We start from the raw sequence: 142,270 nt of genomic DNA on the forward strand, positions 1-142,270 counted from the left end.
GAGACGTGAAACAGGAAGAGATGTTTCCTATATCACATTTCTTACGTGCCATAGGGGGTGTTTGGACTTCACTCTTAATGCACATTAGTTGTTTTGTAAGAGGTAGAGTAGGTGCTTGTTAAAAGCTTTCGTGCCTTTGTTCCAGTCTGTAAAAGGGAGCAAGCTAATGGCAATATGTAATGATCTTAACTGAAGAACATTTTCAGAGTTGGAGAGAGGGAGGCTATGAATTGAACAGAAGCACAGTCAGAACTTGACTTATGTCCATAAGGTAATACTGTTTTTGAGCATCTCGTGAGTAGTATTAGACATTTTATTACAACCCTGCAAACTAAGCCACATGCAGAGGTGGACGGTTTCTTGTTTGCTGAAAAAAATGTATGTACCATATTTAGAGAGATAGGAGGTGAGCCTTTTTCAGGGTTGGGTGGGGGGATAAAAATGTGTTGATGCCATTTCATCCTCTCTCACATCTAGCCACACCGCACCCATCATTCCGTGCAGATGTCTCGAGAGGACAAATGTTTATTGCTATTATAAAGCAGCCTTTGTTGTGATCGCGTGTGCTCTCTGTCCCCTTCTCCTTGTTTCTGTTCTCCTTTCATTTTGTGCTGGGCTGGGGGGATTGGTGCAGCCCGCCGCCTCTGCGGCTCTGTGATTAGAAAGGGAGGGAGGGAGAGTGCTTCTCAGCAGGACTCTCTGTTTTATATTCATCAAAAGAGCTGCCTTTGATTTGCTCCCTCTTTGACGTGTGACAGCATGGACTGCAGCACCACACTGCTGCTAAGGAAATCGTGCACTTACCACCCCCTCTTCCACACCATCCCAAAGCCCCCACCCTTTCTCCCTTCTTTCCTTCCTGCCATCCTCCAGCCATGCCCCACCCCCCACCCCCACCCCCCAACGTGACGATTACAGCTCGCCACTGTCCCCCCACCACTTCCACCCCCTGTAGTCTAACCCTCAGGCCAATGCGGCAGCTTATTAATTTCTCCATTATTATTGATATTGCAGCTCGCCTCAAATCACCAGACTTTTGCCAAGGTCATCTTTGCTGAGAGTATGCCCCGCCTCTTTCTTGCACCTCCCATCTTGAGAAACAGACAGATAGACAGGCTTAAAAAATGGTAAGCTCACAGGCAGACAGACTGGCCGCGTGAAACAAAGTAACAAAGAGAATAAAGGCAGATACAATACAGGAGAACTCAAACTCAGAATGAGGCAGGATGATGATATCCTGTTCAAAATGAGACATTCATGAAATAACTTCCCTGTTAGGAAGGGTTTTTATAGATGGTCGTTGATTGCGCCATAAATTTTAATTGTGTTTTCGCCTCCTGATTGCTGTATTTGAATTTTGCCTTTTACTGATGGATATGTTTTTGTGTGTGTGTATTGTTAGTCTGGGTTTGTGTGTTTGTGTTTGCGAGCATGGATAATACCTATACAGTAGTTATTATGTTGTAGTGCAACAAAACTAAGCTTTAACACAGCATTCAGCTACAGTATGCTTCAGTGTTCCCTCTACTTTGACCTTCAACTGTCAGAAGAAATCTGTGGTTTCCCCAGTGTTGACACAAGAGCCCATCCTATAACCACCCTCAACAATCACATCAGTCAATTCTGCCTTGTCTGTGATAACTCACACTGCAATCACATACACATTCATACATACACCTTCACCTCACTGTTCAAACACTGTCCCATTTTCACTATGCTGTGCACACACACACACACACACACACACACACACACACACACACACTCAGACAGACATACATAGCTATGTTTGAACAGGACTGCTCTGTACCGCAGGGATGGAGCTGGTTATTAACAGCATAAATTATTTAAGAAATTTCCAACTCTGCAAACACTGAGACAGAGTCAGGGTGAGAGGGAGGGAGGCCATACTAAGGCCATTTGCTGCCTGATTCTTTATCTCTGTACTGGTGGAGCTAACAAGGTTACACATGCCCAAGGTTACCTTCCTGAGAATGGAACATGCTTGTGCAATATTTCACCTCACTCACATTTATTCCAGAAGCTATAGACAAACACATACAGCATACCTGTCACTAAAGTTAAACACAGCACGTTTGTTGTTGTTCCTCTGTGTTCATACAGTTCATGCCTTCTATTCTGATTCTGTAGTACATACACTTACAGTTTATATACTGTATATACCCAACAGTTGCCAGCCCAGTTCTTTCAGTAGTCCAGGATTTGGCATACACAGCAACTACAATGCTAATTTCCATACGTGCATACATATACACAGCTTAAATATGATGGTTTCATTGTTACTACTGGTTGTACATTATGTTGCACATAGGAACAGAAAAGGGCTTTTTTTCCACTCATATAAAAATCCATGTTGCGATGGCCCGGTCCTCCAGTATGAGATGGATAACTATCCAGCTGTGTGTCTGAGCTGTGAAACTGATGTTTACATTCCTTCATTGCTGTATGCCTCCTCTGTTGCGCTTTGTCTTTACCTAAAGTGTCTCCTTTGACAGGAAGCCTTCAGTTCATCAGTGTTACTGTAGCTCCTGAAAGCTTTTTGCTTAGTTGACCAATACAAGAATGCCAACCGAAGTGAGAAAGCATCAAAGTAATAGCTAGTCACTGTGCATGAATAATAACGGGGTGTGGAGGTCACAGCACCTTTCGGCGTGTGTATAGGCATTAGTTTGATTTTGCCGTCAGCTGCAATGGAGTTTGATTGGAGTTTGATGCTGTGCTCTCACTGTGTGATAGACCTCCTCAGCAGATGACACCAGACTGTTCAAGGTGAACACTCTGCAGCCCTGTCTACATGCATGCATCTTATCACCGTCTCCCTAATGGTCCTTCACTTAGCTCTGAGGCATCTTCTCCAGCACTCAAGCCACCGTCACCCTCTGTCATTTCAAATGTTCACTTGCCCCAGTAAGCAGACACAGACGTTCGGCTCTTTCTCCCCTGTGCCACTTGACAGGAAGGGACTGCAAAGGAGACAAGAGTAGATGAGAGGAAAAGAAATGAAGAGAAAGAGGGGTGTTAAAGTCTGCAATACTGCACTTTGTGTCAGAAATGGCACATCGAGCCCCCTGTAATCTCTGAAGCCATAGTGTGGTGTGTCAGTGTTAAGTTGATACCAAGCTTTGGGCCTCTGTCTGTGGACTTGCACATCTGCAGCTCCACTGTAGCACCTAAACCCCATAATCCTTCTCAAAAGGACAGCTAAGTGTGTATGCGCTAAAGATTCACTGTTCTTTTCTCTGAACAAAATATTCTTGCTTCTTTCCTCTCATTCCCTTGTGTTGCCAGTCTGCTCCTTGGCCCCACTGGACCCCCTAAAGCCTACATGGGTGATTCCAACATTTATCCTTTCCTTCAGAGTGACTCTTGCTGCGAAGAAAGTACAGAGCTCATTCTCTTAACTTGGCAGCCTGCCTGTTCTGGAGGCCCAATGTCATTCTGACGACCTGTGAGTAATGTTGATTAGAAACCTGTACTTTTAGCTGACCTTTGTGTGCCCGGCAGACACAATATTAATGAATGGACTCCAATGCTTTATATTGTAGCTCTAACCCTGTTTCAGTGGCAAAGATTTGGTCAGAGAAACATTTCCAGTGTTATCTTATGTCTGTCTCACTGATATGTATTCCATCTGCAATAGTGCCAAACTCCTAACACCCTACACAAAACCTCCCACAAGATGTCTGTGTTTTTAAGTGAGTTGACTTTTCTGCACTATCTGACACATCCACTTATCAGTATAACTACAGTGATGTAAATCATGTGGAGAGGAAAAGGCATAGGGTGCCTTTGTTTGCTTGCTTTTTTACAGGCACACTGTATTCTGTTTTATTTATGGGGTTTCTGGATTATAAAGTCAAGTTTGTTGTGCATCACTATCATGTCATCGGTTTATCTTTAGCATGCTTCTCCATTGTCTGCACTCCCGCAACTGAAGTCAAGAGTATTTGATAGGGCTCTTGACACAACTGAGTCTCGGCAACCCACCCCCTTTGTTCTCTCAGGAAAGGGTGCCAAATTCAATGTAAGGTAGTAAATAGGAAAATTCTTCAAAGTCAGTACTTCTTCCCCAATGAAGCCGACATATTTGTGCACTTGGCACTCAGTAAGATCCTTCTCCTGGATAGGATAGAAAAATAAACATTCAATGTTTGTGTTAACGCTGGAGCATTATCACAAATACTACACCAACCATAACAGACCTAATCTTATCAGTGACATCTACCCAGAAGAACCTCTTCGTTTAGCAGAACTGAACAAATCACAAAGGGAAAAAAAATATTCTTTTACATTCAGACACCTGTTCCCACATTAGAGTGGCTTTGGCAGAGCCAACTGCAAGCAATTATTTGCTAGTGGTCAGCATTTGGCTTATCTGTGTGGATTAATGTTGAGAATGCTGACCTGCGAGCTGGTCAGCCGTGATGCCGTCACACCTGAGTGAGTGGAGGCTGGGCTCGACTCGGGCTGCAGATAGACCGTCCAGGGGGCCGAGGCATTAGGGAGGAAGGCTAAACTCAGTTGGAGAAGCATTTGAGCTGATCCCTATATGCAACCACAGTTCCTGTCTGTGTCTTCCATACCAATAACCTCCAACAGAGGTGAAGCTTTTGAAATGGACCACTGCATAATGGAGATAAACTCCAGTCATGGGTCATAGCGAGAGATAAGAGTCTGTATTTAACTGGGCAGTTTTATACATCATCTCTCCGCCTTGGAGCAGTGGATAGTTTGAAATAGGCCAAAGTGTGATTGCATGGGACAGAGTGTGTTTGCCCATGTGTGACTTCAAGTTAATGTTTTTCTGCGAGTGTGAGCATGATTATGTGTACATTTGTTTAACAGTGTTTGTGTGAAAAAGACAGAGAGTGACTAGGAGTTTGCCTGGGTTTGTATGTGAGTGGAGAGAAGCGGTGTATGGGTGCGGGCCTGTGTGCGTCTGTTCTGGCGGTGAACGTGATTGTGTTTTGATTAGGTCTCAGTGGTGCGCCAAGTTCAGGCCTTGTTGAGATTCTTGCCGCTCTCACATCCCCATCGCTTTCTCAATTTGACAGCTGATGGGATCTCAGATGGAATGTGCGTGTTTGAATTGCCAGCAATATACATAACAACCTAATTTCTCTTCTCCATCCCTTACCCCTTTTCCCTCCCTCTCGCTTTCATTCAACTACCTCCTCTGTATTTATCTGCAGTCTCTGCTCCGTCTCTTTTCTTTCCTTCTTTTAGTCTCTCCATACACCTCTCATACAATTCACAGGGTTCAGGAGCAGTGCCAACCCCTGCCATTTAGGATGTAGTTTTTCATCCTGATGGTTCTATGCTGTCTCTGTGCCACAAGTTCCTTGATCCAAGGTAATTCGGGGAGAGTAGGTTAGCCAATGAGCAATGCCAATAGCACAGAATTCTCTCATTACACAGTTTCTTATTGCTAAATGCCAACTGTGTCCAGTGCTCAACTCTGCTGATCTCCTAATGTACACTTGATTGTGCATACTAACTGTGTTTTGTACCTTATTACTGACTCAAGTTACTAGCGTTAAAAAGCCTTTTGTAGCTAGACTCAATAATGGTTCCAAAAGAATGTAATAACAACCACTTATTTTAGAGGCATGTTGATGGTACTTACTTATTGTTGATGTGATTTTAATATACATGCAGCAAAACAGTGGCTGCATGGCAAGCGGTGACTAGTCTCTTCTGATTGCTCCAGGTGCAGTTCACTGCAGACAGTCCAAAAATATGTAGTTCAGCTAAAGTCATGACTTTCTTGATGGATTTAAGTGCTCCCAGCTTGTCTGAAGGGGCATTTTGTCATGATAGAACTATGTAGAAGTGTTATGAACCAAACTAAGTCTGAGACATTTTTGAAGGAAGCTGCCCACTTGAGAATGAAGTGTATGTAGTGTATTGCATACTGTATTCTCACAAAGCTGTCTGGTTTTAGATTACATGTTTAACATGATGGTCTGTTCATGACTCTTAAGCCATATGTTGGCAACAGTATTTTGGTTTACTCTATATTCTTCGAACATTTGAAATGAGCCTTAATGTGCATGCACACACCCTCCATTATGGTAGCCTGTTTGATTAAAAACAGAGATTTATTGTAACTTAACTTGTCCATGTGTTTTGTCCCTAGAACTGACTTCTTGACTTTTCATTCCATAGATGATTTACAAACATGAACCTTCCAAAGCACACTGTGACAAATAACCATTGACTGCTGTCACAGTGTATTCGGGCTCTTACCTGCTGCCATTTTCTTTCATCTGTTCACCTGGTCAGCCAGTACTCTTTCATTCCCCTGCCAGCCATGCCCACCTGCCCACTCTCCTGAGATTCATTCCCAATCAGCCTTGTTTTCAAGCTGCTCCCCCACACTCATTCAGTGCCAGATTGCTCTTCGCGTTATGCGAGACTCTCCAGTGTTCATTATTGGACTGATCTCTCGTTACGGGACCTGCCTGCATTTGACTTTGCTTGATCTTCTGTTGTCTGGTAAATACATCTGCCCTCTGTATCTGACTAAGTGTTTTGCCCTGTACTTCCAGGGTCTCTACCTATTTGTGACTGCTGAATGTTTGGTTTGCCAAACATTTCCAGAGACTCTCAATAGCTCTAAACAGAACATTGATCTTGCCGCATCTTGTACTTTGAGAGAGAATAGTTCTGAACGGGACATTGATTTGTACCCCGGCAGATCCGTCTCTGTCATGCCTGAGATCAAAGTCAGTGAAAGTGACTTCCATGTACTGGTGGTACTGCAATTGGGTCCAAAATCAACCAGTTACAGACTGTATAAAGTGTGGATCTGAATCTGTATGGCTCCCAGGTCGGGTTCTGGGTCTTCTTGGCTTTTTTTGATCTACCCTTGAAGACCTCTAGACTGCAATGCAAACTATGCTCTGCTTAACTGTCAAGAGGAGCGGTGAATAGTAACTCTTAACAAGATAAACATCTGAAGAACTAACCCTACGCAGAGTTCAAGGAGTTTGCTAATGCTAGCAGTGGGGAACAGCAACAACAACAGCAACAACAACAACAACAAAAAAAAAAAGCTCTCAACAAAAAAAGCACTCTACTGCATTGCAATTGCACTCAATCTGATGGGTGTGTGTGTGTGTGTGTGTGTGTGTGTGCGTGCGTGCGTGCGTGTTACGTTAGAACTGTAATGGTAATATTAAGTTCTCGTATTCGTACTCAGTATTGGCAAGCACCCAAATTTAAGTGCTTGTATTCGTATTTGGTCTGAAAAAAGGGGTATCAGTGCATCTCTAATAAGAACTGACGGTCATGGTTATGCTAAAAATATCTTCTTGAGGCCCACATAGAATATTAGTTAAAAATTAACAATCGTCAGCTTTCTTGTACCTAGACTTGAGAAACTGTGGTTTTGCCCCAGGCCTTGTAGGTGAGCCGCTCATGACTGCACCGCAGGTGTAGATGAACATCGCCAAAGGAAATGCCAAACATCTGTTGATATCTGTGTGTAGTAAACTTCACCTTGTCACTGACTGCAGTGGATTTGCAACTGAATATTAGATATTGAAATTATTTAAGATCATGGTAACATGTCTAGTTGCTTTCTCTCTGCAGCACTCTGCGGCTAACACAAACACACTTAAAACCCAATTTATTTGAGTTCAAAACAAAAAAACGAAATTAAACAGCAAAAATGCTCTAACTTTTATTTGCACGTAGCACTGGTGTTACAGAGGTTGGAAGTTTTGTAGCACACACCACAGAATTGTTGCACAAGTATAAAAAGTCTGTTACCATCTCTAAAAACAATCACAAGTAATGCAGTTTATTACTGGCGTGTGACTGTCAAAGGATGTTAAAGTTGCATACACGGCACCAACCAAGCCTTGAATGGCAAATGTTTTCAGACAATCTGTTTATTTGTCCATAATGTTAAATTGTAGAGACATAACACTTCTTGCTATCCAAAACATCCATATATAATGCTTCAAATGAGCAGTACAAATCTAAATAAACTTAAATCATCATACATACAGTGTTATTTCTGTTCAGTTCATACCGATCATATTGATCAACGTTTGTATTACATATCAGTATCAATATGTTGCTGAAAATATATCAGTAAGATGCTGAAGATGTTATCTGTCAATCTTTTTATACATTTTGTATGAGATTAGAACTTCATTTGTACCATTCATTTCTCTTGTATGAGCATGCCTGTAGCCGTTTATTTTCAGTTGTTAATAACAAACAAACTCGAAGATTTGTTTATCAGAATGTGTAACTTTCACACATTACAGTATATAGTGACATTTACAACCCTGCTGATACTCTGGATACTGTAAACAAAATTATGCCATTGCAGAATATACTTATACTTAGAATCTAATTACACAGGATAAGTTAATCTTGAATGTTACATAAGTATTACTGTTACTATCTACATAACATAAAGCATTTTGGCATGAAAACCCATATTTTTATACCAAGTAGCCTGTATAATAGATACATGTCTGGCATTTGTAACAAAATAAACCACTTGAAAATTGGTTGAAACTTCAGTGAGTTATGGTGATTTTAATAATGGACAGACTTCCTGCTTTGATAATGCATAAGGAGGTGTGCCTTGCCTGTGTCAGTGCTGTGGCTGCTCCCTTGGAATTATTGTCGGATGTCTGGACTCAGTTGGGGACCTGATTTTTAAGCACATGATAGACCACAACTGCCAAGTAGAACAGGGATGCACCATCGATTCATCTCACACACAAACCGTCGCCTCACACAGGCGAGCCGCTCCGGCTGTGTCCATGCTAATAAGTTTTCATTTTCAAACAATATTTTAAAATAAAAACGACCTCGGTTCAGACACGCGTTTTGGCACCGTTTCAGACTCTCTCACACGCACACACACACACACACACACACACACAGGCACTACTACTTTAATTTCGTTCATTGCACAGACCGATTTTGTTTGTGGCATGTGCAAACATAAGTGTTACACCATACAGCCCTGAAGTGTGTTATCCTCCTAACATTCAAAGTGCACAGGTGGATAAGTAATAGTAATAGTGTCTCTAATAATAGCCTCTCTTTAATATGGCATAAATCTCTTCGGTTGAGCTAATAAAGGTCCCGCAAACTGTTTCAGAATTTACAGGGTATGTATTTTTGTTTGTGTATACATGCAGCAGCACTGTAATGTATCTGCTGGTGGATGTATTTGTCTTTGTGTCTTTGCATAACCTACTTTTTACTTAATGTTGCTACAATATTTATCATCCAAAAATAAACCTAATTCTGCAGCAGGTACACATGGAAGTCACAACAGCTATGAAGTGTAGCTTAATGGACAGAGCTTGAGGAATAGCTGGATTTGATATTAGCTAAGTGCCTAGCAGTTGATTTTTAAATAGCGAGAATGAACTATGCATGTTTCTATATTTGTGCACGTGTGTGTTTTCCCATCATATACTGGGCAAGTCTGTGTGCATATGATGTCATTGGATGTTAAGGTCCATCTGAAGTTTGTCTTTGTTGATGTGTGTATGAATGTGGTGGCAGGGCTGTGGTAATGAGCCCTGGCAGCATCTTGCTCTAGTATTAAATGCACATCTCCCTACATTTAAAGGCAGTTAAGCCTGTTGGAATGCAGTGAAATGTTTACAATGCTGCAGTTGGCTCCTGCAGCGTGCCCGACAGTGGAGGATATTATGCAGCTCACAGCTCTAATCACTCATCCTAGGCTATCAATCAAGGCCTCGCCTCCTCTCTTCCTCACACCCCCACAGAACTTCTGAAGTCTGCATTGCAAGGACACCTTTAATGGCCTCTCAGAATGCTTATAATCATCAGCCCCAGTTAAATAGTTTTCTCATTATTCTCCTTGTGTGTTAGGTGGAATTCTATAAACGTGCAGGTTCTGGTGTGCTGTGGCTGGTTGTAACCTCAAGGTTGCTGAGAAGTGTGTAAGGTGAGAGATTTTACAGGAAGGTTTTGAGAGTCGAGCTCTTGCTATGGAAGTACAGCAATAAAGATGAGCTCTAAGAAAGATGGGGAATAACAGCAGAATGATGGCAGTGTCACAGACTCTGTTTTGTAGTTGTTGTTTTTTTTACTACTTAAGGTTTATCATTGAGTAAATTGTGTGTAGAAGTATACTTGATTTGATTTTAACATATTTGAATATTAGACAGTTGACAGTGCTGCAGCACTACAGGCTGAGGTGAATAAAAGACTGTAGAGTACACTATGCAAATGACTGAAATTTGACTACCAATCCAATAAAGTGTATCCAGATTGGCACTGATAGTACTCTTCTTGCTACCCATCCAGCACTTTCCTGCTGTGGTGATCTGTGGTGATGAATTCACGAACTGGAGTGAGAACTTCTATACCACATTTCGGTGTAAACTCTACCCTCTTTAAACACTGGGCAGAATTTAGTTTTTACTTTCAGGCCCAGTCTTGAAATCTGTCACAGATTTAATTTCTGCCTCTCTGCAACATTTCTTTTATCGTGCCATCCAAGACAAGATGCAGGAGATGAAACTAAGCAGAGAAAGAGTAGTTGTTTCTATCAGCACCAGCTGTGTGTTTTAGCTCATGATGAAAAGAAGTCTGGCTTTGTTTATTAGTAAGAAAGAAGTAGGTTGGTATGCTGTTGACTGAGCAGCACTAATTAAAGTCCCTGTAGAGCTAGGACTTCTCTAGCTCCTGCTAAACTTTGTTGGTGCTTTTGATATACTTTTCTATTTTTAGATGATCCAATTTCTGTCATCCCTGTTAAACGTGTGTGTGTGTGGTAAATTTTTATAACTGTTTGCTGCAACGTATGGCAGCACTTAGAAAGAAAAATCTTATTATTTTGTCTGAAAACATTTAATACCTTATTATTGCTCACTTCTTCATGCATGGCGAAACAGTGATACTATATACCCATCTGTCTTGCTTATAATTAGAGACTATTGTTGTATATGATGATATTTGTGAGTGTTGCAGTTGTTTTTTTCCTCCGGGACGTTGAGTCAAAAAGCCCATGTCTTTGTGATGTTTACTGCATTGCTGTGTCAGTGCGCAGATGCGGAAGAAGAAATAATCGGTGGTACTGCACAAGACAGGTGTCAGCGCGTCCTCTTCATCGGCCATAAAAGTTAATTAAAGAGAAAGAATTTTTATTGTGCTCAGTTGCTCAAGCACAGGCACTTGGCTGCTGCTTAATAATAGCTTCTCCTGGAGCCCTCAGAGCAGCCTCTCCCAAAGCTGCTGTCAAGAGAGGTGTACAGCTGAAAAATGGCTGACTGCAGATGTGTGTACAGCATGTAGGTCCGTACAGTACCTGAGACTAATTGTTAGCATGTTTTGTAGATTTCCAGTGCAGATATTCATACTTCTTCTATATCTGCTACCATGATTGCTGTTTATTTATATTGCCTGCATTAGTCATCCATTGATTATTAATATATTGCATACATCATTTGACAGAGTTTTTCTCAATTGTGACACAGGTGTAGGCCTGCAAGGAACTGTCTAGAAAACCTTGAAATTTCAGCAGGAGTTGTTTGGACTATTTGGCTCTTTGTGTGTTTACAGTAATAGTGTTTTGGGCACTCCTCTGTACTGGCAACAACCATGGCCATCCGTCCATTTCTCATTGAAGTGGTATCTCAAGAATGCCTTAAGGGAATTTCTTCAGATTCGGCACAAACATTCACTTGGACTCAAGGATGAACTAATTAGATATTGGTGGTGAAACATCAAGGAAACTGTGATCTCACATCCGTCCCATTCTTGTGAACCCCATATCTCAGAAACTGCTCAATTAAATTTCATTGCATCTGGCTCAAAAGTCCACTTTGACCCGAGGATGAACTCATTAGAATTCGGTTGTCAAAGGTCACTTTGACATGACATGACACATTTCTGGCCATAACTCAAGAGGTCATAGAAATGTCTAATAGGATAAAATGATGAAGTGATGACATTTTATGTCCAAAAGGTCAAAGGTCATGTCCTGCAAACTCTTTTCTGGCCATTATTCTGCACCATCTCAGGAACAGAAGGGGAGATACTGAATTCATCCACAGTCCAGAATTTGTAGCTTCTTTGATCTATATTTAAAGCATTGTGTACTACCACACCTTATTGGTTTACTGATAATTGAGCTTCAGGTGATGTTGCATCATGTGATGAAGCTCTCTGTACTCTTCTGTAAAAATGCTCTGTAAGTGAAAACAGCATGTTTCTTAATGGAAAAGATTCACTGGAATCATACATGTCAATACAGTGATAACTTCCATTTCACCAAAAAACATACACCTAATGCCTTTTCTTACATTCCTTCAAAGTCATCACTACATATATGGGTTGGACAAGCATGGATGTAAACTGCAACTTGACTGGTTAGCGGAGGCATACAACTGCGATGCGGGAATCCTAGTTTAATTCTTCTGGAAGAATGGAAGCAAAAGTGAGTCCAGTCGAGTCCACCTGTACTATGCAGTGGAAATACTGCACATGTTTTGACAGAGTGCTGTGCAATGTTTTTGACAAGTGCTTTACCCACAAACCAATGGCTGACAATAATCTAAGGAGTAGAAATGGATCAGTCTTAAAGGGAAAGTTGCCTTGATCCATTGACCCCAGACGTAATCATCTGGATTTACTGAGGACCAGTGTTTGTTACTTCTTCATCACATTTTTCAATAATTACTCAAGAATAGTAATGAGCAGTTACATGTCATATTACATTGCATCATGTGTGTTGCTGCGCACATCTCATAGTGAAAGTACTATCCTCTTGTGGTAATCTTATCCTACTAGGTGGTATTTCTCATATGATGGCATTCACTATTGATACAGTATAGTACTGCAGTAGTGTAGTGTAGAGACTTGTTTTGTGTTAGCCATGTCCACACGTTCTGTGGTGAGAGGAAGGCATTTGTTTGAAACTTCAGAGTGGCTGTCACAGATGGTAACGCGAGTCAAACTCACAAGGTACGGCGCTCCCATGGTTATGCTATAGCGTTTGGGACTCCAGTCTCACACAGGCACTAACGGGGTATCTCGTTAGCTCCAGTGTGAAGCTTAAAGAAAACACTACGTTGGGTAGTTATTTGCTGATTGTGCCAATTTGCCGCCCTCAGACAAGAGGCTTACATGTAGTTCAACTTTAATTACCTGGAAGAACTTGGTAGTAAATGAGGTGGCAGAGAAGGAGATAGGAAGGGGAGGAGGGGTAGGGAGGAATGATGAGATGGAGGGAGAAATCAAGATGAGCCGAGCGGTGCAGCAGTAAAGGATGCATTAAGCAATTAAAGTTGGGGAGCAGCAGAATGAAGTGATGCGATGATTTTTCCCGTAATTGTCATAGCTATCACAGATGATTACAAGGGAGAGAGGAGCAAACGACAACAGCATGCTGTACATCAACATGCTGCTTTGACAGTTTTTCATACATAATCACAGTCAACTGGCTGCACACAAATACTGTCGATATAACACACGTCACACATTCAGCTCTGTATTGTGACAAGATAATTGTATGTATCCCGTAGGTAATTAAGTCTAATAAGATCCACCAGAATCAAATTTGCTTTCATAACGCCAATACTAAAAATGCCTCTGTCACTGAAATATATCTACATATTCTCACCATCTGCGCACTTATCCTTAAATAATTATGTATGCATCAATATTTGATGAACAACAAAGACGTTAGCACCCTGCAGTATTTTTGAGCTTGAGCCATGGGATTATGTTAACAGTGTTCGCACAACCTCATCTATGATTCATTTATTGCCAGAACCCAAGCCACCACTGTTTTACTCCTCAGAGCTTTGTCGAGCCTGTCTGTAAGAGAGAGCCAGTAGAAAGACAGAGGCTAGGCTCCAGAATGGAAAGATAGGTGTAAAAAGGAAGACGGTGAGACGACAGAGAAATGTAACCTATTGTGGGTGTTCAGTTTGAAGCTGTAACTGCAGTTCCCTCTCCCCCATTCTCTGTTTTTGCTCCTTACAGTCATTCCCTCCCTCCTTTACTGCAGGTCTTTCCAGCCCTCATTAATGCTAATTTATGCAGCCTGGCTGGCACAAAACCAGCAGGGAGGGGTCCTCTCCCTTGATTACCAGCAGTGAGAGCGGGGGGTGTGTGGGAGGCTGGGGCGAGGGTGACCTGGACAGACACCTCATTTAATTTAATACATTGGAGCATGCAGCAGCGGGGGAGTTGAGGCGAGGGAGGGAGATAATCAAGAGGCTGGGCCCTTATAAATGTGCTCTGAGATGACATGGAAGAGATTGGATTTGGAAACGAAGAGCAAAGAAGAGCAAAGCCAAGCGGAACACAATTGATTGATTCCATTCAAGTGATCGTAGCCACTGATGAGGAATGAGTTATTTTAATGTTTTCAGAGGGAGGAGGATCTGATGAGGTTTTTTAAAATTCAACATAAGTGTTTTCATTTCCTATTCCTTATTCAGCAAACTCCCCCCTTTACAGTCCCAGTTGCAGAAACAGATAGTCGCCACAAATTCTTGTTATGCAGCAAAATGCTCCACAAACAGCAAACTCACCACATGAAACATGGCTACATGGTGTTTTTCCCAAACACAGTGAAATATGGAAAACCACCAAACTTCGGGTTGCACTTCATAATTCAGTAATATCACCAACACCTGAAATAATTAAATTCTGAAAGTCAGTTCCTCCTTAATCATTAAAAAGCTACATAGTATATTACGCAGTGCTTTGGTAGTACATATTAAATCAGTAAGAAATATTTTTCAACTGTTATGCAGAATTAATCCAAGAAATGCACGTTCATACTTTTCTGTTTAAATAATTTTTTCCAACTAATTGTTATGGATCACCAGAAAAATAGAAACCCAAGCAATCCAACAGAACAGCTCAACAGCTCCTACCTTACTGAAATCTTTTACTGTTTATGGTCAGACCGCATTGTGGTGGTGTTCGTTCAACTCTGCATTTTAAATACAAGGTGGAACAAAATATTAGAAATACCTCTCAACACAATGTTTTCCAATACATCTGCACCATGGACGTTGTCCTTGATTCAACTCTTTGACACAGCATCAAAAAACAAAAGTGAAGTTTAAGAAAGATGTTTGTTGCATCCATGTTCAACCCTTTATATATGACTGTATATTGTAAAGGTTATATTTTTTGGGGTCAGTTGGTGTAGGGTTTCACTCTCAGCGGAAGATGGCAAGAAGACATGACAGAACTTAACATTATACAGATGTGCCCTGATCTCTGGCTCTGCCACAAACTCTAAAGAGATTACGATCCAGGCCCCAGAATTCAGAGCTAATAGTCATGTCTGTCAATGGCCTGGGATTAGTACTGCAACTCTTTACGCAAAGGTGATGCCTGAACTTCCTCTTCTCTTCTCCTGTCCTCTGAAGATGAGCTGTCCCGTCCTGGGGCTAGTGCACCCCTCAAGACGTCAGCTGAGGGTGGACACACCACCCGTCCGTGCCTCCAACCATACTGTGACGAATGGCAGGAAATCAGATGGTGGCCATGACAGGCAGATTATGAGATCCCTCTGTCTACATGACTTAGCCCTGTCTCTGCTTCTTAATCGTTAAATGTGATTAAAGCAAACAAACTAAGCATTATTAGATTAGTCAGAAGGACATGGAGTCTTTGTTGCTGATTATCTTTTCCTTTTTAATGAAATGCTGCCTGAAATTAACATTGCTTTCACTAATTTGATTTAGCATTGCCCCGAGAAGTACCAGACAGCTCTCATTTGCCTGCAGACAGTTTGAGATCCTTGTCAGGGGCTTGACATCAAATGTTGGAGCAAGGCAAACATTCCTGTTCTTCTGCAAAGTTCACAGCAGCTGATTGAGTTGCTGGCGCAGCACAATATGTGCACTAATGATACTGTTAGGTGAGATGAAAGGGAGATGAGTTCCAGAAAAAGTCTGAGATTCTAGAAAGTGATTGATGTATAGTGCAAAATATATACAAGTAGATAAGCACGAAACAAACAAATGAAATTAAAGTCACTGTCACGGTGACATGAATATTGCAGTGGTCACTTCAGTGGGCACCCAACGATGTTTGTGCTGATAGTGTTTGTTAGAAAGCTGTTGTATGCTTGAGTCAAAAAGGGTTCGCGTCTGCATTAATAGCGTGTGTGTATGTCTGTAATTGGCCACGGGTGCTGCATTGTTGTTGAAAATAATCCTGTCAGCATAATCCTCCTTTGTGGGTTCCATTAATTGCATTTAAGATCGGATGCAATGTAGGTGATGCAGGCCCTGCTTTTGAGCCTTGCACGGCTTTTGCTGCACAAAGCCGCCTGTCGCTTCAAAGGCTAAAGGGTCGGGACTCGGGTAAAGGGTGTTTTCAGATTTTCATTTAAATGTGCACTGCTTTTTCATCGCTTTAACTCATAATAGCATGGCTGCGTTATGGATACAGTGGCAAAATGAATTTAACAGCTAGCCATCCTCAGAGTGCAGCTGCCACCAGCCAATGCTACTCGTGTTGTTGCAGGGAAAGGGTGATTATTCACGTTTGAACAATAGGCCTTGAATCATATAGAATAGTATTTTACATTATAAATGAAAATGTGTACTCAACATGTATATAGGATATGCATTTCTAGTGCTGCGGGTAGTGCTGGAATATTCACAGCATTACTACATTGGAGTAATGCAGTAATGCACTACTCAAGTCACTACATGTCCATCATCACCATCAATTCAGTCAAAACTGGAACATATTTTTCACAGATATGTTTCTGAATTTTCTTCGGCTAAGGCTTGCTTTTGAAACATAGACACCAGTCAGGTCCTCTATAGAGAAAGAGTAGGAATTTGGAAGCACTCAAGCAGCCCAGTGTATGATCAAAACCGCTTTCTCTTACGCAGCCTTGCCTCCAAATTCCTTTCCATTTTTATTTTCTTGAATGAAAGTTTAGGAAATCCATTTAGGATGGCCTTTGCAGCTTTGGCTGTCAGAGATACAGCCGCTTAAAACCAGAGGTCACCTCCACACTTGTTTAATAGCTACTCAGTGTACCTTAGTGAGTGTGTTTTTGCCCTGCCTGGCAATAAATACTCTTGGACGGCACTGAGTTTATGTTTTCTCAGTGTTTTAAAGAGAGAAACGTGATGGGTACTGTATAATTAGTTTAGTCAGTCACATTGGACTCCAGTGGGCCAACGTCCATGCACACATCTGAAGCCACTCATGCAGTATACTTCACTTCCCCACCGTCCATCCATATGTATAATTATATGTTTCAACACTTAGATATTTACCAAAATATGACTAGATAAACAGCTTCTATTTGTTGCTGTCACTGTAAGCTGTTATCTTGGTCACACACAACAAGGTTTGTGTACAATGACAAACAAATTCAATGTATGAGTTATAAATGGAAGATGGACAGAGCAAACATTATGCTGCAAGAGTGGCTGAAGAAGGTGGACTCCAAGCTCTCAGCATTTGCTATCCTCTGCAAACCCAAAGTGAGTAAATCCAATGTGCCAAAGGAGTCAAGCTGACTCAACCCCCAAGTGTTTGACAGGCAGGGGTCTTGCTCCATGTGGTGTATACCAAGGACCACCAGCACTAACCTTCACAAAGTTCTTTTGAATTCACCCTGCAGACTGAAAAAACACATGTGGAAGTACCCAGGTTTCTGTGTAGATCTTTCTATAGGGATCATTACAGTAGTACAGGACATCAATATACACTGATGGAGCTGGAATCAGTGTACCTGCTGCTGTCCACTGCAGACATACGTACAAACACAAATGCACTTTGGATCATGCAATTTAGGCTTATCAGACTGTCCTAGACAGCCTTAACAGCACACTGTCTTCCCATTTGTTAAGCCTAAGATTTTGTAAATTATTTTGTAAACATCAGGGCCACAAGGAAGGTATCTCTCTATAGTGGCAGCAAAAGCAGAGCTGCAGCATGTTTATAGTTATTCCATTTAATGTATTAAGCTATGTAGAGCTCAATTACCTGTATATTTGCACAGGTTCTACAAATGCTATATACATACATTTCCATGCATTAAACACGGTGAGATGTGCTTTTATCATCACAAATCATCAGCACTTCATGAAACCCTCAAAAATACTCTGTTGTAGTTATGTGTCTCTGCCATGTGTGAGCACAATATTGAATGGTCTAGGGTTCTTTGCTTGTTTTCACATGAGTTGTCTCAGGTGTATGTTTTATAGTTTCTACTGTGATTTGTTCGATGTATGTCACCCACAATCATGTGTCATTATTGATATGAGCATTTCTGTAGTGTGTAGCTATGTGTTTTCAGCTTCACTTAGTTTTGGTCTTTCAAGCATATCTGTTCCTTTCTTCTGATTTTTTCCTCTGGTTGGTGGCAGGAGGGAACTTACAATGCATTTCACGTTAAACTCAGAGTATGTTGCTATGGTGGTTGCAAGGGATTTAGCCTAGAGTGACGTGGAAAGTCCAAATATTAAAGGTGTCCTTCTGATGCAGAGGCAATGGAAGCTGTGAGGAATGAGCAATCGCCTCAGAGAGAGTGTTTTTCTTATGTGCCCTTTCATTATCATGCCTTTCTCTTTGGAAATAACAGAATTGATTTTCAGAACACAAGATAGGACTGCATGTAAAGGCACAAGCCAGAGCAAAAGCAAAAGCACTGCCCTTGCATACAATACTTGTTAATTCATGTTCTCATTTTGGCATGTATATACAGATTTTCTGCATCCTTATTCTGATAAACGCTGTCATCTATCTGCTAAAATGAAAATGGATAACAAAGTAACATTTAATGTGACCAAGGGCTGGTGATATTTTGGAATCGCAACTCTTTTTCTTTTACCTCATAAAAGGACCATTCTTAAAATGCAGCATTCAATGATTTTGAATCAAAATAATGTCCTTGGCAGGGGAGGGTGTACAGACTGGCACAATAATGGGCACAGTCCTGTTATACGATCTTTTATCTGTGGTTTCAAGAAGAAAACGAGGCAGGAGATATTGAATGTATTTTTCATTTTACACTGTTAAACCTCCCTTAAAGGTCAAATGATGTTTAGTTCAATTCATTAAATTGACCATGGAAGGTGTTTGACCGGTTCGATGCATTCACATGCAGAATGCTATGAAAGAACACTTGAACCAGTTAAAGATGTGACTGAACCTGACAACTGACAATAAGTATACTTGTCATGTAAGCCACATGTGACTGATGTCTGTTTTGCACAATTGGTGAGCTGTTTCTTTCTATACATGCTACTCTACAACCCTTGAAGGTTTTTTTATGGATTTGGTGACTGTTGTTCACATCAAGTGCATTCTCATTCCCTACACAATACTGTACATATTGTATTTCAGAGTTCTTTTCAAAATGAAAAGTGTGCCACTGCAGTGTGCCTTGTGGTATCTAGTATGCTTGAATTTCATAAGAAAAAGAAGACCTTCTCAACCAAGCAGCAAAACACCCAGATCAACATGATTATGGTTGATTTGCATACAGTGCATCGAGTGCTTTATATGGAAGACAGTACAGCCCTAGGGGAAGGCTAGCCACTGGTTTATTTAAAAAGAAAACTCATCTTCTTTCTCTAAAATATGCTATGGCTGTGTGTTGTCATTAGCTATTAGCTGGCTAAACTTGCCATTGTTAACAAAGAACAGTACAGTACAGTACAAAAAGACCAAACAGAAGCCAAACCAGCTGGGGGGTATTGTCACACTAAGCTACAATGAGTTTTTCCAGCCTGTTGTGGAATATTGACACTATTGGATGAGTGCAGCTGAATATAAAGTTAGACTGACATTTATACTACTACGAAACCACTACTAATCACCAGATTAGAAAATTTACTTGTTTTGCTTCTTACATAGAGTCAGATAGCAACTCCACTTATTTACTTTGTTAGCTAGCAAGCTGTTCGCTAGTACCGAAAAGAAGAACATGGGTTCTAAGGCAGCACTTTTGAGATGCTGTGTGCAGTCACTGGTTGTAGCTGTTGGCTAGGGAACAGTTCCAGAGAGTAAAGCATCTACATTTGTGTCACCCTAAAATTGCAACAAAAGGAGTACCCTTGGTCTGTTACTATGAAGGGTTAATTGAATAGAAACTGGACAGATCTCCAAACGTTAAAAATTAAACATCGTCTTCTTCAACATTTTAAGCAGAATTAGTGTACTGTTTTTGTACAATTTTAGAGGGAAAAAAAAGGAAAATAGCACCAGGTAAAAGTCAGGGCACCCCAAGAGATTTGAGTCCTCAGATAACTTTTACCAAGGTCTTAATTAGCTTTATAGTGTTACGGATTGTTCAGTCATCGTTAGGAAAGGACAGATGAACTTTCAAAGCTTTATAGATGCACTGACTATGACCGTGACCGTGTCCCAACAATCAACAGCCATGGGCTCATCCTAGCAGCTGCCAAGTACTCTGAAAATTAAGATAATTGGTGCCCACAAAGCTGGAGAAGGCTATAAAGATAGCAAATCGTTGTCAGGTTGCCGTTTCCTCAGTTCAGAATTTAATTAAGAGGAACAGTGGAGGTCAAGTTAAGCTGTGGAAGACCAAGAAAACTTTGAGTGAATTGTTGGTAAGATTGCTAGAAACTCAAATCAAAAACATGTTTGACTCTTGAGTGGTGGTAGTGTTCTACTCTGCAGTGACACCTGCACAAAAGTGGCCATCATGGAAGAGTCATCAGAAGAAAACCTTTCTTGCATCCCCACCACAAAATTTGGCATCAGGAGTTTACAAAGGAACATTCTAACATGATGCATTTTGGAAACAGGCCCTGTGGACTGATGAAGTTAAAATAGAACTTTTTGGCCACAATGAGCAATGTTATGTTTGGAGACAAAAGGCTACAGAATTTCAGGAAAAGAACCCCTCCCTTACTGTCAGGCATGAGAGGATCAATCATGCTTCAGCTTGCATTGCAGCCAGTGCATGGGTAACATCTTGCTGGTAGAGGGAAGTATGGATTCAATTAAATACCAGCAAATTATGGAATCAAACATCACGCTGAAGATGAAAAGAGGATAGTTTCTACAATAGGATAATGATCCAAAACACACCTGAAAATCCAAAATGGACTACCTCAAGAGAAACAAGCTGAAGGTTTTGCCATGGCCCTCACAGTCCGCTGACCTAAATATCATCAGAAATCTGTGGGTAGACCTCAAAAGAGCAGTGCATGCAAGACTGTTCCAGAATCTTACAGAACTAGAATCCTTTTGGAAGGAATAATGGATGAAAATCCCACAAGCAAGATTTGAAAGACTCTTGGCAAGCACTGATACTTACCAAAGGCGGTGTTACAAAGCACTGACCATTAGTACTGTCAAAATTGCCCATTGACTATTTGAATAACTATTTTTGTGTATTATGTCCGGAAGAGAGAAAACCAATGCAGTGAAAGCCATATTACGAAGTGCAGTCTAATCCCTCTTGGCATTTGTGCGCTAATAATGTAGCTCAGCTGAAAGTGTTTTTGTCACTGACAGGCTCAGATTGTTATAATGTGTCTGACAATATTATGGAAAGAATCCCTACAGAGATACCTTTTCCTTAAAGAGTAAGATCTGTTGTTTTATCGCTTTCGCCAAAGCCACCAGGTTCCTTTGACAGAAGCAGTAATTTTGTCATCTTAAAACATACTTCATTCAAACGTGACAAAAACAAAAAACTCACCAAAACCTTCTTGGTTCGAGTTTTCACAGTTCCAACAGTCACCACTGACTCTGGATTTGTTGAAATAACTCTTAATTCACTGATTCAGGAGAGGCAGCGAGGAAACAGCCGAAATATATTCACATCTAACACAGGATTTATTTTCACTGCACATTATGACCGGAAATACTTAAATATGTCGGACTTCAACAGATTTTCCACATAAAAAACAAAACAGTAATTACTGTGCGATGGAAGCTCTGGTTTTGTGACTTCTGTCCGCCATGCAGTGCATTCAGTGCCACTGAATGTGCAATGGAGCTGTTTGTTTGTTTTTTGTTTGTTTTCCCCACATTGGAATATTAATTTCCACAATTGGATGTATGGATTTTTTTACAATTTAACAATGAATTTGAATGTAGAATTTTTGTTGACAGCCCTACTGACCATGTTTTGACCAACTGACCGACTTTTGCTTATGGCCTTTTTAATTCTTCTTCACGAAACTGTAAAAGAAAAGATGAAAATAAAAAAGTAGTCTTACTTAAAATATTTAAAAAAAAAAGAAAAAGAAAAATAATCTTCTACTTTATGCTGTTTGTAAATCGTGTCATTTTTTACTCGCTTAGCTATTTACATTAACAGAAATTCTAACCAAGGTAACCCAAGTTTAAACTTGGTGACAATGTGTAAATTGTATAAATTGGAAACAAAAAAACCTCACAGTTACTGTCATTGATACTTTTTCAAGACTGTTTGCCTTCCATAATATCATTTCATTGCATGTTTGCATTCTCCTAAATGCCTTTCTTTCTGTGAGTGACCGCTTGATATGAAGGCTTATTAAACCTGTGGCAATCAATAGCAGCCTAAATGATAATGTCCAGTGACCAACTCAAGAGCTCAAGGCCTGAGGAGAGAAAGATCTGCCCTTCCTCCCACTTCCTCTTGTACTGCCTTTCCCTGTCTTGCAGTCCACAGCTGCAGCAGCCATCACACAACCTCAGGCAAGCTAGTTAGCCCTGAGAAAAGAGCCTGAACCCCCGATCAATAACTTTAGTCTTGTCTGCCTAATTGCTCATTGGTCGACATTGGCGCCAGACTATATGTAAGTGCATGTTCCCCCGAGTGATCGACTTCGGCTCTATTTCCACCACTTCCCGCCTAGTGTTGGGCTTACGGTTTTCCCCTCTCTCGTCTCTCTTTTCTCCTGCCCTCGCCTCTGTTCACCCATGTTTTGATGGAGAAAACCTGACCTGATCGGCTTCTCCACAGTTCTTTCAGCGGGATGAGACCATCCAGAGACTCCAAAGAGATGTGTTGCTCTCCCACCAGGCCCGTGACTCTCAGGCTGCTCAGGTAAATATCCGGGTTTAATGACGAACAGGAAGATTAGCCAGTTACTCTCGCTCGCAATTTCAATGAGCGCCAGGAAATTAGCCAGTCTCTTTTGGGGTTTTCTGAACGGCTTATTGTATGATCTAATGCAGATGCACTTTATGAGCAGGGAGCAGAGTATGGAGAGGGCAGTATTGATTGTGCTCATTGTGAATTATGTGAATAGATAAAAGTGTGAGAGTGCATATATATTAGGCAATTATGCGCTGAGGTGCTAATGTAAAAATTCTGCTGAATAAATATGAAATATGCCTCTATCAGCATCCAACTTGTGTCCCCTCGACACTAGTCATTTGAGATGATAATTGGCATAGCATGTTTGCCTTTTTCTGATGAGACGAGATATTGTGATAGCGCTGCTCAGTCTGGATTTAAATGTGTATTGATCAGCGTGAGGCTCAGGAGCTCAAATCAAAACAGCAGTGCAGCCCCCACACACTTGCATATATTTCTGTCTTTGTTTTTCACATCATATTTTGAAGAAATCTTACAAATCCTCTGACATTAAACATCGGTTTCTGTGTCACTTAACATAAGAAACTCATTCGTATTTGTTCTCGCCCTCTTTCTCCAGTAGTAGTGTGCTAATGTCATGATTTAAATGAAGTATTGATCAGTTTAGGAGGGGAGAATAGAGAGAGAGGGAGCGATTGTGAGGGAAAGAAAGCAAGACCAGGGTTATCGGTGTGGATCGCATACAGAAAGAGAGTGCTAACGGATGAGACACGTTTTAAGCGATTCCGTGAAATGGATTTCTGCATAATCTGTATTTTTAATTCGGGAATAACCGATCTTTTGTTTGACTTATTCCAAGAGGAAAAAATGGACACGGAGATGACACAGTGCTTTGAACAGGGCACGAATGGAAATAGATGCCTTTTTTATTCTTGGCTTTTGTTGATTTCATGGAGTTTTTGCCAGCCTGTATGCAGATGTTTAAATAATGGTTTGTCCTGGTTGCTGTCTGGGTCTCCATCTTGTCTGGTTTTGATTTCTTCTGCAACAACGATGCTGAAGCTGCATCAGGCACACCGGACTAAAGCCTCCATCCAAGTGAACCAGCAGCTAGGTCTGTTTGTCTTCCTCTTACTGTCCTCCCTTCCTTTTTCCCAAGCTCCCTCCTCTTCCTCTCTCTCTCACCGTCTTTGGCTGTCTCTCTCCCCCTCCATCCCTTCCCCTCTTGTGATTTAGCACTGTGAGGTAGTATTAATTAGTGGCCTGTTTATTATTGTTGGTCCACTTACTGGGCAGGCAGCTGTTTTACCGTTTGCTAGATACCGTAGCTACGTAGCTGTGTATTCTGTAGCTGCACTGCTTCAGTATTGCCTGTATTTTTCTGTAAAAGAGTAATATTTAACTATTCTAGTATTGTTTATCACATAATGTAACACTCTTGTGTTGTCTTGAAGAGTAAATTTGTCATTTTTCGGTCTTTTTTATTTTTATTAATTGCTAATCTGTTCTGATAGTTATGATTAAAACTTTGTAAAGTGATTTACATGTAATTATTTTTATTAACATGAATTTTGAAATTCCACCTGAACCTGAAAATCTTTTGCAAAATAAACATTTTAAATTGCTCCTTGTTGAATGTTCTAGTCTAAGTAGTAACTTATTAACTGGCGTTTTTTAGAATAAACACTGCATCCTAGCCATCAATAAGTGTATCGTTTGTTTTTTCGCTGTGCAAATGTGAAACATTTCTTTTGAATGAGTACTGAATGTAGTTTCAAGAAGATTCAGCTCGACCCTCTTCAAGTCCCACTGACACAGAATTAGCTGATGAAGGCAGATATGAGGCCTGCCCTTGATGGGACGGGACTCTGGCTGGCTTTGTTCCTGAGTATCTGCTCACGAGGATGGGGAACCATTTTTGCGTCCTAGCCTCAGCTACAGAGTGAGCAGGTTGGCTGCGCAGAGAGGATAGGCTCTGTGTGCTAGATTGATTTTTCTCCTCCTCTCGCTGCCCTGCCTCCTTTTGTGGTTCAATAGCTGGACATCCAGGAGCAAGGATCTTTCAGTCTGTGCCTGAACTGCAGGAAAGCCATCTGGATCTCCGGAGGAACAGAGTCGTACGCAGCAATTCTAAAAGCAGCTCCAGAGCCAGACTCAGCAGGCCCAGGAGCTCCAGAGTCAGGTATAGTGCTAACTGCTAGGCCCAGGGTTTTCCAGCAGGCCGCAGACTCATCATGCTTCATGTGCCCATTCCTATCAGTGCATTTTCAGGAGGACATTTGAAATATTTCCATCCCAGTGTCAGTTCACATTCATTTGATGTGGTTTTGCTGGTGCCATCTGATCTAGACTAATGCATCTTGAGTCACAGTTGAAATGTATATGGGTATTTGTACTGTAACTGTCAGATCATCAAAAATGAAAACATTATGGCATTTGCTTCAATTTGTGATGTATTTAAGTACAGAAATGTTTCACATGAAGAAAAACTGTACCTCACAGACAGGTAGGCAGGGATGTATGTCTGCTGCACAAGCAGTGGAGGTAACAGACAAAAGTACTCTGCATGACAAACAAGCACTTAGTTACATTGACAGGCAAAATGAACCCAGGATTCTGTTGACTGATGACTGCATTTTTTGGTGTTTTCAATTGAAATAAATTCAAGACAAAATGCTATTAGCCACAATCCCTTGAGGAAAAACACTGACCAGTCTGAGTCTCTGAATGTGTTGATTGATGGTGTCTGTGTCACCTGTTGCTAAGCCTCTGGGCAGACTCTGTTGTGGCGTTCAATCAGAGCCTGAGGTGTCATCTTAGTCCCACCCTCTCAGTATTGTCGGCTGGAACGTTCACAGTTCTGCCATAGCTATTCTGCCAATCTATACTTACTCTCTCTGCCTCCCTACCTCTCTTTCAGATGTCATTGACCATAATGATCTCTCACCATTTTCACTCACTTTTTACCCACTCTGATACTCAGCTCTTCAGGAGCTGGTAACTGTAAATTGTTTCCAGACCTTAATTTCAGTCCATTTAAAATTAAAGATACCCTGCAGAGTATTTGGCCACTCGTAGTGGTTCCCCTCATTTCGTAACCCATCTTATAGAGATGCACATGCCAGGATAAGCATGAAAATTATGTGCCAAAACATTGTAAAGAGACCTCTAAGAGTTAGTGGGGGTAATGTATTTTGGGTAGGAAATAGGTTTAACACATTAGATGTTGAGGATGCATATGCAAAGCATTTTGGTGGAAAATATATGTAAAAGAGGACATGGAAACTCCACAGGATTACCTTTAACTCAACATCTCCATCAGCTTTTAGCTTGTGATTTAAAATTCACCATTATAGTCCTGTCTCACCACACTTTTGTACACTGCGGTAGAAGTAATACCCATGAGATGTTGTCTTCTGTGACTCAGAGCAACACAATTGCAGCACAGTGCAGATGCAGTGGAAAGGCACCACTCAACAAAATCATTCATAAAACTAAAAAAGTGATTACAAAGTTAAATATTTTTCTGCATTGTCTTAACACTGCAAACTATTCTCTTGAATATCATCTTGTCTGTGAAATGACATTTATTTTTTCAGTATTTCAGTTGTAAATTGTGGCCAATCCCAAACATGCAGTAGACAGAGGGTCAGTGTCCTGTTGACTGCTTCCATGCAAATCATGATTGTTGCTTGTAAAATTATGTACAGACTAAAGATACAAACTTCTGCTCAGTGGGAGCTTGTCTGGTGCATCAGTACTGTAAATCACCCAACCACTGATGATGTGCATTTGTAGCCTGTGTTCAATCTAATGACAGTACTGTAGCTACATAGGCCACAGGTGCACCAGTAGCCACAGGTGCACCAGTAGGCAGGACACTGTTGTTTTTTTTTTTTCGATGGGAATAACCACTTATCCAAGTTATAATCAATTACAAACAATTCAGTTCTGGTATATCCTAAGATTAGTCCTCCAAAAACCAGTTTTGATTTATATAAAAACATTTATACTTTTAGCTTGGTTATAATATGCTACTACAGGTCCAAACCCATTTACTGGGCACTAGAAGCCTGAAGATACTGTCTGCCACTGTATGCCATCTTTTTTTTCTGATCATCAACTCCAGTGACCAATGAAAAAATTTCAAGCAAGTACATGTGATGCCCGTTTGTCTGGAGCATCTCACTGCACTCTTACTACCAAGTTACAATGCATTTTTAACCCATCAGATAGCTCACCTGAAACTGTTAATTGTACAGTATTACTGTATTATAGTATGTAGAATGAATAAGGTCTATTAGTGAAATTATTTCCAAATCAGATTGTACTCTATTAAATACTTCATGCTTTCATTCATATACAGTGAACAACAAACATATCCAATGTTAAAGACTTGTACTCCAATTTTCTATTTATAGACTTTGGATTGTAATGTGTCATGGTGGAGTGTCATCTCCATCTTTTACTATCCCATGTCTTCTTCTGCTGCAGTGAAAGGGCATGTGGTACAGATGGAGGAAGAGAATGAAGCACTAATGGAATGCAAGCTGGAGTGGAGAGCTCAGGTCAGCCTAGCATGAACAATTCATTACCATAAGGTCTGACCAACACACATCCAGTTTTACTCCCAAAAGGGGACTCTGATCCAACTTAGTGCATCCATTCTTACATGTCAAGATTAATATTTTAACTGTGTATGCTGAGGCAAGCACATACAAAAAGCAAGACATGGTTTCAGTTTCTGGCTGCGGTGCCTCTTCTTGGCCAGGCCTTCCAATTGACTCAACAGGCAGTTTTTGTGAAACTAGTGAGGAACAGTGTTGTTGTTTATGAAAATTAACACAGAGAAAATCTGCATCATAGAAAGCATCATAGAACCCAGATTCCAAAATGTTGGTAACTGTGTTAAACGTAAATTAAAGCAGAATGCAATCATTTGCAAATAAACCGTTCACCGACAATGGTTTCATAAAGCCTTCCTGAGCCCATGTATTAATATCCTTTATATAATCATGTGTTCACAAAGGTGGCAGTCTACTCAGGAGGTGCAGTGAAAGTCAGATTTTCACTTAAAAAGTTTAATTTTCTCTGTAGGTGCTGTGTTAATGAAAAAGTTTGGACTGACTGTGGGCTCTGTGTCTGAATACTTGAAAATGTTGGAGAGAGCCAGTGTGGACTTTTAATTGATGATTGTTAAACATTTCTTTCTTCCCTTTGGACTGGTTTGGTTCTAAATGGCCACATGTACGCATTTTCGTAAGCATCAATTTGACACACACGTCAACACTTTGCACAAAATACACCATATGTATATGACACCTCCTTCAAAGTTGTGGCCTATACAGGAATGTATAGTGCTAAGATTAAGGATAGATCATGAGAGGTGCACTTAATTCCGTGGAATTTGATGCCAACAACACATTTCAAACAAATTGAGACAGGACCAACAAAAGAATGGGAAAGTTGGAGTGAATGCTTCAAAAACACCTGTTTGGAACACTGAACGGGTAAACAGGTTCATTTGTAACAGGTAATAGCATCATGATTGGGTATGAAAGGGGCATCCTCAAAAGGCTCAAAAGGTTCAAAAGCAAGGATGGAGTGAGGTTCATCTGTTTGTGAAACACGTTTGTGTAAGGGAGATCACTACATGGGCTTGGTAACACTTCGTTGTCAGGAAACACAATGCGTTTGCAAATGATTGCGTTCTGTTTTTATTTACATTTTACACTGTCCCAACTTTTCTGGAATCAGGGTTATACACTTGCATTTAAAACCCTAACCCTCTGCAACAAACACAAGTTGTTGCTTTTCGATGTTTACAAGAATTAAACAAGAAGATATCCTCTGTTTATAATTGTTCTCTAGAAATGCTGCAAGGCAGCTTTTCTTTATGTTTGAAGATAACTTGCCATTTCCTCCGTTTACAGTCTTTATGCCAGGCTAAGCTAACCGTCTCCTGACTGTAGCTTCAATTTTAACCGAGAGATATGACAGCGGTTTCAATCTTGTCTTGTAACTCTCAGCGAGGAAGCAAGTAAATGTATTTCCCACAATGCCAAACTATTCCTTTAAGCATGTATGCTTGTCGGTGCCTATCTTTCAAGTGTAGCAGTAATGACAAATAAATGTTCTTTGCAGAGTGCAGCATGGGGCAGATTGGCTGCAGAAAGCACCCAGGTGGTGCACAGATGTAAAGAACTGGAGGCTCAGCTGGGGCAGAGACCTCTGTTATAAGGTGCAAAGATAGGACACGGGACACCAGGAGCACGGTGAGACCATCACTGTGGTCTCACCTGCATGGAGACACAGTCACAGGTAACGATTTTCTTCTAAGATAATATTTAAAAAGCAATGTAAGGCTTTATTGTTTTCAAAAGTAAAAAATCTCAAACTCACATGCAAAATAATCCTCCATATTGTGTTGTGTCGTGTACATACAATCGTAAGAAAGAGATTCTTGAGATTTATCTGACTTAACTGCTCATGAATCATTTGCTCAGATTGAAATATTCCGTGTAGGTAACTGAAATTAATGCCTGTAATCGTACAGTTATTAGCATATAATTGCTAGTTTGTTTTTTTTTTCAGCCAATTTGTAGGCTGCTACAGTAATACTATGGTTGTGGTCGTTAGTAATTCAGAACTACTGCAGATTCATTGATGAATTACATAGAGAAGGAAGAGTATCGGCAGCACTGTAAAGCACCAGCACCAACTTAACTTCACAAAGTTATTACTAGTGCTGTCTGTCTACATATTGTATATATGTTGTCTTGCATTAGTGCCTTAGGTTTAATGGATTTGCCTCTCTCTCAGACATCCATTACAGCAACACTACAATATTCTTATTCACTGGAGATTTAGGAAATTGTATGTGAGAGAGAAGAGGATTTTATGTGTGTGCCTTGGTGCAGGGATACGTGTATAGGTTTTCAGGAGTACAGTAGAGGTTTTGTTTTTGTTTTATTCATGCACATGTGCATGTATGCCTGTGTGTGCATGTGGGCACATGTGGGTTTCTGGTATTTGTCTCCTCTGTCTCCATGTCACCTTTGTTGACTTTGTCTCTCTCCTTCTGCAACGCTGTGCTCTCCGCTTTAATGATGCATATATCCTATCTCCAGTCGCTGCCTAATCCCAGCAGCGCTGGCTCAGGAACAGATTACTGCTTCCAGACACCAGAGGAGAGAAGAGTAGAGCAGGGTGGGGGTTGGAGGGTAGAAGGAGATGCCTCAGTGATACAATATACAGAGGGATCGACGGGGCCAGCACATGCATTTGAGCATGTGCGTCAACAGCAGAGATATCCACCAAGATGTTTTTCCATAGTAAATACAATCACCACTTGTCTTTGCCTTGTTCCTTAATGCCACATACTCATTTTCATTTAAATGAAAATGAGCAGTGACTTTTTAAATTCAAAATGTATTTGTCACGTAAACAATAATACCAGTACAATGCAATGTGCGATGAAAAGCTTAGTCCCCAAATGCCACGTCTAAGAAGATAAGAAATGAAATATAAAGGACTGTTGTAAAAGCAAGACACTGGACATCTTACTGATTGCGCTGCTTTTTTCTCTTATCTCCAGACTGAAGAAATCCTGCTGCTAGATGCAGAGTTGTCCAACACGGCTGCTTCAATCAGCAGGTACAGTGCTCTCAACTGCTCAGCCAACAGAACCATACAGTGATTTTACGAGGTAGGGTAGCATGCTCCATAGCGGATCAATAAAGTCTCATGTTATTATTGCATTTTGTTCACATTATTATTCCCTTTGTAGGATCACAATGTTTTTTATGTTTACTCTTTGCCCAGCCAGTTCCAGACACCCTCTGGCCTGCTGGCCTTTTTTCTTTTAACAAACCGGTAAAAATGTTCTGTATAGTCAGCTGGCTACTTAGCCCTCAATCATGTGCTACACCCTCATACAACCAATTTTGAGGCTTATTCGAGATACAGTATATATGAAAACATGAACATGATGGAAGCACAAGGTGTGGGTACGCAAACCCCCTTCTAAACATGGTTATCTTGTGGTCAATTAATGCTTCTTGTAGACCAGTACCTCCAGGTGTAAACAATTGGGAGTGGTAAGTGCTGGAGCGGTGTCTGTCCAGCAGCTGCTGTTATCACTACAGCTGCCTACCAAGAACATGACTTTTAGGACCAAATGATTGCTAATAAAACATTTGATTGAGAGGAGAAGACGGTGAGAACCATAAACAGGCTGGATTCTGCCCTTTAATTTTACCATCTTCAGAGAATTGGTTTTGCTGTGCTGCAGAGTAGGTCCCACACACAAGCAGTTTAGTTGTCTGCCCAAGGACTGAAATTTAATTTAGACTCTGTGTGTGTGCGTGCGTGCGTGCGTGCGTGCGTGCGTGCGTGCGTGCGTGCGTGCGTGCGTGCGTGCGTGCGCATGCATGTCTGTCAGTCTGACTGTCTTTGTCTGTCTACATGAGTCAGTTTGCAGTGCCTCTGTGTGGAAAAACTAGCTTGCATGAACTGTATATGTAAGAATTTGTGCTGCAGTGTGTGTGTGTGTGTGTGTGTGTGTGTGTGTGTGTGTGTGTGTGTGTGTGTGTGTGTGTTTGTGTGTGTGTGTGTGTGTGTGTGTGTGTATGCTGTATTTTGTGCTTTCTTATTCTCTTGTGACTAAATGGTTTTACACTGCCAGTTTGTTACAGTACCATTTTACAGTGTCTGGTTGTACTGAGGCATTCATTAGCTCTGTACACTGCTTTGTTGTTTCTGGATTTGAATGCTTTCTAGTGTAGTTTTGCGATTGCTGTGTTATCTCACTGTGTTAACCTGTAAACCTAAAAAAATGCCCCCAGTTACTGTTGGCACCATCAGTTTGTTGTGGAAAACTTTTTGGCAGTAATTTTCTGTTGAGAGTATGCTGATTGCATGTTTAGAAAGTACAGCAGCTGAATTGTTTAACAATGGCTTCAGTGTGGCTAGTTTGTAACAGTTCTTTTGTGTGTATATGTGTGTGTTTATGGTGCTGGTTCCTGATGAAAGCCAAGTGCAGACGCATATATCAGAGCTCCAGTACTAATAAAAGGCCAGCAAGCTGTGCTCCTCTCCTTCTGGGAACAGCACCGCTTTTTACTGCTTCTCTGACAGCAAGATAAAGTGCCCTTCCAATTAGAAAAATATTTGGCCACATACCTACCAATAGAAATCCTGGGTTTTTATTTTTCATGCCATTTGATCAGGAATCCTTGCTATTTTTACGGTGTGCTTTCATATCATCGTGTCCTGGGTATGCACATGTTAATGCGCACCCCACCACTGCGCCATAATGCTGTATAATGAAATAACCATGGTTTTATTTTGGTGTCTCTTTTTTCATTTTGGTCTTTATATCATAAAGGAAGGGCTGCATACAGTTGTGCTTTGGTTCAGGAGTGAGGCCGAATGTGTTTTTGCATTTTGCATGAGAGGATTCATGCTGCTGTGTGTGTTTGGGTTGATGTCATTCTTGTTGCCCCTGTCATCTGTCGGTGCCTCATACAGAGACGTGTGCATATATACTTAACCGCTGATGCTAGTCCCTGTCTCTGTTTAAGAATACTGTAGATGTTTTTCCTCCTTTTTTCCAGAGAGTGCATTAAAATTAAATTCTCTCTTGTTGTTGTGAAAAGAGGCACACGTAAAAAATAATTGGCTGTAGGAGAGAACAAAGGGCTGGCTCCTCTCTCCTCCCTGCACACCCCAGCCAGGCATTAATATCAAGCCTGCTGCATTGTTCTGCCGTCTGCAGCCATCCCCCTAGCCAGACACTCAGCTCTGGAGAAGTCACTTTTAATGTCTGATAATCAAGGTGAATTTTCAAAAAGCTGCCATTTTCAAATGATGGTGTATATATTATGTGTAGATGGGAGTTCAGGAGCAGAGGAGCTCCACTTGGTGAGAGAGAGAGAGCTTCAGCCATGCGAAGTGAAAGAGAGACACCTAACGGCTGCTGAGGGAACTGCAGGCTGATTTTAGCTCTGATCAGAATTCTGTGAAGGACGGAAGCCAGCTGGAATATTCGTGTCGTAGTGGAAATTTGCCTGATGATTTGCTTTGTTTTTAGTAAACATGTTTGTTTCATTGTAGCTAGCATTTCAGTGTCACCTGTGATGTGCCCTGTCCAGCACTGCAGCATCTGTATGTGTCTCCTGTGATGTTGGAGAGGAATGGAGGGGAATGTATTTCTACAGTACAGACACTGCCTGCTGCCCCTTCCTGAAGGGAGCTCTTGTGCAGCGTTATTGGGGAATCAGGCAGCCAGCAGCAGAGCAGTGGAGCTCCATTTCCCTGCTACAGGGCAGAGACTCATCTTCCTGCTTCCTTGCTCCTCCCATCTCCCCTCATCCCCCACCACTAGGTATGATTATTTCTCCTCCGCTTCACCGCACCATTATATTCCAGGTCCGCAGTTCCCCCTCCCTGCTGTCATTTTTCATGGTATGTTTTTGCCCGTGTGCAGCGCTGCACATTTGCACTGTGCCTGTGCAATATGTTAAGGAGGTGAATATAGTATGCAGCGTGCAGAATGTAATAAGTATATATTTATTTTCTTTGCTGGTGATTTACTGGTTTTTCCGGTGCTTGAGAAAAAAGGCCGGCTCTAGCCATGTATCTTAACAAACATGACTGCTGCGTATGCACTCGCCTCCAAGGCGTTTTACTCACCGGGGAAACAAAATTATACATCTGAGGCAGACTGGTTGTTTTACGTGCTATGACTGTTAAAAACCTGCTTGTTATTTTGGGGTATAAGCCCTTCGAACACCACTTGGGTAAAGTTTCAGTTGTGTGTGTTTTGTGTGTGGCAATTGCTACATTTATAAATGTGACAATTGTAGATACAGTTACTGCAGTGATAACAGTGTTGATGTAGGCGATGAGACGCAGAGGCTCATTGGACTATTGTTTGTACTTAAAATGCCCCTGCAATGACATAAAGCCAAGCCACGCAACCAGCCATCAACAGCACAGGCTGCTGACCATCTTCAGACTGCCTCTCCATACTGCCCCCCAGTAGTCCTGCAAAAAACACAGGCATGATAGGAGTCTCCAAAATAAAAATGCAAATACAGAACACACACACATGCACACACACACACACACACACGGCCAAAATTTACATTATACTCAGAGGGGAAGTAAATCTAACCCTGTGAAACAGTAGGATTTAAATGGATTGTGTGCTGGGAGCAGCACGGCGCACAAGTCTCCCTCTGTGAGGCTGTCACAGTAGGACACTTGCAGACTTGCATAACAGACAATAAAAAAAAAACTTAATTCTTAAAGATACACTACATGATTTTGTTATTGTGCCCACTACCTCCCATAAATCCCAGAATTTCCTGGCAGCTTGTTGTTGATGAGTTTAAAACCATCAACAGAGAGCAGGAAATGGGAAACAGGGATTTTGGAGGTGATATTGGGAACTACAACAGCTGTAGCAAAATTAGAGAGTGTACTGCAGAGATGATGTAAAATATGATCCAGTATGTCTAAGTGTCATAAATTATTTGACTGACTATATCCTTTATGCGAACTACTTAATCATTTTGACATTCAAATTTAAAAATATTTACTGCCATGGTTTTGTTTGTATTCAGTAGTAAAGTGTACCTTCTATATATAGAGCATCTGTCCCTTGGCTGTGGGCTTCAGTGCAGATCATATCATCCCGTGTTCTATCAAGAACAACTTTGAGTTTGCCGGCAGTTCTGTTTTGTATTGTCACATCTGTCAGTGTAACGACTGACAACAAGGAGGCTCAGATTCCACCTTTTTGTGTTGATTCATAAAAAGGTACAAAATTGAAAACATCTCAGGGCTTACGGTGCTTGTTCATACTCCTGTACTATGCACCTGATACCTGGTACTGTGCCTTGATGTAACATTGTTTATAGATAACTTGGTTTTGCCTTCAGTGTGATTGCATAATAACCAAGCATTCAAATGTGTGAGTGCTTTATTTGTTCCCCGGCAGTAGTCGTGGTAGCATTATTTTTCTCTCTGGTTGGAGGGCATGCTTTCAAAGTGTGGATCTCAGCTGTGGTGCAGAATAAAGACGGAGAAAGGAGGAGGAGAGGGCCACAGGCATTCTGATGAAAGGATGTGCGAGGAATCTGGAGTGTGGAGAGAGAGTGAGCGTTTTGCCAGTCCAGTGTGGCAGAGCAGGTCTGGCTCAGTGCCAGTCTGGGCACTGTGCCCACGAGGAGGCAGTGTGTGGCTAGCACTGACTGTAACACAGAGAGAGACGCGAGAAGGAGGCTGAGAGAGTGTGTCTGTGGGGGGTGTCTCAGGCTGACTGGCAGAAGAGGTTTAGTCTGCATTTGCATGTGAAGTGGCCCGGTTGTGATACAGCAGGAGTGGAAAGCGGCAGGGAAGAATGAGCGGAGATTCCCTGGGCAGTGTTATGTCACCGGCTCTGTTACTGATCACAGCTTTGGTGTTTACAAGCAATGCTGGTGAAACTTGCAGTCGAACTTGTATCCTGTTCTCGCTGGCAAGGAGTCGATTGAACAGTCGGCACAGTTCATTTAATCAGGCATTTGTTGTTTCATTTAATCATGCACTTGATTGTTGCTGTTAATTGCTTTGTCTATTGTTTCTTTATGCACTGGCTGAGTAAATACTTTCTCCATGGGGCGCAAATGTTATCTTTCTGCTTTGTATGCATTTACATATTGTTTGCCTTTCTGCATATTATCTCTCTCTCTCTCTCTCTCTCTCTCTCTCTCTCTCTCTCTCTCTCTCTCTCTCTCTCGCTCTCTTTCTCTCTCTCTCTGTTCCCCTCTTTGTATCCTTAAAATATTCTGCACACCCCTCAGCAGTTCCGCATGGCAGACAGCCCTAATATAATCTGTGCGTCTGAATTCTAATTTATACCGTCAGGATAAAATAAATAGTCTGCAGTTAATTATGGGGAGCCAGCTCCTGGCTTTGCCCCGGTGATTTATGAAGTGCACGTAGGCATTCTGCAACGCATTTTTCTTAATTTATTTTTAATCTGTCTTTCAATTAATTTTACTGCAAACGTCTTAATGATGGCAGAGGGCTGTGTTAATGAGGCCAGTGGGGTGACATGAACAGGCACTCACCCCTGTGGGGTGCAAGTGAGAGGCCTTGAGGATGGGGTCATGCAGAGGGTCTTATGCGGCCATGGAGGTTCGGTCCCTGTTGTGTCTTCGCCTGCCATGTCTTTACACTGCTTCCTAATCTTCTGAGCATTTCACCTGTGTCAAAGGAAATGGTTCTTCTGAGGAAAATGATTATTTTCTGGTTCTGTTGGAACTGTTTGTTTCATGATGTGCAGCAGAGGTTTTTTGTGCCTTATTTGACCTCCTCCAGTGAAAATAATACAGTACAATCAGCCAGTTGTTCTCAGTGATTGGCATCCTCACACCCACTATTACTTCTATTTAAGATGGTTCATTCAGCTGTTGTAGAGGAAGTGTCGCTCTATTTTTGAACTACGCCCAATTTTCCAGTGATTTTGACACTGTGTGATTGTCCAATTCACACATCTTGTAGACTACTCACAAATTCAGCACTTGAATAAAAGTTGTATTCACAGTGGAACTGAATGAGTGGTTTTTTTTTTGTTTTTTTTGTTTTTTTTTTCCTTTCTTCTTTTTTGTGACCAATGTCACTAAAAATGTAACGCAGCTTTTACAGTGTGACTCTTTGGTGACTGGCCAACTAAGTGAATTTCAGGTGTGGCTACTTGCTTTTCTTTTTGTCTTCAAGCTTGTGTGGATTCACAGTCTGATCAGTTTCTCAGTGCTCATCCAGTATAGTCTTTGTCCCTGTGTGCATTGACTGGAGGCTCTCTGGTGGAGGCAGAGAAAGCCACAGTCTCTGCCTCACAGGCAAGAAAATGCCTCATATGATTAGAGGCATTTTATCCATCGTTTCACCCCCTCTCAAATTAGACCAATGTCTCTTCTGTACTTGTTATGCACCATTGTTTTCTGCCAATTAGCATGGAGCGTGGTTGTCTCAGTGCTGGAAGGGCCTGGTGTGGGGTAGGCAGGAAGGCTATGTAACGGTGGTGGTCAGCTACCAGACAGCTCACATCAGCCTACCCCATTAGGGACATCCGCACACAGCTCTCTGCATCAGGATGCTCTCATTTACCGCCTCCACATCCAGCCATTTATCTCTCTTTACCCCGCTCTCACTCGCTTCTCTCTCTCTTTTTAATTTTCCTCTCAAAAACAGATCCCACATTAAGCAGCCGAGCATGGCTGGCTGCAGTGCCTCTCCTGAAAGAGCAAAGGAATGATTTAATTTCTCCTCCTCTCTGTCTCTGTGGCCTCCTCTCCCTGCTCATACACAGATCATTACACACAGAGGCCTCATTTTCATCTCCCTGTGAGGGCACATGCAGGGCTTCAACTAGTCAGGCACGCCATGGCTATTGCTTACGATCAATACCTGTGGTCAGGACAGAGCACGCAGCGCTTCCTAAATAGGCCCTGCAGGTCCAACCATAAAACACCTTAGAGGCCGTACATGCCACCCCATAAATCGCCTTTTTTTTTTTTTTTTTTTTTTTTTTGGTCTTTCATTCCTTTGGAGGAGTGAGCCAAGTCTAAGTTGGATAGGTTACCCATTGAGCTGAGATAACGATGATTAAGAGGTCGTGACACTATCCAGAAAATGATGGCAAACGAAAGGTCCAGGGCAACGGTTCACTCCAAATGAGTCTGGTTGGTATGAGAATGAGCAGGAACAGGTTTGAAGCTGTTATTTTGTGTGGTTGAAGGTGTGTCCAGTATTCAGTATTTTTGTTATGGGATCACTCACGCTGTGAGTGCATGAAACACACATCATTTAAAGTACATGGTATGTAATCTGCTAAAACTTCAGGGCCTGCAGAGATGGTTTAATTTAAACAGTAGGCTTCTCATAACTGAGAACTGCTAATGAGATTTTACTCAGCTGGAACCTAAATGAAACTGAGATAAGTTCAGAGGAATAGTCGGCTCAAGTTTTTCTATATGGTTAGTTCCCTGTTTAGCTTGTGGATTGCGGGACTGGAATAGGTGATATATGGACCAGATGAGAGTTAGCCTGGGGGCTGGCAGACAGAGACAGAAAAATGGATGTGTTTCTCATCTTGCTTTTGCCTCCAAGGCTCTCAACTGGCCTGATCCCTACATTAACCAAACAGATAGCCAACAACTTTAATTACCTTTGCATCCAGTTGCTCTCCCCATCCACCGCTCCCCACTTCGCTTGTGCAAATGAAAGAAAAAGAGGGATAGAAGGAAGAGAAGCATAATTACTTATTTTACTGGAGTGCAGCAGAATGCCTTTTGCCAAATGACTCTAATTCCAAATGGTTAACAAGATTTTTCTTTTTAATAGAGCTGAATCCATGTGACAGCAAATTGCTTTCCTATTTGGGGCCTTAATGGCTTTTCATACTTTGCACTTCCAATAAGCAGTAAACTCGGAAATTAATATTGCACACTGTGTTATGATGCAAATGGGAGCGAGATAGGAGAGCTGTACCTTCATGCAGAAACCTCTGATTAGATCCGTAATTGCTCTGGTGGGATGATTTTTCCTGTTTGTTTGAGTTTATTTATTTATTTGTGTAATTTTCATCCACATGCTTCACCCCAGTATCATTATCAGTGGCACATCTGCATTGCTGTATGTTGCATTTTACTTTCGAATGACTTTTAATCAGTTGTAATAGAAGATAAGCATATTCACAAGTTCTTAATGTGATGGCAGAGAGTGATTGTTGGAGCCCGGCCACGCTTCCACTGAGCTTCACTCTTTTGCTTTTATTGAAGTGATTCACTAAGAAAAAAAATAACATGTTTAAGTGCACCCTCAAGTAGACTTTGTCTTCTTATTGAGACAAATACAAAGAGTGAAAGACCACTTTCTTGCTCATCTCTAGTTTCCAACTAGCTTTGTACTATCCTGCCGTTGACTGACTCAGTTGAGACCGGTTTGAACCCCTCTTGCTGTCGTACGAACAGGCACAATCTAAAAAGATATATTTGTGCAAGGTGTCTCTTAATTAACTTTTGATCCAAGTCATTTCATTTCCAATTCCATTTTACACATTCTCAAATATTAATCCTTGTCTGTGCATAAGGTAATAAGAGGGATCACACAGTTGGACACAGTTCACACAGCACATGTAGGTACAGCAGTGCTCTGTTAACAGCACACGGATCAGAAAAAATGCATATTTTTAGACATGTCGTTGACAAAATACTTTCCTAACAGCACCCGTGGGCAGGTGAGCCTTCTTACCTTTCTTACATGTCACCCTACTGTACCTCCATCATCCAGACCCTTTAGTTTTTTTACATGTATTTTTGTATGTTTGTTGTGTCATTCACAGTATTGTTTTTTGCTGTGTCTGACTCTGTGTTGTCCTTCTTTGTGTTCAGTCCCTCTGGATGTTGTAAGAAGCCTCCTTTTAATGCAGATTTCCTAAGTATTCTATGCGGGCCTCCCTTATCTCTGTGTTCAGTTCTCCAGGGCTGTCATTTGGAAGAGAGCGGTTGACAATGTCCTGGATGTTTGGCTGTAGCTGTACCAGACACGCAGCCAGCCTGACCTGCAGACAGAAATAGCAAATAAATTCATCTGGATGGGCCTGCGATTGCTGCCAGCGATTGAGGTTAAGTGTCCTTTGGTGTGTGCGGCCCGAGCGTTGCAGCAGTTCAGCCAGATATTGGTCACATGACCACACACATACAGTCTGACTCTTTGGTTATATCACCATGGCAACCCATCATTTCTTCTCAGCACGCGTCCATTTCACCTGTCATTTTGGTAATTGGCTCTGAAATTTTCTGCATATCGTCATGATGATCATAATAAGACAATATTTATGAACCGAACAGTGACAGGCAAGTGTAGGGAAATGGGGAAAAAACAAAGCTTTCATTTGGCTCGAATTTTAATGCAGCAATAGGGCTTTTTAGGGACTAATAAAGCTTGTTCTCAGTGTTTTCACAGGTTTCCGCTCATTGTGTGCATGAGCCACACTGCAGAGTGAGTCTGAGTTTCGATTTGGTTTTAATTGGGTCACCCTCTCCTCTCCTCTCTCCTCGCAAGCAGTCTTTCTGTTGAACTTGAGCTTAATTAGACCTACAAGATTGTGACACCACCAGAAACATATTTTATCTGCTCTGCCTCTATTTCCATTGATGTTCTGTTTTTAGAAGTATTGATAAGACAAGCTATGTAATGACATTTGCTATACTGCTGTAGTCATTAATGGCCCTCGGCCGGTGTTAGACTGTATAGCGCACAGAGAGAAGTGGATAAAAGGTTTTATGGAAATAAAAGATGTTTCCTGAAGGTGGAGATAGCTAGGCCTAATGACTGTTGTGCCAGCTGCCCCTCATTACCAAGGTCGCTGGCATCAGGACCAGCTGAGGTTTGCTAAGTGGTCTATAGCCTCTAAAATGGCCATGAGGCCTTTCCATCAGCGCTGCACTCACTGACACCATAAACTTGTGAAATGCATAACAAACTCATACTTTCTCTCATTACCCTCATTTAAACTGGTTTTCTGCTCTTACAATATAAAAGCAGTGTCAGTGGAATTCATTGATTGGCCCATATTTATCAGAAGAGAGTAAGCGCCTAATACCTGTTTACATTATTAAAGATAATACCACAGTGGTTTCTGCGAGACCACCACACTGAATCAAAGTCTGACATGGACTGATGATGTATGGATATATTATTCAGAGCATTGCATGGACCTCAGATGAGTGCAGCTCCTTTATCTGCCCTCCCAGCTTACTGCCTCCTCATACATGCACACACATGCACACAACTACCACTCATCAACCCCTGGAGGGCACCTGTGTTTTCAAAGTAAAGACCACTTAGAGAATAGCCCCAGGCGTCTGAATACTGAAGTGCCCTGTGTTAAACATTAGAAGCCTCTGTACGAGCCAGGAACATAAACACTCTCAATAGCCCACGTCTCCTCCCAAGAATACCCCAAATACCTCAAAACAGGGGGGAAAACTGCCTACACATGCCAGAATATGGAACAGATAGTCTGTGGGGATTTAAACCACATTAAGGACCACTCACTGAGATGTGCAACTCATTGGACAGTAACCTGGCCAAGACGTAGAGTATAAGAAGAGAAGCTTCGACTTTTTAACGTTTTATCTTTGCAACTGTCCATCAGAGTAAATAGCTTTTGAGGACACTGCAGTTACCTCCTGTTTGCTTCTCAGGTTAGTGAATTGTTGAGTTTTTCTCTCTTAGGTTTCTGATGGGTGTGGCTGGCCTTGCTGTTCACAACGTAGAAAACAGCAGCTTAAAGTGAGGTGCACCAAAAGATGAAATGTGTAGGAGGTAAGCAGTCACCCCTCCTCCACGGGCAAAAACAGAGGTTAATGATCAGACATTTCATTCAGTCCCCCAGTCGAGTAAATGAGGTTTGATCAGATGCCAGGAACAGGAGAGCAAGCAGCCTTCAGAGTCAGCTTCCCTCTCTGTCATAATAACACTTTAATATTAAAAGAAAAACAATCCTATTAACTAGCAGAGAAAGACAAGGGTTTTTTCGGGAAAGCGAGGAAGCTGTAATCTAAATTTTTAATGACTCTTCCTGCATGATGACTTTGTCTATGTATTTTGTCTGTTTGGTAAGGGAAACAAGTCAGCGCTGTCACACTTAATTCAGGCTACCCTTTTGTGCTAGAGCAGTGGGTAAATAGCTGGGGGAGACATTTGAATGTCTTAATAGACGTTGTAACTGCTCCATCTCTAAATGTGTTGAAATGGAGGCGTGAGGAATGGCATCATTAAGGTAATGTGTTCAGGAAGCCAATGAGTTGTGCTCTAACCTCTGCTGCTCAGCCTGAGATCCGGTAAGTGCACAATCTTGGGTCACGTTAATCAGAGAGAGGTGCCACTTACAAACACACACATACACACACAATGCCTCAATTACATTGTGAAATTGCTCTCAAATGAGTCATACAACATGTCTGACTGCTATGTTTATGTATTCTTGTGAAGATTCTGTGTCTGTTATATGACTGTAATTGTACAGTGGGCTTGTGTGTGAGATCTGTTTATGCAGTTGCTGCAGTAATACCACCAAACTGGTTTAATGCAAAGAGAAAGCAGTTATATATCACCTCTGGACAACAGAATATAGTTCTGTATGTTTAGGTATGTCAAACGTCCAGCCCGGTAGCTCCTCTATAAATTTCAAGGGCCACTCTTCCCGAGCAGGAACCAGGAGTGAGAGGAAGGGATTTGAGCCTCATGCATGCTTTTTTCACAGCCTCAGACAGTGTTTTCTAAGCACAGCAAAGCCAAAGATTTCTCTCTCCCTTCTCTTCTTTCTTGTCAACCCTGCAGCGAGAGTCAACAACCATCCTTTTCCACACACATTTGTCCTTTGAAGTGTCTTCTTGCTGAGTTCGGGGGCAATCAGTAATGACCAGAGGTTCCTGTGTCGTTTGGTGCTCCAGTGTGTGTTTTGTTTGGTCTGAAGAGTTTTTAGTGATGAATTTCACCCATCACATTCTCCACTATGGTTGACCAATCAGTTTTGTGAAAGCACGGCCTGTGGTGTTTTTCTTTAATAAGTCCAGAGGTGAGGCAAAGCAAGCAGGCAATCAGTCATCCTGTCAGGATCTTACCCTCTGATTAGCACAGTATATTGGTGGAGATATTTAACCTGCCACAGTCGCCTATGTCAACCAGTCTTATCCTTCATGTAATGACTTATTTTAGTCAGCTAAAAAAAAAAAAATCTGTATTTTTGTCAATTTTGTGACAAGATAAGAATTATTTATGTCTTCAATTTCTGTACAGTCATATGAAAAATACCTTTCTTTTTTTAATCAAAAATGTGCTGGACCACCAAACAGCACGTGTGTGTATATCTGCAGAAGCGCAAATTGGTGTGAGGCTGATCTTTAGTTTATTTATTGTGACAACAACTAATAAACCATCAGCTATAACAAGGAAATCCTCAGGACATACCTCCCACAAACCAGAACACTGTCACTGCATTCTAAATCGCATACTGACTGAAGCTGCCCTTACAAAGTATGCACTGTTGCATGCAGTGTGCATAGAAAGCTACTTTGTCATAGCATTGCATCTTAAACTTTAAGATGTCCACAGTCTTAGCACCAAATCTGAAATGAAAATAAAAAGTATGAGATTTGGAACAGGCACCAAGACTTTGTGCAAACCCTGCTCTTGGCAGCTCAGTCAATGTGACGAGTTTTCCGTTGTGCAGAGGATTGTGGGTAGGAATACCCATAGGAACATACTGGCTTCCATACTGCAAAATGCAACTGGATGCAGGAGGACGTCCGGGTGTTTCTGGCATACTGAATAGCATGGATATTGGAACATAGCATATGTAATGTGATTAAGAGCAAGACGAAAACTAGCAGACCAACAATGCTAGCTTCTATATGGAATAACATACAGTGAGCTGATCCCCTTTTAGACACCATTTATATCTAGTTAAATAAAAACCAGGTTAAAACTCAAATGAGCTCATTTGGAACATGACTGCTGGTGTTGTTGAAAGGATACTTGAGCTCATCAAATCAGACTGTGGGGTTACATCAGACATGATGTTTGGAACTGCTACTGTACACTGTCAGCGCTCTCCTCTGTTCTCTTGCCTCATTCACCCTCTCATCAGGACACTTGTGTGGTCCAGCACAGCCCATGCAGGGCCGACCTGAAACAGTGGCACTCTCGCCTTTGGGCCTTGGTTACACACCTCAGAATGGATCTTTATTTACAACACAGAACTCGGAAACAGCTGGTCAATCCATTTAGCCTAAGGCCACTGATTTGTTCGTATTTACTACAACAGCCAAAGAAAAGCCGGGGTATTTTTTCCTCTCTCCTTCCTATTGATCCGGCGCTTAGAAAATCTGCCCTGCTGTCTAAACACTATTGATCCCTCCCTCTCAACGACAGGCTCTCGCACCAGTGTATAAAGGGACTGGATGAATTGAAATTTCATTTCCGACAACTTGTTCCTGTTATTTTTACCCTTTTTTCAATAGTAGGGAACACGGGCTGGCAGGCCGCCACTCACAGATAGTCGATCAGTGTTTGTGTCAGAGGGGCGAGGAGGGATAGAGGTTAGACTGTTTAGATTACCCTAAGCACTTCTTAAGACCGCTATGCCATAGACAGGTCTTGCTATTTGTTATTAATGGTTTTTAGAGCATTCTTATGAATGTTCTGTTTCTGCTTATGGAAAGTCAGATTTGGGGTTATCTCTCTGTCAGGAGTCAGTTAGCTGGCCATCATTTCAGTGACCATGTTGAACAAACAGGTTGTTTCCCATCGTTTATCCTCCAAATGTAAAGTCAAGTATACTTAATTTTATTTGTTTTGGGTCAAATTCATGTTATTGTTGGAAAGCAGCTGTAGCTGTTATGAAACTTATATATATATATTTGCTCTTACATTATTATTGACTTATCATTGAGAATATTTTCCTTTCTTGACTAACCGCAGAGTCTCAGTTGTCAGAGTTTTCTCATGAAAGGAGGCTTTCAAGCAATCCCTGCTTGCAGCTGCATTACAACATGATGATAAAAACATTTATCAAAAACCAATTCATTTAACATACAGGGATATTCACTGTGATTGATTACCTATCCCAGGCAAGTTTCACATGTCGGCTAATTGATTTTCTTAACCATAGATGCATGAACTGTAATCAATGGGCGCTGGAGTATACAGAAAGAAATCAATCTAACAATTATTGCATGCTTTGGCAAAAGATCGGTAGCAGTTGTTCAAAGTTAATGTGACAAAACATGGAAAATCATTGGTATGGTCCTTTCAATCGTCAATGCGCAGACTGTTCTTGAGGTATTTCCCATACTGTAATCTCAATCTGCAGTGTTACCAACTATGTCACCATACTGCTTTGAATGAACTTCAAATACTTCAAATAAGCTGCAGATATGTGGTTTAGCTTAGTGGGGGAGAAAGACGTTGACCTCTTTTCATTTGTAACTACATTTCCTTGAGTGAAAAGTTAATTTGTGAGGTTCAGAAAGTCTTCAGGAGAATTCATGATTGAGTAAAGGAAGACAACCCAACTGAACTGTCACTCAGTGACTTAAACAAATTGGTCTGAAATGGCTGTTTTTTTAAACTAAACAGTCATTAAAAACTTTAAGGAAGCCCTAAATTGCCTCTTTAGAGGTGTAAGTACTGCTAATGTGACTAAAACATGAATGTGTTTTTTGTAATGGGCTCCAAAAATTATTTCAGTGTCCAATAATACAATAAGATTTGGATTTAAAAATGAATCGCTAAATAACAGAAGTAGTGACTAACAGAGTCAGTTAGTAATGGGAGCTCTATAGAAATTGTAGTGGTTGTTCCCAGACAAGAGACAGTGAAGCATGCATTGACCATCTTTCCTTGTCATCAGGAGAGCTCAGCCAGCTCCACTGCCACTTACATTAGAAACATCTGGAATAACACACTGACTTTGGAGGCTTCTTTCACCTTAAATATTATTTGTCCACTCTCACAGGGTTTGAGATGGAAAGAGCCAACCTGCAAGGCCTCGAGCACATCCAAGAGGAATTCCGCTGTGCCACACGCAGGGTAAGCCAACCAGTAATGACTTTTGCTCCATCTGGCTCACCACCGCGTCCAACCCTTACCATTAGAAGATAGAGCGTTACATAAAAAGGGAGGTTCTGTTTTAATTAACATCAATATTCATGTAATGGTCATAAAGCCAGCCACCATTCCATTTCAGGCTCTTAATGTTAATGCATATTTTAATACATTATCATTGCCACCATCATAATTCTTATTATGATAACTGTAATTATTAAATTTATGACAGAATTATGGTTTTGTTCCCTGAAGGCACATATTTTGCAGTGAATCCAATTTTTCCCTGGTGTGTAACCCTCCCAGTCTTTCCCCTCCAAAATACTGAGCAGACACTGATAAAGATAAACACACAAACACCCCAGTGTGTCTGCTGCTGTGCCTGTAAAACACTCAATCTGAATTGCATATCCGCCTTGCCACCGAGCTTGTCATAAGCTGTATTAAGAAAAATGGTCACACGGTTTGACATAAATTGGAAAATGACATTTGGAAAATGGGCGCCGCTGTGGAAATTAGAGATATTAAAATTATAAATCAGTGTCTGGAAGTGCAGAGGGGTGTGATGGCTTGCCTTTCCTCTTTTTCTGTCTGCCCCTCTCTCTGTTCATCTCTCGCTCCATTTCTCTCTTTTTCTTTCTCACACACGCTTTGTCTTTTGCGCCTCCTCTGGAGGCCGTGAAGGGTCGGAGCCCAGAAGTTGGTCCAGTAAAAGTGGTTTTAAATGCAGACACATACAAGTCTGTCCCACAGGGACAACCTCAACTTCTCATCTGCCAGGAGACGTGGAGGATATTGTGTGTACATCACATCTGCGTGCGGCGTGTTTGTCTTTGTGTGTCTGATGCAGCAGTATCCCATCAGCTTATTGCTCGACTCTCTTGCTGTAACCTGCTAATGGATCATCTCTGAGGTGTGATATGTATTATGCAAAAGTAAGGTGTGCTGACACCTTCAAAAACAGACAGCTTCAATCCTCTGTGCACCTCACCTCTACTCTCTCTCTCTCTTTGTTGAGCAGAAGGAGGCAGAATGAAGAACAGATTTCTGAGCTACAGGTCGAGATAGACAGGCCAAAGACACTGTTTCAGGATAAGAGGCAAGTGCGGCAAAGAAAGGTCAGTGTCCTTCCTATTGACTGTAACTGCTGCCCCCCTACCACACACAAACTCACACTTATGAATACACTTATATCCACGACTCTTTTCCTCAGCATAGAGCTAAGGGTTTGCCACTGCATTTAAGTGCTCATGTGCACCTTGGCTTGACTTCCCCCCTTTTTTTGATTGAGTTCAAGGAGGGAAGCTAGAAAAGGTTGGAAGCACTGAGGACGTTCACGCCTTGACCCCCTGACCTTCTCCCTTTGGGAGGAAAAAAAACGTCCCTGCCTTAAGAGGAACTGTTGCTTTGCCACATATGCTACCTTTAAGATGTAGGTTGCAAGCTCTTTTCATTGGTGGTGCAGGAAGAAAACATTCACTCTTTGTGCCCTTGAAGAATTGAATGTTACATTCATTTATGCAGCACCTTCTTAGTGTTTCGACAGAGGGCAAAAACTATGTTTTTTTTTCTGGGACATGAGAGACAGGAGGTCACCCATTTAAGAACAATCACGTCCTCATACTTGCTTTACTGTGTCTCCTTGACACATCTGCACATGTTTTAGTCTTTCCAGCTTGAAGTTTTGATTTCATTTGCAATGTTTCCCCTTTTTCATTTTTCTTGGTCATATGTAGGTTAATATGTGTTGGACAAGAAGAGATTTATGTGTAAAAGTAAGTGACAGTGTGTGTTAAAGTGCCAGTTCAGTAATATGCAGGGTTGGCTGCTGTTGCTCTGTTATGCCTGCAGTTTGCTCGGTTTAATTTTGTCATCAAAGGCCTGATGTAGCTAATGTTCATTACTCTCACGGATGCTTTAGATTATGGAAAAATACATACAGGCCTCATCCCAACACTCCTGCACACCTAACATGACTCTCTGCACTAGCACTCCACCACAGCCCAGCCAGCTACCACCCTCCACTTCAATATTTCAGCACTTTTATTTATTTCTGCTTTAAATTTCACTTGCACTCTCTGTCCTAATATTGAAATATTAAAAGGGATGTTTTTGAGGCGGTCAAGTAACGAGGAGAGGCACTTTGTTCTGTTAAAGTTTTAGATGCTGCTCACTGTAGCCAAGAGGAGGGAGTACATGGGGATGGGGTCAGTGGCCCGTACTATGAAAACAAGAAGAAAGAAAAACATGTCAAGTTGATTTGGACTGAAATGAAAACAAATTAATTGCTGAAAAGGCACAGAGTACGTCACAGTCATGAACCACATTCTCCCACTGATACCTCTCAACTCAGTGATGAAAAGAAATATACTAGTGAGGAGTTTGTATCTGCGTCTTTGTGTGGCCCAGCTGTGGAGTGCATAGATTTAAAGAGGGCTGAAGGGCACATACTGGCCCTCAAGATTTGTCCACAACCATAACCAGGGGTTAAATTGGGCCAGGGAACTTTGGGGCTCAAGCACATAGGCCTACGACAGGCCTGTGGCAGCCACGGCAGCCTATGACAGAAATACACTAATCAGTGTCGGAAAAGGAAGCACAGGGATTGGACCAAGTGCAGCAGACCTTGAGACCATCACTGCCCACGGCATCTTCCAAACACCCGACCAGATTAGCTGGACCAAACACCACTGCAAGCAGTATGATTGCCCCAGGAAGAGAGGGGAAGACAGCCGGGATAAGAGCCGAACACGTAGAGGAATCTACCCGTGTACGTGTGGACTAGACATAAGCAACAATCTTAAATTCACTTCAGTAGCTGATCCTTATACATCCATAGAGTGAGTTTTCAGGACTCTCTAACTTTTCATGCTGACCTGCTGGAGCACTGCCCATTTGCATGGACAAAGGGCTCGAACAGAGGCCTAGACTGTGACTAACTCTGCGTCCTGTTCTCTGGGTGGGAGTGTTAAGGAGGTCTTCATCCCCCTGTGCTAGATCGCCATGTGTGAGGTGTGTAACTGGAGGCAAGTGTTGAGCGCTGAGATGATGTGTTTTTACTGCGCAGTCTTGCTGTGCTTTGGGATGGCAATAAACCATGGCCTTCAAAGCACAGCCAAGCGCCACTTACTGCTGAGTGCTTCTCTGGTGGTTGGACGAGATTACTCTCAAAACAAAGTGCAGACAGGTTGATTAATAGAAGGGTCTGCAGAGGTGCGTGCCGCAGTATATTTTCACACCCAGTGAACACTCGTTCATTTTATTCGCATGGACTTTTATGGGGCGATCCTGTCACTGTATGAGTTTGTCACTTCATAAAAATGGTCCCCCTCTTTGAGTGTCTTCTAGTGAAAACTTATCAGAGCTGTTACAGATGTGTTGTTTTAATGTTGAGGGAGCGCGCTGAGACTTGAAAGTGCAACACAGACCATATTAGTCCATAGCAGAATTTGGGGTTAAGAGAACTGGTTGTGCCTTATAAAATCTGCACCATATACTCCAAACATCTTTACACAAACTGATATGAATGCAAATGAGATTCATAACTTCGTTCTTATCTTACTGTCTGACTGACCAAAGGCGTTATTGACTGATGCTGCACTCATGCTGTCATGATGAGTGCTGTGCTATCGTGACTCCCATGCCGACCCTGGTCTTCTGTGTGCTTTCAGGTTGCTTCGTCCAGCTCCTGAGCCAGGCTGAGAAAGATGAACATGACCTGAAGATGGATCTGGGATGTCTGTGTCACGGGGAACTTCCATACTGCCTTGAAGGCTGTGAGGCTTCGGTCGGCTGGAGTAGAGAAGCTGTGGGGAAGCTTCTGGACATGGTTTCCGCAGGAGAGAGGAGCCTCAGCCGTGTAGCTCGGCATTACAGGACATGGTAAGAGACATAGATGAAGATTGTGAAAGACAAAAAGGGAGATAGCAGCAGGGTGGGACCTTCAATCTGGATGAAATGACCCCGTCTACAGCAGCAACGATGAGTAGGCTCAGGGTGATTGCAGTCATCGAGGAGAAGGGAGGGGAGCTGGTGGCAGCGCGCTGTGCGGTCACCCCCTCATCACATCAGATCACAGGGCTCTAATTAACTTCAGCACAGCATCAGACTGCAATCAGCAGAACCACAGAGGAAATGAGATTTTTTTTTTTCCATGGCGTTCAAAAGCGTGGCGTAAAAATGCATATTAGCCTTGTGTTTTTAATTAACATTTTGTGCTTAGGAAGCATGTTAACAGTATCCCTTAATGAGCTTTGTGGAAAACGAGCCACGCAGAGGACAAAGGGCAACTTCCCCCCGTGTTTGCTGATGTGCTGTTCTTTATTCTAATACAATGAGATTAGTAATCATTGTTTAACTCCTCTTTCAATATTGCCTTCACATAATCCCCACTTCTACCACTGTTCCTGTAGAATAGGACGTTAACTGTGATAGAACGAGGCCTTTATTAATTAGAGTGTTGAGTCATGGACTGGAGATCTGTCGAGATGTGGACTTAGTTTACCGTGCTCATTTGTTGTTGTTACGGTGTTCATCACACTTTCTCCTAGACAATATGATCCTCACAGTACTGTGCTCTGCTCTTGAGTTCCTTTGTTAACTGGCATTTTCTATAACACATGCAGTGTAAACTATCTTTGCAGCCAGAAAAAAAGACATAAAAACGTGGAATAAGAGGTTTACTCTCACATTAATACTGGTTTATTTGTTAACATTGCTGCTGCCTCCGTTGTGGAGGAGTTTGTTCAAAAGAGGGGAGCAGCTGCAGTAGTGTGGAAGTGGTTTGGTTACAAAAATGAGATGTACAAGAAACCACGATGATGTGTGCAAGAAGAAACACCCGGTTAAATATGAGAGGAGCCAAAAATCCAGTGGGGAGAGCTCAACAGCAATTGTGAGCTCTAACCAAAGATGTTTTTCAGTATTTTGTCATGTCATCAAGCATATCATTATCACAGAAATACCCTGAAACCACCTCGTTATGGCATCTATACATTTTCTGTATCTCAAATCTCAGTGAGATGTACGCTCTCCAGTGAGGCCCGTGGTGCTGTTTGGATCCACTGGGGAACGTCCTCATGAGCAAGTCTTTCCAACCAAGCATAAAGCCATTCATAGCAGAAATGGTCATCCTGCGCCCTCTGACACGAGCGTCTGTAACTGAACTGCCAGTCTCTTCATTGATATATGATGGAAGCTTTGGGGTGTCCCGCAGAAAACTTTGTCCTCAATAACTGAAAATGGCAATTTTCTTCTTGTCCAACAGCTCCAGTAACTGTTCAGTAAGATAATTGAACTTGTCACCATGCCTCCTGCGGGACTTTGAAAATATTGCTTCTTTTCTAACACTTGGAAGTATTTACTTTTACCTCTTAACGACTTGCTGAAATTTTGGAGATCCTGTCAATGGCTGCCAGCTCCTTGCTGGTTTATTTATTCCCTCTTGCACCTGACCGGTCAGTTATTTGTTTTCCACAGTGTCCTTGTATGTTATAAATGGGACAGGCCTGTCACTTCAATGCTGAGAAGATGTTTTGAGCTCCTTGAGAGATTTTTATTTATTTAATTTTGGTTAGAGCAGAGCAGTGAATAATGCATCTCAACCTGCTACATGTACTGTTTTTATCATTAGCATGCAGCCCGAGTTATCTGTAGAATACTTATGAGTACCGGCGAAATGTTTGTGATTTTATTTATTTATGTTGCTCCTTTCAATTATTCATTTGTTTATTTATTCATGGAAGAACTAACTGAAATTGGAAAATTCATTTTTGCTGAAGGGCACTTGGCCCCCACTATCTACTCCCTACACAAAGGGAAAGGTGGGGGTGGCACATCATGCTTGTTAGTAATTGCTTTATGCGGTGTTTCTCTAAACTCACCAGAGGATGTCATTTTCATCCAAGCAGACGGGTCAGCTGACAGAAAAAGACAGACAGGAAGAGAGACGAGTGAGTGGAAGCTGAGAGGTGGAAAGAGCATCAGAGAGAAAGCAAGGATGAGACTCATTCAGCATTTTTTTTTAAACTTGCTATTAGCTTGTTCAGAGGGTTGATATAAGGTAACATGTGCTGATGTGTGAGGAAATCAAATTTTCTGAACTCTCAGACAGGACTCCACAGGTTGGACTGGAGGCTGAGGTTTAGATAGAGGCAGAGTAGAATAAGCTGTGATCGCCTTCGGTTGTATCCATGCCTTCACGCTCTCCTGGCCTTTCTGTGTTATTGTGTGCTCACTGTGTTTTCTTTAATTATATGGAGTGGGATTTTGTTCAATTTCACACTTGCACAAACATGCAGCAATTATTCCTGATAAGTGATAACGATTCAGTGAAGTTTAAACGAGTGTTTGTCTGTGTGAGCGAGCATGCGTGTGTGTTTGTGTCTCCGTAGCACTGACTTTAGCCTTGTGTCACAAGCTGCTCATGGACATAGATTTAGATTTAGACTTCATTGTCCCAGAGGCGTATTTGTTTTCACAGCCAGTTCAACACAGAAACATGATTTTTTTTTTTTTTCTCTTGGTTCTTCACATTGTTTTTTAAATGCGGCCAATAACTGCTCACAGTACACAGTGACAGAGGTAAACATGGGGACCACTGGAGTCAGCGTTTCCGGTTTTCTTTATAAGCTGATGTGCAGTTGAAGCCAGTGAATTTGTAAGCAGATGATGATGAGGACAAGGACGAGAGGAACAAGAGCCAAATTTCTAATTATGTTTTTTTTTTTTTGTGGATTAATGGCTGCTGCTTGTTTATTGAGCTGCACAGAAACTACTATTCCTCATGTGTGACTCAGATCTGTCAGCACAGTGTGAACAGCACGAATCACATGGAATTTGACCTTTTCAATTCTGATTTGGGCCACTTTCATACGTGGACCTAAATCAGATACAGGTCTGATTACATGCAATACGACCTCAGTCTGAACATTCTGGAATTCATGCAACTTTTACATCACCCACAGTGTCTTGCAGCAAGACTCTTGTGGAGAGGCGCTGACAGATGTAGCTAAAAGTAGCCTTTGACATCCTGAAAGGTTGGATGAAGTTTCTGTGAAGTCACTTGTGTCACGATCCCACCACTCCAAGCTCCATCCACAAACTCCTCCATGTAAAAGTTCCTGTTATTTCTCCACAAAAAGCCATAATTAAAGTTTTGCCTCATGTTCGTTCTCATTATAATCAGCACACAAATTCGCCGGCTTCCACTGCACATCAGCTTATAAATGAAACTGTAAACGTTGACTTTAGTGGCTTCCATGTTCACTGGTGTACAACAGTGTGCTGTATGTGAAGTCATATGATGCATTATTGTTCGTGTGAGATGAGAAATGGAGTTTTGATTGGCTGTAGCGGAGCAACAGACACAGAATGCCAATCACTTATGAACCTGCTGTTTGCATGTCTCTGTGTTTCCACGTACAGCTGGCAGTACAGAAGTCTGTGCTGAAGCTGGAGGTGCTGATCCTGTGGATGGAGGTGAAGAATCTGGCCCGAATGAAAGGTACAGTGATCACTCACAGGTCTCACATGCATACATAAACCCCTGTCTGGAAACCTTCAGCTCACATGGACATAAACCTACATGCAGGTCACCACACCGTGTGCCAAAGAGCTGTCTTTCTCAGTTCCTGGGTTTTCAGTGAGACATGTCTGAAAAAGAAACATTTGAAGCCATGAGAATAGAATAATCTCTTATTTCATGGCTAATTTTAGTATAAGAAAATTGTGCATTTGGAAAGATAACAGCACCAACCGTTGAGAAGACCTCCAGTTCTAATTCCTCAGTTTTTGTTCTTTTATTTGATCTCATATTCTTTTTTACTCTTATTTTTTGCGTTCTTTTCTTTTTTCTGCTTAAATGATACATTACCATCACACTGGAATGTGTTTAATAATGTGAGGATTTCAGCACAAGTTTTAAATGGCCCGTACAACTCTGATTACAAACAACTGTGAACTTTTATTCATGTTTTACACGGCATCGCATCTTTTTTTAGGGTCGAAGGTGTAGATGTATAGAGACGTCTGTAAGTGACAGAAGTTCATAAATAATATGTCAAGTTTGCACATAGAACCATTTTTAACTGAAGCTCTTTATTGACAAATGAGAACACTGGGTAGACTGTAGGTGTAGAAACGGTAACTGTCAGGCTTTAGCAAAAGCATCTTGGATACGAAGTCTTCATATGTTCTTGAATCTATATTCAAGGTACCCTGTGGAGTTTTCTTGTAAACAAAGTTATTCTTGCATTCAGTGTTACTCACCAAAATGTATTATGTCTGTCCTTGATTCCTCACAAACATGTTGACTGCATTTCCTTCCTCATGAAACATTTGTAGAGTGTATTGTATATTTGAAATCCGGCACTGTTTACATTCATATCTCAGTTGATATGGTGAGCCTGTTAGCAAACAATTCCCCTTATGTACACATCCAGCAGACATAGGGCAAAATTAGTATTCATGTGGAATTGTATTTCTGGCCACTTGATGCTCTTTAGCCGCTAAATGCTTCACTATCTTCACCAGCTAGCGGCTAACTTTGTCTGTCTTCAATTTGGTGCTGGATTGGTAGAGACCTTTGTAGACCTTAAAACAAAAACAATGTGTAAAAAGACACTGAGACGCTCTGTAAAGAGAACTGTAGAGTCGGGGGATAATTCTCTGCCTGCATCACTATAATTGAACCTTTCCTCATACATGTGGTTATATGATCCATTGTTAACTTATTGTTATGAAAAAAGAAAGATTATAGCTTCTTCACAGATTGAAAGGACCAAAAGATGGACACATCTGTCCTCTGGGCAGGACTCAGTTTACCCCGTGCCCCCTCAGTCTCATGAATTCTGTTGAAAGTGGCGACAGGAGTGAGCCTTATGAGGGTGGTCAGCTGCGTTACACTCTCTTCTTCAAGGTGTCAACAGACAGAGCACAGCCATGGAATGACAATTTGTATTATTTAATTAGAGCACGCTTCTCTTGGCACAATTCATTTATTGTAATCTTGTTTATGCACCTTGATTGTTTCACAGTATAGTTTTTTTTAATTAGCTCGCATTGATTAAATTGCATCGATTCTGTATCCTTATTAAAATAAACCCCCTATCGCTCTCCTTCCTTATTTTTCATAATTAATTGTACAGTATGTTGCTTTGGGGAGGCACCAATGACGGTGTTGCACATTTTGTAATCAAAGCACTGGCTAGAATTATTTATTGTGGTGGCTGTCAAAGAGCGTCACATTAAGAGGCGTTTTATGAGTTTGTGGAGGTGTTGTGCCGTGTGCGGTGATAGATGCAGACATACGAAAGTGCTGCTGACTTAAAGCTCCAGAAGATGAGAAATTAAGCTGAGTTCACAGGTTTTGTTTTGTCCCAGAACACCACCCCTCCACCCAGCACTGACCTTGGCTGTTAGACCCGCTGCATGCGGACATGTGGGTGTGCACGCATGTGTGAATACACCTGCTTCCTCGTCCTGAATCTCATTCCAAACCTTGTGCTCTTTTTTAATTTTGATTGATGACTCCGTTTATATTTGGAATAACAATCCTCCGATACCCCCCCGCCACCTCATCGACAGCCTCCCTCTCTCTACACTGTAGCCTCTGATCCCCCCCCCATGGCTCCCCCAGTATGAGCATGATATTAGAAACAAAATGAGATTTGAAATTTTGTGTTTGACAAGCAGCTTGATGAAAGGGTTTCATAGCTGAGCTTGATCCATGGAAATTTTATGCTAATAACACTGCTGGCCAAGCAATCTAGTTGGAAATTAATCAGGGGGCTGGATGGATAGAAGGAGAGGAGAGAGGAGAGGAAGGTAGGTTGCTCCATAAACACCCTTCCCCCTCCTCACCCTCATTCCCACTTCCCAGCTCTGAATCTCATCAGAAATAGCCATGGGGTGTTGTCTGTGTGATGGGGTAGGGAGAGAAATAGGGAGTTAGAAAATTACACTGCAGCTTAGCACTGATTGATGCAGTAATGTATGCAGTAATGTATGCAGCCATGCAGCGAGCTGCCGTATTATGGATTAGACCTCCCCCCTTCTCAAGCCGTCCCCTTCTGCATTAGAGAGGACATACGCACACACATTTAGAAACTGATACACACACACCTCTTTAGCCATCTCTGGTCCCCTGTTATTATTCTATTTATCCTGTTGAGCCTTTGGGGGTGTCTTTTTCTGCATGTGTCATTTTCTTCTTTTTTGTGTGCACTTAGCTGTGTATCTAAACAGTGATTCCACAGACAGCCTCGGTGCGTTTGGTCTTTCCTCTGTCACAGTTTCTCATGCGCACATATATGCTGTCTGCCTCCCTGTATTTATTCTCTCTCTCTCTCTAAACCCTGGGAGTCATCATTTCACTCAGTCTCTAATGAAGTCATTATCAGATTTCACTTGTTTAAAACAACACAATTAGCACCGAGGCCTTAATGATGTTTGCAAGTTAAATGCAAACTAATCGCTTTTTTTCCCCGATTTCTCAGTCTCGTTTCCTCTCTCCCGGCTTGCTGCTCAGTTGGAATAAAGAGAGTAAATGAATCACCGAAGTGTTTGCTGGATGTGGGTGTGTTTGTGGGCACATATTTCTCAACCATGTTACAAGCCTGTGTGATTTATTATTTTTACCCCGAGAGACATCTGTAACATCAGTCCTTATTTTTGTAATGCATCATCAGCCAGAGGAAAAACAATATTATCCAGTCTAGGATATTGTACTCTGGAGTCTAATAATCTAATGTACACTAGAGCTGGTGTCATTAAAGTGCCAGTGGAGCTGTAGGGAGATGGTAGGTACACATCTGTCTGTCTCTGAATCCCCACTGGTGCTCCTGCTCCATCCCACCACCTGCCCCAACACAAATACACACATATCAGGGCAAAACAAAAAAACTCACACATTCAGTCCCATAGCTCGAGCTCTGTTGCTGTTGGAGCGGTCAAGCCAGCAGGAGGCGGAAAGGAGAGAGTGACCAAGCGCTGGCATCATAGGACAGTTTGCAACATCAACGATTCTGAGATGGCACAGCTCTGCTTCTCGCTCAGACAGAAAAGCCTTACGCGGCTCTGGAGGCAGACACAGGACACAGACGCTGAACCTCTCTCCCTGTCCTTGGAGCGCTACAGCTCTACAAGCACCAGGCTTGCCGGGGTAAGCGGGCCCAGCAGGACAGCACTCCACAGGCTCTGCACAACGGCATGAGTGATCTCGGGTCACTCTGAAAGTTTGCTGGAAGTTTATGTATGCAGTTACACTTTTGTTGTCAAAGTACCAGAGCACTGAGTGATGCACTTGAATGCCCTGGTGGTGTTTCTGCAAGATGAAGGCCAATCCATAATTTCAGCATTGGAGCATTTTAGACATCCATCACTTTTACATGTTGTGGACCTTTTGTTTCTACAAATATGTTAGTCCAAAGCAACTCTGAGATGCATGACCCTTTCCATTCTAACTCTGTGTGAATTTAACAGCGAATGGGAGAATATGCTGCATTAGGCCGCCAAAAAACAAAACAAATATCCTATCATCTATGTACATGTTGTGAACTTCTGTCGGTAATGATCAATCAGTGCCCCCAGTTTTGCTGTTAGCTTTCCTGTTTCACAATGGGAGAGAAATTGAGTGAAAACGCTTGAACTCAAAATATAAGTAAGCGTCAGTATAGTGAAATGCAGACCAGCAACTGAACAGCAGTGGTAAAGACAGTGTGAGGTGGTGCTCAGCATTTTGCAGGAGATCGACAGGTTACTGCGATGTTCAGCGTGGTTGTCACTGCTATTCTTAATTCTTACATCACCTTACCTTCTTATTCAGTCAGGTTATGGTGTCGGTCATTTACAGACAAACAGATACTCTGGCATGTGATTGGCCTCTTTTGCAGACGTTTATCAGAAGGAAAACCTCACTTAAATGCTTCTGTTGATTCTCATTGATCGCACTCATAGCTGCCATACAGCTGGAAGCATAGCGAGAAATTCTAGACAGTAAAAAGAGCAGAGGCCATCATGCCTGGCAGCAGAGGATCCTTCAGAGGCAAGGAGGTAAATTCAGGAAGGAGATTTGTTATTATAGAAAGGCCTTGGACTACATGGTTCAGCCAGTGAAAAGGATGAATTGATGTTTTGATAAGTGGAAAGCTGTATTTATTTATGTATTTTTGTGTAAATGTGTATGAGAGATAGTGTGTTTGTGCCGCATGCATGAGTGTGTGTTCACCTGCAGGATTTCCCTACGCATGCATCTGTGAGAGAGTGTGTGCACTTACACGAGCCTGTGGAGAGACAACGAGGAGAGATCATCTCAGAGATGGACTAAAGTGGAAAGTCATGCTGAGGGAAAGGTGTGTGTGTGATAAATAATGGGTGTTGGTGCCCAATGGAGACCAGTAGCGGAGGAGCGGAGGTGGCTAAAGGTCTGATGGGAAGCTCACTGCCATCTGTGATTGAAGTGTGGAGGTGCTGCTCCCTACACACTTACTTTTGCACTCATTTTCACCTTCGCCATGAGCACAGTAAACAGACGCGACAAATCCCCAAGTGCTCAGTCCTTCTCTTCTAATTCCAGCCCTCCTTGTACGAATGCAAAGCATGGGAATCTCTGGATGTCGCCCTCTCATGTCTGAGCTCGATAGAGAACCTCTTCAAACACACGTACAGGTGCATGAAAAGGTTTGGACACCCTGGTCAAATTTAATGTTACAGCAAATAGTGAGTAGAAGATGGACTGATCCCCAAGCGGCACGAAGTTAAAGATGAAACATCATCAACACTTCACCAAAATTAGTGCATTATTTTTGTTTTGTACAATTATAGAGTGAAAAAAAGGAAAGTATGATACAAAAGTTTGGGCACACCCAGAGATTTGAGCTCTCATATCTTTTACCAAGGTCTCAGACTTTAATCAGCTTGTTAGGGCTATGCCTTGATCACAGTCATCGTGAGCAAAGGCCATGTGATGCAAATTTCCAAGCTTTATAAATCCTGCAAGTCTTCAAATCTAGTCCCAGCAATCAGCTGCCATGGGCCCTTCGAAGCAGCTGCCTATTGAAATAATAGATGCCCACGAAGCAGCAGAACATTATAAGAAGACCGCAGTGTTTTCATGTAGCCATTTTCTCAGTAATTAATAATTCATTAGTTGATAAACTAGTTAATTAATAAATGGCAATTAACAGGAACGGTGGAGCTCAAGTTGAGGTCTGGAAGCATTCAGAGAGAACAGCTTGTAGGATTACTAGGAAGGCAAATCAAAATCCTCATTTGACTGCAAAAGAAATCCATTCAAGATTTAGCAGACTCTGGAGAGGTGGAACTGTTCTGCTCTGCAGTAACACCTGCACAAATATGACCTTCATGGAAGAGGCATCATAAGAAAATCTTTCCTACATCCTCACCACAAAATTCAGCTTGCATTCAGCAGCGCATGCAAGACGGCCCGAGAATCTCACGGAGCAAGAAGCCTTTTCCAAAAGAGATTGAGCGAGAATTTCCCAAACAAGATCTGAAAGGCTCTTAGCTGGCTACAAAAAGTGTTTACAGACTGTGATACAGGGGGTGTTACTACATACTGACCATGAGGATGCCCAAGCTTTTCCATTTTTGTTATTTTTAAACTGTAAAAAAAGGAAATAATAAATTTATCTTGCTTGAAATATTTCAAAAATGTGTCATCTTTATGCTGTTTGGAAATCAGGTCATCTTTTACTCTCTCAGCTATTCCCAGCTGCTTTTCATTTGCCTATATTAATCCACTGCTTATGGTGTCCTCAGGGAGTGCAGAAGGTCCAGTGTTTGTCCTCTTCATATCTTTGAATTTAGGTCTGCTCTGTATAAAAGTACCTGCGTGTTGAGAGTGAGTGTGGTTATGTGTAAAGAGGAGATGTCATTAGGATCTTATCTCTCAATAAGACAACCTGTAATTTGATATACCCCTACGAGTACATCTTTTAAGAAGTTATGAAAGAGGTTAATGTTTTTCAGTTTCTGGTTCAAGAGCTAAAGGTCTTTTTCTGTATAACATAAAACCCACCTCTATTTTAGATGTTGTTGGTTTTCTAAATAAAGAAGAAGAGGAAGTTTAGAGAGGCTTCATAAGACCGGATCTAAAGTGTTAATTAACATAAAAACAAATCACACCATAACAAGGTGAAGAGCTGGGGTCTGAGCAAAGGTTGGACACCACCAATTTGTGTGTCTCTTATGAGAGTCAGTGTTATTTACTTAAGATTTAATCATTTGTACCTGGTAGAGAAGCAGAGGCAGCGTACACTGAAGGTCCAGGGTGACCTTCATTCATGCCACCAGTGACTGAATCCCAGCCAACAGTCAGATGTTACAACAGCTACACCCTGTAGTCTTATTAAGTTTACTTATTTCACTCAATACACCGTGCAAAAAGCCGAGAGTAAGGAAAAAAGACACCTGGACGTACATCTATAGACTGTCAGCATATTAACATCTTCCCAAGTTTTATAGTTTTCAGGCAATCAGTTGTGTTAGTTGCCATTTTCAGCATAGATCAGCATGTAGTTTGCTTGCTGGGAGGTTGATGTTTTTCTGTTCCCTGTAGCAACTGGGATTTTGAAGACCTTAACATGCAGATATCAGAAGGGCCTGCCATCTGCTGCCTGTCGCAGGCTTATGCCCACAGTCTAGACCTGGTGAGTCAGACCGGTACTGATGGTACCACAGTAGAGTTCACTTTGCTGAACAGTGTTTATGTTGATATTATAGTGACTCCAACAAAAACAGAAAAGCCTATATTTGGTTGTAGAATTATTCATTGTAGTGACGATCCAAGTGTATCGATCCAAGTTTTAATATCACTAAAGAACCGGCGACCTCATGCTCCTCTGTGCCCCAGAAAGGAGGTGTATGCCCACTATCAGACAGGCCCTCGGCATGTTAAGTCCATACCCACAGCAGTGACTAATTGTTTGTTATGTCAGTGCTTGTCGTGCCCGTTTGCCTTTAATGGAGTGTAGTGTGGTGATCCATCAGGCTGTCGAGCAAGCCCCGTGTCAGTTGAAGTGGCTGTGTGTCAGTGGGGCGAGCGTGCCGTGCAGATGTGATTTACTGCCCTGCTTGTTGCGCCGTGTTGTGCCTCACTTCTTACCCGTGCAATGCAGCCCACTCCTCTCATCTGCTCTTCTCCGCTTTCCTCTCCTCTCTCCCCAGATTGATTGCCCGCGCAACTGGCTCATGACACTCGCCATCTTCTGGCAACCTTTTAGTGCCGTTTTATAGATGGTTAGCGCACCTCATTTGGCTATTTATACATCTGTAAGTGGCCATGAAATATAGATTTGTCTTGATGGGTGTCAACATTGGAGCTATGGAAGCAGAGCTCAGTGACACCTCGTTATTTTAATGGTGTGGGATAAAGAGGCTGCCTGGCAGGAGTAATTTTCAAACATGGCTAAATTATACTGTTTTTATTTTCATTTAATGTTTGCGCTCATATTTTACTCAAAGCAGAAAGCCTTTTTTTTTCTTGCAGGGTTTGGTTGGCGCTGAGAGATGCAAATAGGGAGAGAAGTGACCGAGGATGGAAGGGAACACCCTGCCCCTCTCTCTCTGTCACATGCACATATTCTACGTGAATGTCGAGGTGGTTCAGAGTGAGAAGAACCCTTAACAGTAACATGATGTGTGACCTGTCATCCACACACATGCACGCACATATTTCACTCCATTCACAGGCAAGGTCTCAGAGGTAATTAGGTGCTGGCACCCACTCAGTGCGATGTGCTGGTTAATTGAATAGTTAGCACATCAGAGGCAGGCCTGTGCAGATTGGAGGTGGCACCTGTCAGGAAGCTGTTCTCTCCCAACCCAGGACATTTCCTGCGCTGCCTGATACATATGTCATCTTTGTGGAAATACCAAATTAGGGGCAGGCAGCCGAGTGAGTGCAGTGCAGCAGGTGTGGAGATAGCTCGGGGGTGGAGGAAGGCAGGTGCTCCTCTGCTCTGTCCTTCAAGAGGATTTGTAAAGCTCCGGGCACCTATCCTTACTTCACCTCAGGCCATTTCCATGGCTATGTGACAGGAAAGTGACAGCGCTGTGTGTTTGTGTGTGTGTGTCTTCAGCAGGCTTTCCCCCATGCCTCGCCACGGTGTGCCCAAGGCATCCAGAACTTGTGTATGCATCGTGCAGAGGTGTGTCAGCTGAGTGGAGGTGTCCAGACTCTACTAGCTCGACGATGGCTGTCTGACTGACAGACTGGTATTTGCAAAAAATTACCAGTTTATCAAATTATAATTTCTATCTCCCCATCCCCAAAGATTGCATGAGGTTAGATATGTGTCCTGACTGCTTGCATTGTTGTCTGGAGGTGTTGCACCTTACAGAGGCAGGGGCTGGGCTGCAGGCAGAGGTCCTGTAGAGGCTGGTGCAGTCAGCGGGAGAGGACAGCTCAAGAGAAGAGGGTTACCACACAGGAGAAAGACCTGGAGGCTGCTCACAGCCAAACCACTGAAAGGCAGCAGGCACCAGCTGAGACGTGTACTTGTGTTGTATTTAGAAGCCAGTCCTAACATATGAAGCCAGCAATTAGACTCACATACATACAGTCTCACACCATATACTCATTATGTCCTATCACATTCTCCACAGCAGTGCAAAAAAGGGATACATTAGCAGCTGTGCAGAGAGAGGCTGTGAAGGCACAGCAGCGAGCAGCTGGAGGCCCACAGCCTGATGGTGGTAATCCACTGATACAACACACACAGACCCAGCGTGGCCTCCCCTCATCCCAGCTGCTGCAGCGTATGCAGGAGCTCAAGGAGGAGTAAGGCTACTGCGATGACTCAGGGAGGGTGAAACAGTGCAGTTGGTCTCTGATTGAGAAAGTAATGTCGTACAGTTCTCAGTTTGTGTGGAAATTGCAATAGTTGAAGACCGTGTCTGTGGTTCCAGCTTATCACCAGTGTGACACATCACACTTCATCTCTTTGTTCTACCTCTACTGTCACTCTCCACTGTCAGAAGGGGCAGAAATGTCCTGAACCTCCTGAAAGTCTTTTAGAGAGAAAGTTGTCAGACACTTTTTTTTTTTTTTTTTTGCTCTGCTGTCAGCTTCTTATCAGTCTGCCTGATTGTCTCATGTCTTTAAGAAGGGGCTATTGAAAATACAAAATCAAGAAATAAAAAAGACATTGAAACAAAGAGAGAATGATTGAAATGGTATAAGTCAGGGAGAGAGGGGAAAAGGAGGGGGAGTGACAGTGACAGGCTTTCGTGTCAGTTCAGCTAGCCTCCAGTGCTGGCTTTAATATATTGCGTGAGACAGTCACCTGAGTGTGTGATGTGGCAGCTGCCTCAGCACTCACCTGCAAGGAAGGTGCCCATCAATTCACAGCCTTAGGCCTTTTGTGTGACACACACCACTAATCTACACAACATACCCACTTATAAGAGCCCACTCAAACCAACTATGAAAACATTCCTTTATACATGTCAAAAGAATCTGAACATATGGATGCATTGAAAAGGTTTTGCGAAACATAAATACAGAGAAAGAAAGCGGCATCTCAGAAACAGGTCAGATAAAATATCATGCTTTGAATTATTTCAAAGAGTAAGTGGACTTGGCAGGGGGCTCTTTAAAACTCTTTACATTGTGACTTTCATGTAACCACTCTTAAGTGTCAGTCAGGAAAGCTGCACGCTGCAGAACAAACGTGTCTTTAGGATGTGTGTGTGTGTGTGTGTGTGTGTGTGTGTGTGTGTGTGTGTGAGTGCATAGACATTTGCTTTTGTGTATGTTTCATTTGAGAAGTCTATTTTTTTGCGCATATGTCAACCCAAGTACAGGCCTAACGGGGAGGGGACTGTGTTGTCAGCAGGTGGGCATCAGCAGACTCAGGAGTAACCAGCAGAGGTGGTGAAGACTGAGCAGCTTCAGAGAATTAACCACAAAGCTACAGGTGCACCGTATTCCCTCCAGTGTTTAGAGCTTCAAACTGGGATATTTGTATCTGTCAGAGCTGTTACGACATGAATTATCACGAGACTGCATTTAATTTACATCTCATGTTATCCCTTGTCAATTTGAAAAAACACCAGGAAAATGAAAACACTGCTGTGCCTCTCACAGGCACAACTCGTGGCTGACAGATGTTTGAGCGCTGTGCCTCCTGGTGTCCTGTATCCTCTATCCCCTCACCCACCCACCCATGCCATTCCACACCATCCATCTGGGCTGTGTGTGTGGGCCAGGTGCTCAATAGGTGGATCATTTCAGGTCGAGGCCCTTGTGTGAAATCAGATGTTTAACTGGCCAGCTGAAGTGAGATGGGAGCATCTTAACCAGCACCTTGCCAAAGGTCTCATGTTCACTCAGCCGCTGGGGCTGCTGTGAGTACGCCCGCCACCTGCCAATAGGCATTAGGGAGGATTTAGTAATTAAGTGATAGGCTGAGGACTAAATTGGGTGTTTGTGGGCTGGCAAGCCACCCCAAGGTCCCTACAGCCATGCAGATAGGGGATTCTAATTGCCAGGAATATTGATCAGCCTGGCGAGGGGGTAGCGCAGGGAATTCACTGGCCATCGATTTGCTGTTACTGCACCTCACTCATCAATGGAAGAGGGAGGTGAGCATTGGAAAGGCTCTGGGCTATTCCCACAGTATCCCTCACCACCACCAGCTCCTGACACATACACAATGAGAGTCAGTGACATAGCATGTTGTGATGACAGCGCTCTCAAAACTTAAAACCTCCTCCATACCCCTAAACCAGCTCCACTGTCTCATAGGCAGTCCAGTGGTGAAAGTGGGGGCAGGAAAAGGGCTTTCCAGAGGGCTCACTAGCAGTGTTTTTATGTCCTAATAAAGTGCTACGCTTCACCCAGCCCTATTTCTCTCCCTCTCTCTGCCTTTTCCTTTTCCATACAACTTGCCTCCCTGAGTTTGTAAGGGCTTTGACCCGTGGCTGTGGTCCTAGTTAATGTTGGAGGCAGAGAGGGGACTGAGCTTGCCTGCCCTCTGATATTTAATTAGTTGCTTCACCTGGCAGTAAATAGGGCCTGGTCAGCGCTCTCTGACACACACACACACACACACACACACACACACACACACACACACACACACACACACACACACACCTCCGATTCCTGTTCTATCACTTATGCTCCAGTGACACGTCACCATCACAAAACAACACCATGCAGGCAGAATTACTAAACATCCTCTCATTAAATGTTAAAGCTTGCATGGTCAGATTGAATCTGTCACACATGCACACATTGCTCTCTATTGATTTAGTTCCATACATAACAATACTTGCAGCACTTCAGTTTGCTACGACTGGGCCGAATAGAGAAGCAGTCAGCAGTTAGGAGTTTAATGTTAATGTAACTATATGAACATGGACAGTGAGTTTGAGTTTACTGTTTAATTTCGGTTCAGTGATTCTTTTTGCTTTTATTTGATTGTGCAGGTGAAGAAAGAGAGAGTGTGTGACAAAACTCAAGTAGAATTTCTGAGAAAAGAGGTTTGGGAGAAGGAAAGTTCAACCCTGATTCCAAAGACGTTGGGACACTGTGCAACAAAACAGAATTTGATAATGTGCCCATTGACATATACTCAGCTGAAAGCAGCACAAAAACAACATATGAATGTTTTGCCTCATCAATTTTTTTTGTAAATATCTGCTCATTCTGAATTTAATGCAGCAACATGTTTCAAACAAGTTGGGACAGGAGCAACTAAAGACTGGGAAAGTAGTGGAACGCTCCAAAAACACCTGTTTGGAACATTCCACAGGTAAACAGGTTCACTGGTAACAGGTGATAGTATCATGATTGGGTATGAAAGGGGCATCCTGGAAAGGCTCAGTCATTCACAAGAGTGATTGTGTAAAGGATGTTGCTACACGGGCTCGGGAACACTTCATAAAAATGTGAGTAAACACAGTTTGTTCACAAATGGTTGCATACTGTCTTTATTTACATTTCACACAACGTCCCAACTCATGGAATTGGTGTTGTAGGGAGATGTATTAACTTGAGGCCAGGCAAACAAAGAACAAGCTCTGATCTCAGCAGGTCAGACCCAACAGCTACATTATATTTAGTTGAACAGTCTGATCACCTCTGCCATGCTGCATAAGCTTGTATCTAGAGGAGCTTCGAATGTGTTCGGCCTCTTGCTTCAAAGACTCGTGTGGAGGTGAAAATTGGAAACAAACCCAGAGGGTTCTTGCTACTTGTGTGTCGTTTGGATCAACAAAACATGGATTTCTAATTGTTTTTTAGCCATCCTGTTGACACGGTTTAGTTTTCGAAGCCATCTTAGCTGGTGTTTTATTTTTGTCCTGAAATGAATTGCAAAAGCAGTGAGAAGGTTTGCTGCACAGCAGTCTCTAACCTGAGTCATTTAGAGCCTATTACAAAACATCAATATATTGATTGAAGTAAGTGTCTCAGTGTACTGCTCTGTAAACACACGGATGGCTCAGTTGTGCATGTTTTATCTGCTTGAATCTTATCAGGATTTAAATCTTTTCATCTTCAATTCACTTAATCGTGGCACTGTTGGCTTTTGAGCCGAAGATTCGACTCACTCTACCCAGATTCATTTGGTTAATCCTCAGCCACGTGATGAAAAATCGCAGCGCTGCAAAGAACGTCGTTTTGATAATATATTTTTTTCATTTGACTGACATTTAATTTAAAGGTTCTGCTTGCAAATGATAGATATGTTTGATTTTCTGCTGGCTCCCAGCCATGCTAGACGTGCAAACACTTGTGGCTGTGTAAGCCACTTCGAATGAGAACTCTCCACAAATGGCAAATGATGAAGCCTGTGGCCTGTGTGCCAACTTTTAAGAGCAAGCTGAATTCTGCCTCATGTACCACACAACAAGCCAGGCTGTAGGAGCAACAGGTCAGAGAGAAATTCAATTAGAGGCAGGCAGACAGTAACTTCATACAAGTTTTTACTCAGGTCACAGCCAGATGTACAGATCTCGAGAAAATATTCAGCTTTCTCAAACTTTACTGTTTTACTGGAATTATCAAACTTTGTGTTATATCATAAAATGTTTGTGTTGAGGTGCACTGATGCAGAATGTAGATGAGCTGAATTTGTCTAATTGCTTCAGCAGCCCCCCCGCTGTTTGTGTTTTGGATTGAAGGTTTTGTGTTGACCTGCTGAAGTTTTTTCATCATGATGATACAAATCCATGTTTTTTTTATGTATTGGGTGTCTGACAACATTGAGGATATTTGTTATATTTATATTAAGAGTCAAAGAGACAAACACATTTTGTTAGAGAAGTTTCATTTACTGTTGACCTTATGGTACAGTATAACCAGCAGATAAGTGGTTTGAACCAGCTACATAAATACCCCGACAAATACCGAATGAGAATTAAAAAGAAAAAGTCTCTCAACCGGTTACTCCCAAATCAAAAAATAATTAAAAAGTGTCACAGTTGCCGGATATCAGACAGAATTGTCAACTTCTTATCTTCAGCCTGACGTTGCATCCACTGTCACTGATTCTCGTAAGGGAAGGAGATTTGATTTTCTGTAACCAGTCACGAGAGACCAGCTTATAGGCCTGAGTCGGACATCATTGTAAGGTGATGCTGATGCGTAGTCATGCCAGCATACTTGTTTGCCGAAGTTTTAAGAGTGGAGCAGAAGTTGGGTTAAGAGCAGCCTCCATAGCAGTGTCTGTAGTGGTTGCCGTTGTTGTTATTGCTCTTCTTTGACCATGGCGTTTGCCCTGCCCACGGCTCGGATTGGCTAATCGTTACTCCGCTGCAACACTCGCTGGATTTTCTGCTTTTTCTGATGACAGAACTGCTGTTTCATGTCATGATGACATACAAAGCAGTCATCAGACAAGTACTACAGTACGTCTAATCAAGCGATCATGTAATAAGTCAGCTACATACACACCAATACACACGTAAATATTTGTACTGAAGGCGACATCGTCACACTTCTGTGAGGAGAAAGGCATTCTTGTCGATACGTATCCGTTGACGTTTATGACATGCAGCTGCACCAAACTGTGAGGTGAGCATTCTGATTTGAATTCATGTTCCCACATGAGTCTAAACTGTGTGATTTCCAAGGTCATTTTGTCATTTCTGAAGGGGGATTGTTCCCCCATGCTTGCCTTCTGATTGAAGCCTAGCTACAGCGTTCATACACCACTCAGAGTCACCCTCCAGCCATGCTCACAAATTGAATTAGTTTCAGTCTGAATTTGTGTTGCAAAACTAGTAATTATTTTTTAACCCCAGAGGAAGCCAAGAGAAATGAGTCAGATCTTCAAAAGTCATGAAATTTGACGATATATGATTTTACACCAACCAAAGGGACACAAGCCTGAAGCACAGCAATTTACCAACCATTCATCTGTTAGCAAATTAAATCACACCACATTTGACATCTTTTAGAAAGTTTGATAAATCTGATGAAAAAGTTTCTCTCTCAATTACCATCTGAAATTAATCTCCTTAATCCCAATTTGATCTCTTTCATGCATATAAGGGGTATCTTTCATCTGCCCACCTATGTGCTTTAAATCTCCGCCACCAAGTTAAGATGGAACGTGACTGTCAAACTTAGTCCTACGTGAAACTCCGACACCCGTGCAGCTCCGTGAGATGGAGAAGCTGATTAGGGAAGATGAGGACAGAGGGGCGTAACTGACAGCCGCCCATGATCTCTCTCTGTAGCTGGTGGAGGACTGTAAGCCGTGTGTGACGGAGCTGCAGACTGCTATCCAGAGGCCGGGATGGTTCAGCTGCGGCAGTGCAAAGCAGAGGGAGACGAAAAATACAGCTTATTTCCACTACAGATATTTATTGATTTGATTAATTTTTCCTTTTCTTTTTTTCATCTTTTATATCAAACGGAACAATCTGAAAAAGGAAGCCGTGCTTTAGAAACGGCTTAGCGTCCTGCATTAAGAATGCCAGCGATGATGTGCAAGCTGATACATTTTAAGGAGTCACAAGCCAGAAGGGTTCAGAGCCAGTGTCGCGTATTGCATGTTTCAGGCGAAAATTAATCGAGTCTGTTTTGTGAGCACGTCGCTCTGCCATGTGAACTTTAGTTGGTTCTCTATGCACGTTCTGTATGATATGTAGGTGCACAGGCTCTAGTGGTGATTCAAGAGAGGCCTTACAGTTGGTTTGCAGTCAGCTCTGAGAAAGGATGGACTCGAGGAGCTGAGCTTCAGCAGCTCTCACCTGAGAGAGCAAAGCGGTGGTTTAGAGAGCAACGGCTAGTGGTATCATCAGAGTTTGAGCTTCTTCGTGTAGGAATTATGTTCAGGGGCTTCAGATAGGTGACAAATTAAAGGACAAGCCTGAATAACTTAGTGGATGAACATAACAAATGCAGATGTCACCATACAGGCAAGAAGAGTCATTGAAAGATTGAATAGTATGAAGATGGTGTGAATCAGACTTCTCATCTGAGATCTCGATGGGTGACTGTGGCTCAGGAGGCAGAGCGGTCGTCCACTTATCATGTCCCTGGCCTCGGCAGTCTCCATGTCAAAGTATCCTTGGGCAAGATACTGAACCTCAAATTGCTCCTGATGCTGTGCCATCAGTGTGTGAATGGTTAATGCTTGTTGTGAGCAGGTGGCCTAGCCAGAGTGGGTGAATGCAGACTTGTGTTGTAAAAGCGCTTTGAGTGGTCGTCGGACTAGAGCAGCACTGTATGAAATACGGTCTATTTACCATGGGTGCATTTAGCTGTTGTACCATGTGTGTTTGTGTGTGTGCTGTGGCAGAGAGGAATCATGGGTGGGCAAGTCTTCCGGTGTTATGTCCTCTCTGCACCTGAGGAGGTTCCGACTGCCAGAGAGAAGGCCAGCAGGAGAGGACTCAGACCAAAATAAGATGATCAGAGTCAGGACCTCTAGTTGCAGGCACTTACAGTTGCACATTCAGAATATGCACTTTCCGTTGCACTAACCAGCCACGGCTGATATTGATCGGACCTGTCACACAACAGGTCTCCCCTCCTTAAGCAACACTTTGACCAGCCAGTGCCCTACAAGCCCTGAGCCCCACTATGATGCGAGCGCTCTGTGAGGAAAATAACTCTCATCTCCTTTCTCAACAGCAGGTATTAGTTTAAGATCATCAGAGTCAGAGAAGGCGCGCCATGCCAGCTCCTTCACAGAGCATTCTGGTCATTAGCGTGGACCACGCAGCCTTTTCTCAAGAAGAGTCGTAACCCTCAGAGGTCACTTTGTTCACTAATTGTACACTGCAGGCAAGATCAGATTCTGTTGTCAAGAAAAGGGGAGACCTGTAGCTTTGGCCTTTCTGTGTATTTCTAAAGCTGATTAGATAATGAGGCCTTTTTTCGGACTCAACTACCAATATTACCAGCTGGATTTTTTATTTATTTGTATTTATTTCTTTATTTTTTTCAGCCACTCACGGACCTCAAGACTGTGGGCCTCGTGTATTAGTATTTTGTAAGTTATATATTAGTTTTGGTCCGGAGCTCCTGGTGTACACATAGACATGACGTGTGTGCGTGTGTGTGTGTGTGTGTGTGTGTTGACTCCTCAGCCAAGTGCACATCTCTGGCTCATCTCTAAGGCCTGGCGTGAGCTTCCTTAAGTGCTGTCAGTGTCACATGGTAACAGCAGCACTGCAGCCTCTTAATTGGTTTAGGAAAAGCATCCTTGTCATTTTGCGGGCAGTAAACTCCGCCAGAGAAAATGAAGTCCAAGCTGCTGCCACCTCCTCAACCCCCACACAGCCAGCCTAACAAAAAAATAATGATTATGTGCTGTGTATATTTGTGCGTTCGCTGTCTGTTTTCACTTTTTGCTTTTAGAAATAATTGCTGTTGGTTGTGTGGCTGCATCAGAGGAAGGGCATTAATGATTCTCACTGGCCGTGAGGAAGCACTGCACTGCAGAGGGCGGGAGGAGAGCAGCTCATTTTCTAGAACTAAACGTGTGTGTGTGTGTGTGTCTGCGTGTGTGTCTGTGCGTGCATTTGCGCCTGAATATGTTTTGTGTTTGGTAATTTATTTTTAGCACTTTCCTCACTTTGTCGTGTGGTACATATTGTATGCAGCCTGTAATAATTACTCTAGCATTGTCTGCAGAGATGTGTGTATCTCTGAATGGCTTTAAAACACGTTGGTGTGCGTGTGTGCGTGCGTGCGTGCTTGAGTGAGTGCACGCGCGCCCATGCTTGTGCGTGCATGTGCATGGCTGTCCTTTTGCACAGATTAGCTGGTGAATGCAGCGAGGGGATGATCAGACTGGGAGCACACCAGGGTTGCTCTGCGATCACACAGGGATTATGAGGGATATGGAGCTGTAGTGCATTCCAGGGCCGCCTCCAGTTAGGCTCATCTCCGCCACGCTCCCCTCACACACACCACTTTAATTGCCTTTGCTTCTTTCATTACTTTTATTGCCTCTCCTCTGCATTGCGTGCTCCCTGGGCTTGTGGAAAGGTCATTGTGATGGTGGTGGTGTGCTCACAGCCTTCGTCTCCCTTACTAGCAGCAGGAAATGACTGTGCGGCTGAAGCTGGGGAAAACGAGTGACACAACAAGGTAGCTACTGACAGGCTGTGCACAGATCACAACGTGTATTATTCAGTTTTTCAAAGCAGGTCAGTGAATTAAGTCGACACCAGACATATTTTTTGAATGCTATGTTTCACAGGAATAAAGGGGGTTTCGTTAGGCGATGGCGATATAGGTAATAGATCTCTACTCTGATGAGCTATATGCAAACTGCGAAATTGAGTAGAATGATAAGAAATGCAAATGCCAAATCTTTATTAAAATTGGCAATATCTTTGCTCAGGAGCAGTGAAGAGGTGACAGCCCTGAAAGGAGGGACATTAGGTATGAAAGGAGCATCCTTGAAAAGGCTCAGTCGACCACCAGCATGGATGGATGCTTTGTGAAACATACGATAAAGGACATTACTAGATGGACTCGGGTATAAAATCATCGCCAATAAACACAGTTTGCTTGCAAATGATTGCATTCTGTTTTTATCGTCGTGTAGCACAGCATCACAACTTTTTTGGAATCATAGTTTAAATTTTGGCACATTAAAGTTTGTCGTCCCTGGTCGAAGTTAAAGTTATATCTTCAAGACGTCCTATTTTCCGACAAGTACATACATGTTCTATACACAGATGCTCAATTGTGGTAATTAATCATTCTAACATCATGAGAATGGCACTCATTTAATGGTCCAGTGTGCAGGATTTAGTGACATCTAGTGGTGAGGTTGCAGATTGTAGCCAACTGAATACCTCTCACCTCACCTTCCACTAGGGGCTGCTAAAAACACGAAAGCTGTTCCAGAGTCAGTGTTTTGTTTGTCTGTTCTGGGCTACTGTAGAAACATGGTGGCGCTACATAGCGGACTCTCTGAGGAAAAGGATCCTCTCCGTCTTGTAGAATTTCTTCTAAGGTAACGAAAACACAAATGTATTCTCATTTCCTTGCGATTATACACCAATGAAAACATACTCAAGAATATTATTTTGACTCATATATCCACCCAAATCTCACACACAGGACCTTCACAAATCTCAGAATTCCTGAAGTAAATGTGTTTTTTAGTTGGTTTATTATTATTATTGTTGTTGTTATTAGTTCAGGGGTCCAGACTTAATAGGAGTGAGAGCATGTTTTGTGTTCAGTCGGATGCCTCTCACATCCACAAGATGCTCTCCACTGTCAGCCAGTAGGTCCTGGAATACAAGTAAAGCCTTAATATGCACCACATTACTGCTCGTGCACTTGCACAATAATTGGCTTCTATCTCAACAATAGCTAATGCACATTTTATCATATCCTGCATTGCTGCAGGCAAGCGAATGAAAAACTGGCACTGAAAATAAAAGAGCAAAGCACGAAGATCATCCATCTCCGCTAAGAAAGAGAAAGTGGACCGAAGAGAGTTATATTTATGTGCTTTATCCTCAAATGCAGTGTGCGATATACAGTGCACTCGTTTGTGTGTGCGTGTGTGTCTCTGTGCACATGTGCGTGCAAGCACACATGAATCCACCTGCAGGAAGTTGTAGAGGCTTGGCAAATTGAGGTCAGGAGATTTAAAGCTGAGGTTGACGAGACGAGGATTGAGGAGGAGAAGATCGTGGTATACACAGAGAGAATAAAGTCAATCTGCACATGCTGTGCAATGTCAAACTTTTACATTCAATTTCTTTTTATGTGCATAATGTATTTCAGGCCATCACACAAGCACATACCAGAGAGATGAAGCAAGGGCTCGAGTATAATGCAAATATTTCAGCATGATTAATATGTAATTTACAGTCACTGAACATTATTGTGATTGATGAATGATGTGTGTATGAAACATTTTTCTGTATCGGAAAATAAGAACCTAATATTACCCCGATTACAACGAAGGTGGCAGAAAAAGCAGAAAAAAACAGAATGCATCATCTGCAGATGATCCGTCTTTACCAACAACGGTTTTATGAAGTCTTCCTGAGCTCATGTAGTAATATCCTTTGTACAAAGTGGTGAACCTCACTCCATCCTTACTTGTGAACGGCTGAGCCTTTCCAAGATGCCCCTTTCATACCCAATCATGATACTATCGCCTGTTACCAATCAACCTGTTTACCTGTGGAATGCTCCAAACAGGTGTTTTTGGAGCATTTCACACCTTTCCCAGTCTTTAGTTGCTCCTGTCCCAACCTGTTTGAAATGTGTTGCTGCATCAAATTCAGAATAACAGATATTTACAAAAATCACTGAAGTTGATGAGGTCAAACGGTAAATGTGTTGTTTTTGTGCTGCTTTCAATTGAGTTTGTCATAAAGAATTAGCTAATTCTCAAATTCTGTTTTATATTTTGCAGTGTCCCAACTTTTTTAAAATCAGGGCTGAACTTTCCCTCAGTTCTCCCTCCAGCTGTAACGACAGGGATGAGGTAAAACATGAAATATATTTGTACTTTTTATTTTCTATTGTACACAGGGGATACAATAAGGGATTTTTTTATGGTGACATCCTTTGGCTGAAGTTGCCAGCTTGCTGCAGCGAGGTAGATGATCACAACCATCAGTGGTGCCACTGATCTGAACCAGAGGAGGTCATTGAAAACAATGCTGTTCAGCTCGATGTTGAGACTTTTTAATGCAGAGGTACAGAGTATATTGCAGTGAGTAGAGTGTGGATGTGTTTGTGCAGCAGTACATTCAGACTTTGCTTCATTAAGACACAAATCAAGACTAAACTGCTAATCAAAAAACAATGTCACATGTTCCCTGTCAGGCTTCGAAACCAGTTTGAAAGACCAATGCAGAATTCTTTCCAAAGGAGAGTCTAGTATAAGTATTAGTATAACTGCTTCCTACTGTAGACACAGTAAAATCAGCCGTATTAGTGGTGCGGTTCCATTCCTCTGCATCTTTTGACCAAGTTTACTCATGAGACATTGCAGACTCTGACCTGAGACAGCACATGATGTGGTGACTTTGTCTCTGATCATCCGCTGTTAAACTATCACAGTCCTGGCAAAGACTCCAGTTCTCTTCCAAAAGAGGCTGTAAAATCTATACCAGCCCCTCTCTGTGACTACATGCTCTCTGCTTTTGCTCTGGCCGACTCCAGAGACAGTGTCAGTGACAAAGCAGTGAGCTTTCAGACAGAGCGCAAGTGTTTCTGGAGTGGCTCATCTGAAGCACGGGTCAATACAAACACTCACCAGCACATCACAGACAGTATCACTGAAAAGCAAAGCTGCTGCTCAGCTCCCAGGATTTTATTGGCTGTCATGTTGATTTTGCTCGTTCTGGGATTAGCATAGGCCTCAGCGTGTTTTTGTGACTAATGGTCTGTGTTTTGCGGCTGTGAAATCAGCAGCCTGAGAGCCCTGAACAGGCTGCACACCAGGGTCGTGCCTGTAGGTCCTGCTGCTGATGCAGCCCTAGCACATCTCTCTCTCTCCTTTACATACAACCATGTTTAGCACTCCTCTCCTTCTGCACCCAGGATGACCTCCACTGTAATCTGCCCACTCTGGCCAGTTTGTGGCATCTCCACATGTGTGGCCCAGCCTTGACTGATGGCTAAAGCTTGTTAACACCAAAGACACATTTGTGCTGCTTGCTGGGAAATGTTGAGGGTGGACAAAGTGGTGATCAAAGGACGTGGCGCAGCAGAGGAAGCGCTTTCAGTCTGAGCCTCTCGAGTTGCCCAAGTTTTCACCCAGCTGACCCAAGGACGTCCTCTCCTCCGACTCGACGCGCAGACGAGCGTTAGTCGCCGTTAGTGTTTACCTGTGAGACCACACGGGACTTTTAAGTAAACATATCACGCAAGCATCACCATGGAAACGTTTCCTAAATAAAATATGAATTTTATGTGTTGCTTGAGAAAGGGTTATTTGTTGGTGAAATGGCGCTCCACACTTGAAGCCATTTCATTTTTCTCAACACCACCTTCCCTCAGAGTGAGCCAGATTTGTGTTACCTGGCATTTGCCTGCAACACATTCCTACCTGATCCTCTCAGATTGAAAAGAGGGAAATTGGGGCTGATTGAAGGGATAAGTTCTGGTGGTGGAAGGACAGAAGCAGAGCGAGAGCTGGGTGAAAAACATGTGAACCCAATCTGCCATGTGTTGACTGTGCTGATTAGGGGCTTGTGCTAAGAAGAGCCTCTCTATCCCCTCATTCCCTCTGTTTACTTTGTGCTTCACCATCCTTCTCAACACAGGCATCACTGCAACCAGAGTGCCCTCCTCACCCTTCTCTTCTAAGATGTATCACCTGCACTATCACTGGGAGGCTCCTTTCCACGTCAGACTAGTCCAATTAAAAGATGACAGCTCAAATAGGGATTGACGGGGTTTAGTTGAGTTTGTTAATCCATTAGAGAAAGTGGAGTAAACACTGTGATTGCTAATAGCAGGAGATTTGTGACATGTCTGAATATTTGCTCCATTTATGGTAGTTTGACAGCTCTTCGTGCGCGTGCGCATGCCTGTGTGTGTGTGTGTGTGTTTGTGGAGAGCTGATGTAGACTCAGCCCATTAAGGGCCGCAGGGTGACTGCAGCAAAGTCCAGCTAATGTTTTGGGACATTCAGAAAGCCTGCAGGGAGCCAGGAGTAGAGACATGGGCTAAAAGCAAACCAGAGGTCCAGAAAATAATAATAAATAGATAAATAAGTGGATGGAATGGCATAAGAGAAGCTAGGGAAATAGCACATTTATACTCACGCATCACGTTTGTTTATTTATGGTGTCTGACGGCTGGGCCCGGATGGCTGCTGGGGGCTGGGGGGGGTAGTACAAGGACGGGCTTTCCCCTCTCAGAGCTCGGCTCCCTTGCTTTCATTAAGTGTCATTACCAGTACTTTCAGAAAGCTGGCCAGGCTGAGACCCGACTTCCCCTCTACAGATAGTTGGCCATGCATATGGATGGATTCCTGATCCCTCTCATCCACCACTGAGGAGGTTGGAATTAGGCCAACGAGAAGGAGAGCAGGGGGCTTAAAGGGTGCGTCCATATCTGACTTTAATGGCAAAGATGGAGCCATTACTTCAGTTGAGGGACAGTGTTCATGCTTGGTTTGTTGTATGTGTATATGTCACTCAGGTTATCAACATTGTGAGTGTTTCACTTGAGATTTTCTTCTTTTATGACCACACGGGTCATGCACACCTCTGTCTGTTTGATCACTTACATTTTATGCTCTCCTGAAGAATTTCATTTCGGCCAGTTGTGCAACTTACCCACAATACCATTTTAAAATGTGCATTTCTAGCAGCATGGTATTCATTAGCAATTTGCTCTTCCAGTTCACTCACTTTGAGAATGTCCCCTGATTGATGGGGTGTGATGGGGAAAGGGGGGGGGGGGTTGTTGTGTTTATTTGTATATCAGAGAATGAAATATTCATATTGTACGCTTTTCCAAGCAGAAGTTATCTAGATTCTGTGTAAATGGTACTTGGGATTAGATTTTCACAGCAGATTGCTGTTATTAAGGGGAAAAAGCCAACTCCTTTGAGCAGTCATCTTCCTGGGAGGCAATCTATTTCTCTTTCACGCAGCCAGAGTGCTGGACCAGGCTCTTAATGCACTGAAGCAAAAGTGCTTCGGTCCGCAACCTTTCACGCCTTCAGCTCTCCTTTATGTGATTGAATAGTTAATAACTATGAGTCGCCTTTGAAAGCTCTGCGCCGTTGGTCCTTCTGAGGCACTTCTCTTCTTTTTGTCTGTTTGGCTGCTGTACCTGCCCATTGCTCAGTCTGCCTGCATGTCTACTTGCCCCAGATGCCAAGTCGACTGATAGCCCACCTCTTCTCCACCAACCCCTCTTACTTTTATCTTTGTCTCTTGCCTGACTTGCCGCTTGTGTGTCTGGCTGTCTGGCTGTCTTAGTCTGTACATCAGAATTTTGAGGGCTAGGGATCAGCTTTTTCATCTCTTATTTCCTTGTTCTCCTCGTATACACATTCACACAAACAGACACACACATCCTCGCTCACACAGCTCATTAGCCCATCCCACGCTCACAGCTCTGGCAGAATGTGACCCTGCCTAATTGTGTACCATGCTCATTTGTTCTCCCTGCATGATGTGACGATTGCTTATTTATTCTCCTCAGGGCTCCCATCTCACATTAAAATGATTGACTCATTTCATTCACTGCACATTTTCAAGCTTTATTTGATAAGCTCATTTCCCTTGGCATTCAAATCCTTCCTTGTCCCGTGCTTAAAAGTTATAATGTAACCCAGGCACATTATTATTCATACTCGGGATTGTTTCTGCTGCTAATTATCTGTGTTAGAAAATAATTTTGCACATGTGATTCTGTTTATTCCGGTGGAATTGAGCAGCACAAAAGGGCAGACATTAACGATGCAGTTGGAATAGTTGAAGAACCAATTGTGTACACAAAGCTGGCAGACGCGGTCAACAAGAAGCTTAAGAGGGATTGGGACACTGTGGAAGCTCGGCCAGAATGAGCAGAGCAAATTTGCATTCTGTTACAATTTACATCTGGTTAGAGAGCAGTTTTACAAATAACAAAGCCATCAGCCCTTTTGTCCAATCATGTAATGAGGGAGTGTTTTGACACAGAAAAGAGCATAACAAGCGATTGCTGATTGGGGGTTTGGGCAGCATTGTTACAGGAGGATTTTAGCTCTTGTGATTTTGCCAGCTGACAGTCGATGTTTTCTCCCTGCAGCTACTGTATATCGACCAGGCCTTAGTGACACGGCAGCTGCTGGAAACCTGCTCAGAGCACTGGTAGGTCAATTCAGACTCAGACTTGTGATGGTGACGGGCACACAAAGATGTGATTGGCAGAGGTCACTAACCTAATACGTATGAGGCATCATTAGGGCTGGGTATTGAAACTCCTCTGACTGAAATGCATCTGAGTATCAAAAACTGTCAAATACTGCAAGCTGACAGGGACGTGTGTGTCAGCTCAGTATCGGGGCAGTTTGTGAAATAGTCCCAAAATGTAATATACAGATTTGTGTACATGGATCCCAATGTTACTTTATTTTCATTCATTTTACACTCAGCATGACACAGACTGGTGTTTGATTCCTGTGTAGTGAGTAGTTATTTTCACCCACACCATAATGTTTTCCTAAACATTACTAAGTAGTGTTGGTGCCTAAAACTAACCAAACTGTGATCGTCACCTGAAATGTTTCTCAGCAAGCTTTATTTTGGAAGTCTAACCAGGCGTTGCAGACATGGTGCAGACACAAAAGATGCTTCCAGCTGAAATACAGTAGTTTGAAAGTTGTGCCACGAGAGTGTCACGAACAAAAGGAAAATTCACGTCCATGTATGCAAATTATATAATAAACTTTTGTGACTATTTCACAAACTGCTTTGATAATGTGTTGTGTATTTATTCTCCACTTATTCTTCAAATTGTTGCCGTTTTAAACTGTGTTATTTAGCCAAAGTCCTTGCAGTGTTGCTGGTTGCTTTGGCTTCTTTTGATTGAAGGGGACTCCAGAAATGTAGCATTAGCACTTCCAGAAAGGTGGAGAACTCACAAGACACAGATTAGAAAATTAAAAAAAGAAAAAACAGGCAAAATTGAAGCAGATGCTGAGTCCACACAAAAAATCTCCATCCATATGAAAATACAATGCTGTCAAGAGCATGCCAAACCAACAGGCAGTGATATAACCCTAAAGCCATGTTGCCCAATCAGATGCCTGAAATAAAGCTATTCCCGGTAGGCTACCTGCTACTAGAGGCCTGACCGGTCTTGTCCAAAACAGGTAACGCTGGCGGCGGCGTCTATGTCATGGAGTGTTGGATTATGTAGCAGTGACCTCTGTAGTGCATTCTGTTCACAACTCTGTTCCTCAAAAAAAGTAGAAGAATAACTGTACATTTCTGTGTAAAAAATCCTGTTAGCAGCTTAGCATCAGCACTATTTTGGCCATGTCTGCTATTGCACACAATCACCTCATGTAAACAAAGGAGAAAACAGTGCACGCTCGTCACACCAAAACTGAACTGAGTTTCTGAATATCTTCAACCTGGAGAAAGTTTTCCCAAAGGCCTGTTTTCAGTGGCCTAAAATTGTGTTTGTAAGTGGCCGAAACACCAAAATGCATATGAAAATGAGAAAAAAAACCCATGTACACATGGACAGCAGCAGTCAATAGTCAAGCTCCAACAACACTGGATCCCGCATTTCCCATAATGCAACACATAATGCACTCGTTTATCAGACACCTGATGACATACTCAGGGTTGTTCTGTCTCTGCTACCTCCAGAGGATTCAAACAGAACCCAATGACAGGCATCGCCTTGCTGCTTTAATTCAGAAACAACGATTAAGTGCATTGTGACATCCCTTGTTTTTAGCAGCCTCGATGCTCTTTGATCATCTATTTATTGCATGTGTTGTCTGAATGAAGTCTCTTGTGCTTTAGCTGTGCTATGACCACGAGAGGAGTTCTGATTAGTCAAGCTGAAAGCCCACAGAAGAGTCTCTCCTGCTGACTTCCCCAAGCCTGCGTTTCCCAGCAGCGTGTGCAGAGTTGGTGAGTTTCTTCAGGCCCAAGAGAGAGAGCAGATTCAGACATCACCTTGATGGGACACATTCCACCTTTCTCATCCCAGGGTCTGACATTTATCTGTTAATGATAAGCTCTGAAAATGCATGAAAGGGGGAAACTTCAGTTAAACCTCACTTTTGGTGTCACAAAAAGCTATAAGTGCATATTTTGCTCACCTCACTCAGTCACAGTTTTGTTATTTCTTGTCTCTTGAGTCTTGAGTGCTGATTTAACTGATGCATTTTAGTTGTAAGAAGCTTTTAATGTCTGCATGCGATTGTAATTATACTTTCAGAATGTGTATAGCGAAGCTTAAAACGTTAAAATGGTTTGATCTGCATTATAGATGGACAATCTGTGAAGGTGGAACCTGCTGTAGTAATAAGTTCACATTTATGACCTGATATTTGTTGTTTTCTGTTCAAATTCCCTGAATCCCATTAGTGTTTAAATTTAATTTGTTTTCAGTACGTGTAAGTTGAATACATGATGAGCTAAAAGGAATACTCTTCTATTTTATTTTTTTTTTAGATAAAAGTTTCTGTTCGTTGATTTCAACAAAAGAAAAGTAGAGCCCTTGATGTGTTTTGAGTCACGTACACTAACTACTCCTAGAGCCAGAGACCCCACAAGCCAATGTAGCCAAAATCTTAATGAATATGGGCAGAGAGACAAGAAATTGCAGCCAAATAAAAATATAATAAAGGCATCTAAACCCTAACAAGTCTGCCTTTGTTCTTCCACTCCACCCACCACAAGTTGGCTGTGTGAAAGCAGGCATTGTTGCAGCTTTGAGGGCAGCTCTGAGAGTTCCATGCCCATCGGCCTTCAATCACATGGGATGTCTGAGTTTGACAGTATAAAGTCTTTCTTCTAGAACAAAATAAGACCCCTAAGCAATAGTGGATGAGCTGTTAGTAACCATACAGTCCACAGGGAGGTAGACCAAGCATTGGTAGTACCGTATACACAAAGTGTTGGTTAGGGATAAGACAATGGACAAGTAGAAACATTACTGCATGCTGCAACACTCTTGAATTTCTTACATTTAGTAACAGAAGTAAATGGTGTCTGTTTGTTGGCTAAAATTCCATTTGACTTTATACCAAATACAAAGTTCATGAAAACAGCAGCACATTTTTTTAAACTCAGTTTCATTCCTGATTTATACAAACAACACCCAAACTATTCTGTCTTCTCCTGCAGGACTCGTAGTTCACGACGCTCCTGCTCCCACAGAAGTTGCAGCAGCTATTGTCTTTCCCATCTCATTTCATTTGACTGCTCACAAGGCAACGGCAAGGAGCACACTGTGAGCTCACACAGAGACGGCGAGGCGGCTCTCCAGTCACTTGGTCGTAGTAGGTAAGTTATTCACTCACTGGCAGCATGTAAGGATTAATTCCAGCCTCACAGGAAGAGGACACCATCGGTTTCTGCCTTAGCCAAATCAATAGGCAACATTCTTTCCAGCATAGCAGTCAATACACCACACTTAAGGTGTCTGAGGAAACTAAAGAACACCAATAATTGTTATTAATGCCTTGGATATCCCCAAGCATTGCATTTAGAGGCAGTCCTTAGCTAAAAGACATTCAGCCATCACATACTGTACACATCCCAGAAAGGCCTCGCAGCTCCAGTAAAGTGTCTGTGAATCCTAAGAATGTAAAAAAAATGCTGACCAATAGAATATAAACTGCCTTTGTTAGTACATTAGAAAATGTTGGTGTGCTGACACCCTTAACGTAGATGGTGAACATGGTAAACATTAGCATGTTGATGTTAGCGTGTAGCTCAAAGCACCACTAACATGGCTGTAGGCTCTTGGTGAACATACACATGTCGTAGATGACAGCTGCTGTTCAGCGTGCCGTGGAGAAGCTTGTGTTGGTTGTGACTTGTTATTAGCATTAAACTTGATTTAAAGTGGTGGCACCTGTGATTCTTTTTGCAGCCAAAAGAAATGTGTGTTTTTGTTTTGTAGCATGCCAAAAATGCTAAAGCAAAGGAAACGATATCAACCTCCGGGTTAACAACATGATCTATGACACTGACTGAGAGATTTCGAAGTCATATCCCATCAGTGTTTAATCTGGTTAAAAACGCCACAGTTAACTGATATAAACTCCTTCTTCACAAGAATATGCAGTATGTTGCAGGGACATGACACACAAACAAGCTTTAGTGCACCAACTGGCGCCACCCATTACACATTGTATACAAAGCCACTCTATCAGTGCAGGCAGTTATCCAGTGAAGGACAGCGAACAACAAGCATACATTGCCTCCTGTTTCTATCATAAACCACATGTGGGTTCAGAACTGGTGAAGGTAAGGGACTACAGAAGATGGGAGGCGTGTATGTGTGTGTGTGTGTGTGTGTGTGTCGGGGTGGGGGTGTAACATTCAAAATTCAATCAAGTGAAGGCCATCTCCAGCAGGGTAACAGGGAGTGGAGGGGGTGGAGGGGAGAGATGAGGGGAAACTCAGCTGAAGTTTCCACTGGGCCTGCTGTGCTCCTAATGCAGCCTTGGATGTAATTGGGTCCCAGAAGGCTGTTCATTATCGGGGGTGAGCGAGGCAACAAAACAGAAAAGGGTGGAAGGAGAAAGAAAATGTCTCATTCTTTGCTCAGTGCCTCTGTCCCGGCACCATTATGGGACAAGAGTTAATTAAAAGAGCAGTTGATGCCTCTGTTTTTCTCATCAATCTCACTTCTGCTCTTATTAAGTTTGTAATGACAGCAGAGCTCGTCCCTGTCTGCCACCAGACACACAACAAGGGGGAAGAATGGGAGGAAGGGACGGGCGGGGCAGTTAATGTGAGGGACAGCTCATCTCAACAAATCTCATAGTGGTCAACAGCTAACATTCACCGTAATCCCTCCATCAAATCTCAGGGTGACGACATGCGGTCGGTGGAGGAGAGCTGAGCTCTCAGTAAAAGGCGGCTTCTTTATTTTGGGGTGTGGCAGGAGAGCACATTTAAGAGGCGTGGCTTTGCACCCTAATCCTGTGGCTCCTGTCTTCACCGCCTTGGAGACCATTTTAATTCCCTCCATCATTACAGGGACCTTCCCTAGAAAGCTTTGGTAAAGGTGACTGCTGACACCGTCATTCACAAGGACTATTTCAAAATGTCAGCCCATACCTGAGATTTGTCTCATTAGAGTTGGTGGAGTCCATTATATCCATCCCCTCCTCCGCCTGCCACACTCAATCAAGACGGCTTGGAGAATCGAGGAGGTCGAGGGAGCGCTCATAATCATGTTATTTGCATAAGAGTTACAGTGAGGCAGACGATCACTGACCAACAAGAAAGGAGCGCTGCAGAGGGATTCAGCGAAGAGAAAAACACTGCTAGTTGTCGCACGCCACATTTGAAGAAATCACAGGCAGGCCGGTGTCTTTTTGTCTTTTCCCTCTAAATTGATGCCAGCTAGTAAGAGTGGATTCAGCTAAGAGACATCAAGAAATGTCATCCTAACTGTGATGAACACAGTGAAACACCATCCCGGCTTCTGTTCGACAGTCTTGTGACCTGAAGATTTACATACAGCTTCCATAAAGCCAAACATGAATCTGCACCCACATCGAGTCCTGCTCTTCATCTAAAAGCACATCAACATCTTTACGACTGAGGGGTTTCAAAGCCCGGGGATCACTCATGGACATGTCTGACATCTGTGGGTGCGAGCGCGTTAGTGAGGGAGGGACAGACCCATGCTTTTTGTTTCCCTCTGATCACTTCCACTCGCCTCAGCTAGCAAAGGAAGCCCACACTGAAAACAACCATTCTGGGAATTTCATTATGGCCATTTCACTTATGTAGCTCACATGGCGTCGCTGGGTTTGGGTCCCTCCATGTTTGTATTTAGTAAGTTGTGTCACCAAGGCCCATGACCTCACTGACCGCAAGTTTAGTGGTAAGAAAGTTCATCACATGCACGACAGTTAGGACAATGTGAGGTAGAGGAAATGTCTTCGCCGTCTGTCCTAAGTGTTGTAGAGCTAAAACAAGTTGATCATCAGAAAATTAATTGGCAAATGTGTCAGGCGAGGAAACAATGGCAAACATTTCTGTGTTCCAGCTTGTAAAACATGAGGATTTGCTGCTTTTCATCGACATATGATAGCAAACAAGTGTATCTGAAACCGTTATTATTCAATGATTCCGTTAGTAGATCTACAGAAATTAATTAACTAGTTAATAAATTAACTATTTTTGATAATCCTTAAATTGTTTGTCAATGTTTTAGCTTCACAGCACACAGGATTTTCAGCTTTTTGTTGTCATATATGATATGAATATCTTCATGTTTTGGATTGTTGGTTGACTGAAAACAGCAATTTGAAGCACCAATGAAACAATAAACTTAAAGATGGTCAATTATTTTTTCTAATTGTTTAAGTTATTGCATTTAACTCTGTTTAAGCTATTTGAGGGATTTGCGATCACAACCTTGATTTTTTTTTTTTTTTTTGGTTTTGGAGCAAGTTGAAGATGTTACCATGGGCCTTTTTGTGACAGGCATTTTATAAACTAAACGATTAATCAATACTGAGCATGATCTTTAGTTGCAGCCTTAATTTGAACACGTCCCCTCGAGCTCTAAGAAATTCCAAGGGTCATTTCATAGGTCTCTGAAATATTATTAAAAAAAAAGTTATCTGCAGATTAATCGATAATGAGCATAATTGTTAATGACCTTTTTGGTGCCTGATTAAACCTCCGGCTGTAGAAAATGAGTGAAGTGCATTGCTGGCGTACAGCTGAGAGCTGCTGAATTCACCACTGTTTTGTTTTTAGAGGCAGACACACAATCAAGACTATTCACTGAAGAGAATCTGTAGCCAAAACTAATATGCATCACTTTCACTTACTGAGCTATCATTCATGCCACTGCAACACAACGTGCATCAAAAAGTGCATCTAAATGACATAATTATGCTAAGCACTTGCAGAGCACAAAAAAAGACACATTAGTGACTACAATATCAAATGAAATCACCTTGGATTAAAAAAATAGCTAACATTTATTTTGTTTTATTTACAAAAGATGTTGAGTGAAAAAAAAATCCATTAGCGCTCCTCCTGCTGTCTCAGATCAGAGTTAAAAAAAAAGACAAAACAGAACCACTGTCGCCATCCAAACACGGCCTTCACTAAGCGTTTCGTTACAGATGGACCAGTGTTTCTGAAGCTGCGTGATGTTCTGATCAGCTGAGAGGGCAGGGGGTGGCGTACATCAACAAACCATTTAAAAGACATGTTTGTTTGGAGGAAAACCACAAAAGAAACTGTGCTCTATTTTGAACAAAAGGACCATGAAAATAAAACAGTCCATATGTTTAATCCAGCGCGCTAATGTTTTGTATGAAGCAAAGCTGTAGCACATTACATTGTTGGAACAAGGTTAACAGAAAGTAGAAAAAGGTCAATTGTCTAAGCCTGAATGTGTGTGTGTTTGTGTGTGTATTAGGGGGTATTACAATACATCTAGAGTCTGAAGACACTCGTGCCACAAGTACAGTTACAAAAGCGCTTCAGTCAGTGGAGGAGCACTTTATGGCAGCACACATGCTGTTCAAGCCACAACAGCACAAGAACTAGTAACTTCAAGGACACAAAGACAAGTAACACTGACATTCAATCACCTTCTTCCAGTTTTCCTCTCAGGATGGAGAAAAAGCAACAGACCATAGAAAATTAAATGTTTCCACATCAGGTAAAATCACTTCTGTAAAAACACGTTTGTTTCAGTAATGACCACATATAAATACTGAATTTACAAAAACAAAAAACAACCTACGGTCCTTTATACCTTAAAATGCATCATGGAAACAGCTATCGGCTGATAAAGGTGGAGGGAGGCATTTTGATGGACCTGGCTCCTCTTTCAGTCTTGTGCCTTATACAAGTTCTCACTCTAGTGGTCAGTATGTGAACTGCAGGTGATTCTGGCCATGCTAGGAGGGATGAGTGCGGCTGGAAGTTACAGTGATTGTTTGTGCTGGTGTGGTCCAGGTCTTAAACAATACAGAGTCCAGAGGAGCCAACACATTTGGGCGGTGGCCTTTAACCTCCAGGGGGAGTCCTACAGTCCAAAGCGTGCCGGGGTGCGTCTGGGCGTCATGGGGGCCTCATCTTTTCTTCCTGGTGTGCAAATTTTCACCGCCCTGAATCAGAGAAAAATGAGTTATCGCTCTGTTTGATCACATGCTTAACATATCTTCCATGAGGTAAGCAGCTGTGGTATAAAGGAGGAGAAAGGTGAACGTGAACATGAAAGCAGCAGGACTGGAGGAGAGCGAAAGGCGGGCTGGTGTCTCTGAGAAGAGTGTTGGGAAGTAGAGCCTGACGCCTCTGACAGCAAATCTATCATCTTTAATTACAGCAGCGTGACACCCTGACACTGCCCACACTTCCCTCATCTCTCCCTCTCTCCTCACACACACACACACACACACACACACACCTGCAGCAATTACAACCATCAGGCCATAACCCCCTTCTGTCACCGTGTCCCCTGCTCTCTGCCTCCATGCTCACTTCAGGAGAAGTTGTTGCACTTTACTCAATACACAAGCTGCTAGCAGTTTGATAACAGCAACGCACACAAATGTAGACGATAGATGGAGAATGCACACGTCATCCACCATACCATTGGTTTCACTACAATGGATGTATTTTACATACCAGCGAACATATAGTAAATGATGCTGCTGTGTGCTGCTGCTTTTCATTCATTTCTGAACAATAAAGAAATCTCAGACTTTTTAAACTTACTAGAGTTGTGTAATCGATCAGGTCTGCATTCATTTTTAGCAGTGACATTGCTACTTCAAACTGCAGACTTCTCAAATGAATTTGTACCTAAACTGCATTACCACACAACAAGTAGCTTTGACAAACATTAAGGCGCGCTTGACGCACACTGTGATGGATTGCACAGCTCAAGCAAGTTCCAGAAGTCTGCTAATTGATTTTCAGCCCATACACAGACGGACAGAAACCTATTTCCTGGAAGGTAAGAAAAAAGCACCCATAAACCTCACGCTGTAATGTCTGCACTCGAAAAAGGTCTGGAAAAATGTGCAATGCGCGTAGACCTGATACTTTCCATGTACTTTATCCTTCTTTCACATAATTAAGTCAAACTTCTCAAACACAAGCCGCTGCATAAGAACTGTCAAAAGAAATCAGCCTGAAGAATTGCTGAGATTATATTTCTGATCAGAAACTGTCAAAACACAAAACAAGGAAGGAAAAGCACAAATCTGACCGAGCATTCAACGCCACCTTCTACTACTTGACATTAGGGCTGCAACTAATGCAGTGACCTTACTTTCTTTTCCAATTAATCTGTGGAATATTTTCTCCATAAATAGACAAATTGTTTGGTCTATGAAATGTCAGTGAATGAATAATACCCACCACTCTCTAAAAACCCCAAACTAACATCCTGAAACTTCCTGTTTTTTTTCCCAAACTACTGTCCAAAAAGCAGCAAATCCAGACAACTGAGCAGCTGAAGCGGACGGAGTTTGGCAGCTCTCTACTTCACTACTGCACAGCTTTTCCATAATCAGCCGTACGTACACCTTTCAGTCAAAAAAAAAAAGTACAAAGGTTTGGCTTAAGTCTGTGGAACTCTCCTTTAAGTGGAACAACACGAGCCCCCACTTCCAGCTCTTAGCTCTGATGTGGCTCCAGAAACACTCACACTTCACACAAAAAAGTGGCCATTTACTAATTCACACCACTGATCTGTGCTGCTGAGCAGGGAGGTGGGCGATAGGCAGGCGGCACATGAAGGCACACCCGACGAAATGCTTCATCCCGGTCACACTGAACCCATAGAGGAGACGCTTGTGAGGCCTGCTGGAGGACGGAGGCAGCGACGAGCCCAGAGGAGCCGATGACATTCATCATCACACATCCAGCTTCCTGTGCTTCAATCTAATTCTTAATCCCACACCTCGAGTGTGATTATTTTCAGCAGATCTGTTACAGACGTGGTCACACAAACTCAGACAGATAAACCAGCTGATTAATTAACAATAAAAGTTCTCTCTTTTTTTTAATCTGTCTTTATAACCTTATTTCTCTGTGTAAAGCTCGCGGACGGGTGTGAAATTAATTTTTCGGTCTAATTTGAAATTGAACGTTCCCCTCCTTTCTCTGCTCTGCTATGGCGCAATTTAAATAGCTGCAGTAATGGGGGTCAGCCAGGAGTCAATATTATTTCTTTTTGTCTCGTCTGGAGGGACCAGAGGTGAGAAAAGCTCATCATGAAGAGTGAGAGAGGTGGAGTAGAGAGAGGGGGAGAGGAGGAGAGGGAGGGAGGGATGAAGATATGGATTGGCGGCGAGGTAGGTAAATTAAACGTTTCTATCTTGACTGCGTGTGGGAAATGAGGGCCACGGGGAACTATTGTTAGAGGAGGCCCGTGTGTGATGAGGAGGCAGAAGGAGGAGAGGTGGTCGCTGACTTACTTAACACTGGTAGTGTTGCTCTTCTTCTCCTGCTCCTCTCGACGCGCTCGCAGCTGCTCCTCAGCCAGGGACATCTCCTCCTCCATGTTGCTGATCTCCTCCTTGGCCCGCCGACGGTTCTCCTGGAGGAGGAAACAGATGAGGGAGGTGCACAGAAAAACATTGAGAGATGCATTTTAGTCAGTGCAGCAGACAGGTGTGTAACACCTCAACGTTCGCTAAATGACCAAAAGTTTGTGGACCCCAAACGTTACACCTATATGTGCTTCTTTATCGGCATTAACATGCTGCTGCAGCCTCCTCTGCCACGAGATTTGGGGACCCGGCCTCACAGATTTGCTCCCATTCAGCCACATGAGAATTAGAGAGCTCGGCTCACAGTCTACAGCTCATCCCAAAAGTGCAGGTCAGTCCAGTTCTTCCACAGCAAACTGGGAAAACTCATTTCTTTATGAATTTATCTTTCTGCATGAGGACTGTTTTTTCCCTCTTCAATACATTTTTTTCTCCTTCTGCTGCTAAAATTACTCAGGTAAAATAAAGAAAACACTTAAACTGGACTGCTCACAACCAGTGCACATACCGGTGTCAAGCAGTGACAGGTAGCCATTTCTTCATTCTACAAGGCCTCAAGCCAAAACATTTTGGGCCAACTGGCCTAAAATATCATTCTATGCCGCAGCATTAAGATTTCCCTCGATTGAGCCGAAGGGACAAGGCCAAGATTATGAAAATCAGCTCCAGACAAGAGGCGCATATGTTGACATTCCTGTCACAGACATTAAGCTGTGGTGTCTATGAACCTAATAAACACTGAGTCAATACCAGCTTTGCCTTACCTGTCTGCTTTTTCCTGCATGTTTGATGCTGTAAAACATGGGTCCAAGCTCTGCCAGCCACTCTCCCTCCACTGCAGTCACACACTGCATGTACTCCTGCAACACAAAGCACGGGTTAAAACGTCAACAAACCACACGTCACCCAGTGTTTTTTCAAGCTCGCCAAGTTCTGCAGCCAGCAAACTTTTTACCTTGGTGGTCATGACGAGCTCGTGGTAGATGATGTAGTCCGGAGTGTAGCCCATACCAAACAGGGAGCTGGTAGGATGGAGGTGACACGGCATGCCTGTCCTCACGTTCACGTATTCCCCAATGCCCTGAGAGCAAACGCAGGCATAAATAACAAATTAAATGTGCAACTCGGAATTTCCAGATAGGAAAATGGGACCCTGTATGTATGTGTGCACTTAAGGTCAGAGCAAAACGGGTCATCTGGGTTAATATGCTTCTCCACCTGGCTTAGACAGCGGGAAAATAAATTTGAAGTATATCCAACACCGCTATGATTGCTTGGGTTAGCCAGCGACTCATAAGTCAAACGGAGAACCTTGATTATATAGTCATGATTTCAAATTCCCTTTCAAATTTTAGCGCTGTATTAATGTGAGGCCAGGAGGGATATTTCACCACTCTGTAATTATGCTGCTATAAATCTGCCACAACCAGTTGCCACTAGGCGTAACATATTAACTGAGGAGAACCCAGAGAGCAGGAGGTACCTTGAGCTTGGCAGCCTGGTGGAAGTAAGCAGCACAGATGCACTTTCTGATGATGTCCCAGTCTGACCCGCAGGAAATCAGGTTCATCCTCTGCTGCACCATGATGTCCTTTAACTGGGAGCGCACCTCACGCACCTACACAAAAACAGTATGTATAATGGAAGTGAGACCACACGGAAAACTCATCCAACCTGTTGGGCTGCAGTCAATCGTTTCAGGGGAAAATACATCACATATATCACTGCTGTCAGGTGGAAATCGCAGAAGGAAGCTGTCATATTTGCAGACTGATAACCACTACATTTAAAATACTTCAGCATTATACTGAAGAGGTCTGACAGGACCTGAATCATATACCACACACTTTCCAAACAATGCACAACTTAAACCAGGAAATTTCCTCCTGGTCATCCTGCTGGAATTCAAGGGTGACTGACAGGTTTCCATCCAGGGCTGGAGGGCGCTGACAGAGAGAGCAGCTGAAGCAGTGGGAGTCTGACCTTGCGCATGGCCTTGGTGTGGATGAAGTGCTCATTGCACCAGATGCTTGAGTAATTGTTGTTCTTCCACTGCATGTAGACGTTCAGGTAGGTGAGGTGGTCGCTCTCTGGGACTGAGAACTTCTCCCTCACCTGGTCACTCTCCTCCTCACGACCCTGCGGAGACACAGATTGAGTTTTCCATTTATCACTGGACTACTGTCTTGTTTTTTTCTCTACATTTATTAAAAGTCTGAATGATTAGATACATACAGTATTTAAAACTAAATGAGACATTAAAACTGTTTTCCAGCCAAGCAGAATACAGGCTGTAAATATCACAGTTATCATAAATACTAGTATAGTATAACAACCCTAATGTGGAGTTTTGTTTCTGGTCACTTGGTGAATTTAAGTCTCTCCTTTAGCTCTGTTTTTGGTCTCCACCAGCTCCTGAGGGAAATATCTGGCTCTTTAGCTGCTAAACGCTCCACTATGTTCAGCAGCTAGTCCCTAAGTCTGCTGTTTGGTGCTGAGACCGGTAGTGTGCAGCTGATTTGTAGAGCTTATTAATTAATAGCTGCTGCCGGCTACAGCAAAGAAAATAGAGTAAATAAACAAAACACTATGAGCGTGAACTAAAACAGTAAATCTGCAGGCTGGAAAACTGAAAACGCTTGTAATTATCACTAATTAATTATATGACTCACTTAATATAAAAACGTGGATTATCGCCACTTTAACACAACAAAATCCAAGAATATAAATGGATTATCTAAAAAATATGACACTGGGGTTGCCAGTCTCCCATCTGTGTCTCACCGGCACAGTATGTGGTTTAGTTATGCAGCACCTGTATCCAACAAGACGTACCTTGGGCCTGTAGAAGATGGCCGGCACGGACAGCATGGAGACGATGATGAGGATGTCAGCACTGCAGCCCATGTCGCAGGACACAATCAGCATTTTGGAGAGGGCAGGGTCGAGGGGAAACTCCACCATCAGACGCCCCGTCGGTGTCAAAGCACCTGGAAGGACGCAAGAGAACACAATTACAAGGTCACCCCACGTGAAGAATCTAGAAGTGCCTGAGACGTGAAGAACGTAGGAGGGGCGAGCACCACGCGAGCGAGGAGCTTCTTTTCCAGCAGAAGCCCGCTGGCACGATGGAGAAGCCTCCATTATCTGACACTTGTCTGCCTATCACCCTGAGAGAGGAGGATGAACTGCTGACAGTTGAGAATACTTGTAGTGAGGGAAAAAAGAGAGCAAGATCAAAAACTTTGCCAGTTCTGATTTAAATGATTAGACGACAGTCTAAGAAGCTTATGAGGAGGAAAAGCAGAGAAGCAGAGCAGCCAGTTTGGGCCAGGTAAGCCTTAATCAGAGATAATCTGCTGTTAATACACCATACAGGGAATCATCAAAAGTCCCCCCTTCTCCCCAAATCCCAAAATCCCCTGGAATCTGGCTAAGGATGAGAGAGAAATGAGACCAGACCAGTCAAATCAAACACAGGATCAGTTACTAGGCAATTACTCCACCGGCCATACTGCACGACCAGCTCCTCCGGGCCTGTTTGCGGTGTCTGCACCATCACTGCAGCATCCTTTAAACACACTCTCCTGCCTGTGTTTGTGGTGTCAGCATCACTATGTAGCAACTCAAAGCAGCACTGAGGGAGAAATACAACCCTCAAACACCCGGAGTTCTCCGTCACAGCTTCATCTTCGTCTCAAAAGGAGGATTTATGTTGCTGTTTATACTGTTGATAAGAATGACGGAGGCCTTGTCAGGTCTGCTGTTACCGGCAGGGATTAAGATACTTAGCATAACATTACTACTACATGATGGACAAGTACTATTTTTTTTATTGTTTATTATTAACATGTTTGAATACGACCTGCATCTGCAAAGATTAGCTATATAATCGTTGCTTGTTTTATTTTCTTCTGTGCCACAAAGCTGAATATTTGGGGGTTTTTGACTGACAAATCAGGACATTTAAAGATGTCACCTTGAGCTCTGGAAACTTCTGATGGATATTTGTCACAAATTTGCTCATATTTTACATATCAAACAATGAATCGATTAATTGAGAAAACAATAGGTACAATGAGATAATGAACATAGAGAGACATGAAAAAGTTTTCTCCAAACGTAACTTTGCTCATTATGACCAAAAGCTTCTATTTTAACTTCATCAGTCCAAAGGACTTGTTTCCAAAATGCATCAGGCATGTTTAGATGTTCCTTTGCAAGTGTCTGATGCTGAATTTTGTGGTGAGGAAGCAGTAAAGTTTTCTTCTGGTGATTCTTCCAGGGAGCTTATATTTGTGCAGGTGCTGCTACACGTCAGAGCAGAGCACGACTGCTCCAGAGTCTTAAATCTTCATGAAGGTCTTTTGCAGTCAGACCTGAGGGTTTGATTTCCCTTTCAAGCAATCCTACAAGCAGTTCTCTCAGAAAGCTTTCTGTGTCCTCCAGACCTCAGCTTAACCTCCACATAACTGCCATTTCTTAATTACATTATGAACTGAGGAAACTGCTCACTGAAAACACTTTGCTGTCTACTTTTAGCCCTCTCCTACTTTGTGGGTATCAATTATTTTAATTTTCAGAGTGCCAGGCAGCCGCTTAGAGTATCCATAAAGCTTTGAAATTTGCATCACCTGGCCTTTCTTTATCATGGCTGTGAACAAGCCTGGCCTGAACAAGCTGAATAAAAGTCATGGTGTGTGTGTGTGTGTGTGTGTGTGTGTGTGTGTGTGTGTGTGTGTGTTTGTTTCCTTTTTTCCCTCTAAAATTGTACAAAACAAAAACAATGCACTAATCTTGCTTCACATGTTGAGGAGGATGTTTCATCTTTAACTTTGTGTGTCTTGGAGATCAGTCCAGTTTCTGCTCACTTAACTCTTACAGTAACAGAAATTTTGGCTGGGGGGGGGGGGGGGGGGGGGGGGGGGGGGGGGGATGCATCTGTAACTTACAGTTGCAGCCCTAGTTTAAATGTGCAATGGACTGTCACACACTGCATTACTGAAGACTGTGTAGACCATAGAATAATAATACAACCAGTTCAATCAGACACTGATAAGAATCTTTTTCACGCTGTCTATTCGACAATCACATTTTGCTGCAATATGTCATAAGTAGCTAATGATATTTAAAGTCAATTAAAAAGTATATTATCAACATTATCTTGTAATGCCTCTGGTGATTCCAACACTTCCAACGACCCACCTGTGTTGTCCAGAGCTCCCAGGATCCAGAGCTGGTACATGGAGTTGAGCATGTTGTCCTCAGGTGGGGGATCCATGAAGTGGAAGAGGAGCAAATCCTGAACACCCAGAGACTTCAACAGCAGGACTACGTTAGCCAGGTTGGTCCTCTGGATCTCTGGTATGGTGGTAGTCAGCATCTCATTCTTATAGGCACTCTGAGTGTAGAGCCTGGACAGAGAAGGACACAGCGAGTGTGAAATCTACCGCACTCAATGACGTTCTACTAGAATCAGATTTTCTAAATAAGAAAACAGTGTTTGTACATTCTTTTTCATTTCTGATGTAAACTGAAACACTGCACAGACGAGCACAGAGCAAGGAGGAATATGCTCCTCTGGGCCATGTTGTTACGTGACACTGATGGGAATTGTTTTGTTCTCCAGGCATGCCAGTGGGATTGTAACAAACTGAAACTGAGTTATTTAAGTTATTTAAGGAGGCATCCAGAGCCTGAGTCAAAGTGAAGCACACGACTTAACAAATCTCTTGCAACAATTACAGCTGTCTGACGGAGAAGCTTATAATTACAGCATGATTTGAATGTACATGAAGGCTTTCAGCTTGTGAGTGAGTGCCTGCAGTCACAGCTAAAAGGGTCTTTGAGTGGGGAATTCTCCACGCGAGCGGAGCAAACCAGCGTGACTCACCGTCTCTGCTGTCTAACACACACACACACACACACACACACACACACACACACACACACACACACACACACACACACACACACACACACACACACACACACACACGCACAGCTACTCAAACACCTCGACTGTACTCTATAAAGCTGCTCCGAAACTGATTCTTCCTAGATTTGTGCAAGCTCATGTTTAAGAGCAGGTGGGCAGGATTAATGCAGAAATATGTGGGCTTCCATAAGCATTCTAGCTCATTAACAATGCAAAAAGCATCACCCTGTGTGTGTGTGTGTCACTCAATCTTTGCTTAAGTAAATGTGGCAAAAGAGGGAGGGGGTCAAGTGAAACCACTGACAGGGTCTTTTGTGGCACATTTCTCTGCCATAAACAGAGTTAAAATGCATTAAATCCTCTGGAGATTAAGGTTCTGGCTTGCTCTCCCTCTTCCTGTCCTGAAAGCACGGTCAAGTCACACATCCAGAGCCCTGAGCAAACCGTCTGAGGACAGCAGTGACCTCAAATGACTGAGGGGAGAAAACACACTTTAACAACAGTCAAGCCAAAATGGTGCCCCATTCTGAGGGAGGCAGGCACTGCAAAGAAACATCACACTCAGGTGGTTTCTGGGTTGTACGTTCCTGTAACCCTCCCTTCTGTAGGATCAGGGGTCTCTTCATGTTTCCAGCTAAAAGGTTAAAAAGGTTAGGAGCAGCCCTACAGAAACCTGAACATGACATAACAGTTAGCCATGCACCAAGTCCATTTTAACACTGCTTCTGGCTGTGTGCATGTGTTTGTGAACACATGCAAATGCAGGGTGAAGACATCTGGGTCATTACCTGTAACACTGGCCTGGTCCTGTACGTCCTGCTCTGCCAGAACGCTGGTTGGCGTTCGCCTGGCTGATGGGATAAACCTGCAGAGCATCCATTCCGATACGAGGATTGAAAACCTGTTGACAGGAAAAAAAAAAACCAAAAAAAATGGTATCAGATTGACTCAAACTTGTACACAGAGAGTGCAGCTGCAGTGTAAGGAACACACAAAAACACAAACACATATATAAAATGTATAACCTGACCTTCAGTTTGCAGTATCCTGAATCCACGACAAACATGATTCCATCCACAGTGAGAGAGGTCTCAGCGATGTTTGTGGCAACAATGCATTTCCTCACACCATCTGGAGCCTATCAGAGGATAAATTGAACGCAGTCAACTTGTGTCTTCTCACGTGTGTTTAGTACAAGTTCACACAGTGTAGATATGCGTGCGACGTTACAGGCCGTTACAGATGCAAACCTTCTGGAAGATCTTGGCCTGGAGGTCAGAGGGCAGCTGGGAGTAGATGGGCAGCACGGCCAGAGGAGGAGCATTCTCCAAGTCCTCCAAACGCTCCACGATCTGATCCGACGTCACCTGCAAGGACACGGACAAACTTTACTTCAGTTGGCAAAACAAAATAGAAAGCATTGGCATCATGTGACCAGCAGAGTTTGGAGCGACAGGTTACATTCAGTCTTTCTGAGAGTAAAAACGACACGTGTGTCGTGTGAAAACAGGATTGTGTTGCTCAGAAAGGCCAGTGGCTGAGGAAACATTGCCAATATTTTTAGAAAATTTCCTTTTATGTCTTGCAGAGCATTGACGAGAAAAACTCTTAACTCTATTCCTGCAGCACCTTTTGTCCATGTCATTCAGATCAGTTATTTAGGCCAAAATGAATATGCGACAACAATCTGACTGATAATAGGAGCCATGTCCCTCACCTCAATATCCTCCTGGCCGGGCATAAAGATGAGGATGTCTCCTATCAACCCACTGAGGTGGATCTGCAGGGCCTGCTTCACTGCTGCCTCCACGTAGTCCTCCTGAGGAGTCTGCACAACACAAAACACAACAAATCAGCCCAATACACAACAAAAGCACTGAGATGACCCTGCAACAAGCAAAACAGAGACAGCAGACAGCTTTTAATCGTTATATGACAAATGTTAGTTGACGCAATCTAAGTGAAAGCTGTATATTGTAGTGAAAATAGGACTAAAGGTCATAATTCATTTTACTGTGCTTATGTCCGTCACATAGACTTTTCTTAAGGTAAGACAATTTTTACAGGTTGAAGATTTTATTACAATCTAAGATGACTATATTGATGTAAGCCTTATTAAGAAAGTGTCACTGATAATAATAATAATAATAATAATAATAATAATAATAATAATAATAATAATAATACAAAGGTGCCAAAAGGATCTAGTGGCAATGATGTGATGTATTTCGGATTTAGTGTAAGTGCCTTTGAGTGAAAGCAGAATGGAAACAGAAACATACCTTGCTAAACAAGATGTCTACGGGAAATGTTCTTCCTGGAATGTGGAATATGGGTACGTTGCCAAAAAATGCAGCAAACTTGTCCGAGTCCATAGTTGCAGAGGTAACTATGAGTTTTAAATCAGTGCGGCGAGACACAACCTGATGGGAAACAGTGGACAGCAGAGAGATGGTTCAATGAAATCAGTGTATTTACATTGAAATCAGAAAAGAAAACATGATACTTAATCATTTAGACACAGATGCAGCTGTGTGGGTGTCTGTGTGTGTCTTGAAAATAACAACAACAATAATAACAGTGATCTTCTACTGGTGTTAGGTAGTTGAGTACGGACCTCACGTAGCAGGCCGAACAGCACATCAGTATTCAGGGAGCGTTCGTGAGCCTCGTCCATGATCACAGCACTGTAGTGGTCCAGGTCTGACTCCCTCAGTGACTCCCTGAGCAGGATGCCGTCTGTCATGTACTTTATCAGTGTTTTCTCGGATGTGCAGTCCTCAAAACGGATAGCGTAACCCACCTGCCGGCAACAATGTCAGAATAATCAACTCAAAACAATGAGTATGAACTTTAAAGCAAGTTTAAAGTATGACATGCATAGGCGTTACAAAAAAGACAAATTATACCTCATCAAAATCAAAATTGCTACCTTGTCTCTGTAACGGATCGATTTGTGACAGGCTCTGCCTAATGTTTAAGCAGCTCCAGTGTTTCCCTTTATTGCCGCCCCTCAGTTCAATCCCTGCAAACATCCTTTTGGCCACTAGATGGCGATGTTACACAGCATATGACTTCCCTTATCTGCACGAGAGCCCTCAGAAAAACAACCAAACCTAAAACAACCTCAAAGCAGCGATACAAGGCTGTAGTAGCTTTATTTGTCTCTACTCAGAAGTCACTCCTTGAGCAATCAGACAGAATTACAACAAGACTTCAAGTCCTTCACCAACTCTTCTGTAAATACTACAACCACTCACGCGGCAATGAATGATTCTACCTGACATGTACACTTTCAGCTTTAGGATTAAGGATACTTTTATTGTCTCCTGAACACACAAACAAACACACGATTGGTGGAAACCTGCAAATATCAAACTCCTCCAGAAGTCGCCCAGTAATAGGTTTAACTGACAGAGGGCAAAATGAATGTTTATAACACAAGAGGACCCTGTACTTCCTCCCAGAATTCACGAGCACATACTCAAGGGCCAGATAAAATCCTGCTGAGACCAGACTTAAGATTTGAGCCTTAAACTGAAATCAATACTCAGGACATCTACAGCAAATGAATTAACCCTACATGTCTCTACAGTGACTGTCTCACCTCCTCTCCAAGGTTGGTTCCAATCTCCTCACTGACTCTCTTGGCCACGCTCATGGCTGCCACTCTTCGGGGCTGAGTACAACCCACCATGCCATAGCTAGTGTAGCCATCCTCATGCAGGTACTGAGTCAGCTGGGTGGTCTTCCCACTGCCCGTCTCTCCAACAACAATCACTATGCTGTTGTCCCTGTAGATGCCAGCAAACACATTGAAACAGTCAAAGTTGTAACTCCGTGATGGAATAACAGTTGCGATACGATGTCAAGCTGGATTTGGGTATAAATACCTTATGATGTTAAGAAGTTGCTGTCTAACAGCGAAAATAGGCAGGTACTGCCTCTGCTCCAAAAGACTCTTCTTCTTTGCAAACTCACTGCTGGCCTCACTCTTCTCTTTCATGTGGTCTGCAAATTTCTGCTCTGCTCTGTAAGGCAGAGAGAGAAAAAACAACAAAAATGAATATGGCAGGTCAGACAAACTGACATCACCGCTCTACCGGCTGAGCCTGTGGATTATTGAAAATAAAATGTGAAATGTCATCTAAATCCAAACTTTGCATAGACACTCTGGTCACCTGTAGTCCACTTTGCCGTCCTCGCCGACCGGTTTTCCCCCAGAGACATCTTCATCATCCTTCTTCTTGATGCCCATGATATCCCCCAACTTGGTGCCTGCCAATTCCCAGTGTTTGTGCTGTGCCTGAAAACAGAATCATTCCTCCGATATCACATGTTTATGAAGATTGAAGCCTCAGTCTCTAACTGCACACTCAGACTGCAATTTCATGCACGTCCCACACACAGGAGAGACGACGGAGCGCCTGGGGTTGTATTTGTCAAGTTTCACCTCACTGATGGTGGTTTGCATTTAATAAGTCATCAATCGTCCAGGTAATTTGATCATGACTGATACTTTACTGAAGTGATGAAGTTAGACAGGATTGGAATTATTACCTGGACAGGTGCACACTAACAAACCCCATCAACATTTCTCAACAGCAGAGTGTGGCGATCATAGCTGCTTTGTTTCCAGTGCTTCATCACAATTCTCCATACAGATGAATATACCGATGATATTAACATAGTTTTAGCTTTCTAAATATAAAAAGAGCAATACCATTAACTGCATTCCATCCACACTTTCATTAAAAGCACAGAAATAACACAGCTTACGCCACACAAAACAAACCCAAAGCATGATGCAAACCCTGCACAATTCTGAAAGACTCAAAGAGCTGTACAATTCTAAATTTATGGATGTTCAGCATGCCAGATTTGATTATCATTCGGTTGTATTATAAAGGGTTCATGCAACAATATTTGCCCTGCAGTTATTTTGAAGCATTTTTGCAACAGAGAACAGCAGAATCTCATTCACCAGGTCTCCGCATTTGTGTAAGACCTACTCTGAGTGTTATCGGTTATTAGTTATTGATGCAGCAAACCTTCTTGCGTTCTTTCTGCTCACGATGTTTGCGGACAAGCTGGCTGCCTTTACGAGAGATGATGGCCATGTCAGAGGTAGCATCCTTCACAGGGATGACAGGCTCTGGCTGCAGCAGCAAAAAAAAAAAAAAAAAACACATACAAACATTTAGATCAAAAACAAACTCTTGGCGTATAGTTCTGAGAGAAATTTGACATATAAGACACTGAATAACTACCAATCCATCTAAAGGGTACATCCAGTGGCCACAGCCTGAGATCATGATCTGTGTTTAGATCTTCTTTACCTGCTTGGTGAAGACTATTCTTCCGTCCAGAAAGGGAGGAACCAGGTTGTGAACCAGCAGGTGAACTTTAGCAGCATTGTCCTCTTCAAAGTCTTCATCCACCTCCAACCTTTGCACCACACCACTGGTCAGCATACGGTTGGTCTCCCACCGCTCATTGTCCTGAGACAAGAAACAGCCAGTTACAGATGCACTGACACAGACCGACTAACAAGACAAATACATCAATGAGCAGTGTTGGGGAGTAACTAGTTACATGCAATGTACATTTGCAGGTCAGCAAAGCCGCTGGGACAAATTTAAGTGCAACACCTTCAAGGGCAGGATGGCAGAACGGCTCCATTCACTGGCAGTATGTGCTTAATATTTGAGCTGTGTTTTTGACTGGTTCCCTTATTTGAATTTGCCCCACCTCTTCTCCGCCAATGAAATCGATGTGTATCGGTAACCTTTCAAAAGTAACCTTCCCAACACTGCGAATAAGTCACTCATACAGAGAGGATGTCTGTGTGTGCAGACACAGATCTGATGACGCTGATATGAAACACTGTGGTTGCACCTCGTTGATCTGTCGTTTCTGGGCGGATATTCTCTTTTGTGTCTGCTTCTGAAGGATCTGCTCTCTCTTCTTTACATATTCATCAGAGGTGGAAGTGAAAGGGTTGTGGAACTCATCATAGCCTTCATCCATCATGTACCAATCTCTGTCAGCTTGCTGCAAAATGGTAAAAAAAAAAAAAGAGACGTCAACGAACATGAATAGATTTTATAAGTATAATAAAAAATATAATTCCATGAGGAATAAATGAAGGATAACTGTGCAGGTCACCTTCTGGTCCTCCTGCCACTGTTCTTTCTCGTCCTCATTATCAAACATAATTCCTCCCTCGCCATCTTCCTTCCTCCCTGAAGAAGAAGCAGAATAATTGTTATCAGATAAACGGCATTTAAATCTTGTGCCTGAGCGTGAAATGGCTTGTTTTTAGAACAGCACCTTTTCCTTGTGATAAACGAGGTGTAGAACCCAAATGCTTTCTGTCATTGGCCCACTCGTTGTACTTGTACGATGGGGTAGGCAGGGGTGTGTCGTCAGGGTAACGGCCTCTGATTGACCTACATACACACAGCAGACAGACGTAATGTGAGTGTCAAGTGCCACTGGTTTCTCAGCAGCTAAGCATTTCATGTCAAAAGTGAACAACAGAGCTTTTAGCGAGGATTTAGAAAAGCCTCTGAAACATCTAAGTGACAGTGTAATGACAATATTTTGCGAGAGAGAAATGTGAACATATCAAACGCAAACAGCCGTGTTATAAAATGCAAATAACTCGTAGTTGTCATCACCACTGCTTTGGAAATTGAGATTGTGGACAAGTAAACTGCTTGGAAAATGTTAGTCCAACCAAGTTCAAACATTTGCTCTTTATCTCTACAGGAAGCGTCTCATCTGGGCATTTCTTTTTCATTCGTCAAGTCATTTCTCTATTGGTCCATATGGATCTGTCTGCAAAATGAGGTGATTTATTTACTAACAGAAACTATTATTTGCATTTTGCACAAACATCCATGAGAAAATTACAATAAAATAATAAAAAATAGTAAAAGAAAATATTTGTCTTTGTCTTCGGTTGCAATTATTCTAAGAGCCCAAAACCGTGATTGTTGTTTGTTATTACAATTCCATCGTCCACCTGAACTTCTCTTTGTCATATAAAATTAAGGCTTTGGGTCCTGGAAATAAAAAGATGTGAGATGAAATGATTGACAGTTGTTTACCTGTCCCTCCTCTCGCTCTCTCGGCTGGAGCGATGGCTTCGCTCTGAGCGATCTGACTCTTTGTGAGACGGGGCGGGCGAGGGAGACTCCCACTGGGAATGCCGTGAACTGGCATAACCGCTGTCATCCTCTTCCCAGTTGGAGCGTGAGGGTGTGAAAGAATCTATGTAAAAACGAAATAAGTTCAGTCAACCATTTAAGTATACAGTCCTCATGAACTGGAAATACAAGCCAGTAAAATAAAAGTACCTCTGGGGCGATGCTGTGGTGTCAGGGGTTCGTCTCTCTTGCTCCCCCGGCTGATGCGATCGGACCAGCCATCTCTCTGTGAGCGGTCGCTCCTCTCACCGCGCTCTGAACGCTCCGACCGGCCGCCACTACGGCTGTGGCTGCTCTCTCGCTCATCTGACCGACAGAAACCACAGAAAGTTACTCTCAGCAACCCCAACTTTACTTTCATTATTGACTGATCGACCAGTTATGTTTTTCAAATACTTGTACAGATATTTTGCAACAAAAAAAAAGGCAAAACAACATAAAATAAGAAGTTGCCTGATTTCCAAATGTAACTGTTAATTGTTCTGACAACAGGGAAAAAAACTCAAAATGGATCCAATTTACAAAAAATTTGATAGAGAAATATCAAGCATACCCTCCCAGAGAGGCTATTACCAGCAAATGTTTGGAATTTTTACTTGAGAATTGATGCTGGACTACAACCAAAAGTCTAACTGCATTCAAATACAACTGCTACTACATGATTAAGTAACTTCAGAATCACCTCTCTCGCTCCTTCGGTCTCTGCCCTTATCTCTGCTCCTTTCTCTCTCTCTTTCTCTGTTCCTGTCCTCTTTGGAGGAGGCGTAGACTCCATGCTCACGTCGGTCTTTCTCCCTCTGCTGGTGTCGGCGTCTGAACTCTTCACTGACCCCTCCAGGGTTTGACGGTGTCTCAGAGCCAGTTACTCGATACTTTCTGCTGGCACTAAGAAAATAAAATATGACAGATTGGTCATGCAATACACATTTGAACACGACTACTATTAATAAAATAAAGACTGTGTGAAAGGAGAGCAAATACTCGAAATACATAAATATCAAAAGAAAGCAGTGATAATGTTCTAAGTTCATTTATGAATTCACAGTGACAGTGCCGGTTTAATATTTTCACTGTTTTATTTTGCTGATCTTTTTGTCTGAAACAATTCCACAAAAAGTGTTTTACAAGTTCCCAAACTGGGATGTCCAGGACTGAAGAGACCCAAAGTATTCAATATTAAATAAATAAATAAGACATGAATGAAAATGAATGATTATATGAACAAATACAAACAAAATATTCTAACCATGAAATTGTGAAATAATCCAACACTTTGTCAAAGTTTTTAGAACATAATTCCATTTTAATTCAGAATGAATTCACATTTCATCTGAATGTCTTTGCAAAGTGGCATTATGAATTCTTTTTATTTCATAATGTCTTTTATATCTAATACTGAACTGCTCTCCATAGACATGGGCATTTCGTGTCTATTTGTACGTCACCCATCATTATAAACAAAATATTATTGTGTGTGAAGGACTGACGCTCACCTCTCTTTCTTGGCACCTCTGTTCTTATCATCGTCTTCTTCATCTGATCCAGAGTCACTTTTACCTTCCTCCCAGTCTTTGTACGAGGAAACCTTTGACTTCTTGCAGTTTCTGTCATCGTCATTGGCATCAGCCTGTTCCTTACATTCACGCTCCTTCCTTTTCTGGGCGGCCAGCAGATCCAAGCCCAGCAAGGAGGTGCGCGGAGTAGGAGCCCGAAAAACATGTGGCTCTGCAGCAGCACTCTTCTTCTTTACTATAAGTCCACCAACTTGAGCAGCTGGATCACACCCTTCCAGTCTATGCATGGACACATCGTCATCCATTATCTGTGAGGAAACAATGATACGTGCAAAAGGTGAAAACGGGTAAAGCTACGAAATTGTTGCTCATGGCAACACCTGAAAGCTTTTGACTTTTGGACATCACTGAACTGGGACTGCAGCTAATGATGATTGTTATTATTAATAAGATCGATACAATATTGGATCTATAAGAGATTAGAAAACAGTGATGAATGCAAATAGAAAGAACCTAGGATCAAAGGTGCCTCTTTCATGTCGTTTGCTTTGTCTGACCAACAACCTAAAACCAACAGATTCAGTCACAGAAGCAAATCAGCAAGCCTCCACATTCATTCATTCATTCGTTTCCAGAGTGTAGCAGCAAATCCGTGCAGTAGAGAAGCTGGGACAAACACATGTTTGCTATTCTTTCGTTATAAAATCACTTGAACTATTAATGGGTTGTAAAATTTGCCGTCGTTTGGTTTTCTGTCAATCTACTAACTGATATAAATGTCAGTTTCCAGCCGTGAACACCAAGTGGCTTATATAATGCAGATTTTTATTTTAATTACGCATAAGAACAATTCTTTGCCTTATGAAAGTTTACTCACAGCTCAAATGGACAACAGTTAGCGAGTTTAACTTCACGTGAAACGACCCAACAACACACTGATGAATCAGTAGCTCATCCATCTATAACGTTCAAACTATTAGCATCTTTATTGTCAATAATATCCCCACTTGTGATCTCAAATGTTACTACAATGTCAGAAATGGTGCTAGAATGGTAAGAAAGTAAAAATATTATATTCGTCTCTCGTTTGATAACACATGAAATGAAATGAAACAACTACGTACCTCAGATACAGTAGCTAGCGTTAGCTAGCGTTAGCCTTCGAGCTATCAGGTTCTGTCCCGTCGAGGACGGCGGCAAACGGCGGCAAACTTCCGCGTATTTCTTTGGGTCTAGAATGCGGAAACTCTCACATGAAGTTAAAGATTTGAGGTCAAATGGTGGTCGAGTAAAAAGTCCGGAAAAAGCTGGGCCCGTAGCAATCACTGGTAAATATCGTAGCAGCTGATTTCGTAAACACAACGCGTATGTTTACGGACAAGGGAGCAGCCATTGCAATCCCACAATTCTACGGGGCGGCAGCTTTTTTTTTTGTAACTTTATTTAAACAGGTTGTGGTAACAGAGGGAGAGAAGTGAGGAAAAACAGCTTTTATGTATGAGATTCCTATAATAACACAGAATAAAGCAGGTAACGGACAAAGGGCAGTAAATGTGAATCATTAACACAAAAGAAAATATTTGTTATATTCAACAGCTTAAGTACACTGAATGATTTTAACAATAACTCTAAAAACAAGTAAAACATTGAAAGTCCATAAAATGCATTGTAAGTTTTCCAAACTGTAAATTCAACAACCACGACTCATAGAGGGGAATTATAACATTAGGTTACTCCATTTAAGACAGTTTTGATGAAGTATGATTATAATTATAATAATTAATAATTTAAAAAATGGTTCTTTAAAAGTGACAGAAATGCTACCATCTTGTCTAGAGAGTGCATTAAGATAAAGATGATAAAAAGAAAACTTTCATGTCCACAGCAGACACTCAAAAAACATGCCAAGTATCAAACCATCATGATGTCTGTGGTGATTGCTGCTGTACAGCATTATGAGGAAAAATCTCATATATATGTAAACATATATAAACACACAACACACAGCACTCCATTTGTTGCTTTATTATGAGAAGACAGAACATTTCAGTTAGTTAATCCTCTTAAAATGTATTTTGCTTGTTTATTTTTGATAAAAGAATTGGCATGAACAACCAATCTCTCTTTGACACAGCAGCTTACGTAAAGAGTCACATGGGAGTTTATAAATGGGCAAATTACATTCAGACTTTAGCATAGTGTACAAAGGTATTCGGCAGAGGTATTATGCAGAGGACGAAAGCCATTACTTTTACCTATGAGGTATATGGTGAACCACGGGCAAAGTGCATATGTGCCACTATCATCTTGTGGTAGGTGCCCTGATCTATCAGTAGCATACATATGCTTTACGGGCCCCCTATCAGCACAGAAAGAGGCCCATCACTATAAGTTATTTCTATATGTAAAAATGTAAAATCCCTCAAGTAGCCTACAGTATTTTTGATTTTATATTTGATTACATTTTTTGTAATGCATCAATCCACCTAGAATCCCAAAAATTAGACAACATATCCAGAGCTGTCGGCTTTCATCCAAGGTCATTTTCTGTTTTACTGGTTACAGTTATCAAGTTACTTTCACACAACGCCTATGAATTATTAGGCACTGAAAGAACAAAAGTTAATTTGCATATAATGGATTTCTAGTATGTATATGTTAGATGACCACAGCATGTGCTTTTTTAGAGTTGAATGTGTTCACAAACAATTCTACTGTTCCATTAAGAGGTACATATTAACAATATATTCACACATAATGTAATAGAAAAATTACACACTCTATTGCAAGGAAACATTTCGCAGCTCATTTTAAAAGCAGACAATAACTCGTTTGTGTCATCTAATTAATTTTGCAGGTCCGCATCTGGAACGGGAAAATTCTGAAACTGCCTTACGGAATGTTACAAAGCCCCTCTGTAGTCACGTCATAGTCACGTTATGTCACTGGAAACGCAAAATCTCGTATGCGCAATGATGGCGCACCGTTGACAACCTTTGCACATTTCGTAGTCTCATGATCATGAACTGGTCCATTTTGATTGGTCATCACTCCGAAAGCCACAGTTTCATTGGTCTGTTGCATATGTCTGCTGATTTGCCGGGTTAGGGTGTTTTTAGATTTCGTAACCCAACATTGTTTAGCATTTGTGTGATAATACTGTTGTTTAAGTTAGCGCGTCTCAGCGGTGACACAAGAGCCTTTCAGAGCACAGCTAATCGTCTTCAAACAGGGGGAAGATTGATCTAAGATAGACGGAGCGAGCTTGCGTTACATCCATACCTGGCTAAGAGAAGCTAACGTTAGCTAACTGCTCAGTCGACATAGGTTATTTGCGTTAACGTTAGAATGGGTGAGGAAATTAACGAGAACATCATTAACTCAGGCAATGGAGCCGCCGGTACGGCCAATGTGGAGGAAAACGGCGAAACAGTAGAAAGTGGTGTAAAATATTACACATTAGAAGAAATAAGAGAACATAATATGAGCCATGACACATGGCTTATCATCCACGATAAAGTATATGACATCACAAGTTTTCTTGAAGAGGTAAGAAATGCTTTCTGCCAGCTGTTAGCAAATACTTCATTGTTAAGCTTGAACGCTGTAGTAAGTTATGTTTTTTGGCTTGAAGCCGTTTGTCACCTGTCTTCAGACTAACGTTGCTTCCGTATGTGTTGACGTGTAGCGTCCGTCTTCACTCAACGATCAGCCATGCTGTCCAACGATTACAGCCTGACAGTATAAAGTTAACTCGAGGTTAAAGTTTACGTTAAGTGAGACTACGCTGAAGTTGGCCTCCTATTTACAGCTTCGTATTCGGGAAAGTTAAGGGAAACTAAGTAAAGTAAAGCCAGAACGCTGTCTGAAACGTCCTTCCAGATGCTCAAAACCTTTATTCTAGTTGTGAAAATTCGGGATTTCACTGTTTTTTTTTTGTTTTGTTTTGTTTTTCCACATCTAGATCACATTGGACCAGATCAGGATCAAAAAGCAGTATGCGTTGACTGGTCAAAAATAGACTAAATTATCCCAGACAGGCTAAAGATTCTCTCTGGATAATCACCAGCTCTCTTTCAAAAACCACTATAACTAGACTGGTCGAATCAGGACTTGATGATCCCAGAGAAGCCAGACACTCGTAAATACAAGTGTCAGATTTGTGTAACCTTAAATCTATTTGTGAACATCCACAAAATGGAGACGTTACTACTTTTTTCTACATTTAGACCAAACCGCACCAGGTCCAGATCAGCGGTCGGCTGATGAGTCAGGCCGATATCTGGTCTTGAGATAAGACGATGTCTGTGCTCACATGGCTGATAAACAAAAAATGTCTGCAGACATATCTGCAGGCAGCCTTGGCAGTATATCCGCTGTGGAGCTATATTAGTACTCCCCCTTATTTCAATTTTGCCTTTTCTTGATTTCCCACAGCACCCACAGAGCTGCTGTGGATGCTGTGGCACAGTGGAAAGCATGCCAATGCTGAATGTAACATTACCTCAGAGAAACCTTTAGGCTTAAATTCCTGGCTTTCAAAGCTCAGTGCATTTCATTGGCCACTCTTAATATCATATACAGTGTTTATTTTCTGTTTCATTAGATTGATTCCAGTTGATTCTAGTGAGAAAATGCAAATAAAGTTAGTTGGAATTTGTTATGATAGCGATCCTTCTTGTTATCTTGTACGGGCGTCTCCAGCCTCACTCCTGCTGCCTACAAGCCCGGTTGTAAAACATTTATCAGATTTGCCGTTTGGGATGGTTAATAGCCAGCGAGCAGAACCACTCTCAAGTGGGCAAAGCCAGCAGCGCCTGCTGTCAGCAGAGGGTGAAGAGGGGATTAATGAACCCCTCTTGTTGTCACAAGATCATAAATGATTGATTTGATTGTCAGACTATCAGATACCCAAGGTTACTTACAGTCAGTTGAATTTGCAAATGGGCCAAAGTTAGCCTTGATCCAACAAGTTGGCTCACATTAACCTGAACCCTTAACCTGAAAGCTTGCATTTACTTTATCAAGTTGCCAACAAACAAACATTATGGACCTGTAGCTAACACAAGGCTTTTGCAGTTGTGTGTATGTCTCTCTTCCTGCGTGTGCGTGTTTGCGCTTGCACATTGCAAGCCAACTTTAAAGTTGCATACTGCCAAACCTACAGTACTTGTGCAAGTTGGTGTATTTCCCTAATTTGCTTTGAAGTGTTTCAAGAGTTATCATTGCTTTGGGCTAAACTTAGTCAAACATTGTAATTAACCGTATGATATTCTAAGTGCGGAACAAACAACAAAGTGAACTGGGTCAGCACACTTTGTTAACCCGCTCTGTGCTTTCAGCATCCGGGAGGTGAGGAGGTTTTGCTGGAGCAGGCAGGTGCAGACGCCACAGAGAGCTTTGAGGATGTGGGTCATTCCACAGATGCCAGGGAGATGCTCCAGCAGTACCTTGTTGGGGAGCTTCACATGGTAAGATCAGCCCTCTGTTAACTCCAACATACCTGATTTCCTGCCTGTAGTATCTTTACATGATGTCTGTATCAAACACTGTGTTTTGCCACAGTCATTGTATTTCCGTTTAGCTGATTATTGCTCCAGAGACTGATTTCTGCAAGCTCGTCTCATCAGCCAATACGCCGCACACAACATAAACATATCATATATTCAACCTTGCGTAAAGGAATGGTGATAGCAGCCTGCGGGTGCTTTAACCAGTCCCATTTTTCTCATATTTCAAATTGTTGAATGAAACTATGAATGTCACATTTGTGGCATGGTCCTAATGTGTCTATTACTGATGTTTTGTAGACCAGCTACTCTATATATAGACTTTATCAGTACTTATAAATATTAACTTGGTATTTTATATGAATACATCTTAGTTTTGTCAGTTTTGATCCAGGATGGACTACCTGAGAAACTGATTCATTTTGGTTTCCGGCTTGTTTATGAGTGTCATCTGTGTCAGCCATCGCACAAAGACCGTAATACTCATGTATTTTTATTGTTTTTGCAGGATGACAGGAAAAAGTCATGTGCAAAGGTAAGCTCCATTGTCTGTTCATCCGACCTTGTCTTGACAGTGGAACAGAGTTTGTAAGGACGATAGACAGTTGTTTGTTGGTAAATCATAAAATATCTCTTTTTAATTTGTGTCCTTTTGTTTTCTGCTACAGGAGGAAGATGAGACAAATTCAGGACAATCCAGGTGAGTCATCATGATGAGCACCGTGTGTCAGGCTCATTGTTCACTGTTTCTCATTGCAAGTCAGCATTGATCGCTGTAGATTGTAGTGAACAAAGTCCTCTTTCAGTATTGATTGACAGAAAATGATGCAGGAAATAAAAAGTGGAGAGAAAGTTCAAATGATTCGCTGTGTGCGTATGAGTTTCTGTAAATATATAAAAAGAAAACCACATACAACTAAATGTTTTTCTGCAAATGGTCAAATATGTGATTTTCACAGATTTCTGTGTTATTGATTGATAGTTTTCACCCACTTTATTTTAAATTACCAATAAAAACACAATCACAAATAGAAAAACAATGAGCCATAACCACACGTCATTCATATTTTTCTGTTTCTGCTGCCTTCCTCATTTGTAAGTTTGATGTTTATGCTTCTCCTGCAGCTCCTGGACCATGTGGTTGATACCTGCTATTGCTGCAGCTGTTGTTGGTATCATGTATCGCTACTTTGTGTTTGAACACAAGTCCTCTTGAGTGCTGGCATCCTGTTTCCATCTCATTCTTTTCATCTGGAGGCCTTGAAATGTTTGACCAAAACCTCCTCACACTGAACGCACACAGTTAGGAGTGTGTGCGTCCCCTGCAACAAGAAAAGGAGGGGAACAGTTTGATAAAGTACTTTTGTCCTTGTCCGTCTACATAGAGTGCACCAAATAGACCGTTGGGCAGAGACTTTATTAAATTGTCTGCCTTCAGTTTCTTTGTATTTCATTGTTGCTATGCCTGTTGTCGATCATGTTAAATGTTGTCTTTAACTTAAACTCTCATGCATTTATCCAGTTTGTATGCTCATTAACCGTTTTGCTGTTTTGTTAACAGCCTGGTTTTCATGCACCATCATTATCCAGGTAGACTAAATTAAGACATTGAAGGAGATGGGACTATGCAGAATGGTGATGAAATTAGGCTAGGAGTTAACAGAGACCAGTACAGTGTTTACACTGAATTAAAACGTCACATGCATTTTCTTTGTTTAATAAAATGAGAAATGTTACTGCTAACCCTCAATAAGAATCACAAGTTTATTCCCTTCACTGCTTACTACACTGTCCTGGTGTTCAGCAATGCTCAGCACTTGGTTGAAGATGCAAAATCTTTCCAGTTATTTGATTGCAGTTTCAAATCTCTGTGTCTGTTCCTTTTTGAAAATGGTGGTGAATTATATTGTGTCGGTATCAGGAATTTGTGTAAATGTTCAAACTACCTGATCCATATATTAATAGAAATTAATGTAGTATGTAATGACACAATAATATTTTATTACCCAGATATGATAACTGACAGTGAATGACTGTGAGTGAATTCCCTTGAAACGAGAGAAGTTTTTGTTATTTGATTGTTCTGTTTTTCAAAATTTCATTGTTCTCCACTATGCCATTTGTTATTTAACTGATGCTTTTTCACAATTTTGTTTCATTGTAACTCATCTTAATTCTATGTGCTGGGTGAATGGTGCTGGCGACTGTCACTGGAGGGTTTGAAAGGCGTCAAATCCAGTCAGCCAGTCGTCATTAGAGCCATAGACGAGTGTCTTTTCGAGCCACAGTCAGTCACAAGAATCTATTTTAGTTACTTTTTGAATTCTCTAGGTTGTTTTACAGATTTTGGCACTGTGAAATGCATTCTGGTCTAGATAATCTTTGCATAGCATTTCTAAAATCACTCCTTGTATTGACTACTCTGAAATAGGCATTCGTTTTACTATCGTAAAAAGCATCAAAGCTACAAAGACCATAACAATTTAAAATCCATTTCCCACTTTTCAAATCACAAAATTTCTGAAAAAAAAAAAAATCTTGCTGCTATTTTTACATGTGGCTAAAATATTTACTTGCAGATGACAGAATGTAGTTGGTTGATTTTGATGATAAATATTTGCCATCTCTGTGCATTTCAACTGCCATTTCCTGTCATTAAAAGTCTCTTTGAATAAAATTAATCTTTCAAAAGTTGAAGTGGCTAGTCTTTGATATACTGTGTGAATAACAACATAAGTATAAGTAAATATGGTGCACTATTTACATATTACAATAGGTAATGAAGATTATTTTTAATATACTTAGTTGACTCACAGTTCACACAAATAGGTTTGTTAACTATGACAGAGGGTTGTAACATGAAGCTACTTTGATCACAGAGGAGAACAACATAAGGACAGTCTAACCCAAAAACAATGATGGGTATGTTCACTGGACAGGACAGACACAGAGTTACTTCAGCTGTTGACCTGTAATTGCTGGAAATCAGCTTCTGAACTGTGCAACTAAAGTCTGACCTCTGCTGCAGCTGAGGCCAGTCACGAGTTTGAAAATGACAGGGTGACGGTGGGAACGAGGAATAAGCCCAAACGCGAGTGCAGGGTAGTTGGAGCAACAACTGCAGGTGTTGAGCAGCTTGAAGCTTTAATTCAACTAACACCTGTAATGGAAGCAGCCCTGAAAACAGCTCCACTCACACACTCATCACTTTGTCATTAGAGGAGGCGGCTCCAGTGAATGGAGCTGCCTGTCATGGTGTCACAGCCTTGAGTCCTGCTGCATTCATTCTTTACACTCATTATCATTCTTTACACATTACGTAGCTCTGCTTTCCCTTTGAATATTTATTAACTCCATAATGGATGGTATACCACGACAGTACCGGGCTAATCTGAAAGGAATACAGATATGAAGAATTTAACAGCTGGGTTTAATTTCACTCCGTGGTCCTGCTCTTGGATGCAGTAACTCAGAAGGGTGTTTATTCATACTCTGATAACCAAAGGTAATGAGTTCCTTGTGGTGGTAGGCTACACTTTTCTAACAGCAAGACGATAGCTAATCCACTTTCCATGCAGGGAGGTGAGTGGCACTGAGCAAAATGAGTGAGTTTGTGCCATTGCGAGCTAATGTAAACATTGCATTAAGGTAGATAATGATTATGTGGTCATGCACTTACACTCTGATTTGTTTTCTGTAGGTAACCATTTCATATTGCCATACCAGCACAAAGTGAATAACACTCCTCTAATAGTCCTCTGTATGTCTGTCAGCTGCTTTTCCCGTGGAGAGGAGCAGGAAGCAGTGATTAGAATTAAAGCCCTTCCATCTGCAACCTCCACAAGAGCCCTCACAGTGCAGAGTGCTCACGAGCAGCGCACCATAGAAAGCACAAATCAACACCCATTGAATCATCCTTTTTAATCAGGTGGGGCAAATCAAGAACTGGATGCCCTCTTCTTCCATAAATTGATCAATTATCTACACTACCTTTACTACTTGTGTTGGGTGTCTTAATTGTGCATCAGTGCCACAATTTTAGCGACCAGTAAAACATCATGGAGCAATTAATAAAAGCTCATCCTCAGTCATATAAAATAACAACAATTAATTCTATTTCACATCATCACAACCAGTTTGAAATCATTATTATTATAAATCTATTGATATCTAAAATGTCTCATGTCCTTTTTCCATGCTTTACTTAGAATAAACACAAGGTGGCACTACAGCATCAGGGTGTTAATATGTCAGTCGTTTCATTTGGCTTTTACTGGAAACACTGGGAATATGTATGAAAATGGCTAATCTTACTTGTACATCCACTGTAATAAATTCATCACAGAAATCAGCAGCATTGTCTCCAGGTTTTATGTTATGGAACAGCAGTAAACACACATAACACAATGCTGACACACATGGTGGAGAAGACATTGTGCAGGGATGAAAAACAACCTGCAACATTGTTACTGTGATAATGTGACGCTGATAAAGACTTTGAGCAATTAGATGGTTTAAAATATCATGTAAAGACAATATACCGACCATATGGGCACGGGGCTGTTTTTTGCAAACGTCTGTCTTTGCTGGAAACAGCAAAGCACTTGTTGAGAAGGACTACACATGAACAGATATACATTATTTTACATCATCAGCCTTTTGAGTGTAACGTCTCCTATAGAGTAAGCTAAGTGTTTTAGATATTTGTTAGATGTCAGTTTTACATATTTTCTCACTTTTTGTAACAAAGAGCATTAAAACCATCAGCCATTTTCCATCCATGTCAGCATCGTGACAGCAATTATGGCCAGACAGAATGATGAGCTCTTATGAGACAGCATATTGTATCTGTGGGAGTACATGAAGCCCTCAGATGGACATCATTCCCCATGACTGAATCGCTTGTCATCCTTAAGGAGAGCTGAGGCCGCTAATGCACACACTCCAGTGTCCTGGGAGACCTGCCGGGCAAAAATCTCCAATAGCTGGAGAAACACTTACGGACGCTGCAGGAATAAGCATTTTCTCTGACAGGTGGTTGGAATCAGTTCAAAAATCTATTCATGAAACAGGCCTTCTTACTCAGTATGATTTTTTGTTACATGGCAGAAATGTTAAAATCAAATTCCTTGTTTGTTTTGTGAGTGGGCAGGGATACTGTGGTAGCAGAGATACACCCACATACAGGGTCAGATTTTCTGTCTGCAGAGGGAATCCCGAGAGGGTTTTGCAGCTTTGACAACTGCCTAAAAGGTTCACTAAAAACATGTTGTTGTTTTTCTCTGAAGGACTTAGACCCATGAATGGATTAAATCCCCTCAAGAAACATAGTGGAATTTTCTTTCCTGCTGAATCTTTAAGGCCAGGTCCTTGCATCACATCGATATGACTTCATAAAATATCATAAATACTGCTAAACAGTTTTAGTCATGTGACAAGCTACGATATGTTGCTTTGAGCGGTGATAGAAATATGCAAACCTTTAAGTAAACGTAGTAGTACCACACAGAAAATACTCCACTACAAGAAGAAGTCTTGCATTCAAAGCCTTATTTAAGCAAAATCATGTAAATAAATCAGCATTGATAGTAGCCTATCAAAGTAAAAGTACTCATTCGACAGTAAAATGCTCCCTGTCAGTGTTTTACTATTATATATGATGGGGGTTTTTTTTTATTAATATTACCGCTGTCTTTATAGGCATGTGGCATTTTACTGGTGAAAATGATTTAAGGTTGAGCTCATTTTAACTACTTAATGAACTGTTGGGTCATTTAATCTACAGCAATGCATCATATTCTATAAGATCACCATACGTTTGTAGCCTGGCTGTCCTGTGAGAACCACGTATCTAAATCTCCAGTTTTCATGACAGACAGCTTGTTTTCAGCTTCGTGGCGATGCATTTTCCAGCTGATCCAAGAGGGTTTTTAAATAGTTTTGTTTTAGAAGAACGAGAATTTTCTCAACCCATAAAGCAACACTCAGCCCTACAGGTCGTTAAAAACATTCACATTCACAATCAGCTAATGTGGAGATGTGTGGTTTTCACTGGACAGGGAGGGTATGAATTATTACAATTTGTAAAGTAACGAGTAACTAAAGCTGTCAGACAAATGTAATGGAGTCCAACCTTTACCTCGGAGATATAGAGTAGAAGCATAAAGTTGCATAAAATAAATACTCAAGTTCTTGACTAAATGTACTCAATTACATTCCTGCTTGCTTCATATCAATATCTCATTTCTAATTTCCAAATCCTTTCACATGTATGAATGAAGCATTTCTGTTATTGTTTGTTTCTTTTGTGCCTCATTTTTTGCCAGACTAGTTTTGTGGCACAGTGGCTTCACAAACACATTGATGGCCTCACATGTCCTGTATATATAAAATATCTATACTGCTGCTCTGTTGTTGCTCATCCTTCATCAGGAAGAAAATCAGGCACACATTCAATCAAACTTGTACCCATACAGTATTCATAAGGCAAAGCATTATATTCTGACCGCCTGATTATTTTCAATAATGTACTTTAAGTCCATACCCCTGGCTCAAGCTTATGTTATCTAACATGGCATTGGTAGGTGGTAATTAACATAATCCAATTCAAATTATTCATCATTAGACACTATATCAGATGTAAAACTAAAGCAACTGAACACTGAGAGCAAACCAAAATCTGTCAAATGTATATGCACAGACTAAGGTACTGTGATGGCAAACCATGGGGTCTACTGTTTAACTACACGTATGTGCTAATAGAGATTCATTTCAATAATCACACCATATCAGACACAGCAGGACAATGGTCCTCCAGCATCTGCAATGCTAATTAACACTGGCAACACATACAACTTTCAAGACTTTCATTATATCATTATTTCATTATTTGTGCATTTATCAACTGTTATTCCGCTGTATTACCTCAAACGGTTGGTGATCTGATATCTGTAGTGCATGCTAATGTGCTGCTTTCATTTATATTATTCAGTGTTCAATTCAGTGTAATACAAGGCAGACTAGGCAATCACTTCAATTCACATTCTTATTTCTACCCACAGATATGCACATGCTGTTGCCTACAGTAAAACATCATGGCTACTGTGTGTCTACGAGTAGTAATTAGAAAACCCCTGAATTAAATCTCTGTATAGTAGATATTGGGGAAAATATTACAATCTTGAAATGCTACGAGTTTTGCTTTCCGGTTCCATCTCCATCGCCTGAAACCCAATAATTTATTAACAAGGACAACAAATCTACAACACCACGTACTAGTGTTGCAGAAGTGTTTACCGTTCAGCTCCACACCTGGCCTGGGCTTTTGGAGATATATCCACAGCATACTAAAGCAGTGATGTTCACTGGAAGCCAACCATGCTGTATTTTGTCTGACAAGGCAGAGCTGCTCATGCAGTAACATGCTGTCATAGGAGTGAACAACTCTATGAGACTCGGGTAGTGTGAGGAAGATACTCTGCTCCTCACTGCTCCTTTGACAGGTCTCTTCTATCCTTTAGTGGTGTGGAGAGCAGTGGGGCTTTTTTCTTTTTTAAACTGATGATACATTTGTAAAGACATAACTCAGACCAAGTGATGACACCATTCAAAGGCATAATGCTTTATTTAAACAGATCATCCAGACACCAATACAGTAGCAAATGTTCATTATTTATAAAATTAGGGATTTAGAAACATAAATTGTATACATGCAGAAAGTCATTATTAAGACAGTCATTTTTCTCACATTATTTTAATGGCAGACCGTGAAGTTTTTGGGGAGGGTCACCATTTGCAGACGCACAAACTTCAATGCTGGTGACACCAAGCAGCAACCCAAAGGCTAAAATAGGCTGCATAAAACATTTGTGAATTTCAGTTTCTTTTTGATTGTTAACTTCACCATAACCATTAACTGTATCCAGACAAAGAGGACATGGGCATTGCCATGTTGAATCCATACTGGAGTAGAAGATACTGAGAGGCAGATCGTGGGCTTAATGTCTCAAAATAAATAACCACAGCCTCAGAAGTTACCCAACTTATCTCTTTGCCAGCACAAACGTGGTGACCTTTCCACAGTGTAGCTGCTTAATTACTTTTCTCCTTGCATACACTGAAATGCTGTGACTTAAAGGTTAACTTCTCCCAGCTGTTATATGCCAAGGTCTTCGACACGCAGTTTAAATGGAAGAAGATATAGATGGCCTCAATCCTTCAAAGTGTTTGTAATCGGAAAGTGATCTTAGTTCACAAATATCTCATATGAGTAGAAGTCTAAATATCACTTTCTTGTGATGATCTAATTGACTAACTTGAGGTGAAATGTATTCATGCAAGCAACAAGTCTAAGCACGCAAAAGCTGACACACTATTAAAAGACTGATTATACAACTGTATGCAGAATAAAGGGAGGCATTTCTGGGGCACAGGCAAGGTTGATAGCTAACTATAAAACAACTAAAAAGGTGCTTTAAGAGGCCGTCTCTGACAGTAAATCAAATCTTGTAAAAGAAAAAATCCAAATAAGTTATAAATTGATCCTGTGTTCCAGTCAGCTGAACACTATGAAACTTGAGATTTGATTTAAAAAAAAAAAAAAGAAAAAAAACACAATAATCAATACAACGTAAATGATAATGATTAGACTGTGCAGTGGTTATTTCAAATATTTGCTATCATAGCCTGTCTTAGTATCAGCCATTGCATTGTAACCCATGTAACCAATTATTCTAATCTTAGCCATGGTACCTTAACTCAGCTTCAGTTAACCAGCTCAGTAAGGAAATATGAGACAGCACAGAGGTCACTGTTCGCGTCCTTAACCGAGCCAGTGGTGCAGGTCAGGTCCTAAGCCAAGCTCAACAGGGTGCAGGTGGAGGATACGCTGGAGGAGCGCTCATGGACGCTGTTGTTATTATCCAGAATTCCTGACACAAACTGTGTCTTTGAAGCACTGCAGCACCCGAGGGTGTCAGCCAGTTCGGGGCAGAGGTTCAGAGCCAGCCTCTGGAGGACGAGGTGGAATTTCCTGCGGAAGCTTCGGTTTATCCAGAAGTAGAAGATGCAGTTGAGGAAACCGTTGGAGGTCGGCAGCCATACCACCACAAACTCGATCCACTCTGGTACTCTGCTACCTGAGATGGCTGTGGGGCAGAACACATGAGGACTGACGAGTATCCACAGCAAGGCGACACGAGCCAGCAGCTTCTGAATGAGAAAAACCTTTTCCTTGAAAGGAGTCACACCTGAAACAGTCTAGCTATGGCTGGTTAATGATCATATATATAAACTGACACATTTATTCTTTCCCTTGAGAGCAATGACATGAAGCTACATCTTAACATTCATAGTCTAGATATGAGAGTACAAAATGAACTGATAGATTTGGTGGAGTGGAGGCAACCAATTTACGGTGAGGCTCACTAGCGTTTGGACAGCGGCACACTTTGAAGTTACAGTTAAGACTGTCAGCTTCATTTTGCAGGGATTTTCATCCATATCAGATGAATTACAGCCCTCTTTGGAAAAGGTCTTCACTTCTAAAAATATTCAGCTGTGACTCCACTTTCAGTCTTGATTACTCCAAGACAGCACATGGTTGGGGGTAAATGAGAAAAAGTCAAAAAAGGTCTGAGTCATAAAACTGGCATTGAATCAGTATATTCATGCCCAGAATTACATAAATAACTTTTACAGCTATTTCTCTCAGCACAGTTTGAGCTGAAATCGATGGATACCACCAACATGTACTTATTTTAAAAAGGAAATGCATCTAAATACCTAAACATTCGACTTCTCCTGCTATATTTGAGCCCAGACATTTGATACTGCAACATCAACAAAGCCCTGGTTGACCTTTGACTTTGTCCTGTAGATTAAAAAACATCTTAAAGCTAAGAAAAAAATCATACACAAGGATGACATTTCATTTCCTGTATGTGCCTAAATAGCCATTGCAAGGTAAGTTTGCAATTCCTCGGCTGGGTGCACATCAAGAACTTTAACTATATAATCCTTCAATATTCTGCATTGTTAAAGAAGATGGCTGTGCAAATATACTGCAAGAGCAGTTTTTGTACATTTTACAACAGTTAATGCGAATTTTAATGCAAACTGGAGCCTAATAATGTGTGTGCATACTCAACTATGCAATAAACGTTAACTGTTACCATGATGCCAGACAGTTAGGTCTGTAGGAAAGCCTCAGACATCCAGTGATTCATTATCTATATTATTTTCCACCAATATCCACCTTGATAAATTAATATTGTGCTGTATGTTAGAGGCTCTTTTTCAATAGGACAATGTCAGCTTTTCCTCACAACACCCCCTTTGAAGGTTTATTCCCATTCATTCATTGCTTACCATTGTAGATCATAGCTGCCATGCAGGGGGTCCAACAGGTGAAGTAGGCTGCCATCACAGGCACGAGCACTCTGGACGCCACGTTGTGTCTGCTGCGACGCGCACAGTCGTATTTGCGCAGTTTCAGCCGCTGTCTCTTTGCAGCGCACCACACTCTCAGGTTTGCGTATGTCATGATGATGGAGCAGGGGAAAAATATGAGACATGTCAAGCTGAGGGAGTATCCAACATTCGTGGAGTAAGATGGATTGCAGACCAGTGATGCAGTCGAGAAATGAACCTCAATAATGCCGTCTGGAAATGATATTGGCGACAGCAGAAAGGGAGGGAAGCACCAGGCGAAGGCAATCAGGAGCAGTGTCCTTTTTCTTGTCATCAGAGACGAGTACTGCAGCGGGTAAAACACTGCGATGTACCTCTCCAGGCTTATCGTGGCCAGAGTATACATGCAAGTGGAGTAGACGGTGGCATTGCAAAAGGCCACGACATGACAAAGAGCATCTGGCCCTTCAGTGTAGTCCTTCAGCAGACTCACCCAGAGATTCAAGGGCATGACCAGCAGTCCAAACGCGGAGTCTGCAGCAGTGAGAGAGAGGAGAAAGTACCGAGAGTTTCTTGACCAACCAGCCACGGAGGAAGTAATCACCAGGAGAACTGCGATGTTCCCCAAAGTGATCATCACGCCCAAAACGATTATTATGCTTACTTTGATGGAGCGGTGAGTCAGCTCCTGCAGTCTCTGGGGGTCAACGCCTGACAGGTTGGAGTCGTGAGGAGTTGAGTAGTTAAACGTTGAATGCATTTTTCCTCACAGTGGCATGGGTGCAGCCAAAACATGAGGCATAAAAATGGTCAATTAAAGTACGCAAAAGTATAAGCAGACATATAGGGTCGTGTATGGAAAGCAGCTGCTTGTAGGCTTTTTACCTCCACAATCAGCCCCACAGCTGCTGCAATTAGTGCTGGGTGGTAGCAGTCTGACTCTCCAAAGAAGCACTGCAACAGTTAGACAGTTCATTATAGATCTTTCAGTGTAGTACAATATGATACACTAATAAGACACTTTTGTCATGGGCTTCATCAGCATCCAGAATAGTATGTGCATAAGTACTATTTTTAATTTCTTTTTGGACGACTGAGGGATATCACATTTTATACAAAGGGAAAACTTGAAAAAAACACCCAGAAAGACCAGAACGTGAATTGGAAGTGACAGATTAATTCATCCAAAAAAGTGGAAAAACTAACTTTATCCTCACTTTCAGATGCACTTGCTGCAAAGTTGCATTTAGTATATGAATACGTGTGTGTGCATGTGTTTGTGCATATAATGACTTTGATATACAACCAATATGATGATAAATCTGTGGGAACTTTAGGACAAAGTACCAAAAATGAGTATCAAATAAGTCATAGTAGGCCAGAAGGATCAGTGTCATGGTTTGGTATAAGGATTGGGTTTTTTCAGGTTATAATTGGATATAATATTCACATGCCATAAGTACGTAAAGCAAGTTGTTGGTCAATGTAATCTCTCTTAGAGATTGGAGACAAAGTTCACAGCCCTTGTTCTAAGTTAATCAGCTAATATAAGATTTCAGCAGCCTGAGTTACTCAAATAAATCAACCAATAACTCACTCATGTACTTTTGTCATGTGAGTAATGTACTGAGATAGGAGAAATAGACATGAACCTCTTCTTTAAGGTAGTATTAAGGCACACAATCACCCTGTTGGATGTTTCTGTGACATGCTATCGATCCAGTCTGTTGTGGATATCAGGATTTTTAGATACAACAGGAATCTCCCTAATCTACACAGTGAGGTTTTATCCATTAGAGCATTGTAGGTGTTGGGCTAAACCACTCTTCAGTAATAATAATATGTAGAGACTGACCTGTATGCTCTCTCTCTGGCTTTATTAATTACAGTTAGCAGGACAGTTTTAGCCCTGCAGGCCTTTCATCACATCCAGTAGGCTTGTCTCACTAATTGGAATTAATAAAGCTGTGCTGTGAGTGTAATGTGTGGCCTCTACAGTATCAACTATCATGACCAAATGTATCCTGTATCTCTCATGAATAATTAATTAAACATGTTTACTATTAGCATTACTGTTTTTTTTGTTTTTTTTTTTGGGGGGGGGGGGGGGTAGCCTTTATGATAGAGAGAGCTGAAGGTACAACAGGAAAGGAGGCAGAGGGAGAGGGGACGACACAAAGCAAATGGGCTGCAGGTGGGAGTTGAACCTGCAGCCCCTGCAGAGGACTGACAGCCTCAATACATGGAGCACACTCCCTACCAACTGAGCTATAGGGGCACCCCAGCATTGCTATTTTTTAATGGTTCTGTTCTTTGTATGCAGTGGAAGCAAATAAAAATGCACTAGTGACTCACAACCACCCATTTCATCCAAGCTTGCCGGGCAGCCCATTGTGACAGGTTTCATCACCAACAATAGCAATAAGTCAGTCAACAATTCATCACTATTAAAGGTCCCACAGACAATGTAAGCTCAGTCACAGCCTAGGAGGCCTGACATCTCACAACCAATCATGGTCCAATTTCGCCGATCACACACCATCAGTGTCAGGCTTTCCTCCACCTCCTGTTCCAGTGACAAGCTTAAGTGGTTTTGTCTGCACCGCTGATTGGTAGCTGCCAACTTGCCTCCTTCAAAAAAAAAAAAAAAAAAAAAAAACCTGCACGACACAAGGGCCAAGAAAAGGGCAGGAAAGATTGTCACTGACCTTTCCCACTCAGGTAACCATCTGTTTCAGAGGTATTCTTCTGTGTGACAGTCAGTCCATTAAACAGCACAAACCAACACACTCTTCCCAGGCATCCACCTTCCTGCATCCCCAAGGACACTAATACCACCCATGATTCATTATATCAGTGGCAGACAATCAAACAATTGTACAAGTCTGAGTGTCTCCCATTTACAAGATTTTAACTCTTAAAATTCAGTCAACAGAATGAAAAAAAACATGATAAAGCCAATAGAAAATGTAATAGTTGTGTTGTAGAATTTCAGCCAATGTAGTAATATTTTAAACTTAATGGTGACCTCCGCAGAGTCCTACAGATGCTTCAACGCCGGCAGCCTTATTTCACATGAATCTTCTAATATTAGTTTTATCAGCAATGTAGCAATTTCCAAACTGCACAACGGCCATGGTATACAGCACACACACAGGATGGACAGTAAATATACATGTATGAGCAATATATGGCCCAGAGACACATAGCTTTGCCCTGCTACCACAGCCTGATCCCCCAGAGGAGAACTGACAGCTATCTACGTTTGATATATGTGTTTCTCTCTGTCCTAATGAGCGGATTTTTCTTTCTGATGTCGAACACGAGGCCTGGAGGAGGGGATGGACTCAGACTCTGGGGTTAATATTCTCAGTCCCCCTCCCCCAGTTGCACTCCTTCATGTTCAGTGCATGGTCAATTGCGTGTTCCTTACCTCATTCTGTCTCATTTCGAAAGTATGTGAAGGCACCAGACAGTTACAGATATAGCACAAGATGCTACATATATTACTGACGTATGAAGAGTTCATGGTAGCCTATTTTTCAGGATGTAGATACAAGATCCATTTATTTTCCCCCTAAAATGTTCCAATTTAGCTTCATTAATGGTAAAATATTCACTGCTTGTCTTGTGTCTTGTGCTACAAAATCGACCTCACAACCGATAAAGCTCTTTATCAGCCAATGAAGCCCAAATTTTGGGGATATTTTTAAGTAGAAACCTAATGCACAATTTGAAAATAAGGAAGATGTGCACTCTGAGACGTTTTCTTCTCCTCTCAGTTCATTCATAAATCCAGCTGCTTTTAGAATATTTCTGTGTGGCTCAAATCATGAGATGTTTCTATGTGACAGAGAGCGAGTGTTTGTGCGTGTTTCTATGTTGAGTCTACATGTGTGGGTGTGCACACACAAGCAGCACTTGCCCAAAGGTGCATGTGTAAATGTAGTTGATCCCATGCGAACAGCAGCGAGATAGAGAGTACATGCTTGCAATTGAATATCCTGTGAGTAGGTGGACTCCTCCATTGGCCTCCTACTGTACAGCACTTCCTGGTGTGGAGGAAGGTAGCCATTGATTTGATCTGTCTGTGCATGTGTGTGTGTGTGTGTGTGTGTGTGTGCGTGCGTGTGTGTGTGTGTGTGTGTGTGTGTGTGTGTGTGTGTGTGTGTTTGTGTGCGTGTGTGTGTGGGCAGCAACACTATCTAATTCTTCCAGTGAGGTTTGATGCATGATGTTTAGGAGAGATAGTATAGCGGGGCGGTTTGATGGGCGATTGTGTGAAAACTTGATGTCTGTCTTGACAGTCTGTCTAACTGATAACAGGGCTCCGCCAGCACAGACAAAACCAGCCTGGCAGGTTGCAAGTTATTAAAGTGCTGTGGAAGATATATCCTCTTTGAGCCTACACACCAACGTGTACTCTGTGCACTCACATAAGGAGGACCAGCCCATGCTGTGTGCAAGGGTAAGTGCAGAAACTGAATGGAGAAAGTATTAAGTGGACTGTTGATACATAATCATGCATTGCATATCAAAGACAGAAGAGATATAGATTTGTCTAAATAAGTCCATACAAACAACCCTCATATGTCTCTGCTGCTATATAATACACCCATTCCTGGACTATATGCTTCAGTCTGAAAATTGACTCCACAGTCTCTTACTGGTTTTACTGAAAACGGGGACAATATGTGTGGGGTTTCCTTTGTGTTTCATGACACTTTGAAAGACCATAATTAAGTCAATTAAAACAAGCCCATTTCAAGGATTTACAGGGAAACATGCTGCATCCCTGCATGCTCTGCGTGAACGGAAAGATAGCAATCTGGTGCTCCACATTCCTAAAAAAAAAAAAAAATCCTGGGTAATTTAAGCAGCACATATTGACCCTGTTACACAATGTTTGTATGTCATAGTGCCTCTGCTTCTCTCCCTTCTACAAAAATACCTACACTGAGGCTAGAATTTCAGCCTTGCATAACAGCTCTTTCATTTAAAAGGCCAGGGTATTGAATATCATTGAAGATCTTTTCTACTGTTAGAGAATCGCCATTTGAATTCAGCTAATGTGCCTCTCTGTAGTCGATCTTATGCAACAGGGGTGCCATTCTCCTTGAAATAGGGTTTTTGAACATTGGAAAAGAGCGCAAATTTTGCTTTGGTACCACCGTGCATCGAGAATTATAGCATTGTACTCGAGTTAAACAAAGTGAATGAATGAATAAAAGGGTGTGAACGTGAGTCTTTCCAATGCAGCCCTGTTGTATATTTCAACATTAAAAAATGTTGTACTAACACTGTGTCGTACACGTTGTGTCGTGTGTGTGGTAATGTGTTTTAATAATTAAAAAATTCTACAATGTCAAACTTTTAAGCTGTTTAACTGCCAGAAAACCCGAACACATTGATTTGACCTTTTATTTTTTGCCAGTAGTTTCAACTTATACACAGTCACACAACCCTTCGGTTGCCGTGCTGTCAGCAGCACGGCAGCTTTATTTTTGAAGGCAGTTGCTCCCCACTGACCTGAAATGAATGCAATCTGTCATGTCCAGATTTCAAGGTATTTCAAGTTGATTTCTATACTGCTACTGACATCATTCTGTAACTTAAAGTTCTTTGAAGTCTCATGGCTAATTCATACAGTATAATCATAGCGGGTAGAAGAAACACTGCAAAACATGTTCATCATTTTCACATTTTAATCATATTTAACTTAGGACCAAATGCTGAACTATTCTCTGACGCTTATCTGCACTGCCATTTGCCATTTGAACAAACACTGCCATTTCAAGATTGTGCACAGGCTTGAGCCCTTGCAGCAAACAAGCAAGTCAAACCCAGTACTTTATACAAACAAAGAATTTTGTTCATGACCTGCAGCTCATTGAATGTGTTTTCTTTTCTGACTGGATATGACATTTAAAGGTGCTATCAGTAAAATGTAGAATGAGATCTAGTCGCAGCTGAAGGAATCAAGTCTACAACATTGGTAAACATGTCCTTCCTCAAAACACTGTTTTTCTCTTTCTTTTTTCTCTTCTTTTTCTTTCAAACAATTTTGTCTTAAACACTAATAAAATGTTAGCTTTTATAATAATAGCTTCAATAAGTTATTTCTTGGCATGGGCTTTTGAGCTTTGCCAGAGTGTTTTGTGAGCAACACTTAACACTGCAGTTAACTTGACAGACAAACAAGAGAGACACGCAGGGGAGGACGGCGGTATAGATCAGTGAAGAAGATGTACAGTGTGTTTTTAGTCTGTAACATTTGTGAAATCTGCTGATGCACAGTCACTAAAGTGAAGCACGTAATTTGAGATGACTGTTCTCTCTATGCTAGTAGAGGTCACCACTGCTCGACAGTCTAATATTGCACCATCTCTAAAACCCGACCCTGTCTGGTTCACTCCACTCTAGAGAAAATTGTGATAAAAATGACTGTTGTGTAACTGCAATAATAAGACCTGCAAATTATTGTGAAATCTGAAAAAGTTACAGAAAGTGAGGGCTTGTACTTTTTATCTTTGCGTACAGTACATCCTTGGCCATCTTGTTTTTCGTCAACTTTGAAAGCACATTCCACATTTCCTCTGTGAGGGTGACTAAGCCAAAGCATGCTCAGTCATAACTGGAGTGTATCTTACTGATACTGAGAACAGGAAAGTCCAGGAAGAGGTATTTACCTTTCCTCCGACTGTTTAGTTTCTGTATATTTCTTGTGCTAGACACCACCCAGACCACTGCCATCATATCAGGTCAAGAGGTCAGCTGGAGAGGAGAGAAAAACAGCTCTTGCAGAACTGCTGGAGCACTAATGAGTGTTCCAACCAGTAAATAATAAAGCAGGTAGGAAATGAACATGTCTGTCTTTTGTTTAATACTCTGTTGTATGACCAATTCAAAATTCGATTCACAGAACAGATGAAAATACCAAGCTAGTTTGAGTCAAAGTCTCCTTTGTGATTGCTCTCTCTGCAGTGCTGGCCACTTTCTCTTACTTAATGGTTCATGATGATTGGGCAGAGAAATGTTTTTTGTATGACGTCATCCATGTGTGCGTCAAACCCTGCTCAGTAACATGCAGCGAATGACAATGAGCCACAGAGTGAAGACTGTGGCTCAAACTGCTGCCTGTTACCTTTGTGGCAATACCTTTCTCCTCTGCAGCTGTAATTACCTGAAAAAAAAAAAAAAAAAAAGCAGCGTTTATGAACAGCCTAATAAGCTGTCCTTCAACAAACCCCACCATAATAACATCAACAAGTTTTTAGCAAAATAGTTCTCGGGCAATCAGAGAGCCATCTGTGTTTTCAGAATTACTGTGCTGGATGCGGCATATCATTTTGATGTAGTTATTGAATTCTGGCCTATGGAGAGATAAAATATTTAAGTAGCCACTCAAGTGTGTACAGTGTAATATCACAGCGAGGTACAGAGTTTCTCAGAAAATGATGTGGCACAAATGTGCCCTGCAGTTTTCATTGAGTTTCTGAGGGCAATCTGGGTGTATTCAGCGTCTGATTTACTTAAACAGCAGCTCATTATGCAGTCAGCTCCTAAACTGACGCTGATACTGCACCAGTGAAGGGAAGCTGATCGACACATTCAGAATCGGGATTTCTATGAGATCTCTGAGCTCAAAAAAGAAATACACTGTGGCTGCAGTTCAGCTCCACCTGAGGTAAACTGTCACTATTACCCAAAATATTATTCAGGAAATTATAAAATAAACTTAATATATATCTTTATCTTTTTATGTTGAATTAGTATTACTTTAAGAGGCAATACACGTATTCATGTGAAACAAAAAGGAGATGAAGCGACGGGGCTAGAACGCACATTTATTTCTGCCACTACAACCTTCTTGTTGCTCTTGTAAGTCCCATCTGCCCTGCCTCCTTTTCAGAGGAAGCGAGTTTTCCCCGCAAAACTGACAGTCACAAATAGGGTGACCTCGGTAAATCCAGCGAAATACATTATCATCTTCTGTTAACCTGTCTTCTCCTATTATTTGCGATCCTCCCTTGAATATGTTTGCAATGCGGAGAGAGGCACACAGAAACACAGAGAAGACACACAACCGAGTTGTTTGCGAAATAAAGCTCGTGTTTGAGGTAGAATATGTCACATGTGTGCCTCAAAAACAGGCATAAAAGCCTCAGTGAATCTGCCCTTAAGGTCTTAATGGATTCTATCAGCTTTCCAGCTCTCCTGACCAAACTGTGAGAAGACAAGCAAAAAATGCTTTTAGAAAGAGGAAGCAAAGATCTTTAGACAAAGAAATATAAGAATCCACTGTTGAAATTCAAACAGAGATCTTCTTTGCACAGAGAACTATGGGCGGGGAAAAAAACCCCAAATACAAACGAGACTAAGAGTCCACATGCTAACAGCGCTGTGAGGCTTCACTCTGAACTATATGCTAAGTCAGTATTCAAACATGCTCTCAATGAAAATGCTGTCATGTTGATGTTTAGCAGGTGTAATCTTTACACCATGTTCAGGAATTGTTAGCGTGTTAGCATGCCAACAGTCGCTAGTTAGGACTAAATGCAAAGTACAGCTGAGGCCGATGGGAATGGCATTACTTCAAGTGTTGAGTAATAAACCAAAAGGTCGTACAAGTTTAAATTTTGACCTCATGAATCCTTAGGATGAGTCATTCATTGTGCCTGTATTGATTGATTGATGCAAAACAGAAGAGACTCAGTGACGGTGTTTGTCAGGTTCATCCACTTTGATAGAGGCAGACTGAAAGGACACTCATCAACCCCTATCTTTTTATTTTAAAGGCATAATTGTTTGTCTGACTGGCCATAAGATTGTTGCTCCAAATAGCTAAAACGTAATATAATATACTTATTTAGGGCAAAGCACCTAAACGTGCCACTCTCATCTATTACAATAACTCTGACACTAATGAATGTTTACATGCTAATGTAATAAAATCAATCAAAGGAATTCAGTGTGAGTCCATTATGTGCCATACGGCATACAAATGAACGGTTTATCTCATGTTTTTAAGACCACATTAAAAGATCAAAAGCGGAATCAACATAATGCACACGTCAACTTTTTATCGTCCGCCCCAGGACTTCTGTCAAGCTTAATAATGAGCACGTATGAAATCCATCTGTTGGGAAAAATCACTTTATTTACCATGCGAACAGAAAATCAGATTGTAGCTGCCACAGATGAAATCTTGCTGGAGAAAAACAAAAAGGCATTTAAAAGACAACTGATTGAACTGCAGCCCGAGTGTTCAGCACCAGACGGAGATAAGAGCCGTCTTAAGGCTTCATCTGCTGGCTCAGAGGAAAAAAATGTTATTTGCTTTATTACCCGATAGTATGGTCCCGCTCATTGTGAACACTCAATAATGGTGTTGTCAGACAATACAGCTTTAATTGCAAATAATATAGCATCTTAAAGATTTTTCCAGGTGGTACCATTAGAGTTGATTTATTGTTAGTGGTGCCAGCATAATGGGCAAGGTTAGAGTTGTAAAACATCAAAATTAGTCAATAACATCAAGAAATTAAAGCTTTCTTATTCTAAGTCAAATTTACCTGTACTGTTGTCATTATGTGGTGACACAATTTGACATCATCTTCGTTGTGCCTTTAAGAAGATGCTGCTGTAGATGTGTTCATGACTCAAGAGTGATGTTGCAGACAACCCAAGGAACATGAGCAGTTCAGTAGTGTTAGAGCTGGCCCAATGACAGGGCAGCTATGGCTTACCAAAGTGTCTGTTAATAATAATTGCAAGTATAATAAGGCACTTTACATAAAATGTAGTTCTGACAACAGCCTCCCATCTGTTTCAGCTAATGTCACCTCAACACCATGCAAGCATGTTACATCTAAACAATTCCATCATATAGCTATCAAAGGTCACAAAAGCATCCTCCTCACAAACATCACCAAAATACGTTTAGAATATGAGGTTACGTCAAAACTGACAGATGACGCTTTCATGAGCTTAAACAAAAGGAGGGCAGTAGATACAGTAAAGTCTGCTTGAGGAGAAACCACACATGCCAAGCACTTCCTGTACATCCTGTACAGACAGGTTACTTCCTGTTCAAACAAATCCGCCACTAGGAGGTGCTAAAACACAACCAAAAGACCTCAAAAGCCTGTGACAGGACATCCTGTGTGTGTGACAGGATAACGAGAGACTGAATAGATGCAGTTAATTTCTACAGTATGTAGTGGCCATAACATAATTTTTGCAAGCTAGCTAGCTGATCTGTTGTAGTCTGCAAAGTGGTTGCAGGTCTAGGGAGAGGTCATGAAGTCAGCACACATCCTGGTTCATAACATGCATCTTTATTATTCTGAAGAGGCGATCTTGGAGTCCATCAGTTATAGTCTCATGATGAGTTAGCCTCATGGGGCAATGACCAATGTTTCAGGGCTTCTGGTGCAAATCTGGATAACAGATATCCAAGACTTTCTCTTCTGTGTTCTTGTCTTTGTTTGTAATTGGCAGCTTGACTTTGTAACTCAACCACAGTTCAATATTTTGGCTCATCTTAATAAACAGATGTCTCCATTAGAAAGAAGATAAATTGAAAAAAAAGGCTAAAAGCTAAATCAAGGTCAGATGATGGCCAGGTTAGGACGATGGGTTCAGCCAATGTGTTCGACCTCTTTCGCTGTTAACATGCATCACACCAGCAAAACCTGCTCCAACATGATCGGTATACAAACGGACTGCAAGCAGAAACCACAACACTTCCAATATTGAAATCTTTTCCCAAGCCCACAGATTCCACTTCCATATGCAGATATCTGTTCACAGATTGCTGAGGAGGAGGATAAAAGTAAGAGAACTATCTCTCACTCAGTAAGAGCAACCTGGAGTAAAATAGATACTATTTGAGGGGAAACCCATCAAAATCGATTGATGAGATAACAATCACCTCACTGGCTCCTAACTGCAGCCATTCAGGGTACATTCGAAATATTCAAATATGTGATGCTGAGCTCTATTCATTTTCCTATCAACTTTACATCAGACATCCTACAAAGTGTCATTGTTGAATGATAGAGCACTGTACTCATGGACAGCATACATCCCTCCTTATTCTATTCGTCCCCTCCCCCCCGCCGCCAATCTACATCCCCTTCTGTTCTGGATTCACTGCTGTTTATCTAAGTCAGAGCAGGTGCTTGCTGAAGACTCCCCCAGGATTTCATCTTCATACAAAGCTTGTTTACCATTCACATATTGGCGGCCTGTTCACTATCAGTGTGTAGCTGCTGCCTTAAGTGTCGTGGAGACACAAGGAAAGATGGATTTCTGGTATCCAGTCATTACAAAATGCAGCATATTATATCACTAAAAACAGAATAAAAGGAAGATATACACTGGTCCATCATCATGAGGTTGACAGATATATATATAAATATATATGGGTGTGTGTGTGTGTGTGTGTGTGTGTGTGTGTGTAAATATACATATGTATGTGTGTGTGTGTGTTTTTTTCTCACTGTTCTTATATATATATATATATATATAAGGCCTTCCTTCCTGTCCATATATATATATATAAATATATGGAGGAAGAACAGTGAGAAACACACACACACACATACATATGTATATATATGTGTGCGTGTGTGTGTGTGTGTATATGTGAATATATGTGAAGAAGTATATATATATATATATATATATTTATTTTATTTTTTGTTTTCTCACCATTCTTCCTCCATATATCTATATATATGTTTGATTATTTTTTTTTTTTCTCACTGTTCTTCCTCTCTCTTTCATAACCGCTATCTTTTGCTCTGAGGCTGCAGAAAACCACAGATACAGGACGTGTGTCTGACCCGTCCTGTGTTTGTTTGGACCCTGGCGGAAGGTCCCTTTGTTCCATGCAGAGAAAACACTGGTATATGATTTCACTCTGTACCGAGACTGTATAAATTCATATAATGAGTTTTACAAATCTCAGAGGTTGCACAGGTTGTTATACAAAGGACACTGTCTTCCTAATGGAGTATTTTGTGTGCACCACTCATAATAAAACATGACAAAATAGAAGTGCAACCCCACGAGAACCTGTCAGAGTAAATATATCTTTATTCTGGTGAAGAACAAATGTGAGTATGTTTGAGCCTCAAATCCATTTAGAATAATCACACACAAGGACATGTGGACTTCTTAAATTATTCAGTCTTTAATTTTCTCCAAGACATCCAGCCAAACATTCACTCTTTGGCTGTGTTAATTCATTTGAATGTCTGCGTTTTGTCAGTACAAAGCTCCACTGCACGGGGACGTGCATGTTCACGCTGCACTGGAATGTCACCTTTGCATACAGACACTTCACTACCCCACACACATCTCTGTGGGTCATTTAAATCCTTTGAATCCACATCTAAGACATATATTACAGAGTGAAACTATGTCAGGCAGCCAGAGTTTCACAATTTCTCTAAAGAGAAAATAAATAACTGGCCTTTCAAGACTTTCAATAAATTAAACTTCTCCTGGATAAAATATCAGCACACACTGAGCAACATAGTCAAAAGATTCTTTAAAAAGTCTTAAACTGAAGCAGCCATCATATCCTGTTTTTGTTCCACATTAAATTTTACCTACGAAGTGATTTGGTGCAAAATGAACACTGCAAAATACAAAAAAAAAAAAAAAAAAAAGATGCTAAATTACTTGCAATTGCAAAAGGACACAAACAGGGGAATCAGTGACTGTGCCAGAATTAAAATGAAGATCATAGATGAATATCGAGACAGTTCTCCTCTGTTTTTTTCTGTGCTAAAAGCAACGTTTGAGACAAAGAAAATTAGATAGGAAGGCCTTATCGAGCCCCCTGGCTTTCATAGACTAACCTCCTAATTAAATCTTTAATCATCTTTACTTCTGAGGAGGTATGGGTTAGATTCACTGCAGAGTATTTTGGTGCAGATACAATGCAGCTAAAGTGTTCACTGTAATAATAAACAGAAATCTTATGGTGGGTTAGGGGAAGCTGCACAGAAACTGGATGAACAACCAAGTGCATTAAAGTTCTGTTTGTCCTTGCAGCTTTTTATATATAATGTAAGTATTATCATCAAATCTGAATCTTGTTCTTGTTTCATTTCCTGCGCTTCCTGACCAGTTCACTCAGTCATGAACGTCAGCTCAAAAACATCTAAACATAAATCAAAATACACTAATGGCCTTCAACTCGGCAAGCTATACCTCTGCATTCTATCTTTACAATGTACTGGAAACATACACAGCTTAAATATTCCAGCAATGAGTCTATTAATGAATCATTAACGCAGCAATACTGTGGCAGCCATGGTGATAATGAATATGGATGTTGGCAGCGTCACTTCTGTCAAATGGAGGCTTCAGTATGGGCATGCTGGCACTGAGCGAGAAATGTGTTTTTTGGCTGCTGCTGCGTCCCATGTGTCACAGGCGTGACAACTCTCTTTCATTCCCTCCATTTACTGTCATTTTCATTCGTAGCAGCCAAAAAGAATATGAGATCAAACAAAAAAAATGTGTATGTTAATTTACATTCATGCTCTGATTCGTTTGAGAGGAAAGAGCTACAGTGCAAAATGTAAGCAGAGTTTGATGGTGACCAAAAGCTCACAGTGATGAAACTGTTCGTTTTTGTTTCTTCAGCGCAGTGACACAAAATAGAGCAGGAGACAGGTCAGATAGTACCAACAGGTGAAACCAATCAGATCAATTAAGGCGTAGTCCTTCACCTGTTGTTAGTATTCATGGCTCGGGCTGCGTAAGACTGCAGAGAGCGTTACCTGTTGGATGCAGACTACCATGTCAGACAAAATCAGAATTATTACACCTTTGTCACGGGGATCGCTTCCAGCTGCTGAACAAGGGATCATTTTTATAATGGCTTCAGTCATTAACTGTGCCAATTCCAGGCCTCGGCTTGGCTCCCTAACCATGCTCTGAACTCTTTTTAGCAAGCAAAAAACGGTATTTAGAAATCACGTTTGAAAACCAGGGTTAGGAGGTGGTGTACAACGCAAATGCTGAAGAAGAAGTACACAGTTTGAACAGGAAAAACGTAATGTAAAAACATTAAAAACACAAAAACTGTTGAGGTGAACAAGTAAACACAAAGTGAAATTAAATCAAAGAAGAAGTTATCCACTGTCTGTCCTCTGACATAACTTTATTTTTTATTATTCTTCATCATGATGAACTTTAAATTTCCTATCAGACCACCACCCTTGAATAGGATCTTTAGAAGCTGCACTATTTGCTGCTGGATTTCTGGGTTATTCAGCTTTAGTAAGTTCGACTGACACTCGTTTCAGGATATCCATCCCGCAGGTTTCCACTGGGTGTCACAGTCATGATACTTTGTCCTCACTGGCAGCAGTAATTACAGTATACGATGGTTTTACATTTATCTGTAAAAACACATTATGAGATCCTACTGCAGAGTAGAGTGAGCAGCAGGATCATTTTCTCTTATCATTAAAGGAACATTACAGCATACCAAAGTGTTTGCTCTATTCCATTTCTCTCTTTGATTTAACAACATTTATCTTAATTGAAACATTATTTATTTATTATTTGCCATTGTGAAGTGCGTAATGTGCAAGTTCTGAATCAATCTGTCCAATTTCCCTGTGTTCTCCAAATGCAGATTAGTACTTCCTCACTACGGTTTTAGAAACATTACATTTTAGGGTTTTAGTTATGCAGAACATGAAGAGTTTAAAGCTCTCTCAAACAGTGTCCAGCCTTTGAAAAATCACCTTGTGTTCTCTCCTCGTCTCGTTCATTCTCCACAGTAAATTAAGAAGATGAGTGCTCAGTGATTTAAGCTGCACTCAGATAATTGGAGTTTGTTAGTCAAGTATTGGGTGAGAAAGTCTTATTTGAGGTTGGAAACTACTGCACCGGCAGAAAGTCTTCAGCAGACTTCTGCATCTTGTGGCGCTGCAGCCTGAATCCTGAAGTGATTATTAGATTGATACAGAGTCCGGCTCCTTGAAGCTGTACTGAGGTCAGACTCTCTGTCAGCTCAATATCTTATCATGTGGTTTTGTTTGCAGGGCTTGGGTGGACTCATTTAGGACAGAAAATAATCTGACTGCCCAGAGATGCTACTTCCACTTCCACTTGCGTTGCTTTTTATTTGCCTCTCTCTCTGACTCTTAACAGAACAGCCAGGCTGCTAACATGTTTGCTTTTAGAAATAAAAAAGTGCTCATGATTTAGCCCCAGCTCCATCTTTTATTTCCTTTTCCATGACTAAAAGACTGGTATATTTATTTTGAGATGATGTGCATATCCTTGCTATTATGAAGGCTTATTAATGTAACTCTTGTTGCTTGCACAGTTGAGAGATGACTGGTTTGCAGATTCGTATATGAAGGCTAAAATTCTGCTTCCAGCGAAACAGCCACTAGAGATGCAATTTTCATCAAGTCCAAGAATTCCACCACCAACAAATCAAGTTATATGCTCCCACTTACCCAGCACTCACTGCAAATACTGTGCCCTCATCACAATTTGTTTCTGCATCTGAGTGATTATCTGGCTAACAGATATAGACATGTTGAATGTGATCAGCACCTTCACGGGAGAGTTGTATTCAGTGGACAGAGAGAAAAAAACGGGGAGTAATAACTGGAGTTGCTTTTTCTATCATATTTGTAATAAATCAGGATGTTGCAATCAGCGGCGCAAGTTCATTTTATTGGCATGAGAAACAGTTCGTGTGTGTCTGCTGGCTAAAAGAAGCGTTAATAGACAGAGGTGATGTCAAGTAAACTGACTGTTAATTTTTTCTCGTACAGACTGATTAGACCTTGTCAGCTTTCTAAATCACTGATGACCGCAGCATATGCTACATAAATCACCTTCTAAAATCATGATATCCTCATCTCGGCGAAACAATGGCCAACCTCAAAGAAATAGAGGAAAAAAACAAAAATACTGAACGACTTTGAGGCTTGAATGGGAACGAGACAGGAATGTGAGCGATGGAGGTGTCTGCCGCTGACCAATGACTGCGTGATGATGCAGTAACCCTAATTATCAGACAACTCATTTAGTCTGACAGAATGATTCACAGCCTCTGGAAATACATGTGCTGTATCCATGGTGAAACTCAATAACACACACACACACACACACACACACACACACACACACACACACACACAGGACAAAGTCAGATACTCAGATACTGCTATTGCATCGATCAATACGTATGTTTGTGTGGAGAACTAACCTATTTTCTTTTGCTGTTTTTGTACTTAAACTGGAACCCAGTCGAGATCCATAACTTTGATTGTTTGTCTTTTAATTGTGCAGCTAATCAAAACTTTTTAATTCTTCCCTGACTTGAACAACAAACAGTTTTTTTGTTTTTTTAATTATCCAAAGTTGCTGGAATCCTTTGTTGGATGTCACTCTCATCTCTCTCTTCATTTCCCCTTGTCTCTCCACTGTTGACTAATCTAATAAACAGTACAAAACAGCCAAATAGAGAACTGATCAAAATTTGTAACACATTACACTTTATTGTCTGACTGCATGGGCTCCTGCAAATAGTTTCCTTCACATCTGACACGAGAGTTTTCCAGTTAGCCTGTGAAATTGGTTGTTAATTGTGAGGGAAAAAGTGCAAAAAGGCAGGTGATTAGCAATTTCATGACAGAAATAGATGGTCAGCTCGGTTTGCACGAGCATTGTCTGAGTTAATGTTTCAACTTTAGAAAACACTGAAAAGTCATGTGCGTTGATGTGACTTTCTTTGACATAACACATGGGTTTTTTTTAACAGCTGCTCTATTTCTGTAGAGAAAAGAAAATGCAGCGGGATATTAAAGCCTCTCTTTCACTGTATGTCTCGCAGAATTCATATTGTTTCGAGAAGGAGGCTGCACTTTGGTTGGTTTTCATTAAAACCCGAACACAGCAATTAATGTAAGTGCGACAGAGATCATCAATTCATCCCAGTGTTTTTCATCCCATGGCATCTCCATTATGCTAATTTCAAAAACAGAGTTGAAGCCCTGGCAGTGATAAATAGCAAATGCCTAATAATGCTGCATTTACCTTATTTCTCTATCAAGGGGTGCAGGAATTAACACAATTAAACTCTTGCTCTGTTATTTTACATTTATGTGTGGACAAATGATTAAAGACTGTCATCAGACCTTTCTGCTCTTTTTCTAACACACCATTACCTTTAAAATACATTGGTATTGTAGCTGCCAAATCAAATAGTCTTTACTAAGTCTGTTCTTATTTTATTTGTCCATCTAAAAACATTTCAAGTTGTAACTGGTCGACTCGCGTCAGGCAACCATTTTGGTAAATTGTAGATACATCTCAGAGCAAATATACTTAAAGATGGATTTTAAAGGACATGTCCTGAGGTGCTTCTGTATGTAAAGATTATAAAATAGAATAATAAGCCATGACAGTGTACCATCTTAAACTGAACATTGCTTTTTCACTCACTAAACAGAACATTTTCATCTATTTAGCCTCTCAGTCCAAATATATTCCACATCTCAGTGTCTTGACACAAGATGGGAAACTGGCATAATCTTGACGCCATCCTTTCAGACAAAATCTGTGGCAGTGATAAAGCGTCAGTCAAACATTAAAATGTCAGGCACATCGATATGAGGCAAGGCGTAGGTGGAAGTCTGTTTGTGCCAGAGGGAGTATAATAGAGAGAACTTCAGGGATGGATTTTTCAACTGCTGGAGACACAGTGCCTTTTAACACTCAGCCTTGGCCTGAATATCTGAAGAACAAAAAAGCAAAGGAAATAAGCAGTATGATATAGAGGTAAAGAACATGTTAGTACTATTTCTCTCATGTTCTTCTGTCCATGTCAATCACCACCCCTTCACTTAAAGGCATAATATCCAATATTTCTGCATTAAACTGTTTAAAAACAACCAGACCTATGTTGTTATGTGCACTTACATTAACCCAAATGTTTTCAACAACGTTCAAACCCAGAGAAATCTGTGATGTCATTCAAGGAGTCGTGTGTTTCATTTGGTCTGTCAAGAAATCTTCGACGTCATATCCCCTTTAAGCCATCTAGTTGTAATAACTTTCGGAAAAACACGGGAAAAATGATACATCAGGAAGTGAGGAGGAAACTGTCGAACTAGCCTGACCTCTCTATGGCTCTTTGTTTGTTTTGCACACAATTATGCATTCTTATGACCAATGGGTATCATTTAACACTGAAGAAAACAATTCCCATGATCGTGCACTACTTCGTGATGTCATCAAACTCCATAATAACTTACTGTTTTGATTGAGAGACCCCTGGTGGCAGAAATAACATGCTGTGTGTTTAACATGATTTCTATGGCTGTTAATGTTGGGGAAAGATGGTTCAGGTAGAAATAAAAACCACGTTGTTAAGATTTGTTGACTGACTCTGAGCTCCTCCTCAGGTAAGCACAGTTTATTCAAGGCATATGAACGAATGACAGTCGCTGTTATTTTTCTGCAGGGGTAGGACGATCATGTTCAGGCTCAGACACTAGTGCTCAGACTTTTTCTTGTGACAAACTATTTGTAATTGATTTCATCTTTCATTTCGCCTCAAGCGTCATACTTCTCTTTCCTTTCAGAGGACAAAACTTTCATTTTTCTTAGCCATATTTACGTCACCTGGAAGCTCTGTGCAACAACCTATAGTTGTTGCAAGGCTCTGTCATCTTTATGATTTCCTCCTTGAGATTCCAGCATTTCATTTGTAATTTCTCTTGGAATTCAAAGCTCTCTCGTGTTTGCACTTTCTTCTCATTATCCTGGTCTCTCCAGCCTCTTCTCTCCTGGAGCAGAGATTTCATGTCTGCCAGACCATGTTTAAGTGCCTCCACTGCCTCTCAGGGATTTGGCCGACTCCCTCCTGACTTGTCCGGGTCTCTTTTTGGTGCTCTTTTTTCAAATCATCCATCTCTTGTGCACAGGCTGTATTTCTTTTCTCAATCTTTGGTCCCTTCTTTTCCTCACAAGCACTGTAGTTCACAGTGCTTTGGAGTTTTAGCCTTTCGCTCCTCTTTTTTTGGCTGTTTTTTTCCACTGCACAGTCCTTGAGCTTCCTGGCCAATTGAAAGCACCAAAGGACCTCTGGCTATCAGCCTTGTCCGGCATATCCTCCATGTTTGGCTGGGTGACTCATTCTCTAATAATTCTTCCTGAGGTTGCCGTCTGCAGCCATGCTTCTCAGATGAAAGCTCTGCCTGTGTTCAGGGAGGCTGCAGTATTCACAACATGGAAGAAAAGGAGTTCCAAACACTTTTTCAGTGCTTAGATTCAATTAACATTCATCTTCTCTCAAGCTTTCCTGGGTGGTTTGTTTCACTGTCCCTCACCTATATCCCACAGCATCATTAAAGGTACAATCTGTAAACAAAATGTTGGTTTCATCCATATCCTCATGTCCTTTCTGTCCTGCTGTAATGACAGCAGGACAGTACATACTGATTTAGTCAAAATCAGTATGTACTGATTTAGCAGAAATGTCCCGTATGCATCAGACCAGTCTATCTCACCTACTGCGTCCCACAATGTAAAGTACTGGAGCAGTCACAATAATCAACTGGGCCAACAACAGGAAGTCTTTTTTGCTGTTTCAACACTAAATTCACTTTTGTGAATTTCTGAAATTAGCTGTGCAGGTTTCAAATATTGCTGGTTTGATGAAAATTCATGACAAATCAAAAAAATGCTCTGACATTTTCATGGCTGAGCAGCTCCATAAGTGCCTGCGGGGGTAGCTAGCCAGCCAGCCAGTCACACTCACTCACCCTGCTTACCCCATAGACCACTGCAGCCAATACAGCAGACTTCGGTAACAAGGGCAGAGGAAAGCCAGGCCCACAACTGAAAGGTATTTTCAATTTTCATACCGCTGTTATTCTGTCATAACATTACATTTTTGATTGTCAAGGGAGAACTGTTGACAATATAACCAAACTCAAAAGTATGGTCACTGATGCAAACAAAATAGCATCATCAACAAGTTTTATGAAAAGGCACCCAGTGGGATTGAAGCAGGATAACAAGGATAACATTACATTTCTAAAGAAACAGCAATACCAGAAGGACTAGCTCCAAATTGCATTGCATTTGCAGTGAAGTAAAGCCAGAAACACAGCGTGACCCAGCTCTCAGGTAAATGCTCATCTTTCGGATCCACATTTGTCATTTGTCACACTTTTTTTTTAGAGCTTAAGGTGATGTTAGACAGTAGTGGTGCTTTGTTATTGTTTAGTTCTGCTTTCCAGAACTAGGGCCCGGCTAAGCCTGGCCTGGCATACTGCAAAATGTTGGACTCACTCATTAAGTCGCTTTTTCTGTCATGTTTAACCCACAGTGATGCAGCATTTCTGGCACCTGTAGCATCTGGCTTTTGGCAAATGGTGTTTATCTAAGACAACTAAAAACAGGAGAAGAATATCAAATTGTTCTTGTGGATTTCTGTCCTTATCTAGACACATAGATTGAACCACACAACATATCACTGACTGAAGTTATGCTCCAAGGCTAAACTATTTGTATTAAAATCAACTACAGAAGACTAGGTACATTGTATACAAGACTATAAACAATATTGCCAAATGAATTAATGAAATCAGTGAAAATGGAGCTATTTGTAATTCTGATGAAAAAGGTGCAAACACAGATACATACCTGTATAGTTGTTCATGGAACAGCATGTCTCATACCAACATTGGTGCAAACATGTGTTACTGTGATACTGCTAAGTGCACAAAGAATGATTTCATATCAAACCTGTCATCATCAAGTTTGCAACAAGCAAGTGTATTTCCCAAAATGTCAGTGTTCTTTTAAGATTTAGAGTGTGCGATCTATTATCTGATCATATAAACTTGAGATGTTATGATACTGTGGAAGCCCTTTTTGAGATCTAATGGCTCTATATTCACTTTACTACATTAGATTTTAAAAAAAGAAATACACTATTACTCGTGTGAATAATCTTGTCAACAATAGAAGTGTTTCTTTCCAATGACATATCCACGAGTTCAAACAATTGTCACTTGCAAGGCTCTTTGATGGCAGGATGGTAAACCTCACTGTAAGTCACTGAAGATCAAAGGTAGTCATTTCAAGGTACCGCTTCCTCACTTACAGAAATGACATTTCAGAGGATTTAGCCATCTCTATTTTGAAAAGTTTGACTTTGCAGATGATTGAGAGGAAGGATAAAGTGTCACACATGATTCAGAGGAGTGTAAATATGATGATTTTATAATACTATAATGGACAGGCGTGGGTGCAGGGACGGGCCCATAGAAAATGCCTATGCACAGGAATTTCATGATACAGCCCGGCTCATAAGTGCCTCATAAGCAATGAACATCAGACAATATCAACTACTGAACACATATTGGTCTCAAGAAAACTTTCTACGGTGAGGTTTTATTATTCAGAGCAGGTTGCTGAATGTTTATGCTGGTGATCTTTCTGACTCAGGGTCAACTGTGTCCCAGCTGGCTCCTGCTTTGTCACTGGGTCTCCTCCCTGACCTCAAACGACCTGCCTGTCAGATAATAAAAAATAAACACAACGCAGCATCGCTGAATAATAAGAAGCAGCTTGTCTGCCTGATTGTTGTTATCTCTCTATAAAATCTCAAAATCAGAGGTCACAATTTCCAGTCTGATTTATTTTGTTTCTGATGAATTCAACCTTCTTTACACCATAGAGCTTAAATCATTGCCTGCATTTATATACAGCCTATGTGGACACTGAAGTCTGCACTGCAGGCAGAGCGTACACCAAACACTGATTGAGCTTTGAACTAAAAATGATGCACAGTTTATGTTACTGCTGACCATTTTCTTTACAAGCATACTGTCTACCTTTGTCTACCAAGGTTTGGACCAACATTGATTTCCTACTTTCCACAGAGCCATTATCCATTTCAGCACACTACCGCACTAAACCAATTTGCGGAGACGTGAAACTTGCTTGTAATCCATCACTGCGAACAATTTCTAGCTTTTAGTCTTTCAGTATATTATCATCGAGTAGTAATGCAGTTGTGAGCTTTGAGAGCTCAGCCTTCAAGAGTGTTGTTTGGATGCTGTGCAGAACGGCATTGGAGATCCCGTATGTGCCGAACACACAATGCAGGTTTAGGGGCAAATGTGAAAAATGATGCACAAAACATGTTGGCTTTTCCTTTTTATCATAACAATGGAAAACCTGGTTTGAATGTTTAACTTAGATAAGATACTTATTGCCTAAATGAGGTATAAGGTATGTGTATGTGACACTATGATTCAGTGTTTAACGTTATTTTTCATTTAAGTAAATTGAAAACGAGAGTTTAAGAGATTAAGAGTCCACAAACACCACTGTGTTGCTAAATAATTAATTAGATATTTTAATAATATAATATTGATTTCTCTGCCAGCGTTTGTCTCACAACACAAAAGATTTTCACGCTCAAAGGTGTGCATTAAAAATTTTCACACAAGGTTTTAAACACAGCTCAGCCAACCAGTGATGAGGACTGGAACCACAGCATCAGTGGCATAATCAGGTTAACAAACTAGCATGTTGTTTTGAAGTGAATTGGCTACATGGTACCTTTGAACCGTGTCATTTCCTGGCAGCAGCTCAGAAAATGGCACAATAAAAAGAGCCATCATTCAAAGCAACCCGCAGTGTCTCACATAATGGAGCTGTGCTTTGGCACACGCATGCTGCAAACACCGACTGCTAACGTGCTGGATATCTTTTTTTCTTCAGGGACTGAACTGTGGAGGTCACTGACTGCTAAGACCCCTGAGGATGCCTGCTCTTCATGAGTTCAGGTGGATGACAAAGCCTGGAGCAACCACAGCGTTCCAACTCTAAGTCACCTGTTTACAAACATTTACCACCATCAAGCTGTTTGACCACAATGCTTAAGGCATCTGACGCACTGACTGACAATGTTGAACATATCCTCAGTGTGGCTGTTGCGTGGAAACTGCTCAAACGCAATGTTATTTTGGTCAGTCGTGGTCCATTTTCATCCCAGTTGTTGTGTTTGACTTCTGCTGTTTACTCAGATTTTGTGTACTTGTGTCCTGGCAAACAGCTCAAAACAAACAACAAGAACAAATATGTGTGGTTGTATCAGATAGTCTGTTTGGACAGCGTGGTACAAATGTGGCGTTACACCCTCATACTTGCAAAGAGCTGCCTGTCTGACCACTAAAAGCGACACTTAATCTGCCAAACAGTCAATGAAGCTGGTTAACAGTGATAGCAGAGACA

At 41.7% G+C, this 142,270-nt stretch overlaps 3 protein-coding genes and 3 long non-coding RNA genes across 6 annotated transcripts; 4 read left to right on the forward strand and 2 right to left on the reverse strand.

Annotated features, from left to right (window-relative positions):
• The first annotated feature begins 25,100 nt into the window (after window positions 1-25,100).
• LOC143324083 (uncharacterized) lies at window positions 25,101-29,293 on the forward strand. Its single transcript, XR_013077434.1, has 3 exons — window positions 25,101-25,223; window positions 27,536-27,609; window positions 29,186-29,293. It is a non-coding gene; the product is annotated as an uncharacterized LOC143324083 (long non-coding RNA).
• Window positions 29,294-30,635: 1,342 nt separating this feature from the next.
• On the forward strand, window positions 30,636-46,809 carry LOC143325003 (uncharacterized). Its single transcript, XR_013077497.1, has 3 exons — window positions 30,636-30,697; window positions 45,621-45,694; window positions 46,731-46,809. It is a non-coding gene; the product is annotated as an uncharacterized LOC143325003 (long non-coding RNA).
• Window positions 46,810-49,294: 2,485 nt separating this feature from the next.
• LOC143324997 (uncharacterized) lies at window positions 49,295-82,271 on the forward strand. The gene is made up of 5 exons (XR_013077496.1): window positions 49,295-49,591; window positions 53,135-53,213; window positions 77,937-77,998; window positions 79,667-79,777; window positions 80,999-82,271. It is a non-coding gene; the product is annotated as an uncharacterized LOC143324997 (long non-coding RNA).
• Window positions 82,272-84,792: 2,521 nt separating this feature from the next.
• Window positions 84,793-104,449, reverse strand: dhx38 (DEAH (Asp-Glu-Ala-His) box polypeptide 38). The gene is made up of 27 exons (XM_076728258.1): window positions 104,159-104,449; window positions 103,014-103,342; window positions 102,203-102,405; window positions 101,671-101,826; window positions 101,422-101,584; window positions 100,640-100,758; window positions 100,475-100,551; window positions 100,205-100,360; window positions 99,646-99,807; window positions 99,358-99,465; window positions 98,488-98,612; window positions 98,200-98,337; window positions 97,914-98,100; window positions 96,924-97,109; window positions 96,589-96,729; window positions 96,024-96,134; window positions 95,557-95,673; window positions 95,337-95,444; window positions 95,095-95,207; window positions 93,574-93,782; window positions 91,204-91,358; window positions 90,352-90,507; window positions 89,852-89,986; window positions 89,324-89,449; window positions 89,133-89,228; window positions 88,294-88,415; window positions 84,793-85,974 (listed from the first exon to the last, which is right to left on the reverse strand). Exons 2-27 carry the CDS (start codon window positions 103,337-103,339, stop codon window positions 85,893-85,895), a joined length of 3,777 nt encoding a protein of 1,258 aa, XP_076584373.1. The 5' UTR covers window positions 103,340-103,342; window positions 104,159-104,449; the 3' UTR covers window positions 84,793-85,892.
• Window positions 104,450-106,062: 1,613 nt separating this feature from the next.
• On the forward strand, window positions 106,063-111,241 carry cyb5b (cytochrome b5 type B). The gene is made up of 5 exons (XM_076728272.1): window positions 106,063-106,583; window positions 108,377-108,505; window positions 109,053-109,079; window positions 109,213-109,244; window positions 109,670-111,241. The coding sequence occupies exons 1-5, from the start codon at window positions 106,383-106,385 to the stop codon at window positions 109,758-109,760; spliced, it is 480 nt and encodes a 159-aa protein (XP_076584387.1). The 5' UTR covers window positions 106,063-106,382; the 3' UTR covers window positions 109,761-111,241.
• Window positions 111,242-116,151: 4,910 nt separating this feature from the next.
• LOC143325803 (adenosine receptor A2b) lies at window positions 116,152-119,714 on the reverse strand. Its single transcript, XM_076739130.1, has 2 exons — window positions 118,913-119,714; window positions 116,152-117,690 (listed from the first exon to the last, which is right to left on the reverse strand). The coding sequence occupies exons 1-2, from the start codon at window positions 119,712-119,714 to the stop codon at window positions 117,395-117,397; spliced, it is 1,098 nt and encodes a 365-aa protein (XP_076595245.1). The 3' UTR covers window positions 116,152-117,394.
• Window positions 119,715-142,270: the final 22,556 nt, after the last annotated feature.

This window comes from Chaetodon auriga, chromosome 1, assembly GCF_051107435.1.
Source record: "Chaetodon auriga isolate fChaAug3 chromosome 1, fChaAug3.hap1, whole genome shotgun sequence".
NCBI classification, from domain to species: Eukaryota; Metazoa; Chordata; class Actinopteri; order Chaetodontiformes; family Chaetodontidae; genus Chaetodon; species Chaetodon auriga.

Bases quoted from the DNA above. Each gene is read 5' to 3' on its own strand.
- dhx38 (XM_076728258.1), bottom strand. From the start codon at position 103,339: ATGGATGACGATGTGTCCATGCATAGACTGGAAGGGTGTGATCCAGCT. The intron at 98,101-98,199 runs GTATTTATACCC...TGGCATCTACAG, and splicing joins CAACTTCTTAACATCATAAG to GGACAACAGCATAGTGATTG. The intron at 95,674-96,023 runs GTGAGGGACATG...GTGTCCTTGCAG, and splicing joins CCGGCCAGGAGGATATTGAG to GTGACGTCGGATCAGATCGT.
- cyb5b (XM_076728272.1), top strand. From the start codon at position 106,383: ATGGGTGAGGAAATTAACGAGAACATCATTAACTCAGGCAATGGAGCC. The intron at 109,080-109,212 runs GTAAGCTCCATT...TTTCTGCTACAG, and splicing joins GGAAAAAGTCATGTGCAAAG to GAGGAAGATGAGACAAATTC. The intron at 109,245-109,669 runs GTGAGTCATCAT...CTTCTCCTGCAG, and splicing joins ACAAATTCAGGACAATCCAG to CTCCTGGACCATGTGGTTGA.
- LOC143325803 (XM_076739130.1), bottom strand. From the start codon at position 119,714: ATGCATTCAACGTTTAACTACTCAACTCCTCACGACTCCAACCTGTCA. The intron at 117,691-118,912 runs GTAAGCAATGAA...TCTGCCCCACAG, and splicing joins GGCAGCTATGATCTACAATG to CCATCTCAGGTAGCAGAGTA.